Here is a 137,874-nt window from a genome sequence, read left to right on the forward strand (position 1 = left end):
CAGAAAATGAAATTGCAGTATTAGTGTTACAGTGAACTCCATGTGAAGAAGGAAACTGTTTCATCAAATTAAAAAAAAAAAAGCGTTCACTATCTTACACGGGAAGGCGGCTATATAAACAATGAAATAAGACATTTAAGGACAAAGTAATCGCTTCATTGCAAAGATCTCACCAAATCTAGTTATAATTAAGAATTAATAATCCAACAAAATGGATCACTGTACAAAAGCTGAACTGCATTTCAACATAATAATTAATGTCAGAGAGAGTGTTAAAAGTCACAAATGAATTGTTAAAAACCACAATAGCAGTAACAGCTAATCAAACTTCAACGTTAAAAGCCAGTCAATCTAATACAGCTCACCAGAAAAGGAGCATTTTAAGTGGTGGAGTCATATACCATGTACATCAAATAAAGTCGGCCACAAAGAAAAGACAGAGAGAAGTGAGGAACCATTGGAAGTTTCTTTCCATTCCAATGCAGGCCGTATTCCAGAGGCAACCAAAACCTGCAGACAAGGTAAACCTTACCATCAAATGCCATCCCCCATCCCAGATCCATCACTTTCCTCTTTTTCTAATACACATTCATGCATGCCTGCGTGTGCACACTTGTGTATCGTTGTTGTCAAACTCAACAGCATATATAGAGCATCCTACTCGAAATAAATATGATCAGTAAATAGATAAAGAACACAAAGTAAAGCACATCTCCGTCCGTCCATCAACACAGGAAACAGAAAACTCATGTGGATCTACCACATGAATTCATTTCCTCAGCTGAAATAAATGAAGTATGCAACCATTCCCACGGTATAATTTTGTGAATTTCCCAAACCTAACACATTCACCAAACAAATATTATAGCAGGCACTACTACTTGCCTCTTGCAATTGGCTCCTTAACTACAGTATCATAGAAATAAGATTGCTGGTGAATATCAAAATAAGCGGCAGGCTTTGAAACTGGTGTAATTACAATAAAAACTTGATGTATAAGAACTCTAGCACTAAGGTGTACAGATCAATATGTGCAGCTAGATTGTGAAGGGAGTAAGCATTCAGTAATTTTTCTTGGATGAACTCAGCCACCCCAACCCCCCAAAACAAAACCAAAAAAAAATAGTGAAAAAAAAATGTAATAATACATCACAATATCCATATTCCATAATTACTTTCCTTCAATCTTACATTATTATGCCAAAAAACATACCAACTAAACTTACTCCTCAAACTTGGTTGAGGTGGGATAAATTCCGCTGAGACAGAGCAGGGGTTTTCCCATTCCATATTCCTTTTGATAAGTAGGGACATGAATAGCCCAAATCTGCAATTCTGTTAATCCTATTTCTGTTACCCATTTCCCAACCAGTGTTAATTTTCTTTGCTTATAGAAAAATGCCACAAGCAAAAGATATACATATCGTCAACAATAATGCAAAAGTGCCTGCATCTCTATTTATTCTCTCCATATTGAACTCTAATCATTAAAACCAATGTCAATAAATAAAACAAAGAACAAAGGTGCCAGAGAATAGAAGGAAGTGAGAGAAAAGCTTTGTTTACAAAATTAAATAGCCAAGGGAGCACACTGAACAGCAGAAACAAACACAGGCTAGAATGTAGGCACTCGACATAGGCTATTTAGTTTCTAAGGTCATAATGCTCAAAAGGTATTTGAGAATTGTAGTGCAAATAGAAAAGAACAAAGGAAATACAAAAATCACAAGTCTTAGTACTTTGTGATCTCTATTAGCCTGCACCCTGCATTATGCCTACTCATGAACAGCATATAAGTAACCAATCAGAAATATCAATAGGAAAATCCACCCTGTTTTTTGTTAAGAGAACCAGTCACAGCTAAGGAACCAAAATGCAAACACTGCTGGTAAATGGTTTAACAAGAAACTAGGACCACTTGGTCATAAAATGATAAGAAGAAAAATATTATTGTGCAAATTGTACAAGTAATAAGGTCATGTTTGGTGCATAAGATGATAGATGGGATAGGATGATAATCATCCTATACCATGTTTGGTTTTTATCTAAAGAGAGGTAGGCGATTGCAAGAAAGATTAATCATCCTCTTGGCATAGAATGATTCAATACTTCTCAAATGGAGAGAGTTATTTTTAATCCATGCGATTAAACTTGCATATCCTATTATATCCCTAAAAATCACATCAATAATTTAAATTGTATAAATTTTGAAAAAGAATAATTTTGATCAAATAAATAAAATTATCATATCCTAATCCTTGCATACATCAAACACAAGATAGTATGACATTATTTAATCTATCCTATACATATATCATTTTATCCTATCCCATTCATAATCTTGTGCACCAACCATGCCATAAAACTCTAGAAATGCTTTGATGAGTAGCTTTGTCTTGACCTGCAAGGTTTAAGCACTCACCATGTAGACTCAGAATGTTCAATCATGTCCTGTTATTTTATCAATTAATGGTTCTGATCTGATTTCATTTTATAGGTCATAATACATGTCAATTTCATTTCATTTCCATCATAACATTTGTTCTAGTATTCTTATACATTATCAGCGACCCAAAATAGTTTTGGGCAAAGGAAGCCACTGAGAAATTATTTCCTCTTTACTTTTAAATATAAAAGGTAGAGACTACAACAACTTTGAAGCAGAAATGTTTACAATCAAGTTTTTCAGAAGAAATCTGTTAACCATGAATGTCATAGAAAATATGGCCCAAAAAATTGTCAGGGAAAAGTAATTCAAAACATTTATTAATCTTCCCCCCACTACTGAAAATCCATGAACTCCAAAATGAAGTTATTCTCATAGGCTAGGCTTGTGTATACACACAAAACAGTATATTATTTTTGAATAAAGTTCTTTGAAACTTTAGCTTCATCAAAGCTGTTAATATAAGGCAATAATACAACAAGAAGGGCAGTCCATGTGACAGCAGTTGTAAATCACAGAGAAAGAATCTTCAACTTTGGAATAAAATAAAATGGTCAAAAATAGCAAAGGAGCAAAATGACAATTAAATGAGAAGACAGCAGTATTCTTTTGATTGCATATATTTTTCCAATCAAACTGAAGAAATTCCAGCAATGATTCATAAGACGCATAAAAATAAGGATGTTCAGGATTTACATTCTGTAAATATTACCTGCATATCTGTTCATATAATTCATAACTCAACCAAAACTTGAATTTAACAATGCAATTGAAAGAATTTTAGTCATATTCAAACTGCATCTCCACATGCATATATTTTCTCATAAGCTGAACAATAGAGGATGTGAAATTGGCCAATATCTGGCATTCTTCATGTGACTTGGCTTCTGAAACAACCCCAAAAATAACCATCTTTTTAAGATTTGGGCATCGTTTTAGCAGCTCCTCAACCCAATGAGAGAAGAGGTCATTAATTACAGTCCATCCAAGCTCCAACACTATCACATTCTCCAAATTAGAAGATCCTTGGAGACCATAATGCATGACACCATCTCTCAATTCGTAACTTAGTGAAAGATACTTCAATTGTGGAAAACAAACAGCAATTGTTTCCAAATCCACAACCTCGTCTTCATCATCAAAAGCCACATCCCAAAGCCGAAGCTTCCTCAATTTTGAGGATCTTGAAATCATCTGGTAGAATTTTGGCCAGATGATTGTGAAGTTACTGACATCAACAACCTCAAGATTATCAACAGTCTCACCAATGTCAAGATGTATCACGCTAACATCATCAATCTTGAAATATTTCAAAGTACCTTTCCCATTCAGTTCAAAAAGTTCAAGGGCACAATCCCTCAAGTGCAAACGCTCAAGACTATCAGCCTCCAGCATAAATTTATCCAAACTAATTGCTTCAACATAAATACTCTTTAATGTTGGGCTGCTTAATTCCACTGTCACCTGTGCATCTGACATTGCTATCTCTGGATTGACAAGTTCCAAGCTCTCAAGCTTTGGACATGCAGTGAGCAAAAGGCTCAAATCCAAAGCTGAAATACTAACATGACTCAAAGAGAGGGACTTCAAACAAGGAAATCTCTGAAAATTAGGTTCAATCCCTGTTATTGAATTGTTGGCTAGTGCCAACAATTCCAGCTTTTGCCTACCACAGATTTCAAGAATGTTAACATTCGGGTTAGTCCGGACATTATATAACAACCGATGCAAGGTTTCCCTGGTATACATGAGCCAAGCAATAACAGTTGAAGCCGAGAACTCATCAACATCATCCATCAAGATTGATAGGCCTTGCAGTCCTGTAGTTTGGAATATTGTTTGAGTAATCAGGATCTCTAATATTCTAGGTGTAATATCATGATAAGCAGGCCAATCATTAGAATTAAATGCTAGGGTGTGAAGGTGTTTCTGACAAGCTTCTCGCCATTTTTGACATGTTGCAGAGGCTATCACCACATCCCGGGCACCTCCAAGCCGAGATAAAATATTTCCAATGACTTCAACAGGTAGGTGCTCCATTGCCAATAAAGATCAAAAGCCTCAAATCAACAAATTGGGTTTTCCAAAGATACTCAACTATATGTAAGCAAACAACACAATTTCCTCGTTACTCAACAAATAAGATTGAAATGGGTTGAAATCGTTGCCCAAATCTTCTTTCCAAGCACTGAAAAAAGGTCTGTACTAAAAGACAAACACAAAAGCTACTCAAAACATGACTTATAGTTAGACTTAGATCTTAAAACAGATTCCACATCCAAATAAAACAATCTAAAGCATTAACAAAAAAAAAAAAAAAAACTTGTTGGGTTTCAACTGGAATTTGGAGTATCATAGTATCAGCAAGATTCCAACTAAATAAAGGTCCAAAATTGACCTCAAAATGAAGGATGAAGGTCAAAATCAAGTATCTGAGTACTTAAAAACATGTCTTTTTTACAGGCTCAAATCAATTCAGTGATTCAGAAAGGAGAATAAAGTATGGTTTAACACAGAATAATTTTCAAAATTCCTATCAATCAAAATAAAAACAATTACTCAAAAAAACATCAAAATTGAAATTTTAGCATCTGGGCATTTAAAAAATGTCAAATTTTGCAAAACAAATGAAAATATATATAGAAACAAATAAATCAAATGCAAAATAAATCCAAAAAAAAAAAAAAAGGCTTACCAGAGAAAAGGAAGCTTGGCGTTTTCGAAATGACAGTGAGTAATGATTTTAAGTGAGTGATAAAAAATAAATAAGCTTTGTTTAAGGGTTGGATTCCAAGTTTTTCATTTTTTTCATCTCATTCGATTTTTATTTGTTTTTGAAATTGAAATTGAAATTTATTGGAGAATCAAATCAGACGAGAACGAGGAGAAACAACGCTGCGCTCTTCTCTTCTGTTTATTCTGCAACCCGACTTGGCCGCCATGTTTTATGCCAATTTGGGTCCTCTCTGTACTTTTTGGAACTTTTAATAATTTATAATTTTTATGGCAATTTATATTATTAGTAATTGTTTAATATATACTTATAAATTGGTTTTTAAAACATATATTTATTGTTTATATTGTGATCTATGACATAAATTCGTATAGAATGATATTTCTTTGATTAAGAAATTTTCAATAAAAAAATAAGATTAAGAAAAACAAAGTTATTATTTCGACAAATTTTCAATTTGCAAATTAAATATGTTACATATAGTTTATGTTAAAAAATATTTTTTAAGGGATTCATATGTTGTAATATGATAATTTTGAATAATTTTTATATTATTAATTATTTTTTATTTTAAGTTATATAAATTTACCTATTCATAAATATAATTATTCACAAATATATTATATTTATTAATCAAAATTAATTGTGAATGAATATATTTAATGTTTAATATCATTTACGTTTAATATTTAATATTTAAATTCATATTTATTTAATAATATAAATATTCATGAATCAAATTTACATTGTTTCTTAATTAATTTTATTTTTTTATTTTAAATAACTTAAATTTAATTGTTTGCAAACTTAGTAATGCATTAATTTATGATATTTATAAATATAATAAATTATAAATGAATACATTTAATATTTAATGTCATTTAAATTTAAATATTTTGAATTTAGATTCATATCTATTGAATAATATAAATATTCTTAATTAAATCTAGATTATTGTCATCAATATATGTTCATTTGGTAAATTTATTTAAATTTTCAAACATAAATAATAATTATGATTAAGCTTTTTATATATTTAAAAGTTATTTTTTATTTGTTTTATATTTCAATACTTTGTAAAAATATAAATTATAAGATTAACCAAAAGATAAAACGAAAATGGTTTATCCTATTAAAAAAAAATGGTTTATTTTATCCTACCCAAATTTGGTTGTTTTATTTTTTATTAAAAAAAAATTAATATTCAATCTTCTTGTTATAACCCATTTTAGAATTCAAATATTCATTCATTCATATTTCCATTTAAAAAAAAAAAATCACGATTAAAAAGGCGAAGACGCTGCGTTTTAGTGTCCAGACACAATAAGCAAAATGATTTCGAAAAGCATAAAGAAGAGTTCTCAGTCTTTCAATTCGGCAGCTCCTATACCAGGCTGTCTGGGAAGTCTCCAGTCTCCAGCTTTGGGAAGACGTTGGAAGAGTGAAATGGAAGCTGTAAAAATCAGTCTAATATTGCTACTGTTATCAAATCTCCGATCCATTGCATCATCTCCAGATAACCACCGCTATAATGTAGGAGATCAGGTCCCTTTATTTGTCAACAAAGTGGGTCCACTCAACAATCCCAGGTAACCCAGAAAAAAAAAAAAGAAGAAAAACAGAATCTTTGAAATATGAAAACTCAATCTTTACTTACTTTCCTTATGAACCTTTCAATTTCCATTCTTTTCTTGCGAATTTAACTTGTTATGTGTTTGTAAGAAATTGATATTGATTAAACTAATGTGTGAATCAATATCTTTTGATGGGTCAAAGTTTGATTTTTAGTTTGTCGAGTTAAATGCTTGTAAATTTTGTTGGGTTATTAAATTCTAATGGTTACATTGTACAAGGTGTTGAATGATAGGATCTGAATTATAAGTAGGCAATGACCCTGTTCTGTATGTTAGCCGCCGGTCAATATTGAAAAGCCAAACTCTATTTGGTGTTCTGTATGCTAATGCATGTGCATTAGCATTTTGAACAACACAAGGCTGATGTTTTAAAGAAAAGTTTATTAATAAATTGAGCAGGTTGAATTTTTATGCAGTTAGCTGCGCCATTGCTAGATTGGTAATCTTGTAACTGCTCCTAGGGTAGAACTAGGACTTATACTAGAATGACTCTTTAGAACATGCTTCCTTGGAAAATAGAGAAATGATTATGGTTCTAGGTTAACTGTTTGTCCCTAGCAGAAGTCAAAGGTCAAATTTTACTTGATCTGCTAATTTCCATTTCCCTTTCCTACTACCATGTATCCTTCTGGTCTTAATTTTTGCCCCCAAACTGTTCTTTTATTGCAGTGAGACCTACCAATACTATGAGTTACCATTCTGCCGCCCAGGTTAGCAATAATTATCAGAAGTATTTGATATTATGCATGGTAAAAAATTTTAACTATTTTCATATATATTTTTCTTTAATTAATGTGAACTTATTATTTATTAACATTCAATTTAATTTTAAAGTTGTAACATTAAAAATTGGTTAAAATCAAATTATCCTACATTTTATTGTCCATGGAGTTTTTAAACCAAAACAAAGTAGTTTTGTCCTGCACAAGACTGAAATTTATTATATATATATATATATATATATATATATATATATAGATTAGTTCTATAGATAATCTTTCTAAATTTTGGGCCCAGGTATTTTTTTATTTCCGATGGAAAACTCACAATATTATTGCTTAAATGTTTTCTTATCTCCTTTCTCTTTTTTTTTTTTTTCCCAAATGTTAAATAGTAGTATTTAGTTTTCAATCTTTTCCAATTTTTTAGCATGTGGAGTTTGGAGTTGTATTAGTAAGCACATTGTGGCTTGCAGATCCTGTAGTACAAAAGATGGAATCCCTTGGGGAAGTTCTAATGGGTGATCGTTTAACCAGTTCTCTGTATAAGTTGAACTTTGGGGAGGACAAAATTGTAGAGACATTGTGTCACAAGAAGCTTGAAAGAGATGATGTCACAAAATTTAGAGATGCTGTTATTAATGATTTTTACTTCCAGATGTACTATGATGATTTACCGTTTTGGGGTTTTGTTGGGAAAATTGAAGAAGACAGTTGGACATTTGAGGAGAAGGCACCCAAATATTTTCTGTTTAAACATGTGCAATTTGATTTGCTCTATAATGGCAACCAAGTTATAGAAGTACGTGCATTTGGTGACCCAGATCAGGTTGTTGATATAACAGAAGATGTTGGAATTGATGTTAAGTTCACTTATTCAGTCATCTGGAATACAACCTCAGCTGCTTTTGAAACCAGAATGGATAGATATTCAAGGGCTTCATCCCTTCCAATCCACCAGCAGATTCATTGGTTCTCATTCATCAACTCAATTATCATTATTATGCTATTGATGGGATTGCTTACCTTGCTTTTCATGCGGCGTCTGAAGAATGACTTGAGAACGTAATTTGCCTTTTGATATTGATGACAATGTTAATTTACTTTATGACCTATAGAATTGCTTTTTCATACTTTAAGGCTAAGGTTCAATGCATGAATAGCAGGTGTTCTGCCGGAGATGACGAAGAAGACAAGGAGGTTGGTTGGAAATATATTCATGGAGATGTATTTAGATATCCTCAAAACAAGTCTTTGTTTTGTGCTGTCATTGGAACGGGCACTCAACTGCTAACCTTGTAAGCTACTAACTATTATTTTCCTATCTACTTGGTATCTTGTTCATACTTATTAATTTACTGGCTGATATCTGGTCATGTACAACTAGAATAATAACAAAGTCTTTTCTCACTTCATGGGGATGGCTAATGACATATGATTGATATGATATATGCACTGTGGTCAACTGCACTTGCTGATATAGTGATATATTTTAATTAAATCAAACCTTTTTCACCTTCTTCATCTTCTTTTTCCTCTTCCTTCTGTGTTCTTCTCTACATTGCCTTCTGTTTCAACAATATTTTTATGCTTTCATATCTTTGCCATCCATCGTCATGAAATCTAACTTTGATGCCTTCACTGTCAGAAACATTATTTCATATTTATGATACTTTAAAAGAGTTTGATGTCTCTAAGTCAGACTCAAAAGCTCATCCAATCAAGATTTTTCATGGTGCTATGCTATTCTAGGAGCTACTTCTAGAGTGTAGGATTTTTCTAAATGTTTACTCTTAGTGTATGAAAGTTTAAGATTTCTCCTAACAGTTCCATTTCCTTTCAGAGTTTGCTGCTTATTTGTGCTAGTTTGTCTTGGTGTCCTCTATCCTTACAATCATGGAGCACTATGCACTGCGCTTGTCACTTTATATTCTTTGACATCTGTAGTTGCTGGGTACACTACAGCTTCCTTCCACTGTCAGTTTGCTGAAGCTGGATGGGTAATTATTTAATATAATTTAATGTTGCACATAATTAAAAAAAAAAACCTTTTAGCCTTATTTATTGAATAAAAACTGTCAATTTTCAGGAACGTAGTGTCCTCCTGGCTGGAATCATGTATGCGGGTCCCTTGTTTGTAATAGGTTCCATCCTTAATGTGGTTGCTATATCTTATGGGGCCACAGCGGCGCTCCCTTTTGGCACCATCATGGCTATTATTCTCATATATGCTTTTCTCACCATTCCATTGCTTGCCTTGGGAGGGGTGATTGGATACCTCTTTAGGTCTGAATTTCATGCACCTTGTTCTACAACAAGGTACCCAAGAGAGATTCCTCCATTGGCTTGGTATCGAAAAACTCCTTGTCAAATGTTCCTTGGAGGTTTCTTATCTTTTAGTGCTATCGTCCTTGAGTTACAACACTTATATGCGAGCTTGTGGGGTTACAAGATATTCACTCTTCCCAGCATTTTGTTTGTCATGTTCATTATCCTCATCCTGCTCACTGCAATATTAAGTGTTGGTTTGACATATATTCAGCTATCTGTGGAAGATCATGAATGGTGGTGGAGGTATGTGCCCTTGCAATCTTATATGCATGGACATTTACACATGAATATGCGCACTGAATATATTATTTATAATGTTAATGGAGGTTGGTATGTAGGCTTCTTTACCTCATATTATTTGTAAGACCTACATGATGATATCAAATCTCACAGAGCAAGGAGGATGTTTCAATGCAGTTTTTCACTGCTGCCCACCTTTTGGGAATGTTTACATCTTTTATACACAGACTTATAGCCATTTATGGCTGGTTACTGTCTAAAATTGGTAGCAAAATCTCAATCTGCTGGCTCCTTTTGTTTTTTGGTATTGGCCCTTTTTAGTTATTAGACAATCATATATTGAAATAAACTATTAAGAGGGTTCTTCATGTTCTTTGCTTTTTGCTTTTTGTATTTTTGTGCATGACTAATGAACTGACTAGCACATGATCAGTGGGTTGATTGAAAAAATAAAAGGCTTTCCTCTAACTTGGATACTGGAATAATTTGCCTTAAGCACTCAAGTCTTGTTTCTTTTCTGACCTGGTTAAGTGTTACTTTGGTTTTGAATTATTTACACTATCAAGCTGGAGACTTTTGCTTAACTACAAAAGTTAAAACATGTGTCTATATTAGTTAGTCTATTTTCTTTTTACACTTCTTATTCCTAAATTTTGGGGTGTTTCTTTCAAATCTTTTTTCTTCAAGAACAAACCCTATACAAAAAGTTAACCCTTCGGTTTGTTGTATCTGTATTTTTAGAGTCTAGGAACAAAAGAAAAAAAAAAGTAAAGGTTTTGTGAACATAAAATGCTTGTTGCCTGTTGGAATTTTTTGCCTTTTCTTCTTTTGCTTTCTCAAAACCCCAAAGTAGCTTGCCTTCATTAATGGAAATAAGTGCATCATTCTTTGTATTTTTTTCTATAATTCTGCTTGCACTGCCATAATGTTTCAAACACTTGGGTGCTTTTGCTTAATGCAGATCTGTGTTGTGTGGGGGCTCGATCGCTATTTTTATGTTTGCTTATTCTATCTACTTCTACACAAGGTCAAGAATGAGTGGCTTGTTGCAGCTTTCGTTCGTTGTTGGCTACAATGCTTGCATATGCTATGCATTCTTCTTAATGCTTGGCACAATAGGCTTCCATGCTTCCCTGATGTTTGTTCGTTACATTTACCGTGCTGTTAAGAGTGAATGACTCTCCCTCTGCCTGTTGATGGTGATGGTTTTACCTTCTTGTCTTGCTGCCATCATGCAACCACTCTATCCCCCTAACTATGCTATAAAAATTGAGAAAGAAAGAGAAGAGAGGGGATGATTGTGGAATAGAAAAAGAAGCAAGGAGAGATTGAAAGATTGTGAAGAATGTGACATCTACAAAAATTTCAGTAAGCATGATAGAAAATCATACCTGTCTTTTGATACAATTAGTTTTTCATGGCTAAGAATAGTTTACAGTTTTTCACTTGTTAGAAAAACATTTATGTGTACATTATCCAAATGTTAAATAAAAAACATTTTTGAAGTTTTATGTCTGGAGGGTCGTAAGAATAATATATTTCTGTCCATTGTCACTGGCTTTTCTCATGTTAGTAAACTGAGTAAAAACAAGTAAAGAAGGAAAATAATTATATTTTATTTGTTATTTAATAGTGGAATCATACAATTTGTTAATTGTTATCCACGAAATTTTTTATTTTTTAAAACCAATTTTTACTTCCATTTTTTTTTCATGGTTTTACTTTAAAAGAACAAAAAAAAAAAAAGCAAAAATAATGTTGAGAGAAAACCAACCATTGATCTAAGTCATGAGAAATTTAGTATAAAATGTTGAGAACAGATGTTAAATTGTTAATCCAAGAATTCTAAAGAAAAGAAATATGTATCACTTTCTATTTTCCAGGCAGCTCCCATGTACACCCCAAGGCTCTCTTAAACTGCCATATCGCAAAATTTCAGTCAAGTTAGTTAAGTAAACTACAGCTAATATTCCCCCAATCCCCCATTTTACTTTGCCGCGGACCACATAAAATTTGTAAGTTGAGACTTCGTTGGATACGGGAGACTGGAGAGTGACAACCTTAAAACGGTAAACATCTAACCAACCGAGCCAACCAAAATGCGGTCTTTAATCAACCATCCAAATCAAGCAAACGTCAAGTGACAAGTGAAGGTCCCGTTTCTTCAGTATTTGCAACTGCCATAAACATTCACGGGACTTTAAAAGCACCCATCTTTCCTTTTACGTCCTTATTGTTCAGTGGCCTAAGTCAGAGTGTTTCCAGATTCCTTGGAATTATTCTTCGGGTGCAGTTTCCTTGGATTCTTGTCTCCTTGTAGGTACTTTTGCTTGATAGTTGATACCTACCTGTTGTTATTTTCCTTATGTTCGTTTTTATGCTTCAAAATTGGTTCTTTCAAGTTTTTTTTCACACATTTTACTTTTATCCAGTTTTGTCTACATTTGATGGTTTAATCTGTGGTTAAATTTCATTCTTCTTCTGCGTTTTGATCTTGTTGGTGGGTTTTTATTTCTTTGCAGTTGAGCATTATTGTTGCTTTTGCTTCCATTTGTTTTCTTGTTGATCTTTCACAAAGGCTTTCCTTTTGTTTAGTAAATTGATCAATTTTCACCCTAACAAAAATTTAAAACATTTTTTGGTTGCATTTTGGGTCCATCTTTGATAAAGCATTGTGTTGAAATAGGAGAATTCGTGCTTACTTTGCCTTTTATTTTGTTTCTTGAACAATGCGGAATTATTTCAACAGTAAAATTGTATTTTGATTATTTGTTTTTAATAACCAGGTTTGGAACAATGATAGGTAGCATAATCTTCAGTGTTTGAGCATATTGGTTTAAGTAAATTGTAAGTTTCAGGAGTTAGGTTTTATGCTGCTAATATGGCAGCTTGTTCATCTCCTTGTTTTGTACCATTTGAATCTCAAGCAACTGTTGGAGTGCTAACCTTTTCAAAAGGATATAGTTTGAAGGAGAGGTGGATTGGTAAAGCTAGTTTCCTAAAGGGTTTTCATAAAAGTGGTTTCTTTGGTGCTTGCCAAAGGAAAGGAGGTTTGCCAAGTTTCTCGAAGTTTAAATGCTCTGTTAATTCTAATAATGTTAGCCCAAATAATGGTAAAGAGTCTTTTCTGGACCCTGAAATTTTGATGCATAGCGTTGAAAAAGATGATGCATTTCCTAGCTTGAGGAAAGAAAGTTATTCTAGAAACATCACTGAGAGCTTGAGTGAATCCTGCAGCCGAAGTAGCTATAGTGAAGCTAAGATCAAAGTTGTTGGAGTTGGGGGTGGTGGGTCTAATGCTGTTAACAGGATGATTGAGAACTCAATGAAAGGCGTGGAGTTTTTGATAGTTAACACAGATGCTCAAGCCTTGGAGATGTCTCCTGTGTTGCCAAAGAACCGTTTGCAAATTGGCGAGGAGCTGACTAGGGGTCTTGGTGCTGGTGGGAAACCAGAAACCGGCATGAATGCTGCCAATGAAAGCAGAGCAGCAATCGAAGAAGCAGTTCATGGTGCAGACATGGTATTTGTGACGGTAGGTTCTATTTCATATGTTTAATTGCTGGAGTTTATAAGTTTCTCCTGTAGTGGATTTGCAGTTTGAATTTAGAACTCTCTTGCCATCTTCACTTTCTTAAGAAGGAAAGTTGTGGTACTTTTGGTCTCGTTTCTATGAGGCAGCATAAAATCTATGATATTGAGTTTTATTTTTCTCCCTTTTTTTCTGGTCTTTTGGCCAAACAATATGATATCTGCCACTCTGCCATACTATCAAAGGATTTGTGTAGCGTTTGTGTTAACAATACTTGCAATATAAAATTTTTTATTTTCTATTTGAGTAATTTAGTTTTTGTGTCAATAATGAATCATTAGTCCTTTTTTTTAAGATAAAATTATTAAACCTGATTTCTCTAAACCATTACCTGTAGTAATTTCATGAACATTTTGATACTTACGTTAGATTAGAACCACATATTCAACCTAAAAAGATAATGTGGGAAGTGATATTGTATTTTCCCATGAGCTTGTGTCCTGCCGTTCAAGCTTTCTAAATTTTAGTGGGTGCCATTATGCTCCATTGGGTGATTTCATATATTTGGCAGGAGGAGGGGGTATTAAAGTTCTAAGAACAACGCAAAATAAGGTCAGGAATTGCTAATATGGATTTGCTATAGGAAATAAATCTGCTGCACTTGTGGAGCAGAAGGCTGCTTATTATTTTCATTGTTTTATTGGCTTTTGGATATTGTTTACCATGGGCGTTAAACCTGCAGGCTGGAATGGGTGGAGGAACTGGCACTGGTGGGGCTCCGGTAATTGCTGGCATAGCAAAGTCGAAGGGCATTTTAACTGTTGGCATTGTTACTACACCATTTTCTTTTGAGGGAAGGAGGCGGGCAATTCAAGCTCAGGAGGGAATTGCAACCCTGCGTGAAAATCTGGACACACTTATTGTTATTCCCAATGACAAGCTGTTGACTGCAGTTTCACATGCCACCTTAGTAACAGAAGCATTTAATTTGGCAGATGATATACTTCGTCAAGGTGTTCGTGGTATCTCTGATATAATTACGGTAGGCATGCAAAGCAAAAGATATTGTTAAATCAATATTTCTCTTTGCTACCAGAATTCTTTTTATAGTTCAAGCATAAAACGCCATTGAACAGAGAAGATGAAAAATAGTGATATTAATCTATCTTAATTTTATTGCTATAATGCATGTATTTTTCTAAGTAGTATGGTATGTTCTTGCATTGTGTCTATTTATGTGGTTCAGTTAATAACTGATGCACACCCATCAGGGTAGGCAGGTAATTGATTCTTTAGAAATTTGTAAATGGCGAAACTTCAGTTTGATTCATAGCTTAAAAACCCTTCATTATTAGGGTCTTTAACTGGGCTTGCATATATTTCCGAATCAGAAATTTCAGATTTGATGCAATTCAATTGTGCAATATCTTTTCCTGCTTCTTATATATAAATTGCTAATGTCATTGAGGGAGCAAAAAGATACAGTTTGCTCAATGTTAGTGTTGTTATTCGTCATATTTTTTCAATGGATGAATTGGTGTCTGGGTTATTAAACTATTTTACTCCGCTGGTATTTTCAAATAATTCATCTAAGTTATTACAATTGCATTCCATGTCTTATATTAAAGTAAGTTGCTTACATCAACATGTACAGAAAAGTTTCCTTACATTCATCTGTTCTTCTTCTAATTAGGGTTTCTCAAATCAGATATTTGGTCAATTACATTTGGCATTGTTATGTTATTGTTGGCCTAATGTTCATAGAATTCTTATGCAGGTGCCAGGTTTAGTTAATGTTGATTTTGCTGATGTACATGCTATCATGAAAGATGCAGGTTCTTCTTTAATGGGGATAGGAACTGCAACTGGTGAGTTTAGGCCTTGCAGTCTCCTATTTCTAATTTGACTAAACTAAAAGGAAATAAGAATTAAGTGAGAGGTACTATTAGCGTGACCCAGTTTTAGTTCCTTCATTGAATCTTACTGCTTCAAGTTCTATACTTTGATCTAATTACCAATAACGTCACAACAGTTTATAAGGTGATTGCCTCTTGCTCACGCACCAAAGTAGTGATCTGTGAACTTTCTTTTGCTCATAGATCATGAATTCATGATATTAACATCTTTATGTTAAGAACAAAGAAACAGGTAATCTTTAGTATTGAATATGATATCCATGAATGAATGATTTATTACCTGATTTATTTCAATTTTCTAGTGATATTTGAAATAGTAAGCAACAGAAGAGAATCGTGATTGCATCAATTCATGTGCGTTTTTTTTTATATGAAAAGATTGTTATTTTTAAGGTTCCTCTGTCTGTTCCCTTTTCTCTTATAAGAATATGATCCCCATTCATTTTTATTATCTATGATATCCTATCCATTTTTTTTCCATTTTACTTTGTCCCTAGTTTGAAGTATGCATGTGTCTTGGTATTTATGCTTTAAAAGGTTGGTATAACTGTTAACATTTGCTAATTTGCAGGCAAGAACAGGGCAAGAGATGCTGCATTGAATGCCATCCAGTCACCTTTGCTAGACATTGGGATTGAAAGAGCTACTGGTATCGTGTGGAATATAACCGGTGGAACTGATTTAACTTTATTTGAGGTGTGCCATAACCTTCGGATTGTATTACGTGCACACTTTTTTTGGGGATGTTTTTGGGTGGTTGATAGTTGAAATGTTGGTTATGTGTCAGATTGTAATCCATGTTGTTGAAAACTTTCAGATTAATACTGATCCCACTGTGTATGTCAAAATTTTCTTTGACTTGTAGGTGAATGCTGCTGCAGAGGTTATATACGACCTTGTTGATCCAAATGCCAACTTAATAGTTGGAGCGGTGATAGATCCATCTCTCAGTAACCAAGTAAGTTTAGTAGTTAGAATTCTACAAGAATTTATCAGTGACAATTTTAGTTTTATGGGCATCAGTCCATTGCATAAATTTGAAAAGTAATAAACACAGAATAAAACTCTCCACATTGTCATTTAATGGCCATCTCAAGAAGTTAATAAAGACAACAAGGTGCAAGTCTTTTGTAGTTTTGGTTTACATTCCTGACAATTTGAGGCTTCTTTTTCTCTTATAAATATTGAAGTTAAAATTATAAATCCGGCTTCCTGTGACAAAAGGAATATCCAAGAAATAAATATTGTTCTTTCCATTTTGTCTGTTCTTGTTTCAAAGTAGAGGTATTCGATTAGCATGAGGGAATGAAGTTGTTGAAATTATTCAATCATTTTGACTAAAAAATTGAGTTCTTCAATGGTTATCCAACCTAAGTGTAAATATATTTTGTATATTGCTCATAGACAGGCTTTGTTTTGCTTTTAGGTCAGCATAACACTGATTGCCACTGGATTCAAGCACCCAGAAGATAGCAAAGGCAAGGCAAGTCTTTGTCGTCCATCTCTTTTCAGTTTACTACATTTTCTTGATATCCTTTTGTTGATCTGGGAAATATGCAGGGAATTCAGCTAGTATCTGGTGATGATTCCATTGGTTTCAATAAGCGTTCTCCTTATACCAATGATGGTTCGCTAGAGATTCCTGGGTTCTTAAAGAAGAAAGGCCGTTCACGTTATCCGCAACTCTGATTTTATTTTCTTGAAATGTAAATCTCTTCTCCTTTTTGTTTAAGCTCTCTCAAGTTTTAGATCTTTTCAGAAGATTGCATTAGAGTGCCTTTTTGGCAAGAAGCAAGTTCATATTTTCTTATTAAACAACCCTGTTGAATCTATCAGATTAGGGTTAAATAAAGTGTTGATGCCTTTCTTTGTATGCTCTATTTGGTGTATTCAATATGACAGACCCAGCAGCAAAGTATTCAAAGCCCATAGATGATACCAAAGTTAAGAATTTGCATCTTTTTTTTTTTTTTTTTTTTTTTTCTGAAGAAGAGATCCAAAACTGACCTTTAACTACCTGGTTAATGTATGGAATTTTCGAGGATCTACCATTAGCCATTGACTTTATCAAATTTAATTGAGGTTTACAGAAATATGAAGGATTTTTTTTTTTTTTAGAATTATCCATTTTATGTTGAAGAATTTAAAGAATTAAAACCATTTTCCCTTAATAGATGAGTTATATGATAGAAAGCAGCCATGTTTTTTGGCATAAAGCCATGAACCTTTCTTCTTGGTTGAAGGTGAGATCCCATCTGAAATAGTATATCTGGTCTAACCATTGGCAAATTTCTTGGTACATAATCACAGGAAAATATTTCTCCATACAAACTAGATATCCATGATTTTTGTTAAGCTATGAATGTGCCATATAAATTTATGATTATAGTAATCTTAAATGAAAAATTTATACCCATAAATTTCAATTCCCTTAATCAATATTGCTCTAAATCAATTTTTTTAGTTATCATTATATATATGTCATGAAAGTATGCACATAATATAATAATATAAATGAAAGAAAAATACAGAAAAATAATATATTGAGACCAAATTTGTTAAAACTGATGTTAATATTTTGTTAGTAAAAAGCATCAAATATCATCAGATAAATTTCATGATCATTAATCACTTTGAAAATTTTTAATATATATTATCAGGTGCCAACAAAATAAGAAGAAAAATGCTCACATCAGAATGAAAATATCTGAACTCATTTTTGAGCATGTCCACATCTTTTGTGTGCTCACTTTTCCACCTCAAAAGTCCTCTAAAATCAAGTACACCAACCCATTGGAGGCCCTTAAATCCAATTGTCTACCTTTCACCCTTATTTCCTGAAGGCAACAAATAAAAAAAACTAATTGAAAGCCCAGCACCCTCTTCCAAAAATCAACCCATCAAAGCCACACAATTTTAAGACCACAAGCTATGATGAAACGTTTGTAAATCGAAAACCATACAAAGCCAACACTTGGTGACGTGCACATCAATTCCCCACCCATTTTTACACCAAGCAGATTTTGAACTATATATTTAACCCTATCAAACTCCCCCCGTTTTGCACACTGTCATCACCGTCATCATCAGTGCAACAAGATTTACCTAGCTAGCTGCAAACACAACATGTCTAGTACTACTCTCAATCCCCGGAACTACAATCCTTCGAAAGCCATCGTCGTCCGCCGGGTTCCTACCTTTTCCTTCAAGCCTAGCAATAAGTCTAGTTTAGGACATGAAGATGATGATCAAGTCATGTTGTTGCATGACAAGTCTAATCATAACAAGGCTGCAGGATGCAAGTTAGGAGATAGTTGCAATAATAATATTGTGTTAAAAGCGTCAGTTTTGGTTCCTAGAGGTCATGGTAGTGATGGAAATGAGGTTGAAGCGTTGCAAAAGGAATCGGGACGTGAAAGGCTCAAAAGACACCGAGAAGAGGTAGCAGGTAGGGTTCCGATACCAGATAAATGGGGTAAAGAGGAGTTGCTTAAAGACTGGATTGATTATTCTTCCTTTGATTCATTGTTAGCTCCCAATGGACTTGCTTCAGCTCGAAAAGCTCTTATGGCAGAGCGAAGAAGGACGAGTACTCAACCATTAAGGATAGGAAGTATTTGTTGAAGAATTAATGTTAATTTTCCGATATATATTATAGTAGTAAGACCTTTTATCTGTTCGAGTGCGGTTTCTTGATCTTAATTCTGTAATTCTCATTAACTTGTCTCTATTTTTAGGCAATATATGAAGTAGAGACAAAAAAATATATGTATGCAATGCATTAATGCTGAGATTTGATTATTGAGTGAGGCACATGTGTGTGTGTCTATATATATATATACATATATATATGTATGTATGTATGTATATGTGTGTGTATATCTTGATTGTAAAAATTTGCTTATAAAAATATATGATTCAAAAATTGAAACCAGATATTTGGAATCATTTGCTTGAATATATGCTTTCTTTTCCAAAAAATAAAAGTTGATTTGCGGCCAGACATATTAAGATATGAAATGAGAATCTAAATTATTGTTGGCTGTAATTGAGATCGTTGGTTCTGAATATTGAAATTCAAAGAGATGGAACTAAATTATTGTTGGCTGTAATTGGGATTTTATTCCTTTCTGAATGATGAATTTCAAAGAGATTAACAGCTGTTAAAATAAGAATCTAAGTTATTTTATTGGCTGTAATTGGGATCTTTCTTTTCTGAATGATGAAATTCAAAGAGATTGAACTGTTGTTGCATTGAAAGATTGCACTTAATTAGCTAATCCCAGTGAACATACCGGCATAAATATGGATGAACATGCGTACTATTTATCAATAAAATGATTATCTCATATTGCTTCTATAGTTTTCTCAAGATCCAAGTGAATCATGATTCAATCCATTAGAAAAAAAAAAAAAAACATGTTCCAAAATGAAATTGAAAGAAAAGAGGAACAAAAAATTGATTCCATGTTTTTGCAGGCATACAGATAAATCATACATGGTGCCAGAATTTCCCCCCTTTATATACCAAGCATTTTATCAAAAACGTGCGGTAGTTTGATTTCTAACTCACTGCATCTATTTCCTTTATTTTGTTAGCCCGGACTGAAAAGCAAACGAAATTTTTTTGGTACCATTTTGGATTTTGTTATATCGCCATGTATTTTCTAATGTCTTTAAAATGAACCATTCAACCTTAAGTTTGATAAATCGTCCAATGGCTACCGTCCCAAATTGTTTATTTATCTCACAGTGATCATGAGCTCAAGCAGCTCCTCAGTCCTATATGCAGTCTTCTAATTTCAGAACATTGGTTTGCCTTTTCCCTTCAATCTCTTCTCCCTCCTGTACATGCAGTGCAAAAAAAATTAGCACAACTCCTGAACAATTTTCCATGATAACACATATGTATGTATAGGAGAAACCCTTTTTTAGGTGCTTGAACCAAGGATTATGTGATAGACCGAGACAATGGCAGGAAACTACCATCTAAGTACTCAAAAAACTGTTTCACGCCACAGAATTTTGATGGTAACTCACCTAATTCTAGTCTATTGATAATTGTTATTCTTTTTTTATTTCCCTCTTCCTCTGAACATGGTTTTGTCTGTGCTAAAGATATACATTCTATGCAACAGTTATGAGCAGTGTTATGAACATAAAATGGCTTGCCTTTCAGCCTATCATTCATGGTGCAAAAAGATGATTCTTTTGAAGATATAGACAGTTTAAAATATCTGATGATTCGAAGCGTTTTATGAATATAAGTTATCAAATGTGGAAGCTTTTAAAATTTGTGATACATAGTTCATTGGATATATAAAACAGTACCTCGGGAAGACTCTCCGTTACTGCATCTTCCTGACCCATTTGCAAGATGAGATAGGCCACATATCAATTAGTAATAGCAATTAAATGAGGAGAAAAAAAAAATTAAATATGAAAAACATGTCAGCTCTCACCAGGGAAAGTAATTTCTTCAAATGAGCATTCTCATTTCTCAATTGCTCCACTTTTTCTTCCAGAAATTTTGTATGCTCCTATAAATTAGAAGGGAAAAAAATACCTCTGATATAACAGGTTAAAAACAATAATAATATTTGGCCTATTTTCACTTATACAATTGTAAATGGACACACAATCCCACTTTATATTGATTCATCATCAGTTGATTAACTAGGGGAAAAAAAAAAGAACTGAAGTAATTTCAACTAGTATGCTTACATATATACCTTCCTCTTGGCTCGAGATTTCGCAGCTGAAATTCTGTTTTTGATCTTATTCATTTTCTTCCTTTGCACATCCTCTTCAGTGACTTCTTGTATTTGCTTTCTCCCTCTTTTGTTAACAGGTGTTTCATTCACTATGAGCAACTGTTGTGAGCTTTGGATACCACTTCCTGATGGTGCCGCTGCAGGCGCAATGTGCTTTTGAGACGTATAAGGGAATCCTAGTGGGTTCATTAGACACCCTCCAGTGGTGATCATCCTATTTTGAAGGTTTTGAGTTAGGCAAGAAGAAGATCCAGGTTCAACATCTCTAACTACATGAATATTCTGGTATGGTAGCACTGCTGGTTGGAGTAGGATTTTGCTGCTTTCTTGCAGCTGATCATCTTCTGGTTTTTCAGCTTTGACATAATTGATTAACAAGGATATTAATTCATCAGAGTCTGATAGTGCACCAAGTGCACTAGCCCAATCCAATGAGTTATCACCCATTTCTTCCTGAAATAGCAAAAATTATTAAAAAAAAAAAAAGCCCAGGTTTTTGCCCTTTTAACAGATAACTTCAGGTAGATTTCACTTGCAAATACCTACACAGAGAAACAAAATGTTGAGGGGCTGAATTATCTCAATGATTATATTGTTTCTGAACTTTGATTAGTCATGTAAATACGCGTAAATAGACAGTGTGGTTTTTATGCCAGAAAATTAGGAAAACTATGCAATCTAATGATGATCATGCAAGGTCATACTTCATAGTTCTTGAGAAACAATAATACCGTTAAGAGTATTGTGCTTTATGAATACTTAAAAACTTGATCTTTGCAACTTTCTTCCAAAATGTAACTAGAATTAAAAAAATGTGGGATTGCATGAATGAAAAGCCAAAATAGACAGTAATTCTTCATGTTCCTAATACAGAAAAACCTATTAAAGATCATGGTAAATAAAATTTTCTCTTGTTTTTCTTTCTAGTAATTTGTTTTGCCTAAACAAAATCCTCCATTCACTACTGCACATCAGAAAATTAAGTGAAAGAAGAAAAATAAATTAAGCAATAAATGAAAATAACGATAATGAAGAACCAAGGAACTTACATATAATCCAACTAATAAATTTCTAATTAACCCCCATTCATATTTTCCTATATGGAGCAAGAGAATATGATGAACATATCTGAGTCAAAACCTATCCAGTCTAATGAGGTAAGTCCTTGAGAAGACAACAGATATTAACAAAAAGCCAGGTTAGAAAAACGTGTAGCTGATGCCACGTTGATATAGTGTCAGTGATTAATTAGCTTGCAAACTTCAATATTTTCACCTAATACATTCATTAATTGAAGAAGTTAACAAAAATTTATGATTTTACTAGAAAAAGAGTAATTGAGCTAAATTCAGTATATCATGTTCATTATTCAGGCACCAACAGCATTTTGCAATTTAGAACTAAAATGAAAGGGCCAACTGCAGAATACTGCAGGCATTGTTGTTTGTAGTAAGGTACATAGGGTTAGAGTTCATTGTTTTCTATTAAAACCATGAAATAAAAACCTTGAAACCATCTCATAAAACAATGCAATGTATAGCAATTCTAGCTTATGCCAAATCTACAGAAAAAAAAAAAAAAAAAAGATAAAAAGAACAAGAGAAAGGGTACTAATTGAAAGAAAAAAAAATGATGCTACCAAAATTTTTCAATCTTCTTTTATTTTTTCTCAAACCATTTATAAAGACCTACAACCTGTTTATGATTCTTGAGAAATAACTTTGAATCAAAAGATTTTAAGAAAACAAAGAGAAATAAAACTCACATGTACATTCATGCAGTAGAGCAAGGGCTGAAATAAATGTTCTGCATTTGAAGTATGGTTATCCTTTGACAAAGCACTCAGATATATATGTTTCTAAGTTCTTGCAGAAATGTTTTCACAAGGAAAAAAATAGAGATAAGAGCAAAATTGTCTGCAACTAAAGTTACAAGCCTTATTTGTTAAGAATCAAATATGTCTAAGCAACTTTAATATAGCACCACGGTTAGATCGCCACATGTAATCAGAAAATCTGGTTTTAGGACAGAAAGTAATGGTTATTCTTAGCATAATACAGGGGGGAGTCAAATCTTTGGTGATACTTTCTTCTACCAAAGGTTACAAATGATTTTCCATTTTTTCTTTTTTTTTTATTTAGGGGTAATTATTAAAATATATAGATCCATAAATCTATAATTAGATTTAACAAGAGGAGTCACCACTCTTTTTCTTTTTCTTTTTTTTTTACTTATTTTTTTTCTTTTTTTTTTACTTAGGGATAATTATCATAGATCCATAAATCTATAACTAGATTTAAAGAGAGGAATCGTCACTCTTTTTTTTAAGTGTAATTGACTATCTAATGAATCTATCTTTTTAAAAAGTTTTTAAGCTTGATTGGGGCTTTTTAAAGAATAGGTTCTTACCTTTTGAACAGAATTAAGTTTAGGAGTTGAATTATGTATAGGGATGGGGAAGGTTATAATATTCCCACAATGTCTATCTTAAGATGTTACCATTTAATTTTGAATTATCCTAGCAAGTATTTTAGTTCTAATGGTTCTTATTTTCATATTTAAATATTAAAAATAATTTCAAAGATTTTTTTATCAATCTGGAAGAATTCTTAAAAATATTCAAAAATTTCATTTATTTTCTTAAAAAGGCTCCATCATCAGAAAAATATTTAATCATTTTTTAAAAAAATATTTTTAATTCATCCACCATTTGGGCTAAAATTAAAAATATTTTTTCACCTAAAAATTTCTTAGATAATCAAACATTTACGATTACTAAAAATTTCATTCTCAATTTATTTTTTTTTATTTCTAAATTTTTCACCATTTGAACCAATTTAGAAAATTTTTTTATTTTTAAAATTTTCACTATTTGGAGCTATTTAGAAATTCTCTCTCTTTTTTTTTAAGAAAATAATATGATAGCTATTTTCTTGAAGTTTCATTTAAATTCTTCCACCATTTGAGATAAATTTAAAGAAATTTCTCACTTAAATATTTCTTAGAAAATTTACCATTTTAAATTTCTAAAAATCTTATAATTAGATAATTATTAAATATCTTCAAACAAAAAAATTTATTTGAAAAAGAATATAATTATTTTTATTAAAATTTCATCTAAATTATTTCATCATTTGGGACAAATTTAGAAAAATTTATCACATAAAAATTTTTTAAAGAATTTACCATTTGAAAATTTTAAAATTCTCATCATTGGATAATTAATATTTAATTCCAAAATTTTTATTAAAATTTCTCATTTTTATTTTTTTTAAATTAAAAATAAATATTAATTATTGTTTATTAAAATTTTATCTAAATTATCCTCTATTTGGGTCAAATTTAAAGAAAAAAACTCACTTAAAAATTTTATAAAAATTAACCATTTGTGATTTCAAAAAATTTCATCATTAGATAATTATTACTTATTTTTTAAATTCTATTAAAGTTTTATTTTTATAATTTTTTCTAATTTACTTACAATTTAATAATGCAAGATATAAATAAATAAAATAATAACATGAAAAATAAATAAATAAAACCAAAATAATGAAAGGGCTCGACTGGAGCTACAACGCATGGCTCAGCTTGGCTGTATTTTGCTTAACCATGACTGAACAAGACTCACAAAGTCCTCACAAGTGCTTGAACTATCAGAGCTACGCATGGATCACTCTAGGACCTCGTCAGGGCTCACAAATGAGCTAACAAAAACATGAGAATGTGTTCAACGAAGAGATATCCTGAATAACCTCCCAGCTGCAACATTGCTTGTAGCATCAAAACCTCCAATACAGCAATACTTTGATGCCCCTAATAGCACTGTCAGGTCCCCGAGCCTTCTATTGTTTTGCTCTCTTTTTTTATGCATTTTCCTCTCTGATCTTGTTGATTTCTTCTGTCTTTTTGCTGATGATTAACAGGTTTATTTATAAGTAAGAATTTCAGTCCAAACAGTGCTTAAACTCTTGATAGAGTTTATCTTATAGTTAAATTAATACTGAATTTTAATTTTTTTTAAAAACTTTTATCTAATCAAACAATCTTTTTTTGATTAAGTCTCTGTCATTTTTTTATTTTTTTACTATAAAAAATAAAAAATAAAAAAAATAAAATAAAATTTAAATTTCAGACAAAATAAAATGTATACAAAAAATATGGTGAATAAAACTTTCAATGCACTTCCAAGATATTCAAAAAAGAAAAAAATCATATTTAATATTTTATTATTTGTTGGTTATTATAATTTAACGGGTAAATCAGATCTTCTCAATCTGCTTGAACAAACTGTTTGTCACTTTAAAAAATGTATAGCTACTTATAAATCTTACTTCTTTTGAAAACAAAGAGAAAAAAAATGAAAGAAAAGAATCAATTCTTTTAATCGATACGATAGTTCTTGTTATATAGTTTGATTAATTGATTTATTGGTTACTGGTATTCTAATTATTAATATTAAATGAAATAAATTTCTCTAATTTTTTGATAATCTAATTCTAATTGCTATGCTAATTTTTTTATGAATCTTCTTGTTTAATGTTATACATGGTTACTGCTTTTTGCCTTTTTCTATGAAACAAGGGGACGGGACAAGACATGGGCTAAGTATTTTAAGGTAGAGATAAAAGTTTCTATAGGGAAAAGGGAAAGGGATCTTTTTAAAAAAAATCTAAAGTCTAAATTTAATTTTAATTTTTTTATTTTAAAAATATATAAAAATTTGAAGAATAATCATTAAAATTAAGATTTCAAAAATTTATCAATAATTTAGGAGTCGTTTGCTATTGTTTTATGTTTTTTAAAATTTTGTTCTGTTTTATTTTATTTTATTTTCAATTTATTTAATTTAAAAACATGTTTGAATAGAATGCTTTTATTTTAGAAATGTGAAAAAAAAACATACAAGAGAAAGAAGTTTTGGGCTTCATTTGTTATTAATAATACAATAATATTAATATAATAATATTTATTAAAATATTATTTATAAATAGTATTTAATTATTATATGAATAAATAATATATTATTAATATAATATATTATTTATTAATAATATATTATTAATATAAAAAATAATAATATTTATAAATATATTTCTTATTAATATAATATTTATATAATAAAATAATTATAGCATCAATATAATAATTTAATTGTAATTTTTGAGGACAGTGCTTTTATGGTAACAGTGCCAAATTATTTTCAAAAAAATTGAAAACATTATTTTTATTTTTTTTAATAATTTTCAAAACTTTACAAAATTTTGTTTCTAGTTATTAAAAACAGAAAATAAAAATAACCTATTAAACATATTTTTGTTTTCTATTTTTAAAAATACTGAAAATGAAAACAAAAAATAAAAAACGGAAACAATAACAAATAACTCCTTTGTTTCTAATTTTTTTTATTATCCTTTCAATTAATGTGAATTTTTAAAATATGAGCATCAAGTAACCCCGAATAATATTATAAACAAAATTTCAAAATAATTAGCGAAAAGTATTTGAAAAAAAATTTAAGGAATGTGCTATGTCATAAAATAATATTACATTTTTGGGCGGAACCTGACTAGCACTAATTTGGGCTAGCCCAATCAAAACCAAACCAAGTCTAATTTTGGGTAGCCCAATCCAAAACAAACCATTCCCTCTGAGCAAATGAGTTTGAGGTAGGTTTTACTGGTTCCGCTGATCCCCTATATATTTCTCCACAGCCACAAGATTCACAGCAGCCGTTAGGGTTTCTCTCTGGTAGCTACTCTTTCCTCTGTTTCTTGCAAACCCTTCTTTACTGCATCTCCATTTCTTCTCAGATCTAACTTTAATTTTTCAATTCTTCACTTCTTGATGACTTGAAAACTTTGTTTTACAGGTGAATTTTGTTATTTTGTTTCTGGAAATAACAGAGATTCAGAGATGAGGTAATTTTAATTCTTTTACTTTTTGTTCATTTTTATCTTTGGTTTTATTTTAATTTGATTTTACTTTTTTGTATACATTCTGAAATTAAATTATCGAAATTTATATATTGAGTCCTGGAAATATCTTTTTTCTTTATTTATATCTTAGGGTTTTAATCTTGCTATTATTAATGGACTTGAATTAGAGGAGTTTGGGTCCATTGGCTTATTTTTGTTTTGTAGGATAATTTGTTGGGTACTTTCAACTGTGAAGTAGGAAATGGCTTTGTTGTTGGTTGTAATTAATTTACTCTTAGTCATTGATATTGGCCTTTTGACAATTGATTTCTTTTATATTGGAAAATTTATACTTTGACTGTAAATTTGAAAGTTGTGAATTTGAATTATCATTAGTAGATGGGGAACTATTTGATTTTTCTGGATTGAAATAATCTATTCGGAAGCATTGACCTGATCTCTGCATTTTTTTTGGGTGCTCATTTTATGATTATGAGTTGTTTATGTTGCCTAGATTAATCATTCATTTTACTAATTTATAAAGGTGTAGTTTTTTTCTTATATGCTCGTTTACTGTTTTCTTTACTGATAGATTTTAGGTTTTGTTATTTACAGCAAGCTTCAGAGTGATGCCCTTAAGGAAGCTATTTCAACCATTGTGGCTCAGTCCAAGGAGAAACAACGTAAGTTTACTGAGACCATTGAACTCCAGATTGGTCTGAAAAACTATGATCCCCAAAAAGACAAGAGGTTCAGTGGTTCCGTGAAGCTGCCACACATTCCTCGTCCAAAGATGAAAATCTGCATGCTTGGAGATGCTCAACATGTTGAGGAGGTAATTTTGCTGCTTTCTTAGTTGGAAAAACTTTGTTTTCTTACATTGCTTAGAAGAATATTTTAGTTTTGGACTTAGGTATAGGATGTGTGTTATGTGAAGTGTATACATTTAATGTTCAAGTGGTCTTTTATGCAATGATTTAAATGGTTTAATTTGTACTGCAGGCAGAGAAGATAGGTTTAGATTATATGGATGTGGAAGCACTGAAAAAGCTAAACAAGAACAAGAAGTTGGTCAAAAAGCTTGCCAAGAAGTATCATGCCTTTTTGGCTTCTGAATCTGTCATCAAGCAGATCCCTCGTCTCTTGGGTCCTGGTCTCAACAAAGCAGGCAAGTTTTATATATGAACTATGTTATTCTATTTGTTTTCAGAAATTTTTATGTTGTACTCTCCAAAGCAGTTGCAGGGGGACAGGATTTGTGCTTTTTGCATTTTGTCAGTTATGATTTTGAATTGTGATCTTACTTGGCTGTTTTTGTGCACAAATGCAGGGAAATTCCCAACCCTTGTTACTCACCAGGAATCCCTGGAGTCCAAAGTGAATGAGACCAAGGCAACAGTGAAGTTCCAATTGAAGAAGGTTCTCTGCATGGGAGTTGCTGTTGGGAATGTAGCTATGGAAGAGAAGCAGATCTTCCAAAATGTTCAGATGAGCGTTAATTTTCTCGTCTCACTGTTAAAAAAGAACTGGCAGAATGTGAGTTTTTTTAGCTTTTGTATGTTTAGTCTACTTGGTTACTCCTTCCAGTTAATTTTAATTCGTCCATGATATTTTATATATGGACTTTTTTATTAGATAATCAATCTAATTGACTTTGTGTGTCTTATTTCTTTCTTGATAATATCTATACGGGATTTTGAAGCTTATTTCCACTTTTTTTGTTACAAAATCTAATTAAATTTGTATTGATTGCAGGTGAGGTGCCTTTACTTGAAGAGTACCATGGGTCCTTCAAACAGAATCTTTTGAGTGAAAGTAATGTGGTAGTTGTGGGATTAATACTATCAGATTGTTATTCGGAATGTTTTTATGTTTTGTTATTGAAAGAAATGTTTTGAATCTGAGACATTGGAAGTTTTGTTTTTGCATATGTTATCAATGAATGTTAAATTTCCATCTTTTTGATACTGTCTCATCCAGTGGGAAAAAAAATCCCTCGACACTATGGCCTCCAATTGCTTTGGGAAACTTTATAATATCAACTTCTGAGTTGTTAATTATGTTCTTAATCATAACATTGTGAAGAATGAATGTTCTGCTTTTGAAACATTGTCTGTTAAGAGTAGGGAAAAGGAAAACTGGGCAGGTGGCAGATGCTATTAGGACCCAACTGGCGGAATTATAGACGGACATTGACAACGGCTCACAGCCGGCGAAGAAAAGTATAAAAAGCATAGATTTAAGAATATCGTTATGTACTATGGCCGTATGTGTTCGCACGTCGAAGGAAAGAAATGGTCTTTACAAAAGAGAGAGGGGCAGAAGCCTCGACTAGATTAGTAGTACCAAATTTGTTTGTTTTGTTAATATCAGGTTATATATGATTTCCTCATTTAATTTGTTTGGATGTTAGGTTTAATTCTTTGTTTATTGTTGCCAACTTGTTGTTTGATAAATTGAATAAATTCAACAATAAAAATTAGTTTTGAAAATTGTAAATTTGGAATTTATGATTTAAAGTTGTTTGATAATTAGTTAAAAATCAAATGCTAAGTAATTTTTTATCAATTTTTTACAAAACATTAGATATGATTTTATAATTATTTTTAATTAATAAAAATTACAAAAGAAAACAAATTCTTAAAAGGAAAAAAATACAAAATTAATGTAATTAGATAGTATTTTATTCTTTAAATAAAATTAATTTAATAAATTAAATCATTATAAGTTACTTTGCATTTTCAATGTCTTTTAAATCTTTAATTAAGTGATTTTAAAAAACTGAAAATAACCAAGAGATTTTTGTGCAGAGTTTTCGGTCGGAAGTGGCTTTGTTTAACTTCAATTTTTTTTTTTTTTTGGTTTTTGCAGCTTTGGTTTTAGATAGATAAATAATAAAAATAAAGATATATGGACCGTCAAATATTAAATTGTGATTTGCAAGTGAAGTTAAACAGTTTTTTGTTGAAATGAGCGGGGCCCGTGGTTAAGACGATATCTGTTTTAGCTAAGCGTGTATGGTACTTGCGATTAGGCGCAGGCGGCTACTTCGATGTTTCCACGGTTCTATCTTTTTGACTCAACGATACTTTATGTCTTTATACAATAGACAAGCATATGGTATACACTGATTTGAAGTGTTTTGTATTTAACTAGTTTAGTTGAGTCATAAAATAATTTTTTAAAACTAAATTTAAATTTAAATATTTATTATTTATTTTTTTTATTTTAAATTATAATTTTTTGAAAAAATTATATTTGATACGTCAGTGATATATAAAGTAAATTATAATATATAAAATCAATATATTATCATTAAATCACAAATTACTTTGTTTCAAAAAGTTTTGTAAATAAATAAATTTCTAAAAGTTTATTTATTTCTATATAATCTTTTAGTTAAAAATATATTAATGTCAAATGTCGTAAAACCCCATAATAAATAAAAATACTTTGTGTCTTTTTAGACGGTTGTATACATCAATTTTATGTTTTATTTTTGTTATTTAAACAAAAATTTGAATGGTACAAAGACTAAAAAAGACACGTGCAAACGATTAAGATTGAACACGTGTCACATAAATTGAATTAAAAATATAATTTAAAACATTTTTATTTTTCTTTCCAATAAAACATATTTTATAAAATAGGATTTCTGGGTTCATAAAAAAGGATCTTTTAAGTTGATATTTACTTTCTCGTAGAATTTAGAGTTTATGTACGGAATTAAAAGTATTTGTGGGATTTAAAAAAAGTGGGGTGTATTATAAATTTTTATTAATTGCTATTATAAAAATAATTTATTAGAAAGGAATTGAAAAGTTTCTTTTACTCTTTTAACTTTAATGTTGGGCTACGTTATATTCACCAGTCACCTTCTTCAAAACATAAACAAGAAAATTATATAAGAGAAAAACCAATTTTATTTTCCCTTCAAGGCCTAAAACTATAATAACAACTTGCCCTTACATATTCTTATCAACCAAAACCAATCTTAATTTGACCTCTCAAACCACAGTCTTGACTTAAAAACCATCCAAATTCAAGCTTGTTTTGGTTTTCCAACTTTGATACGAAGGTATATTTTTTTAATCAAACCTTGAAATTGGTAGGACTTGCTAGTTTCTTTGTTTGAAATGGAGCTACTGAAATCCACTAAATGGAAAAATTAAATTGAGTGCAAGCTCTCTATTGGAGGGATTATACATTATGAGTTCTAAATCTGATCTGCCTTAAAGAGACATAAAATCATCATAGCAAAGGAAATAATAGTTTTCTTTTAGTGATGGGATTGCATTTAAATTCTGTCCTGGGATTGGAGGAAGCAGTTGAGCCAGACACAACTCCATTTCCTTTTACAATTTCATTTTCTCATGGGGAGGGATAAGGTAATATGCAGAAAGAGACAGTGGAAGTTTCCTGCATCTACAGTTTCCACTTCTTCACCATCTTCTTCCTCCCTTTTACTCTTCCCCTTGCTTGCCCACTATCGTATTATGCCTCCATCTGACAGTTATATCTGTGAGGCACCGTTCATGATGTGGCAACCATGTTCTTTGTAAGCTACAGTCCTTACTCATAATAGGATGAGCTTCGAGTGGTAGCCACAACTGGTAAATCACCAATCCGATTGATGTTGCTATTGCCAGGAGCAATGCAGTAAGTTTGGTGCCATGGATTTATCAATTCAGAGAAGACAATCAGGACCATAATGCCAAAGTAGGGAAAAACTTTTGCATGATGAGACTAGCTGAACATCTTATTTATAGGGCCTTTCAAGGCACCATCTGACAAATGGTTGGCATGAATTTGTCTTTCCATATATGAATTCTTGCCTTGTAAAACATACTTTCCTTAACAAGAATTGAAGGAATATGTTGCTATACGTTTATATAGCTCCTATATATAGGTTTTGGTTTTCCTTAAAAAAACCAGGTAAAGATTTCTTGTAGGCCCATGCAGATTTGGCATGTTTGTATAGGACTTGACACATACATATAACATAAATTTTACAATAATCATGTGTCATTACAAGTCTAAAATGGTTGCCTTGTCTCTTGTTCTTCCCTTTCTTTCAAATCCAGGACATAAAAGAAATTCTGAGACACAAATCACTTATACTCTGGCCTTACCATTCCCTGCATTGTAATTTAACTTTCTTTAGTGCAACAAGGGTGGCAGGGTTAATTAATTAGTTGCCTAACTAATCATCCAACCAAGATGAGTTGGTAATTGGTGAGTGATGCTAGCTGGAATATCGATGTCTTTTATCATTGAATATGGTTATAAAACCTATACATGAATAACTCCACTTTGGACATTCTAATGATCATTAATCAGATTGCACTTTGCTTTTTTGATCTGTTCCAGAATCTATGCATCAAAAAGGCGTTCAAAACGCCCGATCATAGTCTGTATTTGGCAGATGAGAGCAACAAAAACCTAATTATATAGCAATCAGCCAATGAGCAGAATTGGTGGTTGCTTGATCCCCCATTCCTCATTCATCATTCATGTAAGATGAAATCTTCTCGACATTATGCATATGCATGCTTAACAATACGCACAATTACACTCAATGATAACGTTTTTTTGGTCTCTAATCGGATTCATGGTAGGACAAATTGTGGGCTCAACCAACATTTCTGGAAAAGAAAAAAAAGGGAAGATGAAGTTTAGAGATTCCCATTAAAAATGGGATTTGAGTAAATATAGTTGCATGCCCATGTATGACATTGCCTAGCTTTTAGACACCAAAGACGGAATAATTTACGCAAAGGGAATAGTTAGGTAGCTCTTGGTGTAAGCGAAGAGTCGTTTGGCTGTTCAACTGATGGCATTGGCTTGTCCCGCTACACCTCCAAAAGGACAAATTTTTATTAATACATCTAGACGACAGCATCCAATAGACTCCAACTTTGTTTGGTATCACCGCTTAAGAAAGTTGAATGCTTATTAATTTTAAGTTTTTAACAACTAAAATAAATAATTACAAAAGATATTATACTTAACTAAAATTATCATTGAATTTCTAATTTACAACTCGATTTCAAACAATCGATGGTACAAAATTATCCTTTGCCCCCTTTTACTTTCTAGGATGGAAATTTTTTTACAAAAGAGATCATAGTTTTATAATAAAAAAATTATATATATTAAAATTTAAATTTATTAAATATTATTTTTTAAAATTAAAAAATTATATTTAATACACTATTAATATATAAATTTAATATATTATCAATAAATCAAATTATGATATTTTATTAATAAATAAATATTAACTCTTAAAAATAAATATATACAAATTAAAAATTTACTAGATGTTATTATTTGATTCATTGATAATATATAAATTATATATATTAATAATATATTAAATATAAACTCTAAAATTAATTACATAAATTACCGGAATTAAATTTTAGGTTTAAAAGCACTTTTCCGTATCCTTGCTTTGATGCTGACAACGGTTTGCTTCCTGTTTCTTTCCTATAAAGGATTGTCCTATTAACGATCGCACTCACAAATCAAAATATTGATAATTTTGAATTATGTAAATAATATAATATGAGAGCATTACAACCGAACCGACCTTAGCTCAGTTGGTAGAGCGGAGGACTGTAGTGGTAAGCTTCATAGCAATCCTTAGGTCGCTGGTTCGAATCCGGCAGGTCGGAAATTTTGTCTTTTTCATTTTTCTAATTTATTTCATTTACACTATTTTCAGTGTAAATGAATAAAATTTTCAACAAATCATTCGTCCTATTCGTTTATTAAGTTTAATAAATAATTTTGAATATTATTTATACATTCGCTTATTAAATAAATTAAATATGAATAGTTATTCATTCGTTCATTTTATATTCACAAATAAATTCATTTACGATTAATTTATTATTTATTATTAATTTGTTATTTATTTATAATAATATTAATAAATTATATTTTTATATTTTATCTTAATTCTATTTTAAGGTTCATTTATATTTGTTTAGGTTTATTTATACTTATTTAGGGTTTATTTATTTAAATTTATTTGATTATGATTTGTTTATTATTCATTAATGTGTTCGTTAATGTGTTCATTTATATATATTTATAAATATGTTTGTTTAATATTCACAAACAAACTAATTTAACTTAATTAAACTAATATGAACTAAACATGAATAATTTATTATTTAAATAAACGAATATGAATGAATAAAATAATTTTCATAATGAATATAAACCGAACACGAATACTTTTAAAATTAAATAAACAAATATAAACATACGTTCATTCGTTCATATTCGATTCATTTACAGTCTTACTACTCCTATGGTTATATAACTTTTTTTTTTCAAATTTCTTAACTTTTTTCATTTAATTTTTTCTTTTACTCACAAAATAAGTATGTCATGGCCTAAAATCCAACAAACATAACATGTTTTAAAAATAAAAAATCTTTAAAAAGATGCAAAAGAAATTTTTTAAAACTCAAAAAAATAAAGAAAATTTTAAAATATAGAAAAATATGAGAATTTTTAAAATTTTCAAAATAAATTTGAAAAATAAAAAATCCAAAATTTTTTTAAAAAATGAAATATTAAAAAATCCCAAAAATCTAAAAATTAAAAAACCCGAAATATATGAAAAACTCAAATATTAGCTTTTAGTTTTTGTGAAAATTTTAATTTTCAGATTTATGTTAATTTTTTCAAAATTTTCAAAACATTTTGAATTTTGGAACTTTCATAATTTTTACGATTTTGTTTTATTTTTGATTTTTTTTAGTTTTTTAAATTTTCATTTTTTTTCAAAAAATTTTAGATTTTTTTAATTTTGAAACTTTCTAAGTTTTTGTGAATTTTTTGTGAATTTTATGAAAATTTTATTTTTTATGAAAATTTTTAAAAAAATTTTGTGTATTTTTCAGTATTATTTTAATTATTTTAAATTTTCATAATTTTTTTATTTTTTAATAAATTTTAAAAAATGTTTCATCTTTTTTAATTTTTTAAATTTTTTGAAATTTTATAATTTTATAATATAAGAATTTTAAAATATAGAAAAATATGAGAATTTTTAAAAATTTCAAAACAAATTTGGAAAAATTAAAAAATCCAAAAAATTTTAAAAAATGAAATATTAAAAAATCCCAAAAATCTAAAAATTAAAAAATCCAAAATATATGAAAAATTCAAATATTAGCTTTTAATTTTGGGGAAAATTTTAATTTTCAGATTTATGTTAATTTTTTCAAAATGTTCAAAACATTTTGAATTTTGGAACTTTTCATAATTTTTACGATTTTGTTTTATTTTTCATATTTTTTTGGTTTTTTAAAATTTTCATATTTTTTCAAAATATTTTAGATTTTTTTAATTTTGAAACTTTTCTAAGTTTTTTTGAATTTTATGAAAATTTTATTTTTATGAAAATTTTAAGATTTTTTTTTTGTGAATTTTTCAGAATTATTTTAATTATTTTAATTTTTCATAGTTTTTATTTTTTAATAAAATTTAAAAAATATTTCATCTTTTTTAATTTTTTTAAAATTTATAATTTTATAATAATTATTGATATTATTTTTAAAATTTTTTAAAAATCTTTTTTAATGTTAATATGGTAATTAATAATGTAAAGTTGATTGAAAATTTTCACTCATATCAATATCTTATTAGATATTTTTATTATATCATAAATTGATTGATGTTATTAATATGAACCATTAATATAAATAACAAAATAAAAGTTGAAGTATTTAATTATATATTTTATTTATTTAAGTATTAAAATAATAGAAAATGTATCACAAATGTACCATTTTTGTATTTAATATAGAAATTTTGAATTGGTTGCATATAAAATTGAAAAAACCATGGGCGTATGGTAAGGTTAGGTTGGTTTTAGGGCTTGGAGAAGTCAGTTTTAGCTGATTAAAAAGCCGTTACCTATCAGCCAATGCCAAAAGCCAAAACCCACCAGAGCCAGGCCTGAACCAACTTTCTCCGTATATATATGTATAGATGCAACGCACTTCCCACCGTGATCACTATCAGTATTATTAATATTAGGTTTTTAAGTCTCAAAACTTAGATCCTTTCGTTTTCTCCGCTCCCAAGCTCCCTCAGTAAGCCCTCTGTCTCCTTTCTTTTTCTTTTGCATGTTCATCTTTATGTCTACATCTAGATTTTGGGTTTATGATTTGTTTTGGCTATGGTTACTTGTTTTTACTATCTGGGTTTTTGTTTTTTATTTTTTTGTTGTTTGGTCTTTTCCAATATTGGGTTTTTGGTTGAATTTTGTGTGTGTGTGTTTGTGTGAGTGTGTTTTCTTTTTTATTTTTTTAAATCTTTGGTTTTAGGAAGAATATATGATAGAGGTATGATATTGCTTTTCCTTTTATAGACTAAAATGAAAATTTTCAATTTTGATTTGGAAAAGTTTAAAACTTGGAACTCAAAGAAAATAAAGGGAATACCTTTTGTATTTGGGTTGCTGCTTTATTTTTATAATGCAAAGGAGCCATAGACAATAAACGAAGGAGATTGATTTGACCCATGCTATATTAAGTCATTTATTTTGATTAGTGAAGGGTAAATTTTGTATTGGGGCAATGTAAGAGTCTAAAAATGTGATAAGATCATTCATTTGTTTTGGTTTTATGCGTTTAATCATTTACCAAGAAGATTGCTGGAGATGATATATATCACTCTTTGCTTTGTTTATTTTCTATGTTTGCCTTTTCTTGTTTGATGAGTGGGTTGGTTGTTGAGGTGGGTGCATTGGGCTATTGCGATTCAGTTTACCATTGCGTCAAAAGGTCTTTTCTCGAATCCTTGGATTGTTCAATTGTGAACGGTCTTAATACAACAAAATTCAGTGGGTGCCGGGTAGTAGTAAAAACTTTTGCGTTACAGCAAGTTCAATATCCTGCAACTTATTCACATTATTGACTCATTATAAGGTGTTCTTTTGACATTTTATTGATAGGAAAAGGAGAAGAGTTCAAACAGTTATTCTTGTAGGTTAAGTCATTAGTGCATCTTGGAGACGTTCCTAGGTTTTTTTTTTTTTTTGTCATGTTAATTCTTGCTTTTTTCTTTTTGACAATTGTTAGAATGTGGTCTTTGATATTGCTTCTGTGCTACTCAAAACGAGATAGGGCAATAAGTGGGCCAAGCTTTTAATAACAGCCATACTTTCGTTTGCTTACAATGCATTTCAGTTTCTTTAATCTTTCTTCTTAATGTTCTTAGCTTATGATTTTTCTCGTCTGGGGATATGAAGAAAGGGATAAGGGGGATAAAAAATTGGTTAAGAGTATGGCAAAAAAGATTAGTTGGATTTTCTGAGAATTATTATGAAGGTACACCATGAATCTTTCATGTCCAGTATATTTTTTTAAAAAGAATATTTGTTACCGTGTTTGAAGTATGGAGCCTCGAGTGAAGAGCAGAGAGCCCTTTGCTAGCCTCTTCTCATTGTGCTCCAGACATTAATTGTCTTGTTAATACTGAAATGGATGATATGTTTCCTTTTTCATTTAGAGTATTAACAGGGTACAAGTTTACTCACATATTTTTTCGATCATTTAGCCATAAGAGTAAAATACTTTCTTTCCCTTCTCCTGGAACTCTGGATAAGGCCTGTATCAATCATGTTCTATATTTGATCCTGAACTAGAGAATTGCAGTGAACTAAGAGATAGAAATATTATTTGACCAATATTTTATATCTAGAGAATATAATTATAAGACAATATGCATAAGCTTATGCATTTTCTTTTTGACTCTTACCCCCCCCCCCCTCTTTTCTTCTTTCATATAGAAGGAAAAAGATTCAGCTGATTGTTCTCATCTTGTTCTTCTGACTCGCACTAGGCATGTGTTTTCTTTTAGCTTGCTCTTATATACAAATATATTATATACAAACCTAGCATAGAAAAGACAATGTTCACACGACTTGACATCTTGGAATGGTTATAGTTCTTTGATATCTTGAAATTGATATTGCTTATGGCTTCTCAATATTCCAACCAACTACTATATTCTATTATGTTACTTGGGATATTCAAGTTGGACTTAACTGCTTATCACTGTTGCTGATAAGCAATCATGACATTAACTTATTGGTTCCTTCGGTTTTTTTAGTTATTGTTATTTGTTTAGCTTTGTTTGGTTTTTAGTTGCAGCCTTTTCAGCTTTGTCATTTGGTAGCAGGGTCATCTTGCTTGCCTTCTGGATGACTGCAATTTTGGCTTGTCTGAATATAAATTTTTTCAAATGCTTGTATATTGCAGCCACTTATATGACAGATCATTTTTCTATTCATTTTTCTTGGACTAATAAAATCATCATGAAGGAAAATAAAAAATCTGACGATTATGATTTGTACGATTTTGATTCAGGAGTTAAGATGACGACTGTGAGCCTTACCTCCCCTTGTATTGTTAAAGCTGCAATCCCCCATCGATTTACAAGTGGTATTGTCAAGGCCCCAACATCTCTTGGATCTGTTACGAGCATTTCTAAATCTTTTGGCTTCAAATGTTCTTCCAAGTACAGAACCCCGATGGCAATGTACAAGATTAAGCTTGTAGGACCAAATGGTGAGGTGAGCGAGTTTGAAGCCCCTGATGATCAATACATTTTAGATGCAGCTGAGGAGGCAGGATTAGACCTGCCCTATTCATGCAGGGCTGGAGCTTGCTCCACATGTGCTGGGAAGATGATTTCAGGTTCAGTGGATCAATCAGACGGTTCCTTCCTTGACGAAAAACAAATGAAGGAGGGTTATCTGCTGACTTGTGTTTCATACCCAACCTCAGACTGTGAGATTCACACTCACAAGGAAGGTGATCTCTACTAAGTAATTTGTGGTCAGAAATGAGTAGGGTGTCTCAAGTTTGTTGTCTAGAACTCTTATTTAAATTTACTTTCAGTGAGGGTAAATGCTCTGACGGACAGTTTGTTGTCTAGTGTTCTTTGTAACGGTTGTGGCTGAATGTCATATCAGTTTAGAATTTCAATCATATTTGTGGATTCCCATAGTTGAAGTTGAAGCCTTATCCTCTTGAACTGCCAATTTAACTGGAGAAAAAAAAAAGGATGCATCACTAAATGTTTAAATCTACCGAAAGATTCAGTGATAACAAAATTCCATAAATAAAAACATAGCACACTGAAAATCTGTGCTCAACCTGGTATTGGTACAAGTAACAGTTGCCTTGGGGAAGAAATGAAGCTTTCTTTGTATCACAAAGAAAGAGGAAAATGGAAAAGACGAAAGAAAAGAAGAAAAGAAAAGGACTTGGGCTTTTTACTAAAAGGCTCTTTCCTAAACTTTTGAACATTGAAAAATTTTTCTAGAAAGATGCAGAGCTTCCATATTCCTTGTTAATATGGTTGTTACATGTCAAATGCAGTTGGACCCAAATTGCAACAAAATGAAGGTCTCAAAAGTAAGAACCTCAAATTACTATAAGCGAAAAAAAAAAGTGACCAGACAAAGTTGAGGATATTGAAAGAACGATAAAGCTCCTTTACAATTACCAGAATCCCACTAAAAATGATTGACAAGTTGAAAAGTTTGTGCTATGAAGGGAGTTTTCCTTGTTCTAGGCAATTGCAAAATCAAAATGTTAATTCTATTAAAAATTTATTAAAAAAAAGAGAGACAAAATTCATTATCCATCCAAAAGAAAGTTTTGGTCAAGGAAGATTATGATCCAATGGTAGAAACTAAGCAAAAATGAATGAAAGTGGATGGCCCTAGAATCAAATGAGTGCTCAATGAAAGCACTATGAATGAGAGGAATTGATGACTGACCACTTTCATTCCTTCAACGTTCTTTTTCTTTTCTTTTCATTCACTTTCGCTTGCAGCTTCTTTTCACATCAGTGAGCCAAAGACCCTTCTTTGGAGTGGGACATTTTTTTTTTCCATGGTGACTAGATGCCTCACCATATTTCCTCATTCTTTCCATGTAGTTATTTCATAGTATTTTTTTTATATATAAAGAAGGTCAAAATATGAGGATATGAGAAAAAAGTGTAAGTATTGAAATTTAAGTTTTAAAGTTATTAAATATTATTTTTTAATAATTATTATATGAATTTACGGAATTAAATTTTAAATTCATTATTTCATTACATTTCATTTCAAGCATGCATTATCTTAACTCGTAGAATCTTTTTTTTTTCCTCATAAAGAATCAAATATATAGGGAATAAAAGATAAAAGGTTCATTATATTTTAATTCAGCTTTTGAATTATATAAAAAGCCACAATTTCTTGTTTTAGAAGATTTGCTTCATCTTCTACACCAAGAAAGAGATGGGTAGACAGTGAGGGAAAAAATGAAAAGAAATGTGACCTATGTTAATTATTTCAGATTAAATTAGTCGAATTTTGTTACTAAAAATAATTATTGAAGACAACAGGGGAAACTTGAAAGATACACAACATATGTCCAAGATTATCAATAAAGTCCTTAAATTAATTGTTGGCGGTTGGCAACTTGGCCTATGACTTGCACCTTTTTCACTTGTTTTTAAGTAAAGGTAAAGAATAATAATTAAAATTAAACTAATGATTTCACTTTGAAAATTAGATTGGTGACATTGACTTTTCCTTTAATCACTTTATGTTTTATACATTTAATTGGAATTTGGCTAAATCAATTTATCTGATACTGTTTTTAATTGTAGATAAAAAAATATTTGTTCTTACTATTTGATATAATTACAGGCTTCATTCTTTTATCTTATCCCTAATCTTCCGAGAGAAAGCACTAAGCATATAGAAAAGCAGGACACGTGCGGATGCTGAGGTGTCAGCCGACCTGCATGGTGAAAGTGAGGGAGGCGTTGGTTAACACGTGCGTTCTACTTAAGATTCGCGTCGGCACAAAGAATATTTTATGTTTTTAGAAAGGAGCGGTAATTAGTTTGGGCTGCCATATCACTTGCAAAACTCACTTTTTAATTTTTTTTTTTATTTTCTCCTTCGTTATCACCGATTTCTTTCTATCTAATAAAGATTCCCTGTCTGACACCTGTATACGCGTCCACGTGCGTGGATCCTATTGGTTTACCTATACTTTCGGAGCATAAACATTAAGATTCTCACTGAATTGCCACCATTTTGCGTATATAATAAATATAGTTAGGTTTAGGGAATATAACACAGTTGATTGACGAAACAACAATAATCAATTCAAGAGTATCATTTTTCTTTTATGAAGCTTGAGTCAAGGTTCTTAATTTGATTTTTAATTATTGAAATCAAGATAAAAAACTATTACTAAGATGATAATCCATTTTAAGAAAAATCAAGATATGGGTAGAAAAAAAGATTGTCCTAAACCATTTAAGGTGGGATAACAATATTATTGAATAAGTTTAAACTTTAAAAGTATTAATCTCATATTTCTTTTATTAATTACTTGTTAAATTTTTTTTTTTCATATAAAAGAGAAAGTTGAAGAAAGGAGAGATTCGGACTTTTAATCTCAAACGTCGTAAAAAAACCGTTAAGTAATTTTTTGATTGTTTAACGAGTAATTTATCAATATGAAAATACTTGATAGTAGTTATTTATTTCATCTTCACAAAATTGCACATCATCATCAAGTTGGTTTAGGGATGTGTATTTTGATAGTATAGAAGACATTTTTTTGAAGATAACCCAAACTCATATTATCAAAAAGAAAAAAGATATACCAAACTCATAGTTCAAACTAATATATACTTAATCAGACATCTGTGACATTTGTGGCAACCACTAAAATAAAGAACGTGTTTTTTTACAAGTTGTTAAAATTTATCATTACATAAAACATGTTTAATGTAAAGGTGTTCATGGATAGGTCGACCGAATTGGTTTTTTTAAGCCCTGTTTAAAAGATGACTTGATTTGTTTCGTCATGTCTAAAAGATTTAAAATTTTAAAAATATATTAAAATATTCAAAAAAATAAAAAAATTAATTTGTAAAACATATTTTAAAATTAAAATTAAATAAACATAATTTTTATTAATAAAATAAAATCTCAAATCAAGTTTAATTGAATTCAAATTAAAAAAACTAGGTCCAAAATCTAATCTAGTTTAATGTGATGAGATTAGAAATGGATAATTACAATTCTATCTAATTAATATTTTTAATATTTATTTTTGTTTAAAAATAAATAAAAAAACAAAAGTATCCATAGAAAAAAAAAGAGCTTAAGTTTTAAATATATATGTCTTGATCAAATTTGATTTTTCTCATATCAACACATACATTAAAAATCAAGTGATATTAAAAATTTATTAGTAAAAAATAATCATCATTATTTAGCAAGTGCCTTCACGCATTGATATTCCCAATCTTTTATTATTCTTATAAAATAATCAATTGTTGTAAAGAATGTATTAAATAAATAAAGGAGCATCGTATGCTTGTATAAAGAAATACTAGATTAACTAAACAAGGAAGATTATGCGCTTGTATGAACACCCTTGCAACTAAGTCTACATGTAAACGCAACATTACATTATAATGCTTTTGATTACTTTTTTGACTTTTCAAGTTAAAGATAAGTATAGCATTTGTTTTTATATTAAATCTAGTAGTATGAACCGATTTAATTATTTTATTTATATAATTATTTATAAGATATATCATTTAACATATTTAAAATTTGAATCTCAGTATTTGTAATTTTTTTATTTTTATATCGTAGCTTTTATATATATATATATATATATAACTAATAATAAATTTGAGTTTCGAGAATTATTTTTAAAAAATGGTATTTAATAAATTTAATACTTAAAATCTGATTAATTATAACTTTTATTATATCCTTAAATCATCACCTCCTATATATATATAATTCTAATAGTAGTGATATTTGACTTTCAAGGTTGGAGTATTGAAATTTAGGTGAGCTTATTACTACTCGACAGGGATGTAAAACAGACATAAGCATAAACAAGTCAGCTGGTTTTCAGTTGCACGTGTTAAAAAAAGTAAGGAAAAGAAGGAAATTCAAATTTTGATTTATTTTTTAAAAGAAAGTAAAGCCATCTTAAAATCAAATGCGAGTTATTATATGTTTTTAAATATTGATCCATGTCATCTCTCGTTTCTTCACGTTTCTAATCTATTGAAAAGCGATTTGTTTCCTTCACTAGTTACGCAAATAAGTTCTTTTGGATTTATTTAAACTAGGAGAATATTTTTTTCAATTTCAAGTGTAAAAGCTAGGATTTGTTTAGGATGTGTAGGGAATTTTTATCTTCATCTTTAGTTTTTTAAATTATATTTATTTATATATTTATATTTAACGAATATTTTAATGAATATGAAAAATTTTTGTATTCATAACTTTTTAATTTTTATCTTACACTTCTATGTAATTTTTTTTATAAATATATAATATTGGAACGCAATTTTTTAGAGATAGAGAAAGAGATGCAGAGTAGAAAAGGGTGTTCTACCAAGTATAAAAGAGTACAAAAACATGTAACTCGAAAGGCTAATTAATCAAAAATAAAAATTTTTATTATTAAATAAAGATTTATTTATTAAATATATAATATATATGATATAAGTACAAAATATGTATTATATTATTTATCTTATAAAAATTTTAAAACTATACTTATCTCCATTTTTTAAAACATTTTAATATCATTTCCATTTCAATTGAGTAAAAAATCAAAATTTTTATCGAATTCAAATAAGATTAACATTCTTAATAAAGCTAAATTTTATGTGAAAAAACCAAAGATCATCTTTAGAAAAATGCAATTCAACACCTAATCCAAAATATGTGGAAAGCCTAAACATGCAATCAAGTTTTAAAGGAGATTGTAAAATCTAACTCGACGACCAACAAATTTATATAATAATTTATATATTTATATTTATTTAGTTTGAGTTAAATAAACTTAAATTATAAAATTATTATATCATAATTTATATTGATACATCAAATATAAAATAATTTTTTTATTTTTCTAAAATTCATATAATTTTTATTAAAATTTTAGATTATTATTTTTATATCTATTTATATTAATTTTATATCATTTTAACACTATCATATTTAAAATTATGGATATACTTTTCAAGAGCCCCTCTTCTAATAGTAATAGGAACAATTTTAGTATATTTCATGTCTAAGCCAATAAATTTGAAGTGTTTCAAAGCGAATTAAGAAATTAAAATCTAAAGAACTCAAATTAAAAATGACCTTCTTAATAATAACTTGGGATATTTGAAAGTCTTGTTCAAATCAAATAGCGACTTGTACCAAGAATATCTACAGGGGATGATATGATATTTGTATCATCAAAATTTCAACTCTTTACATTCTCACCCCCAAAAAAAAAAAAAATCTAAAACCCTTCCTAAAAAAATACTAAAAAATTCTTTTAAAATGTTAATGAGGTTATAGCTAGACAATTCTAGCTAAACTTTCTTTTAGTAGAATGAGTTGAATCCTCTCTGGCTTTTGGACTTTCCTATTCATCATTTTCATCCCCAAACAGCTAATGTATATATTTTTTATTTTTTATTATTTTAATAAAATAAAAAAGAGGGTAGATGTGAAATGTCCAATATATATCGATAATTATTAATAAGTAATTTGTTTAATTGGTTATATTTATTTTTTTCGATGAAAAAATTTTAAATTTGAACATTATCAGTGATTATTTGTTGAGTTATCTCAAATGTATTATTTATAATAATTTAATTTAAATAATTAAATACGACATATTTTATCTTGATTTAAAAGACAGAATAATCTATCTACCATCATATTTTTTTTTATCAATAAATATATATATATATATATCGCTAATTCACCTGTTAGTTAAAGTGCAAAACCAACCAGACAGTAATTAACACGTGTAAGAAAGCCACTGACAGTTAAAACCCCAAATTACCAGTAAAATTTTTTTTATGAATTTATATTTGATATTACGTGAATATAAAAATTTTTAGTATTAAATATAAATTTTATATAATATCAATAAATTGGATGATTTTAATATTATTTTATTAATAATTTGAATTTTACTAATAAGTAAATTTTTTTAAAAATATTAATTTTTATATATTTATTTTAAATATTAATATTTATTCGTTAATAAAGGATGATCGTTTAATTTATACGTTAAGACTGTTGAGATAAAATTTTTTTCATGCTATAAAAACAGAGTACGTTGGTGAAATGAAACAGAGGAAAAGGAGAGCTCTGCATACATAAAGAGGGAGAGAGAGAGAGAGAGAGAGACTGCATTCTGGTGGCAGATGATACGTCGTCGCTGAAAGGATTGATTAAGGTCTTGGCTTAAACCAAGATTAGATCAGTTATGGCTGCATGTTCTTCTCTTCTCTTTAGACTTCTTTTGGTTCTTCTCACTTTCTCAGGTTTCAATTCTTTTTTTTATTTTTTCTAGTTTCAACTGTTCTCTCATTTCATTGTTGAGTTGCTAAAAGAAAAATACTGAAAAGATAAGAACACAAATGCAGAAAAAAAAAGAAAAAGAAGCTTTTTTTGCTAAAGTTTCTTAGATTTTATTTAGTAGTAACCCAAGAATCAATCTTTTTTGCCTTTGCTTTTAGGTTTTGGGCTCATGGTAGTTCCATTTTCTTCTTCCTTTCTAAAGGAATGAAAACAGAGTTTCCGTTAAGCTTCATAATCATGGCATTTCAAAAAATAGTTAGTTAATGATAATTTATTACTGTTCAAATAAACTAAACTTTATGGCATGAGTTGGTTTTTTTTTTTATTTGGAAACTAATTTCAGGCATCTTGACTTATTTTTGAATGAATACTCATACTTTTAATCTGATATTAATTTGTTTTTGGTTTTCATCTCTTAATGGTAGCATACTATAAATTTTTTGGTCTGATCCGTATTATAATCACTCCTTTCTTACCCATCTCTTTTGTTTCTTTGTTGGCTCTCTTTTGTTTCTTTCTAATTTTTTGATGTTTCCTTTTCTTTTAGCTATCCTCTTGATTCATTTTCTTTTTATTCTGGTTTCAGATTCAACAGTCCAAATCCTTGGTCTTGGAGTTGGAATCAACTACGGGCAAATTGCAAACAATCTTCCTTCTCCTAGCCGTGTCTCCTACCTCCTCCGATCCCTCAATATCAGCAGAGTAAAACTCTATGATGCAGATCCAAATGTTCTTGTTGCCTTCTCCAATACAAATGTTGAGTTCATTATTGGACTGGGGAATGAGTACCTTCAGAACATGACTGATCCTATCAAAGCTCAAAACTGGGTTCTGCAGCGAGTTCAACCCCACCTTCCTCAGACCAAGATTACTTGCATCACTGTGGGGAATGAGGTCTTCAAAACCAATGATCATCAGCTATGGTCTAATCTCCTCCCAGCAATGCAAACACTTTACAATACTCTTGTCGATCTTGGTCTTGATAAACAAGTAGCTGTCACTACCGCGCATTCTCTTGATATCTTGAGTGTGTCCTTTCCTCCTTCGGCAGGGGTTTTTAGGCAAGATCTTGGAGAATATCTACATGAAATTTTGAATTTTCATGCTCAGATAAAATCACCTTTCTTGATTAATGCTTATCCCTATTTCGCATACAAGGATAATCCGAATGACGTGTCACTAGACTATGTGCTTTTCCAACCTAATCAAGGGTCAGTGGATCAAATGACCAATTTGAAATATGATAATATGTTGTATGCTCAAGTTGATGCTGTGTATTCAGCTATCAAAGCAATGGGGCATACAGATATTGAAGTCAGGGTTTCCGAGACAGGTTGGCCTTCCAGAGGGGATGAAAATGAAGTGGGAGCTACACCAGAGAATGCAGGATTGTATAATGGCAATCTGTTGAAAAGGATAGAAGAGAAACAAGGCACACCGGCTAAATCAAATGTCCCAATTGACATATATGTTTTTGCTCTTTTCAACGAGAATTTAAAGCCTGGTCCGGTATCAGAGAGGAACTATGGCCTCTATTATCCTAATGGTACACCAGTTTATAACATTGGAGTGCAGGGTTATCTTCCAGAGTTGGTAGATCCATCAGCTAGCACAAAGAATGTAAGAAACTCTCTCTATACTTACACCTTTAAAATCTCTTCTAAGTTTGATGTTTTTGAAATATTCTTTTCTTGATTCATTAGTTTGTCAATAACTCAGGCAAGTTATTAAAAAAATGACATCTCCTTTCTCTTTAACTTAGATTTTTTTTTTTTTTTGCAGGGATTTTCTGTCTTCATTCTTCTGATCTTGGTTATAGCATACATAATCTCCTCTTGAAAGTATGTGAATTTGGCAAGCGAGGGAGGTATCATAAGGGAAAACAGTATTGCCGAAGATAATTCAAATTCCAGAGGAGAGGAAATTTTAGGTGAGATATTCAATGGCTTTTAACTGTTAGAGCATGCATCAATGAATAACCATCACCGTTATACATCCCTATTTCTTGAAGTAGCAGTGTGGTCCATGCGCACATACATGTGAGGCCATGATTGTATGATCCATTTGCATGTGAGTGTGTATGAACCGTAGTGCAAATTAGTCGATCTTTCCCAACCTATGTCTCATGTGCACTTGACCTGCAATAGGCTCATAGTGTTTAAAATGTGTTAGGCAAGTGTATTGATTTTCCATGGTGTCGACCTTCTGTCTAATCCTTTGAACTCAGCAAATACTTGGGATTGGGTAGTTGAATTCAAATAGTAAGTTTTATTTCTTGTGTCAAAAGAAAAAAAAAAATTGTGGGAAGGGAACAAACGGTATTTTCTTATAGGACACATGTCTAGATGGTGGAAACCAATTCGATAAACATCAGGATGATTAGGACAATAATTTTAGATTCCATTGGACAGACTGATATATTAAGCATTTTTTAAAAAGAGAGAGAGAGAGAGAGAGAGAGAGAGAGAGAGAAAAGGGTCTTAAAATAACCTGGTAGAGAATTTGGAATCATTTTCTCGTCAGCTTTCTACCCCATGGTATCCATAAGCAGGAACCCTAGAATGCTGATGCTGTCAATTCCACATATGCAACAACTGGCTAGTGTGAAAAACTCTCATTCGTGACATATTTTTTCATTTAAAATATGGTAATGGGTCTCCATCTTTCTTGTCTCAACTTGCAATATCGTGGATGTAAATCTTTCTGTGCGTTGAAATTCTTCGTTGTCTTCAGCTATACAAAAGTCCAAATTGGCTTCCATCAAGAAAAAGAAGAGCCATTGGAATCCCTGTAACCGCAGCCACTTCTCACGTTTTCCCTTTTCTTTTCTTCCTTTTCTCATGTGAAACCCTCCAAAACTAAAACCTGCGGCGGTGAGCTCCAAACTCTAATGATGGTTTACTCTGTCTGTTTCTCTTTCCTTTCTTTTCCCAAAACAGAATTCATGGCATCAGCTTTTTGTTGTATTAGTTCTAATCCATGTCATTTTCAACTATTTTTCAATCAACAGGCTAACACATAAACCAATTGTGGGTCTTCTCATTTAGGGTTCAATTTAAGCTAGCTAAATCGGCAACAGTTCCCTTGTTTTCTGATTTTTTTTAAGCCCATTCCCCCATATGGGAAAAAAATAAAATTCCAAATCACATAATGTACTTTTAGACTAATTAATACTGTGCTACTTTGTTAGGTAATAATCAATTTGTAAAATTAAATTAGGCCGGTGGCTTTCAACTTCATACATCATGCCTTTGAATTATGGAAACCTTGCATCAGCATAGCCAATGGATATGACTGACAGATATACGAATTTATTTGACCATTCAACCTAGTGACCGACCCTGGCAACATTAATTTTTTGATCCTTGGTTGGTTTGGTTCCACAATCTAACCTGAAAAAGTTCAAAGACACTTGCCTATAATGCTGAGGAAGCATCAATCTACATCCTAAGAAAACGTATGATGATGAATCAAGGAAACCGACTAAAATCAACCTTAACTGAATTATTTGAACAAACAATTTTGGATTTGATGCTTTCTTTCCATTATACATATGATTGATTAATTAATGGGTTGCTTCATCAGTCTGCAGGGAGGGAAAGCACTTGATCAGTTATTTCCAGTGGAGGAGAGCATTAGTTTATTGTACGAGAAAAAAAAAAAAAAACAGACAGTTAATCACTAACAGTTGCTAGTTGAATTTAAGTTAAAAGATATAGATTGTTTAACAAAAATACCTAATAAAAGGAGAACTTGGTGAAGATTTTACAGGGCTTCAGCTTGTTTCATGTTGCTCTCTGGATTCCGGTGTACTACTACTGGGTGGGATGGGATTTCATAGTGCATAGAAATATAGCTGTATACGAAATAGATTGTTTTAGTATTGATATATGGCATTAAGAACTTTATTGTTTTAAGTTGATTTGAGATTTTTCTGATATTTTTTTCTTTTCCTATTTCAATTTTCTTTTGTACATTAGGAACTATATTAATGAATTAAGACGAATATGCCAGTTTATTTACTTAATAGAGAATTAAGGTGATAATTTCTAATATATTTGGGTCAATATTTCATAAAAAAATATATATTTGGGTCAATATTATCTATTACGATAATTTTAACAAGTGAATATATTTGACGTGTAATTTGTTACACTATTGATTTTTATGTTAGAAATCAAGATTTAATCTTTAACTGCTTCAAATATTTATGTAAAAAAAAATTATTTCATATTATGTTGTTGAAATTTTTAGATTTTATAAATAGAATTAGTAGGCAAAATTAATAAAACAATACATATCCTTTAAATGTATTTAAAAAATAAAAAATTAATTTTAAAAAAAAGATATATGTCAATTTTTTAACCGAATTTTAAAATTAAAAAATTATACTTACAAAGTATTTGTTTGCAAAATTCAATGTTGTTGCAGGCATTAGTTAGAATTTGTTTCTCGAGACATGAAGAAAGTGACGAGGGTTGAATCTGAATTGCTGAGCCGCCAATCAAGCAAAATCTAATGCTTATGGATCGCGAGGTTAAATTAATCATCGTGATTGGTGGCGTAATTAATTTCGTTGAATATGTATCATAACTTGCATGGACCTATGCGAGATGTCTCATCATGCTATTGATAAGTTGGAAACGTGTTTGTCGTGAAATGTGTCTTTTGACTCCAAGATCTAAATCCTTCTTGGCATCTCATAGCAAATTCAAGAAGGTTTATCATCTTCCTACACAAACTAAAAAATAATTCATGTTAGAGCTCTTTGAGAGAGATTGCCCAGAAAATTAATGAGAATTTTTATCTTTGATTGAAAAGGAGGTATTTTCTTCCATATTTTTAAATACATTTTTAATTATTATATATATATATATGTGACATTCTTAATTTATCAATAAATTCTAAATTGATTAATTCGTATTATCATATTATATAAAATATTATATTTATATCATGTTTTACATAAAAAATTATATGTTATAATTTATATAAACACAAAAATATAAAATATATTTTTTTGATTTTATTAAATTTTTTTATAATTTTTTTATAATTTTAAACTAAATTATCTTTAAACTCTTTATTTGTATTATTTTCGTATTATAATTTAAAGTTTTGCTTTTAAATAACTTGATCAAATAAACCAATATCTTAAACCCTTTTTTGGTGTATTGATGCTAATGGCTTCTATATTGTGATTTTTCGGGGAATCTCAATGGGTTTGGGATCAGATGGTGAGCTCCGTTATCCCTCTCGCCATAAACTTGCCAAAAGTGGCATAGTTACTGGAGTTAAGAGAGTTTCAATATTACGACCTCAACATGCTAATCTTCTTATGCAAGGTGTTGAAGCAAATGAAAATCCATTAAGAGGACTAGATGATCCACATGATGAGCCCATTTATGATCAATCACCTAACTCAAATAGTTTCTTCAAAGATCACAGTGGATCATAGGAAAGTTTTTATAGTAACTTCTTTCTTTCTATGTACTCAAGCCAACTTATATCTAATGAAAATCATCCCTTCTCTTTTGAAAACTTACAAAAATTTAAACTTCTTTTATATGAGCAATATCATTTATAATATATTATATATAAGTTATCATTTAATTGTAACTTAATATTTATAAACATATGATTATATATTAGATCCATAATTAAAAATACATTTAAAATTATAAAAAATTTAATAAAAAATCCCATACAATATACGGGTTAAAAAAACTAGTTTTCTTCTATATGTTTAAATACATTTTTAATTATTATACATATATATATATATATGACATTCTTAATTTATCAACAAATTTTAAATTGGTTAATTTGTATTATCATATTATATAAAATATTATATTTATATCATATTTTACATAAAAATCACATGTTATAATTCGTATCAACACAAAAATATAAAATATAATTTTTTAATTTTATTAAATCTATTTATAATTTTTTAAAAATTTTAAGTTAAATTATATTTGAATTTTTTACTCATATCATTTTTATATCGTATCACCGTATCGTATTTTAAATTATCAATTTTAATAAGAAATTAATAAATATACCGATAGTGAAAATTTTTAATTTTACAAGCAAAATTAATATGATAACACATATTTTTTATATATTTAAAAAAATTAATTTAAAAAAAAAAACATGTGTCATTATTTTAAACTTGTCTGTGAAGTTAAAAAACTCTATTGTTATAGTATCAATAATTTATTCAAATATAAATCCCCCATAAAATTCCATTCCCTTTGCTCCATTCTTTCTCATCCTTTCAGCCAACTTCCTCACTCCCTAACTCAAATCCCCCATCCCTCTCATCCAATCTGTCCATTTGATGGCAACTCCATGGTAGACAAAACGTAGTGACATTTGCAATTACTCCACAGTAGCACTACAAGAAGATTTAACAAGCCTAAATTTTAACATATCACTTTGCTCTTCCTTCTTAGGATACTAAACTACACAAGCATAGGGAACATCAAAAGAAAATCGAAAATGACAGCAAGTAGAAAAGCTATAGATCTAAAGTACATGCAATTGGTTTTGTTTTGGGAAGGGAACGAAAAGTTCCTCTAAAGAAGGCACAACCTGTTACAAAACAATAAGACTTCAACCAAAAAGAGGAGGAAAGCAGGAAGGAACTACCTAAAGAAATGTGACAAAATAATGTTTCTTGTCCTCTTTCTCGCTCTATGTGAAAAAACGTGGTCCTATTTCTACTTGGCATACCAAAATGGGATCCTATCTTTAGTCTTATCACAAGAGTTTGGTTCGTTGAACCTAAACAGTTTTATTCTCGTGTGAATGATATTCTATTTTCACTATGAATTTATAAATTCGCCTTTTATTCTGCGGAAACCTTGAAAAATGTATAGGATAAGATCAGGTTGTTGATACCATCCATTCGGGGATCCGTTTCAAACTCAGGATCTATGTAGAAGAAAACCTAGATCAAAGTACAAGCAAGTCAACGATCACAATTCACAACTGAGTTTTGCCTTTGAAGCAGTAAACATTTTTTTATTATTTAAAAAAAAAAAACACTTACTGGCATGTCAATCTGCTCTCCAGGAAGAAGACGCTGCTCCTCAAAGCAAAAGCACTGTATTTTATTGAAGTAAACTGCAGCCTGAAAAGGAACATGAAAGTTTTAAGGCTTGCCATGTGATAATGATAAATCTTACCATTAAGTTTACGTGTTTTAATATAGTCAATTTTTTTCACCCCAAAATATTACTTTTTCTTCCATTTTCTTGCTCATTATCCTTTAACAAGCTCATAAAATTTCACACCTAAAGTTTCTTAGTTGAGCCACTTGAAAAGCACAATCAAACTATGTAAAACATCCGATAAAAATACATTAAGAGGATAAAAAAAGGATGCCAGAAGCATAATGACAACTATTGTTCACTGAGATCCGGAAGTGACTTTTACCTGCATCAAGGCCCATCTCTCAAAACTGTAATACCATGGTTAAGTTTCCTCAACTTTCTTTAGAAAGAAGCTAAAATTGTAAGTAGCTGTTTGACACAACTAGAAAACATGATTTTACTCACTTTTTTGTCTCAAAAGGGAAATAAAAGAATGGTTTTCTACACTCTTCCTGGCTAAGACAACAAGAAAAATCATATTGCACATTCTCCTATTGTGACACCTAGAAGCCTCAAAAACAAAATTATAAACCTAGAAGAATGACACTGGCGACATTCAAACATACTTGATAGGAGGTTAGCCATAGATTCACAAAGCTTCCGCTCAAAATTTTGGAAAGAAATTTAGACATGGAGAGAGAGAGAAGTGAAGAGATTAAAATGTATGCCACAGGAGCTATGTGTACACAGAGCTTGGCAGAGGCAGAATTTTCTCAATCAAGTTAGAAGTGTAGAAAAAAGGAAATGATAACGGTTTAAATTGAAAATTTGAACAACATTATAGAAAGGAAAAGTGGAAATATAAATACATAAGTCAAGCCTGTAAAAGATTTAGCCAAAGCTAGCAAGAAACATTTAAGAGTCCCAAAGGCTCACAACCAACTAGGTTGTTCAAGATCTAAACAAATGCCAATATAATTTTAGAAATAACAAATAATTCACTGGTTCAATTTTAATTACAGAGCATGTGTAAGTATCAGTACCTTCATAGGGGTGACGTTATACGTAGAGACACCAGTTATAGGTGTTGAACTTCGATTTTCAGCAGTATAAAATGCAAGGGCACTTTCTCCAGGCTTGACTCTTACCTAGCAGATAATAAATAAATCAGGAAATAAACAATAAAACAAAGTCATCACTTTACAAAACCCAAAATCGACAGAGAAAAGTTACATACCTCTCTTTGAGTAGGAACAAATTTCCAGGGCATTCCATCTGCCACATCAGCATTGAATTGGACTACTATCTCCCTGCAAGGATAAGGGCAAATTGCTCAAACAAAACCATAGAAGAAAAAGTAAGATTCCATTGTGATAAAAGTCTAATTGCTTCATAACAGCATCTCTTAGAAATGCATAAATTAAATTGAATTAAAATGAACAAATTGGCTGATGTAAAATTATGAATCCTAAACCTAACCGCCTCACTCCTACTTGTTACCTTGTTGTATAGAAATTGCATGTGTATAAAGCAAGTGCGTAATTAGAAGGCAGCGATACCAAATGGTCAATCTTATCAAACCTTTTACCTAACAAAGCATCCTATTCCCTTCTTGCTTTTGGTTCTGAAACAACATCCTAAGACCATTAGTGGTTTAAGTTGTTTCTCCATCACACTAAAGAAAAATGTTTCTTGCAACAAACAAATTTCCATTTCCTTCCTTCCTTTTTCTAATAAGAATAGTAACCTGCCTTTTATTGAGGGAAAGATTCATGCAGTAGAAGTTGGAATAAAGCCTTATCAATATCATTGAAACTCATTTCTGACTCATTCTTGCACAAATCTCACTTGAAAGAGATAACATAATCATGATAACAACAAATCCAAGGAAAATATGCATATATAAGCAGAAAATGTCAAAAGTAGAACTGAGAATGTTGCAAGTAGAAAAAATCTCTTGAACCAAGTTTAACATAAAAAATGGTACAAGAACTACACGTAGCAATAGAACCTCAACCAAATTAACAGAAAGGGTAATTATGATTATAATTATGAAAAATAGAAATGAAGATAAGCTCTTACATCCAAAGCCTAGAAAGCGCACCTTGTTGCTACTGTCCCATCTTTTTCATGCCGAGCAATCTTTTCTTCTACGCTCTAAAGAAAAGAAATACTTGTTCTGGTTGAAAAACCAACAGAAAAAAAAATAAATTCTGAAATAGTAAAAGGCTAGGAAAGAGAATAGCATAAACTCAGCTTCACCTCACGGCGTTGGACTGTACCACCATACCCGGTAGCCTGGCAGAATCTTCGGTACAATGGGACAGCAGCATAACTACTTCCCACCATTGCAAAAACTAATGCTGTAAGATACAAAAGAGTCTTTTTGGATTTTTGCTCAGTTGCAGCATGGAAAGCATTAGAAGCATAGTGGCGCTGCTGCTGAATGCTAAAGGGAGATAATCTCCCCAAACATCGAGAACTATAAGGACTGAAATCAAAAGATTCTGTTAGAGGCCTTGTCTTAAATTCACATCTTGGCATCAAACCCCAAGCATTGTTGCCACACCCAGAAGAAGCTTTAAAGAACTTGTAACTCGGGCATAAAGCATCAGAAAGAAACCTGGATCAACAAAAAAATTTTCACCCAGGTGGTACACATCATAGAAAAGCATGCTCACATTCAGGTCAGGAGAAATATGAAATTGCAAAAGAATAAAATTTTGAAGGCTGAATGTATCAAAATGATTAACCTTTAAAGCCTAGAACAACACTATGAATAAATAATGTAGATTATTAGTCTTTCACAAACAACCACGAAATGTAGCTATTTCCTCAAATAAATTTATGGAAAAACTTATATGTTAGTTCTCCAAGTAAAAGTTCCAAGCTTTCGAGCAAAACAAACACAATTATAAGCCGCAAATATGTATAATGGTAATACAGTGATTACCTTGATTTATGTGACAAAAATTGTCGATTCTTCAAGAGAGCAATTCTACTAGAAATTCTTGACCATGACATGATGTCATGCACCTTTGTATCACTGCACATACATCCGCAAAGGAGAAAGAATAATGAACAATATAGCAATTTAATTTCAGTTTGGTTTCTAAAACATGGACATAGTAGAAAAGGATAATAAAATCAAATTAGACCAGAAATGACAAAAGAAAGCATATAATGGTTTTTTTTTTCTTTTTTGATGATCCTTTCTTTCACAGAAGCACTTTCCAATGAAAAATTTTAAAACAAATTAATAGGTTTAATAAACTCCAAAAACTTTCCCATGTCATATATATAGCAGACTAAACTTAAACAACAATCTACTGGTTCCAAAGGAGCACGCAGTATTTGACATAAAAAGAAACACATTTTTGGTACCCATTATCAAACTAATCAAAAGCTCAACTGATTTACCCAACGAGACCCAATTTTTAAGCATAAACCAATCAAAGAAAAGAAACCCATATCAGCAATAAGGATATATGTAAAAATTGAAATTAATACTGAGAGTTTATACCTTCAAAAGCGTATTGACCAAAACTGACAATGGGATCTCAAAAAGGAGTAATATTTTCCGGCAAAGTTGGAAGCTTGAAAGTGTGGATAGCTGAAAAGAGAAGCCGATTCAGCCTGCAGAACGAAAGTGGGATAGAAAGGGGTAAATACAACAAAAAAAAAATTGATATAACTAAGTGTTAATTGGCACAAATGCACTCAACAATAACGGAATGTGCAATTTGGTCCACATTTACTTTTGTATATGAAAGGTGTAAAAAAGTTTACAGATAAAAAAATAATTTAAAAATTCAAAAAGTAAAAAAAAAAAAAAAAGAATAATTTTTGAATAAGTAATGAATTTAATAGAATAATATACAAGAAAAACTTGTTGTCATTTTTTTTTCTACCTATACATTCAAATAATTTAGAGGTATATAGTTTTCAAATAATTTTTTTTTTACTAAAAATTGTTAACTGAATGGTACTAGATTTGTGTTAGAATCGAGAATTTCCAGTTGAAACTCTAATCTAAAGGATAAAAGAATTTTTTTTTTTTCTAATTTTTACAAACATGTATTTGATAAAATTGATCTGAAAATTTTTTTCTTCATTTTTTGAAAAATAATATCTTTTTATAAAACTAAAAAAAGTTTCAAAATTTTAAAACTATTATTGCTTAAATAATTTGACCAAACATAAAAAATAACAAAAGAGTAAATTACTCTTCTAATTAGAAAACAAATGTAAACACTGAATGAAGAATTTCCACTGAGCTTACTGATCATCCAAGTCTCATTTATTCTTGATAAAACTTTATTTTTTTAGTAATGATAAAACTTGAATTTTTATTTGTGTAATTTGTTAATAAGACGTTGAATTCTTAAGTTCAATAATTTTTTTTTTATTTCAGTAATCTTTAAGTAGCCATGATTGCATTTTTTTTTTTAGTTAGAATTATCAAAGCATCTTAATATCTTATAACTTTGAATATGATAAAAACCTATTGGTTACATTGTTCCTTCTGTATGTTATTCTCTAATATAGTGATATAGTCGTGAATTCAGGGATTAAATGCTGCAAATTAGTTGTACAAGTAAGGTAAGAGAGATTGGAATTTCCAAATAGAAAAAAATTTTAAATTTTTTAACTTTGTTTTCAGGTGTTAAAAAATTAACTCATTATATTTTTTAATTAATTTTTTATTTTTAATATACCTTAAAAAATATGTATCATTTTAGTCGAAGAATAAAAATTTAATTATAACAGTGTATTTGATAAATTTTCCAAAAATTTCAGATCAAAATGAATGTTAGTAGTACTTGTTCAGAGTTTTTTAAAGTTCTAATCCAAATTCATTCCAAAATGATATCATTAGCTACATATACATAGTACAGCACAAAAAAAAAAGTCTGTTCTTCACACTTTGCACAAAATTTATCAAACGTGTACATTTTCAAAGAGAATAGTTGTAAGCCTAACGCCTAGCTCACACAAATGAAATCAAGCATAAAACAATGAAGAATACAAAGTGATCAGTCATATGAAACAAGAAATGGAATGACTATAGACATGAATGAATCGTAAGTAAGCGTTGCTGAACCAGTATAGCGCGGATCCTTTTCCTTGAATTTTTCAGTCAAGCCCTGAACACACACAACAACAATGATCAATTCATAATCCCATGATTTAACAAATCAACGAAAGCTCCTATCAGAGAATAATGTAATCCTACGGCAAAAGAAGCATAGCAGCAGTGCCATCATGCATTGGCTATAGTAAGTGCATGCATCTCTACACTTAAAGAATTAAGTTCGAATCTCCCCTTTATCCGAATTAAAAAAAAGTTCGCGACAGGGAAACTATATATCTACTTCTAATCAAGATTTTTCAAGATGAATGATAAAAGGAGATGGAGTGTGCAATGTCTCACCTTAACAATCATCCCGCATCTGCAAATCAAACAGAAGATGAAAAAACATCACGAGTCAGATTATAGATTATGACATTTCAAATCTTTGAAAGTTGAAAAGAAAGAAAGGGACAATGAAAATGAAGAGAAAAGAGGAATGAATGTTGAAGAGAAGAAGCCTTACTCAACAAAACTGTCAAAATTGAGTTCAACCTTCCTGCCACTTCCATTATCATACTTGGAAATCAGAACCTGAAGGACAGAAGGTGGAATTGCATATCCAAGACTGTATAGAGCATCCCTTAGTTCCATCAGATCAATTTTCCCACTCCTATCTCTATCAAATCTCTCAAATATGGCCTACAATTTTGAATCCAACAACATTAATCAAGTGATAAAAGATGTCAAAATCCATTCTTGGAAAATATTTAATCAATTACCCGCCAATGACCAAGGCAACTCCACAGTGCAGCAAACTCTCTGGGCCCTGAAATAGAAATATATTTTCTTGAATCAATTTTCATGCATTGAATGGAATATATTTTCTTGGAAAATAACCTTGTCAAGTGTCTTAAGACACTCCTCAGAAAGATTTAAAAAAAAAAAAAAAATTTTAGATAAACCAACAAAATAAGTGAAAGGAAAATTCGTGAAGGCTAAGAATCCAAAAAGTAGCAAGAGTTGACCAATATTTATTAATTAAATGGGTCCAGGTCCAGGAAAGCAAAGCTGAAATCCAAACAATCATTGGCATTCAATCACACATGAACAATCGCGTGAACATGACCCAAAAATCCCCCCATCCCCATTCAAATTTGAATCTAATAGCTTTACATGTAAGCGGATAAGAAAAAGAAAGGCACCATGGCAGTTCAATTTTCAAAATTAATTATTCTTATTCAATCAACAGTTTGTGGGTAAATGGGGATTTTTGCTTGTACACCAATGTTTTGTAAATACCAATATGGAAACCAAAAAAAAAAAAAAAAACTGAAGTAAACAAACAAATTAATTCGGGCATGAAAGAAATGAAGTTACCAATTCTGAGAGAATCATGAGGATTCTTGAACAAGAACATGAGCAACCTTATAGTCCTAATATTAAACCTCTCGTACCCTGAAGACAGAGCCTGTTGCAACTCATTTTCATCGATGAATCCACTTCTATCCCTATCCACCATCTGAAATGCCCTCACTACATCTGGGTGTGTTCCTGCGGGAAACCCACTCTGCCCATAACTTGGCTGCTGCTGATGCTGCCCGTAGTAGCTGTAACTAGGAGACGATCCATGATGATTATCAGAGTAAGTCTCCTGCTGCCGCTGATGGTGCGGCCCGTAGGATTCTGGGGGCAGCTCTGGTGCTGACGGTGCAAAGGAATGAGATGGATAGTGCCTTGAAGATGCCAGTTTTTTCTGTTCATACCTTGAAGATTCCATTGATTTGAAAGAAAATTTTCTTTTTGGATTGTAATCTGATAAATTCAACAAATATTTCAGTTTCAAGATTTCTGTGCCGGGTTTTCGGTTGAAGGTGGCTTTGTTTAGCTTCGCTCTGCTTTGGTTTTTGCAGCTTTGGGTTTTAGGTAGAGAAATAATAAAAAAACATAAACGAGGCTATGGACCGTCAAATATTAAATTCAAAATGAGGTTGATGTGCGGGGCGCGTGGCGAATAGGACATCTGTTTTACGTAAGCGTGTATGGTACTTGCGATTAGGCGGAGGCGGCTACTTCGATGTTTCCAGAGTTCTATCTCTTTTATTAAACTATCCTATGTCTTTACCCATGATGCAATGAGATCACGCCTTTCTGTTTGATTTCTTTAAGTAATTCTACATTTGAAATACTAATCCAAATAAATTCTACATTTGAAATGTCCACTGACAATAAATTTTGATAACAATGATTTGAATTTATTGATCCTTAAATTAATTAACATAATATTAAAGTTTTTACTTAAAAATTATAAATTAAATAAATTTGTATATAATATTTTTTTCAGTCATATAAATATAATAATAAAGAGCTTATGAGTAAATTAAAAATTCTAAATTTTTTTTTAAGGTCACATCTCTTTAAAACAATGTTTAAATAGTTTAAATTATTAAAAAATCAAGTTCATATATGATCCAATTTATTTAATTTTAATTTCAAAATATATTTTTAAAAATACCAATTGAGCGTGACCTGATAAATTTACACTAATATTATGTATTTGTTAATGAAATATGTTGTTTTATATATAATGTGAGTAAACTATTTATTCAATACATAAAAATTATTGGGTCACACTCAATTACTCTATTGTATATAAAAACCACTTATTATATCATATTCAATCACCACCTTTGTTCATAGAGTTTGCATTACTAATCAGAAATTAATATATCCATTTTTATAGAATTTGCATTGAATACTAATGCAACCTTTATGAAAATAGAGATAATCTTTTGTATAAAAGATGTATAGAACTGTTATCTCATGTCAGTATATATTATTTTTATTTAAATTATTAAAAAATAATTATTTATCACACATCACATATATAACTTTATTAAAATAAATATTCATCATTTAATTATCATATATAATATATAACTATATAATTATATAATTTAAATAAAAATGACATATGTTAATGTGAAATAATATTTTTATACTGTCCTTTTTCCTTTAATATTATTATTAGCAGGGTTACAAGCAGCCATCACCAAAAAAAAAAAAAAGAAAAAAAAAAAGATAAGCAACGCGCCGCGCACGTTAATCCTCATCAAATAACAGTTTTTTTAATGGTTTCATGTTATGTATAAGGAAATAAACTAATATTTCTAAACAAACAGACATTAAAGAAAACCATGCTACCATGATGTGATGTCAAATATAAAATTACAATTATCTAAAGAAAAAAAGTATCTCGTGAAAAGCACTCTAATGCAGAATGGACCTTCAAAAGCCCATTCATTCTAAGCTTTAACATTAGCAATCTGGATCACAATACCTTATTTAACACTATCTTGTTCCTCAACTCCTAATTGTTTTCGTTCGGCATACCAATAGAGTATTAATATGGGCTTCGAAGTGAGGTTGGTGAAGTTAGAGTTCTTGTGGAACGCCATGGTCAACCTAAGTTATTCATTTTATGCTGCACTAGTGCTTTTCAAACTTTACTAATTATCCTTGTGTAAAAAAAAATGTACACTTGTTATTAAATTGCTAAATACTTTTTAAGAAATTTTCTGGATTTTATTGAAGGTTCAATTTACTATTTCTTTCAAATTTCCGTTCAAATTCTTAAATATTAAATAGAAAAATCAAAAAATTAATTACATCACTTGGTAAAAATAATGGTTGAATTTTAAAATAAATAATTTGATAGATTTAATAATACCAAAAAGGGCTAAGCCCACTAGCCCAGAGTCAACAGAGTTGGGACCATCATGTTTTTAGCAGCTAGAGCCTGAAAGCAGTGGCGGGAAACAAAAACCTATTATATAAATAAATAAAATAAAATAAAAACCTCTCTGGGAGTGACTTTGCCCAAAACTAATTTCTTGAAGAAAAAAGAGGGAGAAATGGAGAAAGTGGTATCGGAAGCAGAAGAGCTGCCGAAGGCTATTGTGCGCAGGGTGGTGAAGGATAAGCTCTCCGATTGTTCCCCCGATTACGACATTAACGTTCACAAAGACGCCCTCCTCGCTTTCTCGGAAAGCGCTCGCATCTTCATCCACTACCTTTCCGCCACGTAAGCGAAAAAAGCCCCAAATCTTTGTTGTTTTTGATTTAGGGTTTATTAAAGTTTGGGTGGATGGTTGATAATATAGGTTGAATTGATTGATTATGTTAGGGCAAATGATATATGCAAGGAATCGAAGAGGCAAACAATGAATGCGGAGGATATATTTAAAGCACTAGAAGAAATTGAATTCTCGGAATTTGTTAAACCTCTTAAGGCTTCCCTTGCTGGTTAGTTTCTTTGTGTTTTTGTGATTCAATTGGTTAGGTTAAATGAAAAATGAACAATAATTGAAGGGTTTTGTTTTGTTGGTTTGTTGTGGTTAGTTTAAATGAAAAATGATTGATGGGGTATTGTTGGTTTGTTGCAGAGTTTAGGATGAAAAATGCTGGGAAAAAAGGTGAAGCAGCAAAGGAAAAAGAAATGAAAAAGAAGAGAAAAGCAGAGGACTCATCTGTGAAAAGTGGAACCAAAACCAAACAAAAGAAAGAGGATAATGATAATGAAGAAGAAGATGATGAAAATGAAGATGAAGAAGATAACAATGGAAGTGAGTAAACCAGAATAATAGTGTCGTGATGGAGTTAATCCCGGCCATATGTTCCATATATGTCACAAATATTTTTCACTAACTTTTTGGGATTTCTGTACCCAATCTGACTTTAATGTATTTCATGGTTGGATAATGGTTTTTTATCCTAAACTCGTGGTCCAATTCATGGATAGTTCCCCGTATAGACGAAAAGTGGTGCATGAAACTTGTGTTGCTAGCATAGAACAAACAGGAACAAATGCACTAGACGCTTTCGTGACAATCATTTCGTACAACAAATTCCAGTCACAACGTAAACTAGACAGTTCTGTTTATAACTGAAACAATGAACAATTTGAGGACACTGCGAGGGAATGATTAAATACACTCTACATCCACCGTAGAAATAATCTAATATAAGCAATCAATAAGGGTGATACGTCGGCTATCATTGTTGTGTTTTCCCCTGCTTTCACTTACCCCACCACTCTTTCCACCACCCCTACCATTTCTCTGATGTACAGGTGGGCTTTGAGGTTGAGCTCCCGGTTGTTGCCTGCATTGATGGATGATAAATGGTTTTCAATCATTTGGCATATACTATATGATCAAAATAACAGAAACTGTAGTCTTTTCCAGCATGAAAATTACAAACTGCATCCACCTGAGAGTTCAGGTTACCCAGTCATCTAATGACTAATTGCCCCTAAGGCTGGCTCAAGTTATTCAAGAATGCAAATATTCACAGCCCTTTTGCATGCTAAACCACAAAACCAGGTCAAAAGATCCGATTGTACATACTTGCTAACCCAGATACAAATAATAGGTTATATCTTGGCTGGTTACTTGACACTGGACGCTACAGCAGCAAAGATATAGATACAAAGGTCAAAAGCAACTGACAAATCCTGCCTCGCCATAGAAAGAAAGAGGATACAGATTTTTAAAAGTTTAAAATATTATAGATACTGAACTAACAGAACATATCCACTTCGGCCATCAGGTAGAAGCATAGGCATCATTGACATGCTAGTTGGAGTTGGTCCCCTTCCATAGATTAAGGGCTGTAGGCGATGCAAATTTTTATATCAGATTACATCTTGGTAACTCATAAAACAAGTAAACATAAGGATGATAAAGAGATTAAGAGCATTCTATAATCGTAACATTGTATTGATCTTGACTGGGACTGCAAAGGTCAAAACACAGGGAACATTTCACCTACAATTTTTTATTACAATACTACAATTGTACAATCACAATAAAGAGTTATGTAAGGGTAGTTTCCATATAAAATTTTGATGGTTCCCACACAATTTTGAATCGTGATTGATTAATTGTACTACAATCATTGCATGTGATATGATCCCCAAAACACAGTTCATTATATCTTTCACTATATTGCTCACTGATCAAAATTAAAATGAAAAAGATTAAAGAGCTGGAGTTCAAAGGTGAAGCTGACAAACTTTTACCCCGTTTCGCCAAGCACCCCAGTGCCTCCGGAAAAGGAAAAAAAAGTAATAAGGATTTTTAAACTTAGAAAAGAAAACAAAATAGAGAGACAGGCATTCAGTAACTAGATGTTAATCCTGTAGGGGAAATCCAGCCATAAATTATACCAAAAACTGTCAAAGGTGCTCACGGGGATACAAAGACAGCCAGGGAATATGCAGAACATAAAAGCACCCCAACAATATAAGAGTTCATAAGCCAAAGGCATAACACCCCAATGAAAATGCAGACATGTAATGTTAAATGCTCCAATCGGAAACAAGATACAGGTCTCTAAATATTTTCTAAGCCAGGAGAAGATCGAAAACTACATTTTAAAAATGTCCTTTTTCTCTGAAAAAACTCATTTCCAAAAGCAAAACCAATCTAAAGCAAGACCAAGAATCTAAAAACATAGAGCTACAATAAATGCCAAAAGGACCACATTCAATATATCTTCCAAAGGACTAGCTTCAATGGAACATAACTTAACAATGATTCTTCTAAACAAACTTAAGCAAAGATCCGGTTCAGACAGAAGTATAGCAACAGGCACGTGGTAATAAGCCACATTACAAGATTGAATATTTAACAAGGATATCACCTACATTCCAAATAGGTCAAATGCGAAGGTAGTATGAAAATGAAAATAAAAACAAACTAATGGTCACCTGCAGAGTATTGAGAAAAACATAATGAAGATATCGAAGCAGTTAAACATGTGCCTGTACATGCACAGAGATAAATATCTCACCTGTGCAAGGCCTGCAACACCATATCCAGGACCTAGAGCACCATAGGTACCCCCAAACAGACCATAGCCAACGTGAGGTGGATAATTAGGAAGAAAACCTGAATTCTGAGAACTTGACCCCCCAGGAGTCTTTTGATCTGTTTGTGGCTTCACAAGAGAACATTCCACAACTTGGCCTGAAAAACAGAACAATGACATTCAAAATTACATTCAGTAAACAAAAATGCAAAAAGGTCAAGAACTCAATAATCGCCACCCAGTTCGTATTTTTCTGTGTTCTTCAGTGCTTTCATGGCACAAGATCTCTCGGAAAAATGAACAAAACCAATTCTGTTTCTCTCTTGCCCAGGTTTTGCTGGAGGTAGAACCACTTTCATGATCTTTCCATGATGTTCAAATAGCTTTTTTAACTTATCTTGTGTGACATCCTTTGGCAAATTCTTTACATAAACTGCCTTCACCTGCACAAGACAGGTTAACTTAGATTAACAATTCCAAAACATGATTAGGAAGACACCACAAAATAAATTGCAAACAAGGCGATAACCACCAGAAAGGAAAACTGATTCATGAAGCGGAGGAAATACTTGGCACAGGAAAGGAAAAGTTCATGTAACAAATCCATGAAAACAGGGATAAAAGGTTCATGCAATGATATAGAACAGTTGTCATAGCTATCAAAGATAAGGGACAGCCTGGTGCGAGAGAATCCCATATTGTGGGGGTTTGGAGAGGGCCAGATGTACACAGCTTACACTAACTTGCTCGGAGGCTGTTTCTGTTACTTGAACCCATGACCTCCAAGTCAAAATGAAGCGACCCAACTGTCGTGCCAATTGCCAATGCTGAGCCTCTAGCAAAAGATATGATATAAACAACTATTTAGCCAATTTTCCCTATGCCTTCCCCCTAACAGACACAACTTTTCGTCTTACAAAGAAAGAAATGGCCAACGTCCCTCAGTTTGGGAGAAGCAATAGATAAGAGCATAAGAAATAGATAAGGTGATTGCTTCATATCAGATGTTTCTACGTTATCAATGCACATGATACATAGAAGAATGCATGCATTTCAGGTTCAACTCCAAAGAGTGGGAAATGCAGATACAAAGTCATCCACTGAAACATGCATGAACACATAAACTGTGAAAAGAAGCCTGCAGGAAGCCAGGAAGGGAAGAAAGCAACTTAATGATACCTGAGAACCAGCAGAAGAATCAGCATTTTTGGGATCAGCCCAGCTCACAGTAGGAGCATTATGTACATCATCTTCTGCCTTGAATACTCAGCACATGCATTATTATAGTACTCAACAAAGGCAAAGCCCCTGTAATTACTTAAGTTCTTCATATCGTGCAAGCACAAAACTGTACACAAGACTACATTACCACTAAACAGCCCTTTAGAGATAAACAGTAACCAATAGTCTCCAATACTAGAGACTACAATAGAAATGCACAAGCTCATTAAACTAGCCTTCACCAATTCCAAACCAGTGACTCCGGGCCCAATCTCTGACACAACCTTCCTTAGGTGTTCCTCTCACCAGCATCTAGGAATGTTACCAATAAACAATCAATGCTCTGATTGGGATGTAGAACATTTTATTTTTCTACCCTGAGAGAGAGTGAGAAAGATTAAGCAACCAAAGAAACATACTTGAAAATGATCAAAAGTAAGAACATTGTTGTCAGAAACAAAGAGAAAATGGGGATAGGTACTCCAAATGAGATTGTTACTCATCTCTAAATATAGAGTTATATTCACACCTAATTATCTGTAAGCTCCTTTCTGGTTAAGAGGGCATGCAACAATTTTTGTTTGGATAATATTAACATATACGCGATGCATAAGAAGACTCGTCACCTTAAATTCAGCATTATTTAGCTCATCAATGGCTTTAGAGTCCAACTCTACACTTCTAAAGGTCACAAAGGCAAAAGCCTTTGTTTTCACTTGAATCTTTACCTTTCATAATCCAAACCTGTCATCATAAAGTATGATGTGTTGGTCTTTTTCTCAAGAAGAAAACAGAAAGTTCCTCACAAATAGCATAAAAGCGTACCTCAGCAACTTCTCCAACAGATTCACAAAAGCCTTTCAAATCCTCCTGAGAAACATCAAGTGGAATGCCTCAACATAAACTTCAGAACCATGAGGAGGACGAGCAAGAAGTTCAGCATGTTTCCTCTTTCCATCCCCATCTTCAAGTTTAATCTCAACAGGATCAACCCCATTGGCATTTTCAACATCCTAATCTTCTTCTTCAACCTCCACTTCTTCATACTCCACCTCTTCTTCCATGGTCTCCACAGGATCATTGTCTTCATCAAGATCAACCCTCTTGTCAGACTCAACAGGCTGCTCACTCAGTCCTTCAGATTCAACTGACTCAGCTGCAATGCTTGCCATTGGCCTTGGCATCTTATGTATCTATTTAAGCAAGCTTCAGAGGCAATTCTGAAGAAGGCACAGAGGCCAGAAGAATTCAAGGGAAGAAGTATACACATATTGAAAGGAGGAAACAAAATTATGGCCACGAGGAGTTTCAGATAGTGTATCTCAATTGAACCCATGTCATAAGATAAGATTCAAAGGCAGTTGCAAGGTTAAAGACTTTCAGCAAAGGAATAATTAAGCAGTAGATTTTAAGGAGAATGGCAAAAGAAATTTCTGAATGACAATTAAGAGGATTATGAAGTGGTGGAAATTATCAAGGAATGAACTTCCTCAAATCAGAACAAGAGTCACAAGACTGCTGTGGAAAAAGAAAAATATTGACATGTTTAAGGTTAAGCCAATTTCATTAAAAAATAATGCAAAATAACAAAACAAAATTACAACATATAAGCAGGCATGACTCATTCAGATATACAAAAAAAAAAAAAAGAAGAAAAGGAAATAAGATTGCCATGGAAAAGGAAAATCAAGCAACGTTAGCTAATGATCAAAAGTAAAACAAGTTCCAAATTAAATACACCATTCCTTCACCCTGATTATAACTTAACATCTAAGTACTGAGATTCTTACACATACCATAGTTTATTCAAAAGGAAAAAATTGATTCTACCATCAACATAAATAAGTTTTAGGACAGTCCACGCTTACTCTTTAGAATTTGATTCTGCCTTCATCCAGGTAAATAAAAGTAGTATCAAAATATTGCATATTTGCATTAAACAATTTTTTAGGCTTCTGACACCAATTGACAAATCAACTTAACCTGCACACAAGACAGCCAGACAACTCATAATCTATATTTCCATGGTTTGATCCACAAAATCAAAACCTACTCGTAGCTCAACAATAATAGAGACTGCACCCCATCAAACAAACTGAAGAGACAACAGCTTTTTTTTTTCCTCTTTTCTTCCTCAATATTACCAGGAAATAAATAAATAAAAGACAGACTATTCAGGACAATCGAGGGAAAGGAGCAAAATAACAAAACTGAAATCTAAGAATCAGCTTTCTGTGAACTAATTAAGAACTTAGGCCTACACACTCATTTCTTCCATAGCAAAGACAGTCATTTCTTTGCAGACAACTTGTTGCATTTTTTAATAAATCTCTACAGAAAAGAATGTAAATGAATAGATAGCCTCAACTAGCAAACACTTTTGCATTTCCAAAATATCCACTTCACTTTATACACCTAATATGCAGAATTCCTTCATTTTGAGAGAATTTTTGACCAACCAAACCATTAGCTTAATTGATTATAGAACTCTTTACCCCACCAAGAATTCAAACTTATAGTTCAAAAATTTGAAAACCCCACTGAAGTTTAACAAACAAACATCCACCCAAAATCACCCCTAAGTTAAATGAGAAGAGCAAAAAAATTAACCCAAAACGAAAGTACTTTCTTTATTAGAAGCAAGCAAAAATAGCAACTTTTCAATCAATGGGTTTCCAGAGAGATATAAAAAATACCAGAGTTCAAGGTGGAGGGCAAAGAATTTAAGAAACCTTGATAGCTGGGAGAGAAAAAGTCTAAGCTTTTACAGTGTGAAGTCTGGAAGTAATTCGAAAAGGTAAAGACCTTTTGAGTCTTTACTTCGCAAACCATGAATGGATATTGAATTTTATGCATATTTTGTTGTTTTAAAGACTAATTTATTCAAACCACCCACACTTATGGGAAATATCATTTAAAGAACCCAACTTGCTTGTCTATTGATATACATCTATACTAAAATATTCTCTAATTACTTCATTTTATTAATCTACCTTCCAATATTATATATAACTATCCATTTGTTAAGTCGATCTTCCAAAGCCCAACCCTATCAAACCCTTCTTTTATAATGAAATCAATACCCAAACCATAAAATCAAGCCCAATGTCTATCGTATGGCCTGGGGCAGATGTCAAGCTCACTTTTTTGTGATTTTTTCTAAAAAAACTTATAGTTTAGATAGATATAGATTAATACCAACTAAAATTTTTTTTCGTAAATATTTTTATTTAAATGTTTTCTAATTTAATTTTTTTTTATATATTTTAGTTGATATAACTAATCAAACCTCCCAAGAGTTTATTTTAAAAAATAAAATGTAAGATAAAAATGAAATTAATGCTTAAATGTTTTACTTAATGATAAGTATATGTAAGTCCCTGTTAAAAAGTTAGTCTCAACCCTAAAAAATTATACTTAAAATTAAAATTAATATTTTTTTAATCAATTTGATTGAGTGCATATTTGTATGCAACACTCTTGTTTCAGTTTTTATTAAAATGAAAAATTTTATCTCATTTTTGTTAGTATGGATTTTTAGTTTTTTTTTAATTGATATTTTGTGTTATTTTGTGATTATTAGTTTTTTTTTAATTTTGTAAATTGTTTTTAAAAAAAAGAGTACTTAATTGATTGTCAAAATTAAAGTTTTAACTAAAAATAATATTTTAACTTATTGTTAGTATTATGTTAGAGATAATTGGTACTGGAAAAACCCTATAAATGGCATGTGCTTTTAATAAAAAAAAATTGATCCTTTTTAAGAAGATTACTTTCATTATGGGTTCACTTATATAAAACATAATTTCAAATAATTTCAGCACTTGTATTCTATTGAGAAAAAAAATAGTCTAAAAAATATATTTGATAAGTTCCTTAAGTGTCCCTTAAAAGAATAGATTTTTTAGGTGGTCAATCGTACCTAGATAAAAAAGATTGATGGTGAATTCTTCAAGTCAATATCTAATGATAAATCTCTGGATCTAGACGTTATGACAGTTAATGCTTAAATGTTTTATTTAATGATAAGTATATGTAAGTCCTTGTTAAAAAGTGAGTTTCAAATCTCCAACCTTCAAAAAAATACTTGAAAAAAATTAAAACTTAAGTATAAATTTAATTTTTATGTATTATATCATTTCTTATAAAATAAGTATAATAAGTATAAAGAAAGTAAATATTTTAAATGCATTATTAATCATATTTAATTAAGTATACTATTTTTATGATTTCAATTATTTCTTTTATGAAATTATAAAAAAAAAGTATGAAATAAAATATTTTAGAAAAATAGATAATTTACTAAAATTACATACAATTAACCATAAAATTTAAAATCAATTTAAAACTTACATTATAATTAATTCATATATTATATATTATATTTTTTATTATAAAAAAAGTAATAGTTTTTTAATCAATTTGATTAAGTGCATATTTGTAAGCAACACTCTTATTTTAGTTTTTATTTAATAAAAAATTTTATCTCATTTTTGTTAGTATGGATTTTTAGTTATTTTTATTGATATTTTGTTATTATTTTGTGATTATTAGTTTTTTTTTCTAATATTGGAATTTTTTTGTAAAAGAAAAACAAAGAGTGCTTAGTTGGCTGCCAAAATTAAGGCTTTAACTAAAAATAATATTTTAACTCAGTTGTAGTATAATGTTAGAGATAATTGAAACTGAAAAACTCTGTAACTGGCAGGGGATCTTAATAAAAAAAAAATGATCCCTTTTAAGAAGATTACGTACGTTACTTAGTTAGATGGCTTCACCTATATAAACATACTTTCAAATAAATTAAGCACTTGTGTTGGATTGAGAAAAAAATAGTCTAAAAAATATATTTGAAAAATTCTTGTAATCAAGATTAATCAAAACAAGTATATATGGAGAGGTCTTCATTCAAACTCTTTTTTTTGGCGACACTTTTGATTTTTGCACTTGGTATGTTTCTTTTATTTATATAAAATAATTATCAATGATTTCTTTGTTAAAAATATATAATGCTAAATGCGATGTTTAACTTTTGGTTAGTGTTTTAATTTTGCAGGCTCACAAGTTGTGGTGGAGGCAAGGAACATAAACACTCCTTGCAATACAGTTAAAGACTGTGCTGATCCAATCAATTGCGAGTGTCGTATGAATTTGTGTTTTTGTCATCCTGCTAAGCCAGACTTCGTTACAAATGCTGTAACCAACAATATTAAAGCATAGAGAGATGCATAAAATAAAATAAAATAAATGTTTATGATAAGAATGTAGTAAGTGAAGCAAATCTTGAATAACTATTATCGTCTTCGATTTTTTTCTTTTCTTTTTCTCATATTCTATTGGATTTAATGTTTTTTTCTCTTTTATTTAAATTATCTTCTTATGTCTATATATAATGATTTTGTTTATATATACTCAATTAACTAATTTAAAATCATGCGATGCATATATATATATATGTATGTATGTATGTAATTATGTATAAAAAGAATTAAATTGTAATATAACTAATAAATTTTATAAAAGATTTAAAATTTTAATGTGAAATATGTGAGAAAAATAAAAAATAAAGATCAACATATAATTATAATAAAATTTAAAGAAACATACTTTTAGATCATATGTCATATCTAATGTGATATTTAAACAAAATCTAATAGCATTCTTAATCCAAACAATCGTAATTTACTCATCTTCAAGCTAATTCTGTTTATAAATTTTTTTCATACTTCTTTTATTAAAGTATTTGTTGCAATTAACTTTTTAGTAATTTTTATTATTGGAGGTGTCATTCTACTTTATGGCCAAATAAATAACAAATAAGTAATTATAAATGATAATGTTAATTTATTTATTTATTTATTTTAAATGAACAAAATAAGCTATAATTAAAAGTTTCATTTAAAATTTTTTATTATAACTTTTTAACACATATAAAATCTTAACTAATTTATACCTACCTCTTGTAATAATATGCGGCTCAAGTTTAGAATTAAAACTTGATAACATCAATTAATTTATAGAGTAAAATAATTTTAGAAAAGCACTAATTAGTTTAAAGCATATCATGTAAAGTAAAAAACCTAATAAACATTAATTTATATAAGATGAAAAAAAGCCTAATATTAGTTTATGCAAACTGTTATGATGAGAAATGCTAAACCAAAAAAATCATAGGAATATAATAATAAGTTATAAATTAGATGCACTGAAGGCAAATGAAGAGTTTTAAGGTTCGATGCTCGAATTTTGTGAAAATAAATTTAATGATAAGTATATGTCAGTCCATCTTAAAAAGTAAGTTTCAAATCTCCAACCTTCAAAAAATATACTTAAAAAATAAAAACTTAAGTATAAATATAATTTTCATGTATTTAAATCATTTCTTACAAAATAAGTATACTAAGTATAGAGTAAGTAAATATTTTAAATGCATTATTTAATCATATTTTATTTTATTTTATTAAGTATACTATTTTTATGATTTCATTTTTCTTTTATGAAATTATAAAATAATAGTATGAAATAAAATATTTTAATAAAATGTATAATTTACTAAAATAGCATATAACTAACCATAAAATTTAAAATCAATTTAACATGTATATTATAATTAATTCATATATTATATTTTTTATTTTTATTATAAAAAATTAATAATTTTTTAATCAATTTGGTTAAATGCATATTTGTATACAACACTCTTTTTTTTGTTCTTATTTAATAAAAATTTTATCTCATTTTTTTAGTATGGATTTTTAGCTTATTTTTTATTGATATTTTGTTGTTAATTTGTGATTATTAGTTTTTCTTTAATTTTGTAATTTTTTTGCAAAAAAAAAAAAGAGTGTTTTTTTTGGCAAAAAAAAAAAAAAACAGTACTTAATTGACTGTCAAAATTAAAGTTTTAACTAAAAATAATATTTTAACTTATTGTTAGTATTATGTTAGAGATAATTGGTACTGGAAAAACCCTATAAATGGCATGTGCTTTTAATAAAAAAAAAAATTGATCCTTTTTAAGAAGATTACTTACATTATGGTTTCACTTATATGAACATAATTTCAAATAATTTAAGCACTTGTATTCTATTGAGAAAAAAAAAATAATCCAAAAAATATATTTGATAAGTTCTTGCAATCAATATTAGTCAAAAAAAAAAAAATGGAGAGGTTTTCAATGAAACTCTTTTCTTGGGCGACACTGTTGGTTTTTGCATTTGGTATATATGTTTCTTTGATTGATATAAAATAATTAGCAATGATTTCTTTGTTAAATGTGATGTTTAACTTAGGGTTAATGTCTAAATTTTGCAGGCTCACAAGTTGCAGTGGAGGCAAGGAACATAAACACTGCTTGCAATACAGTCAAAGATTGTGCTGATCCATTCAAGTGCGAGTGTCATATGAATTTGTGTTTTTGTCATCCTGCTATGCCTGGCTTCGTTACAAATCCTATAACCAACAATATTAAAGCATAAAGAGATGCATAAAATAAAAAGGTTTATGATAAGAATGTAGTAAGTGAAGCAAATATTGAATAACTATTATCATAAAAAGATATTGTTCCTTTGATATGAAAATAATAAATTGGTTTAGTTGAAATGACTCAACACATGTCTTCATTTTTTTCCTTTTTTTTTTTTATCATGTTCTGTTGGATTTGATTTGTTTTTCTATTTTGTTTAGATTGTCTTCTAATGCTTATATATAAAGATTGTCTATTCATATTCAAATAATTAATTTTAAGATCGTAGAATGCACATATATATATTATTTATTCATAAATATATTATATGTAATTATGTATAAAAAGAATTATATTATAATATAACTAATAAATTTTATAAAAGTTTTAAATTTTTAATGTGAAATAAGTAAGAAAAAAATAAAAAATAGAGATCAATATATAATTATAATACAATTAAAGAAAAAACATATTTTTATATCATATCTCATATCTTTTTGATATTTAAACAAAACTTAATAGTGTCTTATTCCAAACAATCGTAATTTATTCCTCTTCAAGTTAATTTTGTTTAAAAACATTTTTTCATACTTCTTTTATGAAAGATTATTTGTTGTAATTAATTTTTTTGTGATTTTTATTACCGAAGGTGTCATTCTACTTGATGGTTAGATAAAGAATAAATAAGTAATTATAAATGATAAAATTATTTTTTTATTTATTTTAAATGAAAAAAATAAGCTCTAATTAAAAGTTTCATTTAAAATTTTTTATTATAACTTTTCACCACATAATTTTAACTAATTCATACCTATCTCTTGTAATAATATGCAACTCAAGTTTAGAATTAAAATTTGATAACATCAATTAGTTTATAGAGAAATAATTTAACCAAAACATTAATTAGTTTAAAGCATATCATGTTAACAACATAATAACCATTAATTTATGTAAAATGAAAAAAAAAAAAAGCTAAAATCAATTTATGCAAACTATTATGATAAAAAATGCCAAACCAAAAAACAATAGGAACATTACAAGTAATAAATTAAGTGCATTGAAGACAAATGAAAGTGTTTTAAGATTGGACACTCAAATTTTATCAAAATAAACTATTGCAGGATTTTTCCTACTAAAAACCTTGAATAGAATGCCCAAAAATTGGAAAATGAATAAGCCTTATTATACAGTTGGAAGAAACAAAAGTTGGAGTTATTCCGCCTAGCAAAAATTTCCTAAACATTGCTTGCATTTAGAGGAATCATTTTTGAGTTATATAATAACATTACCACACTCGAGCTCAACTCAAAGGAAATTGACTCGACTTGAGACTATATCAAGGCAATTTTGCATGAATAATTTTTGGTTCAAAGCCATGAAACATGATACATATGATAGATTCCTACTCTCCAACCAGCAACCTGATGAAATCAGGAAACTCGAAGAGTATATCAACATTGTTAGCTTGTCAAGTTTGAGCCCAATGAAAGGTGTAAAAGGAAGATTCTAGGATGGCAGGTATATATTGAACTCTCCTAGAAAGTATATCATGTCTAAGTACTTCCGAAAAACATGGCAAACATGAATGTTATCCTGTTACACGGTACACATTGCTTCTGTCATATCATCTGCTGGTGAAGATCAGCAGCTTGCTGCGCCAGCTCCACCACCATAGCCTCATCAAAGAACTTGTTGATGCTCACATCTTCACTCATTCCCTAGAAAGTTGAACAAAAAATTTATACTCATCATTTGTGTTAGGATTTTTTTTATTCAGGCTCTTTGTCCATTTTAGAAATGGAAAGCACGCATGCAAATGTGGATAGAAGTGGCTATACCTTTCTACGCCTTGTCTTCACCATGAACTCCCTAGCAAGGTGCTGTATAGGTGCAGGTTCAAGAGGCCGCAAAACTATGCTCTTGTCTAGCGGATCTCCAGGAACGATGGCCCAGTGGTCGAATACTGAGAGACAAAAGGCTTGCCCTTGTGTGTGGTACCTTAAATCTGTCTCGAATCCAAATGATTCTATTACAGGTAAAAATGCCTATATGCGAAAAGGAATCACATCAATCTATAAGCATGTAGATGGGCTAATTAGTAAGCTATTAGGCAAATTGCATGAATGATAAAACATGCCAGAATATCACGTTCCTTGTAAATGAAATTAGGCAAACAAATTATGTAATTCATATGTTAACTACTGTCATCCCTCACATTAATAAATAAAACCACCTATCAAGCAAATATTTCTAAAGGAATTCAAGCTTAGCTTCCAAACCTTCACAATATAGGCTGGAGTTCCTGGCTGTGGCACATCAGCTGTAACATGGCCACGCCTGCGAGACAACACTGTGTAGATAGCAGAGACACAGTCGATTGGTGTTTGTATCTGATACAACCCCAAATTTAATCACATCGTAAGAAGAAGAAACAAGCTTGTCTTTTGAGGCAGTTGCATGTGATAAAAAAATATACCAAAAAGACAAAATTTTCTTTAACTTTTCCCTTTATTGGCCAAAATGGGCTAGTTTCCATGCTATGTGCCAAAAGCCATAGGAAACAGTGCAAAATGAAATTTTAAAGATTTGAAAATTATTCTCAGCTTTCATATGCTGAGGATATTACATTATGGTTACTTAGTCCTTTTATCATTAAAAAGAATGGGCGACTGCATCTGCTTTACCTTGATTTGCAATATTATCTTGTTTTGTTTCTCTCACATGTTTAATTGGGATAAACCCTTAGGTGGAAGGCAGGAGAGAGAGATTAATCCCTGGTTCAGCAGGATAAACACCCCCTCCCCCTAGAGGAATATGAGCTGGTGGGAACATAATTCAAGGAACATACCTCCACATAATATACAGGTTCCATAAGTCGTGGTGTTGCCATAAGGAAAGCTGAATAGGCTACACGTCGAGCTGTGGGGATGATCTGTCCAGATCCTCGATGCAATGATTCAGATGCAATCCTTGCATCCACTATTTTGAACTTCACATTTCTAATTGGTTCATCACAGAGAGGTCCTTCTCTAGCACCCCACTGAAATCTGCCCAGCAAAACATGAAATCCTTAATCACAGGCAGTAGATTAACTACTTAGAGGATGGGGAAAAGAAGCTATAATCTTACCCTTGGACAATAGAATCCCTGACAGAACCCAACAATACCTTGTCAACCTCAGTAGGGAGTGTATCATCTAATAAAATGTTAGGTCCCTGCAAAACAAGATTCATAACAGCAGAGGTTAATCATAGATCCCAATTATTAGGACTTGAATTCCATTTTTTCTGTCCTTTACAACCAGGAGAAAAAAAATAGAATCACCAAGTCAGGGATTAATTTAGAAACAACAAAACCTGCTTATCAGGGCCAAATGCCCAGATGGAACGTGCAGCAAGCAAATCCCAATCATATTTTGTCTTGAAGAAGTCGCCAAGTTGCTTCCGACTCCAGTCAACACTTACAACACCATTCTCAATGTCCTCTGCAAGACCTCTTTCCAATGGCTCCGCAATCTTTAAAATCATCAAAAGGTATAAGATCATACATCCAGAAAGCAAGTACTACCAGTAATTATTCCTATAGGCATCTAGTTAAAAAAAAAATTGTTGATGGCTGTTCTACCATGGTTATTTTATTTTTCTTGTTGGGTGTTTCAGCAAAGCATTTCATGGATGAAGACTCCACCACCGTTTCACAGAAAGAAACAACAGGATCTGCCACCTATATTTAGGAGAAGCACAAGAAGTGAAAGCACACATATTAACTCAAGCACAGCCCTAATAATAGAGAAATGAACTTCAGAAAGAAATAAAATTAAAATAGTACAAGGGAGTATGAGAAACTAGATACCTTAACTTCCACCTCAGAATAGAGCTCCCTAAGGTCCTTCATAATTGAGTCCAAGTACAACTCTCCAGTACCTAGTATAGTGTGCTCACCAGATTCCTCAACTTTAGTAATAGCTAGAGGATAGCTTTTGCTGATCTTCCGAAGCCCCTCCACCATTTTGGGCAACTCACTGGGATTTAATGGCTCAGTGGCTGTTTTTACAACAGGAAGGGTATTAAACTGTAAAGGCCGGAAAATGTAGACATCTTCATCAAGATCCATATTACAGAGGGTGGCAGTTTTCATAATTGAAGCATCAACACCTTCAATGAGAACCCAAGAACCAGGAGGAGCACTGCTTATGGGTATTCTATATCGAGCTTGGTAGATCCACAATTTGGTTACTTCTTTCACTGTCATGTCCTCCTCATCATCTGGTGAATAACCTTCTCCCAGTACTCTCAAAGTCTGCCCTGTTTGAATTCTACCACTGTAAACCCTACCAAAAGCATCAAAAACGCTACAATCGGACTTGGGATATAGTTTGGTTACATTAACCATAAGGGGCCCAGAAGGATCACAATCTACCATGGCCTTGTAATTCATAAAATTCTTAGGACCTGTGTATATGTGATCAACCTTCTTAGCTGCAGCATCCTTGGGAGATGGTATGTGCTGAACCAGCATATCAGTGAAGCCTGAGGCTGAACCAAAAACTGAGCTGCAAGCCAGCCTTAGCAGAGGCCTAACATTTAACTTGTAAGCAGCATTGCTAAGAGTGACACCCAACTCTGCAAGAGTTGACTCTACGCTCTTCCTATGTTCACCAATGACCTGGCTATATATCTTATATAGGGGTTCAAGCACAAATTCGACAAATGATCGTTCTCCTCCACCAGCAGGAGGTTTCCTTTTAAAAGCCCTTGTATCAGGATGATAATAAATATCTCCCCAAAGACGAGATGCAAACTTCTCAGCATCAAATGGAATTCCATGGAGTTTGACATATAATTTCGCAAATGACTGCAAAGTGAAGGACCATCCTGCACTTGCACCAGCAAAACAAACATTTCCAGCTGCAGGATCAATAACTGGAACATTACCAGCAGTTGTAGATGCGGCAGAAATGTGATTATTGATTACTTCCAAGGTATGCCTTAGTTTATGGTAAGCATCCTTGGGGGGCAACTTAAGTTCTGTTATCAGCCGGTCAACCTCAAAAAGTAAAAAGCATATGAGCACGAGCAAGATGTGGTTTCATCAAAAACTTAAAAAGATATATCAAACATAAGGTGAAAAGTGTTTACCTTGTTTATAACAACTACAATAGGTAGGCGCTCCTGTATCGCATGGCGTATAGCCCTCTCAGTGTTTACCTGTGCACAACAGGAAAGCATAAGTATCATTCTGAACTTCTCTATACATTCTACATGCAGCAGCTATATCATGTAGAAAACCCAAGTTCAACAATTGGTAAAGCAGTGGGTTTGAAAATGATTTGACTAAGCAAAGCATAATTTACCCGCAATAAATCTCAGAACATTCATTTGTTAGAGATCATATTTTACCCTTGCGTTTACCTTCAAAGATTCATAAAAACATTTCCTATTTCTAGGTATAAACTAGGCTGATCTCAAGCATAGGCATAAGCAGAAGACCAAAACAAATGGATCAATAACATATAAACTACTATAACATGCATGCAAAGATACACTTACCATCACTCCTTCAGCAGCATCAACAATCAACACAGCACCGTCAGCAAGCCTAAGAGCAGCAGTCATTTCATCAGAAAAATTCACATGACCGGGAGTGTCCATGATGTTACAGAGATAGGATTTCGAGTTACTGTCCTCAAGAACAAGTGACATTGGGATTGCCTTAATGGATATCCTTCTCTCTTGCTCATCAATTCTTGTATCAGTGTATCTCATGTGCTTCTCACTATTTTCATCAAAAGTGTTCATATGGTGGGTTTGCTCAACCAACATGTCCATAAACACTGTCTTCCCATGCTGCAAGTGTCCAACAAGGGCAACATTACGGACTAAACCTGGGTTTGACATCAAACCAATAAGAAACTGGGTCGACACATAAGTTGAAGAATCCTTAACTCCAACCTCAAACTTGATATTCTTAACAGGCTTAATAATAGGTTGCTCAAGAGGCAGCTCATCTTCATCCATAACCAGGGTCTCAACATCCTCACCATAAACCTCTTCAGCAGTTGGGTAATACTTCTTGTCCTCAGCAAGAACAATCTGATTATCCATATCAACGTCATTAGCAGCTGTAATCCATCCATTAGACGCACCATGTGGAGCCCCACCATCAGATTCTTCTCCCTCCTCTTGAGCGTGCCTATCAGGGAGGTCTTCATCTTCTTCTTCCTCGCCTTCACTCTCCTGGTCGGACTCAATCTCAGGTCCAATATAGTTCCCAAATTCATCATACAAGTTATCATCCATTGCTTAAATTCCCAAGGCTGCCCACATTGAAAAACCAATGAATTCCAAAACAAATAAATTAAATTAATAAACAAAACCAATTGATTTCCACTAATATTCGGATACAAATGGACCCAAAAGAACAAAACTTAATTACTAACCTAAACTGTTGGCATGCTTCAACACCATACGAGCAACAACAAAAAAATGTCTAATACATGGATTTGTAAGCTTATTGGCCAAATTCAGAAACAGTAAAGACTAAAATTGAAGCCCATATTCAGCCTATCTATACTCCAAACACAGAAAATTTTCTCTAACTCGATCCCGAAAACTCTTAATTATTCTATGCAATTTATGGGTTTAATTAAAGAAAGTTTCTTTTTTAGAATAAAAGCAAGAAAGGAATTCAAAATCAAGATTTTTTTCAACAGGGCAAGCCATGAAAAACAAAAACAAAAGATATGTTGAGAAGAAAAAAAAAGTAAATAATTCAAAAAATGTGTCAATCTAAATGAAGACAAAAAAAACAATATAAAGCAGGTAAAAGGAAAAAGGGAAGAAGGTACCTTGAAGCACTGAACAAGGAAGAGAAAAGAAGAAGAAGAAAATGTAAGGCAAGGGTTTACGGTGAGGTTTAGAGCGGTACTGGTAGGTTATCGAGACTTAAACAGTTAAAGCGGGGCGGAGGGTGGGGTTGGCCACGATCTTGTCGTAACAATAAAGTTGCTGCAAGCAAGCAAGCAATGGTTAAAAAATAGTAAGCTATTTGGGCTGGATTTGAGCCTGTTTCACTTGTTTTCCTCCTTTTACTCTAATCTTCTTCAGCAGGCCTTTGGGCTTAAAAAAAAAAAAAAGCATAAATCAGGTTTTTTTTTTAATTAAAAATAGAATAATGATTTGTTAAAAATCAAGCATTTAATTGAAAAAAAGGGCTGTAGACTAACTTGCACCACTCGAATCATATGTTTTTTTATGTTCTAACAAAAAGTAAAAAATAGTTTCTCAATGTCTACATTTAGGTTTTACAAATTAAACGGTATTCCTAACTGCAACCATTTTGTTTGGGGTGCAAAAGGAATTTCCTAGTGAACAAGGAAATAGATACAATGATAATAACGACGATCACTCATCTACAAAATGGTGTATAAGACACCCCCTATCTTCTTCAGCCAAACACAGCTGAACCACAAAAACAGGTAGTCCATGTCAACATTATGCCATTTCTTGTCTGCGGATTCATCTGCCTCTACCAAAATGTATAACTTTTACTTGTCCTGGGTTCTAAAAATGGTTCTCGCAAATCATAATCTTTTCTATTTCATGTACTCTTTAACACACTTTGGGTGATATCTTCAAGGAAGGATACAAAACCCATGACACTGGTTAGACCACTTCCATCAACATCCTGCTCCTCGATAAGATAGTTCTCAAACGCTGTGGCATCGTCCTGCCCCTCCCGGATAAACACAAGTTTGGGGGTAATACACCGGTCTTGCTTCAACTCGTTAATTGTAGACCGCAACAAACCTGATAAGAATGAATTGCCTTAGAAGACATCACAGCTAAAACACTTCCATTTCAACTCTTATGAAACAACATCCATGTGGGAAAGCACTGACAAGTGATTAAGAACTTACAGTTCTAGGGTGGAGGAAACGGAAGGCTAGGGTCTGCTGTAGATGAGTAAAAGACAATTAGAGTTGTAAATGCATCGAGGAAAAATATCGGACTACTGCTGGTGATCAGAGCAGCACGACTCAACAAGTGCCGTGGATAGGATTGTTTATCTGGTGTCGAATACAATGTTAGCACTGGATAGATGGCACGCTGAAGAGAACTTGGTTCCAGTGCGCCTCATACGTATGGGAAAAACATTTCAGAGTTATAATTACCGGGGGGAAAAAGCTATAAGAGTCTTGAAAGACAATCAAATTTCCATGAAAGAGGGCAGAAAATAAAATTAAAACATGTGGTCAGCTGAACTTCCAAAATAATCTGTGCTAGGATAAGTTTACATTATGGTAATGATATTAAGGATAACTTCAAGACCAAGTCCTATATTAATTAAGTGAATTTACAAGGCTCAAAAGCATGCATCTCAAAAAAATAATGCAACAGCACAATTAAAGGTGCATGCAAAGAATATGCCAAATGGAACAAATATTTATTATGCCATGTGTGTGTGTGTCCATGGTTCACATTGAATCTGTTGATTATTTAAGAAATTGTGGCATGAGAATAACCCATATCTAAAAATGTGAGCACCATATACCTGAAAAGACATTGAACATAAATCCGGTAGTCAGGGTGAACACCTTCCTCATGGAAGCGCGAAAGGGGATTTCGAAGCAAAGCAAAAACCAAGCGAGGCAAAGGTTGCAGTTGTGGGCATTGTGAGAATGCAACATCAATCTGAGCAGTGATTGAACTGCTTGCATTTTTGTATTGAATAAGTTTAAAGCTTCATTTTATTGAGCTGTGAGGATGACTAGCCAATCATGAAGCAACATCCTACCTCTCTAACTCTTTGCTCCAAAGAGGCTAATATAACCTGTAGAATCAATAATATGTATATAAACTATTAGAGATGATCCCCAGAAATAAAATGCACAAGCACACGCACAAATGTGTAGAAGACATGGAAAGAGAGACAGAGAGAGAAGGCAGACCTTGTGAACAAGTAAAGATAGAACTGCTTCAGGATCAACACCATCATAAAGTTCATTAAGATTTTGAGCAGTTCCATACTGCAGAGTTCGTATTCTAAGTCGTCGTTTAAGAGAATGCTTGCCTCTGCATAAAAATATATCATCTTAAGCCAAGCCCAAAAGTAGCTCAGAAAGCAAATTGTCAATTCAATATGCTTAATTATTTGGACTTCCAGAAGATTTTGGTATGAATGATGATAAGCCAGAATCTAAATTCCTGACCGTGCAGATGAGGCTATAGTTATTCATGTCCTCAAGAATGAAAAAATTCATTTGATTGTTAATCTTGATTTGTAGGTGAGAAATTTTTAAAAATTTTATAAACATATTAAAAAATTTTTAAAAATTTTTTAAATTTATACAAAAATTTTTCATATCAAGATTTTAAATCTCATTTGATTTTCATATTTAATTTTTTTTTAAATTAAATGAATCCAACAATGAAACTTTTTTAAAACGTGACATAATTTTCTTGAATACTCCTAAAATGAGAAAATGTTATTGAATTATTATCAACATATTAAAATAATTAAAAGATAATTTTTGATATTAAATTACTTGGTAAGTGTTTTTATGCTTTTGAATAACACAAAATTAAATTGATACAATCTTTTGGGTAAGCGAAAAGATACTATGACCTTCTTTATATAACCGTATTTTTAAATTTAGTTCTGATTTCATAAAAATAAATTTACCTTTTAAAAATACCTAAGTCAAATTTAAAATTTCTCTTTAAAATGAGACAGATTTAATTAGAGGATCAATCGTACCTAAACAAAAAAAAATTAATGACGACTCTTAACTACCTAAACAAAAAAAAATTAACGACGACTCTTAACTAAAGTCTAATTATAAATTTTCTTAACTAAAACTAATTATAAATTTACAGATTTATATGTTATAACAATGAGGAATTACTTTTTAAGATTTCATTTAGATGGAGAATAAAATTAGTTTTGAAAAGATTAAAAATAATAATAATAATAATTATTATTATTATAATAAATAAAAAATTGTAATTACGATTGAGAAAAAGTTAATAAAAAATTTATATTGAATGGATTGATTCAACAGTATAATAAATTCAATCGCACAAATTAAAAACTACAATGAAATTCAAACGTAGGCTAAATCTATATTAGATTTGTGGACTAGCTAGTGGCATCAGATTCTAATAAATGAATAATGGAATTTTGGATTCACAATTAATTAGTCATTAAGATCATTGAAAATTGGAGGGTCATTTCTCATTTGAGACCCAGATTATTTAGGTGAGTTTGGACTCGTCCAGAGGTTTCCTGCACCAGCAAAGTTGGATTGATAATACCCGTGTGGTATACTTGCTTGGGTTTTGACACCGAATTAAGTTGTGGCCATGTGCAAATATTGGTGGTGGATGAATTTTTTTTAAGCACCGAATCCATTTTGATAATTGCATGCTTGAATATTTATACCCTGCAGATCTTATTATGACATAAGTGAACCTTCTGGATAATCCACATTTTAGATAACAGTGTAAGAAAGTTTGAAACACAAACGAGGAAAGCACTTATAGAATGGCCAGGCTTGAATTCAGAAGAAATCCTCAATCTTAGTACACAATTAAAAGCATATGGTCGACTTAGCATTCGATACCCGCAAATAAAAAACTGAAATGGAGTATACATGTCATTAACTCAAGTAGATATGAAGTGTTCAAATAAAAATAAGCACTAAATGTCATCTTTAAAAAAAGAATAAACTAAAAGTGTATTTAGCCTGAAAGAAACTACAAGAAATAATAATTATAATATACTTTTGTTATGCCATTAACCAATACAGCGTCATTTTAGTCCATTAAAACCCTATGTAAGAATTAGAGGAGCTTATAGTACTTACATGTCCTGAGGAAGTGTTGAATCATCTGTACTTGAATATAGGAACAGAAAGCCACCACCTTCTAAGCTAAGAAATTTAGTGAAGCCAAATCTATATACTCATTTGTAACAACAAAAATGTCCACGCATACACCTGCTTGAACAGCCACAGCAGCCTATAAAATATGTCAATGCTAAATTTCTAATCCACACAACTAAGATTAGATAAAACAAAAGTCAATTGAAATCTACCAGATCTTTGTAGAATGGTGTCTGCCCAGGAAGTAAAGCACGGTCTGCATCCTCTCCTTTACTAGCATATTGCTCACCATACCTTCTTGTATCTAGTTGCCCAGGTCCTTAATCGGGAGGACCAGAGAGAGAGGAAAAGACTCTAGCTGCAGTAATGTTCAGAGAAGACAACACCATGTAGCACATTATTTAGAAATATATGATGACAAAAATAAACGAGGGAAAGACATTTGCAAAATCAGAAGAACCTATATGGCTTCTCACAAACCTAATGCAAATGTATTTCCATATTGTGACCCAAGGTAATTGCAAAGACCTTCCATTGCCACACCAAAACCTCGACCACCCATCAACACACCATCTAACCCTTCACCTGCACTTGCAGTTCTCTCCCATGAAGTAGTTGGTCTGAGTGTTTCAAGTGCAGTTGCGATATGATCCTTACAAGTTTCAACCTGTATAGGTCATTGATTTTTAGAAGATCAGTACACAACCAATACAAAATTACGTACTTGATTTGATTGATATAAACGAGGAGACACTACAATACCATAAATGAAAGACTCAATCAACAAGGGTTATTCCAGATACAAAAAGATATACCTATTCACGCCCCTCCTATACTATTCTTATAAAATAATTATTCCATTCCATAAATCAAAACGTGCTGTATGCTGTATGGAAGGCAACGGCTGAGGATAAAAATGAAGGAAACAAGAAATTAAGAATACATACTGGAGCCAAGAATTGTAACAAAGGCATGGCATCTTCAAGCTCAATTGGTAAGGTTCCCTCTGTATCTTGAGGGATAAAAACATTCTTTAGAACAGGTATAGGCCCTTGAACATCATATAATCCGAATTTGTGGCTGAAAGTGGCAAGGCCAAAAAGTGACCCAGGTGCAAGAGCCGCAATGGAAATGAAAATGAACCAAAAGAATCAACTTTCCAAGGAAAAAAATTAAAGAAGAAACAGAATCAATGAATTATTTTATCCAGCAATAAGGAACCTTCCAATGCTGCCTGCAATGTATTTTTAGTAAGCTCCAAAAATTCTTATGAAGCTGCAAATAGAAAAGAAACAGTATATAAGCCCATGTAGGTTAAAGTATAGAAACAAGAACATAAAGAGATAACAATCATGCATTGTATCTGCTAAAACATTATGAGAAGAACTGAGTCAAAGACCAACTACGTTATTAACTCGGTACTTTTTTTTTTTTTTCAGAACATCTTACTATGAGCAACATAAACACATATTTTTCTCCCACATCAAACGTAAAATAAAACTGATTAGCAAAATGCAATCTTCAACAAAATTAACTGCCAACAACTACTCGGCATCCCCATATGGCCATATTCATATTTACTATCATACATGCATGAACTCCACATGTGAAGTATGAGGGTCAAGAGCTAGAATAAGAAAAAAAAAAAAGGGCATGATACACAGAAACATGAGTATATCCAAGAGTCTAAAGGTGCCTCAACACTTTGTCCCTATAACCCATTACATTCAATGTACTTTGCCAGTATCTAATAAAATCTAGTACTTTTCCCCTCCTAAATTGGTCTTAACTGTATAATAGTGTACATCCAATACTTAAAATTCTGTAAGTATTTTAATCATTGAAGATTATCCAACTCAAGGAAATTAATAACAACAAAATAAAAATCTAAGTAAACGAGGATCTAACATGACAAATCAATAGCCGCAACATACACCGAACGAGCATGCAACGTTTCCTCCTCCGATCCTTCCACTACATAGAAATAAGAAAAACAAAATGATTTGGTATATAAAAAGGAAAATTTTCATTATCCCTCACTCTCCTCCTCATTTTTCTCACCAACCAAATTACAGTTGCAAGGCAACTCGAGATCGATAAACAACGACATCATTTCGGCACATTACTGAGGATAAGAGTATCTGGCGATGGATTAAGAAGAGAGGCCGTTGAGTGTGCCGCAAAGAGAGCAATTCCAGGCCCATTGGTCGAGGTCGCAATAGGTGTTGAAGTAAGCGTAGCAATTCTCGCATCGAGGTAAAAGATGCCCGTCCGATCCATAGACCGGCGCTTGACCGTTCTCATCTTTGGCCGCGAATGGCGTTACGGTTAATCCCCATGGAACGCCGGAATCTTCTTGGGCGTCGGAGTTAATCGGGAATCGTGACACCGTCGCACGAACCGCCACGCCTTTTTTTTTCCTTTTTTTTTTATAATTTTTATCGGAAAATGATGTGATCGTTTAGCTGATGTAGGCTGGCTAGTAGATAGTGAGAGAGGAGGGGGGAATGAGTGCTGTGGCGTATGTTAGCAAAACTGATACTCGTGGGGATAGCCAATAAGAAACTTAGAATATACCACGTCGGGTTTGGTTGATGGCGTTAATAAGCCGTAAAACCATTTCCAAATCGAGCTGCTGCTACGAGCATGAAATTGACCACGAATTTCATCATCCTCACGAAAAGATTGCTTCACCAAAAAATGCAATGCAAGATTTTATTTTTTTTTTCTTCTACAAAACTTTTTTCCTTTTGCACCAGTTATTTGGTGAGCCTCTCTGGTTTTAGATTCCATAATTTAAAGTACTTCATCTATCTATAGAATAAAAACTCAAATAATCAGACTTCAAGAAAGTAAATACTAGGGTGCCGGAGGTACTAAGCAGTCCTTTTCTATTTTGATCCAACTGGATCCAGGTACTTTCTTTACATCCCTAGTCTCCATTAGTTCTCTCAACTTTCCCACATCATCCCAGTTGTTGAATCCAGCAAACATGTTTGATAACAACACATAACTTGAAGGATCTTTCCTGTCTAGATTTATTGCATGCTCTGCTGCCCGCTTCCCAGTTTCAATATCCCCTTGAATTTGACAAGCACTAAGCAAAGTTTGCCAAACTGGTGCACCTGGCTGAAACGGCATTGACAAGATTAATTCTTCAGCTTCTTTAATATGTCCAGCACGGCCAAGTATATGTACCATATATACATAATGATCTTCACCAGGGGAGATTCCATGGTCAACGGTCATGGATGAGAAATATTTCCACGCTTCATCGGTAAACATTCCTTGGCTACATGCATAAAGCACACAAACAAAGGTAATATAATTCGGTTTTATACCCTTAACAATCATCTCATCAAAAATCTTAAGAGCTTCTCTAGCTTGACCATTTTGGGCACACCCCATTATCATTGTCGTCCATGAAACAATAGAACGATCATCCATTGCCTTAAAAACGCCCCATGCACCATCCATGGAACCGCATTTTGCATACATATCAATCAATGCATTATCCACACAAACATCAATCTCAACTCCAAGTTTGATTCTTAACCCATGAGCTTTCTTCCCTTCTTCCAGCAGAGCCAAATTAGCACAAGCATTGAAAAAAGTGGCAAGAGTAAACTTATTGGGTTTTACGCTCATCATCCTCATTTCTCCAATAACTTCCAATGCCTTTGCAGGCTCCCCATACTCTAACCATCCAGCCGCCATTTGTGTCCAAGAACAGACATCTTTTTCACCCATTTCATTGAAAGCTTTCAAACCATCAAAAAGCCTTTGATTCTTTAAATACATATCAACCAAAGAGTTCCCAACACATATTTCACTACCATGACCAGACTTAACAAGTTGGCCATGCACTTGTAAACCCATGTTTAAATCACCAAAAGAAGCCAACCCAGTTAAAACACTTGCAAAACTAAAGCAATCAGGTTTCACTCCATTATTCATTTGAACCCAAAACTTAGGCAAACCCAAACAAGAACTTTCCAAGTAACCATTTAACATAACATTCCAAGTCACAATATCTTTATTTAAACACTTCTCAAAAACCTCCAAAGCTTCCTCTCTTTTCCCATGTCTCATCAAAGCTGTCAAAAAAGCATTGACTAAAAACACGTTTGACCCAAACCCCAAACGTAGAACGACAGCGTAAACTTGGTAAGCTAAAGCTAAATTTTCGTGCAAAGAACAAGCTTGAAGAACACCAACAAATGTGAACTCATTAGGCTTTGAAGTTCCATCCTTTAGCATGTAAACAAACAAAGAGAGAGCTTGATTGAAAAACCCATGTTGGGTAAAGCCAGAAACCATGGCTGACCATGAAACGACATTGCGTTGAGGCATTTCATCGAACAGCTTGTGGCCGTTGAAGAGGTCTCCGCATTTCATGTACATGTTGAGGATATGGTTTTGGAGATAAAGGGAATGTGGGATTGAGCCTTTGATGAATTTTGCATGGATTGCTTTTCCATCAAGTAAGTTTGAGGTTTGGGCGCATGAAGTTAAGAATTTGGAGCAAAGGTTTTCTTCTAAGGTTGAGAAATGGGTATGGAAAGTTGCAATGGTGGAAAAATAACATAGAGGCTTGGTATTGGAGCTGCGTTGGACAAGGCGAAACATTTACTATTTGCTAACATTAATTTTGAGTTCAATTATGAACTTGGTAGTAAGATTGGTTTGGTCCAAAAACTTCTTTAAAACGTCAAATAGTTTTTTTTTGTTTTTGGTCAAATGAAAAATGGAACGGCAAAATATCTATAGAATTCAAAAAGAAAATTCATATTGAATTTTTAAGAGTCTTGAATTTTGTTCCATACATTTCCTTTTTAAACCAATTTAAATAAATTTATTTAAATTAAATTTAGTACATTTATAAAAAATTACTTCTCATAATTTTTTAATAAATTTGAATCTAAGTAACAAAAAAATATAATGTTCTCTTTGTCACTTAAACCAAACATGACTAAAATATTAAAAATATCCTTAAATTATTTTTCTTTTTTTAAATATATTTTTATATTTTTATTATATTTAAATAACATCTGCATCTTTTGATTTGTATCCAAATAAATTTTTATTTTAAATGAAAAAATTATTTATATTAAAAATTTATTTAGATATAAATTAAAAGCTTATTTAAATATAAATTAAAAATTAAAAATTTATTTGGATGTAAATAAAAGATTAGAAGTTTATTTGAATGTAATAAAAATATAAAAATTTATCTAAATAAAATTGTAAAATTAAAAGGCTCTTTTATTATTTTAACCAACAAACATCCATGGGTAATATACGTGGTTTTTGTAAATTAGAAGTATTTCACGAAGGAATGAATGAATAGAAGAACAAATGCAAGTTGGGGAATTCAACTTGTAAATAATTATTAAAAAAAAAAACGTAGCACATCCCTCACAAATCCAATTTCATAAACTGGCATCCAATGCTGTGGGGATGAATACGACCACCAGATTAAGCATAAACAAACACGTATTCAACAGAAGATGTGAAAGGACAAAAATGAGGTAACAGCAGCCTCTACTGCAAACCATACTTCCCATGTCAATTTCAAAATGTTAGTCTGAGTTTACTTCCTGAACTTTTGATTGTGTTTGCTTCCCAGAAAGAAGAGAAAAAGGGTCTCTTAAGCCTGATTTAGGGGAACCAAACTCAAGGAATAAGGAAGCACCGTGCCAAAGATGGAGCTGGTCCCCAACTTGGAAACAAAGCAAACTATCTGCATCTTGTTTGTCTCAATATTATACAGCATGATCTTTCGAGAAACCCTCATCAATAAATACCCATCTTTGAAGGCCAAGGGATCAACCCATGGTTCCATGTTAACTTCTAACCTTTGTGTTACTCTCTCACGCAGATTGTAAAGGAACTGTGAATGTTGCTCTTCCATTTCCTCCAGAGTTTTAGAGAGCTTCAGCGACCACCTGGATTCAAAGTAATCCTCAAGAAACCACACTTGAAATCCATATTGAGAAACCAAAATGTAATGCAGCCTGCCATCAGAATCACCAATACATGCTTCAGGAATGCTCCTGAACTCATTGGATGGAAGTGGAACAGATACCAACCATGATAGTTCATTCTCCACATGAAAGGTCAGCACTTCATCGCCATCAGTTAACCAGTGCAAAACCCCTCCCGCAAAGATGCCTTTGTTCTTGTGCAGATTGTTATTGCACTTGCAGGTTTCCTCTGATTTCTTCCAGGCCCCTGAATCCGAAGAGTATACTTCGAATGAGAAGCACAAGGCGTTTATGTCAGTTTCAAATTGCTTCACTCTTATCAATTTGAACATGGTTGATGTGCCTATGAGATCTCGGCATGGGTCAAATGCCAAAGCAAAGCTGTTTTCTTTGTTAGGTGCATCCCATTTTAGCTTTATCCAATTATTGTTCAAGGGGTTGCAGATGTATATGCAAGGGTCTTCAAAAGGGGAGCAACTGCGACAGCACACCAAACCATTGCATGATGCGAGCAATACAACAGGTTCAGGAAGGAAGTTAAATACCGTCTGATGCAGATCAACATCTTGCTTTTCAACATGAATGTAGCTTATAGTCGTGATGTCATCATTGCACCATTCGTACTTTTGTTGGAAGAAGAAGCCTGATAGTGGTTCTCTCTTTTGTGATTGAACCTTCATGAAAATGGGGTCAGAGATAAGGCGGTTCCACCCTTTAGAAACACACTTCAATCTTGGCATATACTTTGTTGGCAACCGAGACAGCACATCAAAGGAAATGTCATTGTTTGGATCTCCTAAATTACCCATTTCCTAAAACACAAATTCATGGAATTCACATGCTGTTTTGCAAAACATTGAATAGAGAATGGAAAAAGGAAAGCAATGAAAAAATAAGTTTCAAGTTTAAACTTTAAACAGCAATCCAATTGATAATTAATATTGCACTAAGAAACAACAACACTTTGATTTAGAAACTTAGTTCAATTAGTTCATGCAGTTATTCTGTGACATCCAATAAGTTTGAGATTCTAATCTTAGCATTTTTAATCCTTTTTCTTATCCTAAAGTTGGGGCTTCGGCTTCGTTTATACCCAAAAAAAAAAAAAACAACACTTTTCTTAGAGCATCCTTACAAACAATTCCTACGATCTAATTCATTTTATCCAACTTATTAGCAACCAAATAAGTAAAACAGAGAATCAAGCATTATGCAGTAGATATGGAAACAATAACAACAACAACCAGATTTTGTATTCACAAATCAAATTCATCAATTATGACAACCACAATAGAAGCTAAAACACGACAATAGATTAAGTAATTCCACCCAAGCCATTCTTGCTAGAACCAGACATTTAAAGAGGATGAAAACGTTTTACTAGTTTCTTTTACCATCCCATGCATACATCAAATAGAAAGACAGCAAAGCACATGCAATAACTCTGAAACTAGCAACCGGTATCGATGTAATTCGTTTTGAAAAGGGCAAAAAGCTTGGAGAAGGTTACTTAATATTGCTCACTAACCATCCCATGCATACATCAAATAGAAAGACAACAAAGCACATGCAATAACTCTGAAACCAGAAGCCGGTATCGATGTAATTCGTTTTGAAAAGGGCAAAAGGCTTACGGCTAAGTGGAGCTAATATTTGAACAAAAAGCTAATGAACTAGTTTGAGTCAGCTTTCTCCCCTGCCACCACACTATATTACATACTGTTTCCATCACATTCATAATCAAATTATATCAAACTTTTAGCTCTAAAAGACATAGTAAAATAAAAAAATTTTAAAAAAAAAGTTCAAAGCTTTATCAATAGTCTGCATCAGAAAATAGTGAAGGTTAGAAAGAAGATCAAACTCTTTGGGGGACGAAAGATATGTAGCTAATTACTCTAAGTAGCATTAACAAGTTAACCACAAAAAAACCAACCCATCACTAAAAACATGCATGAAAGTTCTTTAAAAGCAATATAATATAATATAATATGGTATTTTGTCAATGAAAACTAAGAACTTGAGGAAAAAGATACTAGCTTTACCTGGAAAAAGAGACGAAATATGTAGCTATCTGCAACTCAACTAAAAAAGTCCTTTTTTTAAGAAAAATCGCAGAAGCCCAAATGCAAGGAAAAGTAAAAAGCTTTAGTATGGATTTTATGGAACAAAGAAGCAAAAAAACAAAAAGGGATATGTAGGCAAGCAGGAATCGTCGATACAGTAAAAACACTAGAAATAGCATTCTAAGCGTGAATCAAACAAAAAAAAAAAGACAACTTTGGACAACAATGTTAACGTTTCTTACCTTGAAGGAAGAAAAACTCTAGTTTTTTCGCTTTGTAAAGTTCAGATTTTTACTTCATGGAAAAGAAAGGAAAAGGAAAGAAAAGGATATGAAAGATAAAACAAAAAGTGTACCGGGAGCTCAAAAGTCAGCAGAGTGCCAGCACAGAACCGTATCAAGGGACTTTGTTTCTTTTAATGACTTAAATCAAACGGTTCACACGGTGATGAAATCCCAAGTGGTCTCATCAGGAGGGAATGCACGTGATTACAGGCTGATTAGCGATCAATACTACGAGATGTGTAGGAATACAAATGTTGTATTAGTATTTGTAAATTGTTTAGATTCGATCAGAATAAAATTTAAATTTAATTAAATTATTATTGAATTGAGTTTAAGTTTGAGTAATTTGATTCATTGATTGAATCAAATTCAAATATTTTTATATTCAACTTGAGTAATTCGTAAATTTAATTGAATTTTTATATTTAAATATATTTTTATTATTTTATTAATAAAATAATTTAAACTCGAGTTCGAGTACAAATAATTTAACTTTTATATAATATAAAAATCAAATTTATTTTTACATATTAATCGAGTATAATCAAATGAATTCGAGTAATTCAAATTTTATCTCAAATTAAATTCGAGTTAAAAAAATAAAATTCAATTGAATTCAAGTTAAGTTTTGACCATCAAATTTTGAATTAAGTTTGAATTCGAACTTAATATTATATCAACTCAATTTCGATCGATTATATCCTTAAAAACGTATATGTAGTGTTTTACATTAACGGTGGAAACTAACAAAATTTTTTATTATTTATATACGTGTTTGATTTTTGTTTATTTATTAAATTTAATAAATAATTTTAAATAATATTTTTGTTTATTGAATATATCAAATGTAAATAAATGTTATTTGATTTGTTTACATTAACAAACAAATTCATTTAAAAATTGTTTTAAATTAATTGTACGTTTATATTATTTTATTATTTAATAATTATAATAACAAAATTATATTTTTGTTTTTTATATTAATATTATTTTAGGATTTGTTTATATTCATTTGTTTAAATTTGTTTTGTTATAATTTACTTATTGTTTATAAACATATCTATTTATATATTTTCATAAATATTTTTGTTTAACTTAATTAAATTAAATATAAATATTTTATTATTTAAACGAACTAAATTTAAAAGAATAGAGTAATTTTACTGAATACCAAGGCTGAATAGCTCTAAAAGACAAACAAATCATGATGCATTCGTTCTTATGGTTGACTGTTTATATTTTCTTAGGCTGTTGAGGTGATACGGTCTGAGTTCTGTCTGACCCGCCATTTTTAATCAGCTCTTTCTTCTTCCTTCTCATCATAATGGTTGATGGATTAGACTAACATGAAATGTACTATGATGATGAAGTAATGAAAGAACCGATCGAATGCCGTTGATACATACGAAGAATGTTGTTCTCCTTACCTCTCCTACAAATGATTTATATCTTTAGTCTTTGCATTTGCGGTTAATTATGAAGTCTTGTTCAAAAACAGGGCCTTTAAAAGAATAGATCAATTCAACTATTGCTACTATTTTTGCTTCGTAGTATTACTATTTCTCGATCATCCATTTTCCCAGTTTGATTGAACAAAACTCTTTCAATGACAGTGGAAATTTCTCCAAAATGTAACAATTTAATATCAAATTTGATTTTAATAACATTTTCAGAAACACAAAACAGTCATGAATGGCATTCTCATTAATCTCTTTCAGGATCTGAAAGATAATTACATCAGGACACAGGATTATTCTTATTCATCATCGTCTTATTTTAGGTAAGATCTGAGGATCCGTCTGTACTTGGCGGGGCTGTCATACCATGTTGGGGTAGTGATAATAGCCTTTTGCAACCAATACTTGTCGTACTTGTACTTCTTTTTCTCAGTCAGCTTCTTAAATAATCTTTCCCATATATCCATGGCTCGCCTCAATCGAACACTTTTTTTTCGTCCAAACAGAAACTTAATGAAGTCCCTCCCCACCAGAGCAAGGTCCCCCTCAGTAAGGATGTGTATATACTGCAGCAAGTATCATCAAGCCACAAACTTAAGAAATACACAGGATTGGACACTAGTTCTAGACAACACTTTCACTAATATCAAATGCATGTATGATATCCACAATATTACGTAATGATTAACAGTGAGAAAAAAAGAATAATTTTCATTACAAGGAGACCAGGGAATACATAAGTTTTTTTTTTAATTAAACACATGAAAGTTGCTTGTAACAGGCTGAAATGGGGGGTAATACCGAAATTTTTATAATGCATAAAACGTATAGCTTGATTATGTATTCTAAACTAAAGGACTATGTTACTCTATGCAAATAAAATTAAATATAGTCTTCAGAGCATTAGTTTCAAAAAACAAAATCAGAAAATTCTATTATGTTACCCTTCCAAACATCTAGCACAGTTGTATAGTAGATCTTTTATTGTGAAATTTATTAATTCATGCATGGAAACCATGTGTGTATCTGTATGAACGGGGAGTGGGAAGGTAGGAAACAGAGAGCAGGAATGCCCCCTTAGCCTCCTTCCAGAAAAATTGTGATTGATCTAAGTGAAGCCATTATTTTCATCAGGTTTTACCAGGAAAATGAAGTTGAGAATCAATTAAAGTAAAATGAAAGGAGGTAGGTTCTAAGAGCCAAAGAAAATTAAGATGAAACACTTTTCACCAGGCATATGAAGCCAATGGTTGCTAAGATCACTTGCAGGGTCTCATCCAAGATCCCAAAGAGGCCGTCGTCCTCTGATCCTCGAAATCCATCTCCCCTACCTCCACCATTGCCACCTCCACCACGTGGCGGAGCTTTGCCACTGCCTTCATCATTGTATTCTTTCTCAATCTGTTGCTTTAACATATCCTCAATTGACTCTTGTTTCCCGAAGTTTCCCATAGCTTTCTCAATAGCTTTCCATTGTGAACCCTGCTGACAATAATAACAAATTCAATCACAATTTTCAGGTTGCATACTAAAGTATTAAAACTGTAATTAAATGCCACACACTTGCAATAATCTAGTTTTCTCCCAATCATTTCCTCTACTTTTGAACAGGATTCTAGAATTACAAGGCACAATCAAATTACCACCAGTCAAAGTAATAAAATTAAAGATCCCATTCTTCTAGTTGCATGAAAGAACTTGCAAAGACATCATGAAATCAAAGGGGAGAAAACTAAGGGTGCATCCACAAAGGCAGTTTCAGAAAACAAAAGTAACGGGATAGAAAGTAAATAATTTTCTTTATACCAAAGGGGAAAAAGGAGAGAATTATATAAGAAATCAAATCCATGATACCAAAATATCAATCCTTTCTACAGTGACCATCTAAAAGAAAATGCTAAAAAGTGATAAAACTATGCAATGTGATAAAAATTCTCAGCAAAAAGTGCATAAGCAAATAAAAGATGATCCAACCATCCATCCAAAGATTTATTCATGTTAACCCAGCCCTGTTAAAGCCAATCAGTATTCTACTTGAATTCCAATGTTTAGCGGAGCCAGCCCAGCTTCTAGCCAAAAAGAGGTCCCCCTTTCTTCATAGGAAAGGAAAAATTACAACTTTAAAGAGAAAGAAGGAACATAAAATATAATATGTATGGGGAGCAAGTACGGAGTTATTTGGTACAATCCCAGGAGTGTAAGCCAATCAAGCTACCCTAATAAACTCGAGCTTAACTCGGCAATAACTCAAACTCAATGTAATCGTTGTCAAGCTCAGGTGAAACTCAAGTACTAAATCAGTTTGAGTTCTATCATTCTAATACTACACTCAAGTAAATTCTCAACAAGTCATACAAACATCCCAAAGAAAAAAAAAATAGAACAAAAACATAGGACTTGAGCTTATATACATAATAAACAAGTTTCAAGCAGGATCCACCATTGAAAAGCTTTCTTACCTCATTGTCACCAGAAGCCGACTTATCTTCACCTCCTAGTCTGCAAACAGCAGTCCCTAGCCGGCATTTCGAAACCGATGCATATCTCTTGTGTTTCAATAGAGGAGCAAACTGTTGTTGACATTGTGATTCATTTAAAAATAATTTCAAGGAATTGGTAACCGGAAGCCTAGCGTTGAAGCATAAAACATATGGGTAAGAAGGCAAGAATTCCGGTTTTGTTGAATTTGGACCATTAATACCAGGTAAGATTCTGTTAATAGCCTGAATTGACTTCATCTTTTGTTGGGTTGCCTTCCTAAAATCCCCTCATTTAGCCTGTATGGATGTTGGAATAAACCCAGAAAAAATAATATAAAAAAGAAGTGATGTCTGAAAGCAAACCTGGGTGTCGTGAGTCAGGAGGCTAATAGCGGTTTTGATCTGGGATAGATGAAATCATCGGAGAAAAAAGGAGAAATGGTAGGTTTAAGAGATGAGGATAAGTTGGCTGGGGATGATGGGCCTGGAAGTAGAAGGGCAATCGGACTTGAAGGAATAGCCGTATACGTACAGACAAATTAACTTGGGCTGGCTGGCTCTTTCTATTTTTATAGGCCTGCTTCATAAGCATTAGGGTTTTAACCTTTTAAGTGCTTTAAAGCCCAAATTTTAAAAAAATTACTTTATTTTAAAAAAAATTTTATAGTGATTTTTATTTTAAATTAAATTACATAAATATATCTGATCATTAATCTTTTTATTATATGTAACCTATATAAAAAGTATGTTTTATCCAAAGATTCATTAAGATGCATATGCTCAAATAAATTAATATTAGTTAATAATTTAAAATTTTGGTGGACACTCTCAATTTATATTTACGTTAGTTCCATCAATTAAATTAATTATTAAAATTAAATAAAATAATTATTTATTAATAAAATAATATCATTGACCGAGTTGGACGACACTTGAAACAAAAAGATTCTATTAAAAACTCTGTTCAAATTGAAACAATCCTGCGAGCTTGATAAATAATTTGGTCCATAGACAAATTTACTAATAATTAAATATAAAGTTTTTGAACCTCAAAAAATATTTGTTGATTATTAAAAGGAAACTATCTATAAAAAGAAAAACTTTTTTAGAAAATTACCTCTAAAAAAGCAAATACTTTGAGATTTAAACTGCCATAGCTTTGATTTTTAGAAACTATATAAGAAACTCTAATAATTGGTCTAAATAATTTTACTCATTGAGCTCTTTGGATGTGACATATAAAATCATGATTTTATAGTATTATATCCGTATTATTCAGCTGCTTAATTTAGTGATTAAGATAATCTTAAAGAATCTCAATTTTCTCACATCTCTTTTAACGTAGAGTTTTATCCATCTTGAATGATAAAAAAAAATAGTATTATATCTAATTATTTTCACACAGTTAGAGATGGACCAATTAAGCATGCAGGTTTTGCCCTTTCCCACACGTACATTCTCATTGCATCCCTTGTGCTAACTAGAAATCTTATGCATAGATTTTTACTAGGAAGAACAGTATGAGCTATGAAAATCTACTAGACTTGGAAAATGGAAACCAATGGAACATAAATAACCTCACAAACGAGACATCTTGACTTTCAAATTGGACATTTTCTTTTAAACCACTAAATTTAAGAGTGATTTTTTTTTTTTTTTATGAAAGAAATATATGTAGGATTTTTTTAGAAAATTTATAGCAGAATGTAAAGGTGTGGAAAACGTTATTATAGGTGGAAAACGTTGAAGAAAATAAAAATGATGAATGGAAAATAAGAAGAGCTATAACTTTATTACCTTTTTTTTTTTTTTTCTTTTGCAAAAGGCAATAAAAGGAAGAAAGGAAATGACATATGAAGGAATGGAAATTTTTTTTTTGTTGGTGGAAGGAATATTTACCTTAGTAGAGAAGCTGATTTTTTTTTTCCGTCTTTTTGAATTGTCAGGAACAACAATTAAATACAACAAATGTAAATATGAGAATTCTTATCATCCTACAATCATTTTAAGATCATTAAGAGAAAATATTTTAACTCTATTATCTTTTCTTTCTACAAAATTTGTTCATGTTCATACCCTGACCATGAATAGTGATTTTTGCCAAATAACTTACAAAATATAACAATTTGATAAATATGATAACAAGTTTTAAAGATTTTGCTAGATAACTTATGAAATATATCGATTTAATTTTATTTTAGAAATATAAAATGATATCTTCCACCTAATTCAATAAAACTCTATAGGATGATATTTTGGCCAATTTACCTAACTCCATTACATTTGTCTGTGCCTACAGTCATAGGTAAAAATTTTTTTTAAGTATTTCGTGATTTGATGTGATTCAAAATAAAATCTAACAATTCATATATATATATATATATATATAAATATACACACACGTTTTATTTTATGTTATATATATATAATACAAAATTTATTATGTCATAGTTTGTTTCACCAAACACAAAACATATATTTTTTTATTTTTACCAAATTCATATAAATTTTTTGTAAAATTTTAAACTATATTAATTTCGTATATATTTTTATATCGCTTTAATATTATATTATTGTATCGTATTTAAAATTATCAAGATTAATTCCAAGTATTTCGTGGTTTGATGTGAAAATTGATGATCATATGACAAATATACTAATCCTATCAAGTTATGCAACTTATCTTCACAATGCGAAGAGGCCAAAATTATCATTACTCTTCTAATGCAGGAAAACATTCACTCAATTATAAAAGAGTTTATATTTGATATATTGTCAATGTATTTGATAATTTCTCGTGTATATATTTTATATATTGTCAATAAATGATGATATCTTATTAATGAACAAATATCAATCATTGAAATAAATATAAAAAATTAGTATATTTAAAAAATTTACTCATTAATAAAATATTATCATCTTATTTATCTCGTTAATAAAGTGATATCATTTTGATTCATTAATAATGTATAAGATTTATATATTAACAATGCATCAAATGTAAACTTTTCATTAAATTTACAACAAAAATATATTTAGAACAAGATAAAGATGTAAAATAACAGTTCATAAAAAAGGAACTTGTTGCCTAACAAAAAGCAACGCCTTCAAACTCCAAAAAAACTTATCTTCCTAATTTTCGTTACAACAAACTACAAAAAACTTCATATAACTATGCTTAAAGATAATCATCTTATCAAGATCCCTGTAATAGGGCATTAGCATGTACATCATTTAACAAAATCATCACTTTCTTATCATGTTATCGAAAAACATAACATGGCTCCGATAAGCAGTATGCTCAACTTTGCATCTGTCAATAACTTCAGGACTGCAATACTTCTTCAAAGTTTCAACGTCTCCATACGTGTATAAAATTTTTTGTTTATTATTAGAGACAACCACCGTCTGAAACATCCTTTTTGCAGGAAAAGATAAAATACTAGAATATAAGCCAGCAGAACCCTATAATCACTTTTATATATGCGTTAAGGACCGGTCTGATTGCTTCCTGAACTTCTGCCACGAACTTTGGCAAAGAGAATGACCTACTCCATGCACCAAAGAATTCCATATGAGTTGTCAAGACATAGAACATAAAATACTAAAGCAAAAATAAAAGAGAGATGATCCATCTTTGTAGAATCTAAAATTTACAATAAAAAAATTAATTATAAAAACGAATTACAGACAATGTTATATATACTCCCTCTATCAAACTTTTTTCTATTTAAACTTTATTTTATTTTAAATATATTAATATTTAATAATATAAAATTTTACTTTTGAAAAAAAATAATAAAAGGCCCCTGTTTTATTTACTAAACATGTAAAAAAAGAAAAAAGGGGAAACGACAATTACCTATTTATGGAGAATTTCATCGTAGAAAACCTAATTCAATTTTTATTTTTACTTACTTTTTTTTACTTGAAAGATAATAAATTATATCAGTTGATAGTAGATACAAAAAAAATTCATGCATGAAAATAAAAAATAACTTACAACACAAACTCAAACTAAATTTATACTCAAAATACACTTCCATCCACATCAAACAAAAAAAAAAAAAAACAATCGAACAAACAAATCAAACACATTCAAACTGAGCACATTTTTATACATTTATTATAAAATTGTAAAGAATAAACGGTTTAAAGAATAAACAATATACTATAAAAAAAAAACCTATCACAACACTCATAACCAAAAAACAAAAACAAAATCCACAATCCTCACAAATTGTGAGGAACCCAACATATTCAAGCAAAGATTTGGTTGATGAAAAAGGAAGGAAGAAGAGGAGAGAAGGAAAAAGTGAGAAAGAAGAAGAGAAGAGGGTTGGCGATCAACAACTAGACAAGGCCCATATTCGACTTGGAGAGAAAAAAAAAAGAAAAAAAAAAGGAAGGAAAAAGAAAAAAGGAGAAGAAAGAACAAAAAGAGAGGAGAAGCTCTTGGAATTTTTTTTTCTCAAATTTGCCCTCCTAATTTTTTTTTTTTAAACATTAAAGAGTTGAGCAGGCAAATTGAATAAGGAGATAAAAATTATATATAGTTATAGATGTTCAAATTGAATCAATCCCACGAGCTTGGTAAATAGTTTGGTATAGACAAATTTACTAGCAATTAAATATTAAGATTTTGAACCTCAAAAAATATTTATTGATTATTAAAAGGAAATTATCTATATATATATAAAAAAAAAACTGTCTTCGAAAATTACCTCTAGAAAAGCAAATACTTTGAATTTTAACTGTTGTGGCGTTGATTTTTAGAAACTATACTGATTGGTCTAAAAAAATTCATTACTCATTGAGCTTTTTGCATGTGACATATAAAACCATTGTTTTATAGTATTATATCTAATTTTTTTTCTCATAGTTAGAGATGGACCAAATAAGCATGCAGGGTTTTTCCTTTCCCACATGTACGTCCTCATAGCATCCCTTAAGCTAACTAGAAATCTTATGCATAGATTTTTACTGGCAACAGAGCATTGAACAGTTTAAGCATTGAAGATCTACTTGACCTGGAAAATGAAACCAATGGAACATAAATCACCTCACAAACCAAACACATTGACTTCCAAATTGGACATTTTCTTTTAAACCACTAAATTTAAGAGTGATTTTTTTTTTTATGAAACAAATATATATGGGATTCTTTTAGAAAATTTATAGCAGAATGTAAAGGTTATGGCTATGCCAAAATAAGTTATTATACGCATGCTAAGGGGAAAAAGTTAAAGAAAATAAAAATGATGAATGGAAAGTAAGAAGAGCCATAACTTTATTGCTCTTTTTTTTTTTTTTTTTGACAAAAAGCAATAAAAAGGAAGAAAGGAAATGACATATGAAGGAATGGGAGATTTTTTTTTTTATGTTGGTGGAAGAAATATTTACCTTAGTGGAGAAGCTGATTCTCTTTCTATATTTCTGAATTGCCATGAACAACAATCAAATACAGCAAATGGGAATATAAGAATTTTTGTCATCCCACAACCATAATAAGATCACTAAGAGAAAATTTTTTCACTCTATCATCCTCTCATTCTACAAATTTTGTTTGTGTCCATATCATGACTGAACATTGTGTTTATATAGACATTTAGAAGTAAATATTTTATATTCTCACAAGATTTTTTTTAAATAACTTACGATAAATGGATTTTTTTGCTAGATATCTTACGAAATATAGCAATTTGATAAATATAGTAATAAGTTTTAAAGATTTTTTTAGATCACTTACGAAATATATCGATTATGTCCTTTTATGTATTTAATTTTATTTTTGAAATATAAAATGATATCTTCCAACTAAATCAATAAACTCTATAGGATGTTATCTTGACAATTTACCTAATTCCATTACATTTGTTTGTGCCTATAGTCATAAGTAAAATTTTTTTTTAGTGTTTCATAATTTGATATGATTTGAAGTAAATATGAGAATTTGTATATCTATATATGTTTATTTTATGTTTAACATATATAAAATACAAAATTTATTAGGTTATAATTTGTTTCACCAAACACAAAACATATATGTTTTTTATTTTTACCAAACTCATATAAAATTTTTGTAAATTTTTATACCATATTACTTTTGTATTTTTTTATATCATTTTAATATTATATCATTGTATCGTGTTTAAAATTATTAAGACTAATTCCAAGTATTTTGTGGTTTGATGTGAAAATTTATGATCATATGACAAATATACTAATTCTATCAAGTTATGCGTCTGATCTCCACATTGTAAAGAGGCCAAAATTGTCATTACCCTTTTAATGCATGAAAATATTCACTCAATTATAAAAGAGTTTATATTTGATAATTTTTCATATATATATATATATATTATATACTGTCAATAAATCAGATAATGATATCATATTAATAAACAAATGTCAGTCCTTGAAATAAATATAAAAAAATTAATATATTTAAAATTTACTCACTAATAAAGTGTTATCATCTTATTTATCTTCTTAATGAGATGGTATCATTTGATTTATTACCAATGTATAAGATTTATACATTGATGGTGCATCAAATATAAACTTTTCATTAAATTAACAACAAAAATGTATTTAGAATGAGATAAAGATGTAAAATATTTGATGGAACTTGTTCCCCTACAAAAAGCAACAACCTAACGCCCATCAAAGATAGATTGATAAAGCATTTTCCCCTCATCTAGGTGTTGATGGCTTGCAAGAGCAGAAATCATCCTGATAGTTAGAACCTGTTGCCATCAAATCCTTAATTGCCCAATGATCAATTGATCTGACAATGATTGAGAATAAGTAAGAAAAAAAAATCACCATTCAGAGGGAAAAATTAATAAAAATACTTCCACAAGGAAGGAGGAATTAGGCATTCCACTAATCATTCCAAATACAAGGAAAAGAGGAGCCATAATTGTCAAATTAATTACAGACATACTCCTGTTGTATGCAAAAAAAAAGATGCCATGTTAACAGAAATGAGAAATAAATCTCACCCGTGCTAGAGTAGCAATATTCTGTTAAACACTGCAAGTCATCATTAAACATTCTTCGCGTCTTAAACAATTCAATATTATACAATTTCATGTGTCTAGATTCCGATACTCTAAACTAAAATAATATCAAAATAATCCCAAATAAAAAGCCAAAAAGAATTTGAGGCAAGCTATGACTTACTCTCAATCTATCAGAAAGGATTGAAGGAGTAACAAGCTTGTACTTTGGAAACTCCGAAAGAAGTTTGTCATATGTTAAGTGGTCAAATAGAACCATGTTGTTCACCTTCTCCTTTTGCTTACCCTTGCTCCATTTCTGCCATTAAAACAATTAAAAGAGCTCATATGATCAGATATACAAGACTAATCAAATAAACACATCTTCAACAAAATTCCCAAAAAATCTACATCTTTAACACTCAACAGAATTGCAAGCCCCACCTTCTTCTTTTGCTTCCCTCCACCAGACTTGGCACGCTTTGAGGACGAAGGTGGTGCCTTTTCCTTCTTTGGTGCCCGCCTAAATCAAAACAAGCAACCAAAACAAAGAATAAAAAAAACTATTGAACTATGAATGTAGAATAAAAAAAAATCATCAAATAATAATCCTAACGAAACAGCTATTATAATAAATTAAGTAGTCAAACATTTATTTTTATCAATTGAGCTTTTATTAGATTAAAATTGATTAAATGTCAAAATTTATTTTTGTTAAACTGAACGCTCAATTGAGGTGAAAATAAATGTTAAAAAGTTCAATTATGTGAAAATAGATGTTTAAAGGTTTAATTTATTCAAAATAAAAAAAATTAAGACTTAATTGATCATAATAAAATATAAAAACTTAAATGATTATCAATTTTTTATTCCAAAACTTTTTTTGACTTTTTTTCCTTGTTAGTTCTATATCGAATTAGGAGGGCATGCAAATAATAGCAAAATTTATTAAGTGAATTGATTTCTTTAGCCAAATCATATGGACCAATTCTAAGTACAGCCTTCCATCAAATTAAAAGGTTTCAAACTTGAAATTTAATTAAATTAATTCATGTAATCACTTTTAAAAGATGATATCCAATAAATTTAATATTCGAATATTAACAACTGCAATCACATTCCCTTATCCTCATATTGTACCTCCTTTGTAAACAAAAAATTAAAAGTTCTTTGCTTCTTTCATTAAGGAACAGGATTTGGATCAGGAGGCTATCAAAGGAAATCATAGTCGTTTGAGAGTGAAGGAAACTTCCTATATTTTGGTGGGTAATTTTCGATTCCTAACAATTGCTTGATTAAAGGGTTAGCATTATATGAAAATAGATTAGTCTTGAACTTACTAAATTTTCAATTGACTTTGTCCAGAATGACTATCAAGTTGTTCTTGTTTACAGTCTCAAAGGGTCATGGCCTCATTATAAGCAAACCCTTTGATGTGATTTGCTTGAATCACATAAAATAGGGTTTAAACAAGTAAGGATAAATACAGGAAATTGTTGGAGTGATATTGGGATATCAATGACAAAAGGTGTTCTAAAACTGCGGTTCATTTGATCCTGAAATTTTAGAACTAGCTTTCGATGAAGGGTTCAAAGTCACTGTTAACACGATAAATTAATTTTTTATGAATTTATTAAATCTAACATAAATAAATTTAATTGAATCGATTTAATAAAAGAATTTTTCAAATGGAATCTAAAAATTCTTTATCATTTAACAAAAAATTGTTAAAAAAATCCTAGTAAGAAAGTTGAAAATATCTTCCACCAAGTAAATTATAGGCTAAAAGCATAGAAGTTAAAGGCTATTTTATTTCTATCCAAAGGATTATAGTTTTGCGTCACAATGGTTTTACAACGTGAACTTCACATTTTTATGTACGTACAAAAATCATGAATTCTTCCTCTTGAAAAATCTGAACAAATAGATTATTTATTTTTTTCAAGTTAGAGTAGGAGGTGTGATACATTACAAAACCAAATTACAAAAATTCAAGATTAATATTAGTAGGGATAATATTATGAATAGTTTTTAAATTATATTGAAATATTTAATGTTGTATGTAAAATGTTTAAAAATTTTTAATATAATATTTGAATTATAAATTTATTAGTTAATGTGATACTTAAAATATTATTTATCCGTTATATATTATCATTTAAAGTTAATTACGTTAGAAGTAAATAAAATAATAAATTTATAATTCAAATTTCACATAAAAATTTTTTAAAATTTAAATATTTTATTATAATTAAAAAAAAATTATAACATTAATGTATATCAATAAATAAAATAATTTTTATTAATTTATAAATATAACTATCGTGTTTACATGATCAAATTTCGATATACATATGCAATCTTGAGAAGTACATACATTTAAATATGTAAGATAACATATATTTCATTAAAAATTTTCTTTCCCTATAGATTTATTTGTATCCAAGTTAAATCTTACGGGAGACAAGGGAAAAGGAAAAGAAAGGCATAAAGAAAAAATAAAATTAGCTTCCATTAGATCTTCCTACCTTTTCTATGCCATAAATGCCTTGTAGAAAGAGGCAACAATACAATGTGTGTAAAATCTAATTAAAAATGCAATGTTGGGGTTGTCGGATTTTCTTGCTTAACAAACAGTAATTCATCTCATACTTTTTCCTTTTTCATCTCATTTTCCTTAGATTTGGCACCCAAATGCATTGCTCCTTGGGGCCCAAGTGTAAGAGTTTGCTAGATATACGGTAGGACCGTAGCTCACCAACCACAGCCTAATTTTCATAGTGAAAAAAAAAAAATCTCTTTATAATTTTAGGTTAATTTTCATTGTCAATAATATTTTTTACTAATGATTTGTAAATTTAACATAAGTTTTCATTAAATCTGTAATATGTTTGAAAATGAGATAGCTTTATTTGAACTAAACTTTTATGTAAAAAAAAAAGGTCTTTTGTCAATTATTTTTTCTTTTGTATACAATAATTTAAAGTTCACAATTTTTTAAAGCAATTTCAATTTAAGGAGATGGATGATTTTAGTTGATAACTTGAGATTGTTGTTTGATTAATTAGTAATAATAATAATAATCCTTTTGACTAATTTTTCGTAATCCACTCGGTTTTGGGGAAAAAAAACTAGCAAGGATATAAAATCATTTTCAACTACCTATAATTTATTTTTGGATAACTTTAATTAATATTTTTTTTATCAACATCTATTAGTAAATGTCAATATCCCTTAGGAAAAAAATTTGAAGCATACACAAAATGAGGAAAATGAGCTAAAATCATAGGGAATAAACCATCAAAAGTGCATGACTGGTTGATAATTGGAATTGTAAGCCACCATGAAGTTTAAATTGAAAAAAAAAAAGATAATACTACTAATATTATAAACTCATTATCAGCTGATTCTAATAAGCATTTTTGAAAAAGACAATTCAACTCAAAACCATTTTCTTTGTTATTTTCTCAAATAGAAAGTCATCAACTATTTATATATCTTGCAATATAAGTACTTCATCAATCCTTGATCTTACATATTTAAAATTTGAGAAATTTCATTGATGCAAAAATATATATATCTATTGAGAAATTTAGTACATGAACTAATCTCTTTTTTTAATAATATGTTTCCATCTAACACAATTAATGAAATCAATAAATAGAATGGATACCATACATCAATCCATAATAAATACATGTTAACACTAAAATCTTGTTAGCATTTTTTATTTAAATATGATAATTTGTGCATTTTTATTATATTACAAAAATAAAATATAAAAATAATTATATTATAATTTGTATCAACATTTTTAATATGAAATATAATTTTTTTTTAATTTTTATTAAATCCAATTACAATTTTTATTAAAATTTTAAATTATATCATATTTACTTTTTCTTTTAATAATATTATGGTATAGTATTTAAAATTATTTATCTACTTTCATCATCTTCAGTGTCTAGTTTCCTTCGCTAAAAGGAAAACTTTATACTCATACTCTTCAAAACAGTAGAAATGGTAGACATCAAAATGTGATTGATTTGAAGAATTTCATAGAATTTCTTTTCTTTACCCCCACCATTTATCTCAAAAGGCCAATAACTCAGCTTCCAGTCCATCTCCCTGTAAGGCTATAACTCCATAATTCAGATGGCAGTTAACTTTTTTTTTTTTTTTTTTGGTTTAACAAAGGCTCTCTCTTCTACCTCAAGCTGCCACATCTTTATACTCATTAATTACCTCTCTCTTCATTTCCCACCAAATTTTGCTTATCAATGCTCCAAAATCCCGTAAACCAAAAACACCCAAAAGAAAATTGATTCAAATACTATATTTTATTTGTGAATTCAGTAATGATTCTCACGTCCCACATTCTTTTAAAACACCCTTTTCCTTCAATCCAACTCCACCATCTCTCCCTTCCAAATCTGATTCTCAAAAACAAATTCTTTTTCTATTTTCCTTAATTTTTTTTTTTGGGTTTTCTTGATAAATAAATTTTTTTGGTTTTTTTTTTTATATTCCAAAAAAACGTTAATGTCATTGCCAGCCATGAGCACCAACACTTCCTCTTCTTCTTCCTCTTCTGAACCTGTCTTATCATGTGCACCTCAGACATTCTTAACCTACGCTCATGGTGACAGAGATGACTCTGTTAATGTAACAGGCTATGACCTAGAAGGAGAAGAAGAGGAAGAAGTGAAGGAAAGAGAGAAACAGGATGGAGATCAGTTGTCGTTGTTGGCTTTGCTTGTGACTCTTTTCAGGAAATCTTTGGATGCTTGTAAGAGTATCGATAGAAGGGAGCTTTGTGCGATGGAGATCGGTTGGCCAACCAATGTCAGACACGTGGCACATGTTACCTTCGATAGGTTCAATGGTTTCATGGGTTTGCCTGTTGAGTTTGAGCCTGAAGTTCCCAGAAGAGCTCCTAGTGCAAGGTTTCGCCTTTCCCTCTTTCTTTACCAATGTTCCATTCTTTTATTATATAGGTTTCTTTTTATTGAAATGTTAATGCGGGTTTTGGTATTCTTTTTGCTCTTATTTTGGGGGTTTATTGGCTTCGAGAGTTACTGGCATTATGGGTTTTCTGATTCTTTTTTGATGGTTGTCTTTGTTTTGGTATATGGAGTTGTTGGACACAGGATATTGGTTAACTCCAATAGATGAATTTTGGTTAATGCCACTAGCTGCTCAAAGAAATATGATGATGGGTTATATATATATATATATATATATATATATAGATATAGATATAGATATCTCGATGTTCTGTTACCTTGTCTAAATTTTGTGTTTTTGACTAGTAAATAGGTGTTTTATAATTTGTTCATGTTGATTTGGTGATGATTTATGCGATGCAGTTCTTATCAGTAGATTTCCATGTTAAATTGTCGAATACCATCTACCTTTTCTTAAAAAGGAAAAAAGGAAACAATGGTTGTGTTGATTTGCCAAAGCAATTTTTAACTTATAAAATGGTTAGTATTTGGAAATCCTGTTGGGTTATCAGACTCATGAAACTCTCAATTCTTTGCATTTCATTTTTCCTTTAGGGGGTCTCAGGTGGGTGCTGTATTGGCTTATCAAGTTCTTAGAAAGGCCATAAGTAATTGCATGTATTTGGAAGGAGACACGGTTATATATCTCAAGGGATAAATAGAACATTAGTACACTAACACCTGAAAACAGTTTCTCTCGATCAGCACATGTTATAATTTTTTATTCCTTTTTTTTGGCAGTGCGACTGTCTTTGGAGTTTCAACAGAATCCATGCAGTTGTCCTATGACTCCAGAGGGAACAGTGTGCCAACAATACTCTTGCTAATGCAAAGGCGTTTGTATGCTCAAGGAGGCTTGCAGGTTTTCTTTCTTTTTTCATCCTTCCTCATCAATATGCTATAGCTCCAATCATTGGAGAACGTGGAACTCTTTAGTATTTTCTCTTATCTATATGACTGGAACTTATTTTATTACACATTTCTAGTTTTTTTTTTTTTTAATTTATATGATTTTTTAAAGGTTTTTAAGGTTTATGCCATGAGTCCTTACTATAGACTTCACACATGCAGGCAGAAGGCATTTTCAGAATTAATGCTGAAAACGGCCAGGAGGAGTATGTTAGGGAACAATTGAATGGTGGAGTGGTTCCAGAAGGGATTGATGTACATTGTTTGGCGGGACTAATCAAGGTTCAGCTATTCCATTTTAATACCACTTGATAATTTCTTTACATACATCTTCAGATGTATGTGGTTATGGAGTTGAACGAAAAGATGAACTTATTGCAGATAATTTTAGATATCTCAAATGTAAATTTTATGTTTTTTAATCTTTTTCTGATAAGTCGCTCACCTGGTTGAAAAATGGGTTATTGATGCTGATAATTGTGTCGGTGACTTATGGTCAGAGGTGGCTCATTACTTAAAGATGAAAAATATATTTGACACAGTGACATATTATCAGCATGCGTCTTTGCTTGCATATTCACATACATCTGGGGGAAATGGCTTTAACCATATCTTCTTTTAAATTTACCAGTTTTGTTTCCTATCAAGCCCTAATATACTAATTTGCTGTTGGTTATTCTTAGGCTTGGTTTAGAGAACTTCCCAGTGGAGTTTTGGATTCTTTATCTCCTGAGCAAGTAATGCAATGCCAGATAGAAGAGCATTGTGCTGAGCTTGCAAGACTTCTACCCCCAACAGAATCTGCTCTACTGGATTGGGCCATTAATCTCATGGCTGATGTTGTCCAGCAAGAACATCTAAACAAGATGAATGCACGTAATATTGCTATGGTTTTTGCACCAAATATGACTCATGTGAGTTTCTTGGAATTTTAACATAGATATTTCACCAGGACACACACCACTCGTTAAAAACAGAAAAATGGAGACGGTAAATAAACTTATTCCTAAATTACATTTTCTTGAGTACTTTAAATGTGAATAAGTTCGCATCCACATCGGTTATCCAAAATAAGTACTTCTTGAGCAAAGCCTTCATTTTCCTATGTTAATACTCGTGGTCCATATCATACACACTGATACTGCTGAATTATGTGTTAAAGCATCAGGTGTTGTAATGAATGGGTAAATTTGCAACAGAATCCCCGGTCCCTCCCTCCTAGATTCCTGAATTCATTGATAGTCCCTTTCCTCTCACCTTCCCTTGTCACCTTCTTCCCTCTCTTTTCCCTTTTCTACCAGTGAGAAGTCACTTAGAAGGATGGATAATTATCTTCCCCACCACATCTATTCAAGCATTGGAGAAAAAATTGATGGCAATATTGATCCCATATTGTGCTGACTGCCTTTTATGGCTTATTTGGTTGCAGATGGCAGATCCTTTGACTGCACTGATGTATGCAGTCCAAGTGATGAACTTCCTCAAGACACTTATCTTAAGGACCCTGCGAGAAAGAGAGGATTCAGTGGTAGAGCCAACTCTGGCATTCCGTCTGGAGCCTTTTGATGAGAATGGAGATCAGAGCCCTTCACTCTCCCACATTCAAGATACTAAAAAAGATAATGAAGAGAAAGAGCTGGCCTTTATTGCTAAAGAACCTTTAAGAGAAAGTTTCAGGAATTATAGTCAGACCAATGCGATGACAGATGCAGAATATCACAGTCCGATATCCACTGTCAACCAGCTAATCACTGATGCAGATCTTTCTGATGAGACTTCAGCTGGGGTTGAAACCTTCTTCAGTGAAACAGATGCCATTGTGGCCAACTACCTGAAGCCTGGTACTCTAGTTAAAACTGGAAAGAGTAATATTGGTCAATCAAGTAATTCAAGTCTCAGGAAGGAGCCCAACAAAATTTACGGGCAGCAATCCATACTTCACATAACAAATCCTGTTGAGAAGACCAAAGAAATAAGCAATTTGAGCCGTATAGGTTCAAGGATAGAACGTATTGAAGCATGGCGTTGAAGGATACTCAACAGCGGTTGGGTCCTAACTGATACTTTGACAAGATTGCTGTGCATGTTTGCTGTTTTTGGAAGTCGTGAAGAAAAAAATTGTGAATTTGTTCATGTATCTTTTCTGTGTGATGAGTACTTTGCTAAACCTTTTGTAATATCATGGATGGCGGTTCTATTCTTCGTAGCATGACGCGAACATCTCTGCTTTCATAAAAAGTGCTATCTACTCTAACATCGGAATCCAATCGGTGTGATTTCTTTTGTTCATTGTCATTCCCAAGATGTTCACTTTTGCCTTTTCCTCATTCCCGCATCGGTCCTGATACTCAATGATGTTTACCATGAACTGAGAAATGTTGGTGGCATGAAGCCCTTTTTCACATTAATATTCTGCCTCGTTTTGATTGAAAAGCTTATTCTCAGGTTTTAGGGTTTTGATGGACCACAAAATAGAGACAAAACTAAATTTTGATGCGCATTGCTGCCGAAAGCCAATGCATATTGTGGTGAAAGAACATAACACGACTGTGGCAACTTTGTTTCTATATCGATAACCTGCTTAGGTATGTATATAAGGACAAGCCACCAAGAATAAAGAATAGCAGCCAATCATATTCTGAAGAAAAAGGAGTGGATATGTAAAAGGGATCGGTCAGAATATTCCAGGATGCTAGTGGCAACAGAAATTACCGCAACACAAAAGCTGAAAATGGCCAATTGGCTGTGGCTCACTTTCTTCTCTAATAATCTATTAGGTTTGGAATTTTGCTCCAAAGTCCAAATGGTGCCAGCTAACCTTGTATTGCCATGGTCCTAAAATCCCCACCTCTTCCAAAGTATATTAAAAATTAAAAATGAAGGGTAATGGTTTATGTCAATTGTACTAATCAGGGTAAGCTTCAGAATCCCTGGGAACTGATCACAATACGAGAAAATTACTAGTAGGGTCATGGTGGTTAAGACTTAAAATCCTCTAACAAATGGCATAACCTCATTTCAAATACGATGGAAAAAAAAAGAGAATTGAATGACAAAGATTGAGCAAAACCAGTTCCAGTGTGGAAAATGTACAGATGATGTGAAGACGTAGAGGGTGCAAATTGTCCTCAAATCACATAAATACATCCTGGACACCACCATATTGCTACATGGTAATTTATGATTGGAGGCACACTGTTGCTATGACGTGGGATGTTGTGATTGGAACACCTAATTTCAAGCTTGGGAAAAAAAAAATGAGGGTGTAATGGAATGGAACAAAATCAAAATATTTTACCTTGCCATTTTGTCTAGAACCTTGCTACAATCATGAATTCCTCTGCTTTTACCTTTAAGCTTTGATCTTGAACCCCTCATTCTAGCTTGTGAAACAAAAAAAATCCAAAATGTAGATGTTGCTACAAATAGAAAGAATGAAAACGATGATAAAATTATGTGCTAATTATCATACTAAAACTATATATAGAGTGAAAAACGTACCATCCATGAATAGTATGTCAAATCAAAATTTTACCAACAATAATGACCACCAAATTGAGTGCAAGCTCCTAAGCCACCTATCCATATTCCACTCCACTAGGTACCCTTATCAGCAAACTTCTCCAAATTAATAGCACCTTCCCCATTGATTTTTTCAACCCATGCCAATCTCGTGTTTCTTTCTTTCTATCCTCTCCGGCCTCTTTACCCTCAAAGGAGAACTTAAATCTCTTATATTTCCTTCCTTTTTGCGTGCTGGCCTTTTTTTTTTTTTTTTTGCTCTCTCTAAATTAAGTGTTATTACTTAAAGAGAAGACTGGAGAGCCAAGCCATGGCTGCCTGTGGAAGCCTTCACCACATCTTTGAAAACCCATTACCAGAAAACACAACCCTGATTGATTCCCTCTCCTCATGGAACCAAATCAAGCCAGCTATTAAACCTAGTAAGCAATCTTCTTTCACTGAAATCTTTGGTGAACTTCATTTCAAGGAAAATTCTCAATCATCCTCGGCCTCTTCCTTTCCTATTTCACCCTTTTCTCATACATCTATAATAGGTTTGAATCCTCAAAACAGTACATTCAAGCTCTCCAGGAATGATACTTTCCATGAAAATGATGAAAACAATAGAAGCACATCGCCACCAGAGTTGTTCTCGAGCACCCCAAAGATCATCATGTACACCGGTAATTGGCACGAGAAGAGTGAAAGCTTTTCATTGAACTCTGAGAGGCTGCAGCTATGCACTGAAGGGCTTGGTTTTGAGAGCTTTGATGATGTGGAGGACATGAAAAATGAGATGAAAGAAGACTGGGAAAGCAAAGAGAAGAAAGCAAGTAGTATTAATACAACAAAGCATACAACAACAAAGAATTTTCATGGTGAATTAAGGACCAGGTCAAAAGCAAGTATTGTAGGAGCATTTCCACCACCAATTTCTTGTATTGGGAAGAGTGGGAAGCCTTGGGTTTGCTTTAAGTCTTACAGACAAGATGGCAGGTTTGTGCTGAAAGAGGTAAGAATCCCTACACAAGAATTCTTGCATGCATGTAGGGAAGATGGGCGGTTGAAGCTGCAATTTGTGCAGCCAAATGATGAAATTTTGGAAGAGGAAGAATTTGGGAAGGAAGAAGATGAAGTAGAAGATCTAGAATCAGAAGGATTAATCAATGATGACATTGATGAAGGTAAAGAGAAAAGGCAACCCTGAAAACAATCTGAAATTAATGAAAAGTTCCTCGCCAAATTGCAATATATATGAAAAGAAGCAAAGGTTTAAGTAGATTTGCATGCATATATATATATATTAGAGAATGAAAGAAAAAGAAAAAAGAAACAACTTTTCCTTGTGTATTTCTTTTCCTTTTTGATCTTTTTGTAACTGGTTCTGTTTCATTTTACTTAATTCACCGTTAAAGCATCTTCATAGACCTACAGATTATTTTAGGTATCCCATTGTATGCTGCTACCAAGCAATTGTTTGTGATTAGACCACTGAGTGCCATAGCTAGTAGAGCTTGCATGTTCATTAAAGAAAATTCAATGATTCCAAAGAAAACTGCAGATTTTCCAGATGTGACAATTTCACTTTAATTCAACTAGATTTCGGATGTAGGGTGCAAAATCGGTCTTTTTTTTTCAATAATTCACTCATCACCATTGCTTTAATTAGAATATTTAGAACTGTACAACATCAATAAATCATGCATGTCACAACTCACAAACTGATGTGTGTAAATTGGAGTTTATTTACTTTTATATATAATTAATAATTTTTATCATTTCAATATTATTTTTATTTATTTTAAATAATACTTATGTGTTAAATATATAGTTGTATATTATATAAATATTTAAAATTAAATAGGAGTAGTAGTACCAGTAGTAAGCAATTTGCAAATTAAGTCACAATTGAACCAAAATTAGAAGTGAAGCAATTAGGCCCCAAATCTTGGCCATATGCCCTTAACTAGAGATTGTGAGTAGGGTCGGTAATTTAACCCATACCCGACGGATTTCGACTCAACCCAATCTTACGGGATCGATTTTTTTTTTTTGAAATTTGAGTTTCGAATCGGGTCAAATCATGTAAGATTATGAAATAATCGGGGTCGGGTTCGGGTTTTATGCAAACTCGATCTGACCCGATCCGATATTATATAAAAATTTTTTAATTAATTATTTAATTTATATATGTATAATGATATTTTTAAATATTTATATTTAAAAAATAATATTTTATATTTAAAAAAAATAATATTTTATTAATTTCGATTTGGGTAAGGTCAGGTGCGATTTATATAGTATCGGGTCAGGGTTAGGTTCGGGTATGAAAAAACAAAAAAAAATTCGGATAAGGTCAAATTCAAATTTGATAACACATAAAATCGGGTCAGGTTTAAGACGAACAAAACCTACATCGAACCCGACTCGATACCGACTCTAATTGTGAGAGAGATAGCAGCAGAGCTATACATTTGCATCTTCATGTGACACCAACAACTTACTCATCTTAATCTCTACCTTGGACATGTGAATTGTGAAACTAGCACCTAAAATTTTTCATTTTTCTTAAACACTTGCATGAATTATACACTTGATAATTTATGTATTAGTGTCATGTAAAATATTAAAAATTTATATATTTATATTGTATTTTATGTAAAAATTATGTGTTTTAATTTGTATTAACATAAAAACATTAAATATATTTTTTTATTTTATTAAATCTATTTATCATTTTGTTAAAATTTTAAACCATATTATCTTTATGTTTTTTACTTATATCGTTTTGTATTGTGTAATTCAGATTTGAAATAACCAGTCTAATTATAACATATGAGTGAGATCCACCATTGATGGAACAAAAAGGAGAAATTTTCATTACGTAATCCAAATTCAAGAAATAAATCTCTCCTCATAAAAAAAATGAAAACAAAAAGTTTTCACGTTCCATATTTTATTATAACTTAAATCTTCTTTTAGTTTTCTAAACTAATATTTACTTAAAAACAAAAACAAAAAAATAATAAAAAAAAGGAGGTCAGGCCAATTTATCTGATCAGATCAACCATCTAACAACTCCACCCAAAATTAGGTCAGGCCTTCTAGCTCAAAAAACCCAAGTTCTTAAAAACATATTAAAATATAAAGGCTATTAAAATATGAATTTTAATATTTTAAAATTAAATTAAATAAAATAATTTAATATCTTGAATCGATATAAAAAATTTCTGTTCAAGGCCTGGTCCGACCGTGAGGCAGGCAGGTAGACGGTGGAGAGGTCTGGGGAGTCATATTCTGATGCTCAGATCAATACTTTGAAGTGCACGCAACCGACATTAATGCATTACTTCACAAAAGAAAAACAAAAAGTAACAGATGAGGTCTAAAAGAAAGTTATAAAGGCGTGACAAATATGTGACCACTAGCCTCGAGGGAAAATGAAAGCACAACAGAACAAGCTGAATCAAACCTTAAATAATTCAAGTTTCATGGCCCTCAATATTTTGAGATTCTGGTCCAGAATGGATTCTTTTGTACCAAACATTTCTTTCATGAAATTAAGCCAATGAAAGATAACACCAAAACTCATCTGCTATATATGATTTTCAAGCAGTAATAAATCAAATTTAGAGAGCTGCTTCTCCGCACAAAAAACAAAGTATTTTATCGACCAGACACATGGCAATGAAGCAAGCCATGCATACTTGACGATCCAAGCCATACAAATTTTTGTTGTTTTCATTGAATCAACCATATTCAATAGTCAATATCCGATTTTAAAAAAAAAACACACACACACACGCAATATTCAATACTCGATGTAGGGTTATTGTCTATTGAGATGGTTAAAGAAAGAAGAGAGCTTATCCATACTTGAGTATGATTGTCAACTACTTGATATGATTCTTCTAATGCATCATTGTCTTTGAACCCACATTCATTATCATTGTACTAAATGTAATTTGTACTTGGTAAGCATCAATTTAAAATAAATTGGCAATAAATAAAAAAGTTCAATTAAAATATAAAATTACATGGAACATAATATTTAACAAATCTTGTCACTTATAAACGAAAATAAAAATACGTTAAGTGATCAATTTTAAAAAATAACAATACAACTTGTTTTTGATATTATATTTAGCATTTAATCTAAATCTAATTGGTAACACATAAAAGGGTTCAACTATCACAAAAGACTTTAACATTTGAAGGAGTATAACACTGCTTTAATAATACTTTCAAAATTTTCTGTGACACTGTCTTGGAAGTTGGAACTCCTAGTTAGATTGGAATGTCAGAGCAAACAGATGGACCTTTCATGAGATTTGAAATTGAAAGGGCACGTAAAAATGAGAAACTGCATCAAAGGGTTACTTGCAACCTATTCAACTAGCATATATGACTTGAATTATTGTAAAATTATAATATGTCACATCATAAAACAACCCCATTTCGAGAAGATAAGAAATTTGAGAACAATCTCAATAGACACGTTTTATCTTTGATGAATGGCTTGCAGACAGAAATTGGGGATCAATGAGATCCATCTCAATAGCAAAAGTCCTAGGAAAAAAACAAAAAAAGATTTCGATACCAAAAGAGCAAAAGGTAAAACTGATAGAGCTTTGGAACACTCGATGCTAGGATAAGTGGTCCAGTAAGCAAACCTTAGAATTTAGTATATCCTCGAATGGATAGCTCAGGACCACCGGGATATAACCAATATTGTGATAGTGTTTCTTTGCTTTGCTACACAAATGGTCCCATTTTTTGCATGCCCTGGCCAGGTGGTGCGCAGGCTGAGATGTTCTAGCCGAGGGGGCGTTACTGGGAAGAAAAAGAAGAAGAAAATATAGATGGACCAGCAACAGTACAGTATGAATCACACTGAAATTGAAAACAATGATAAAAATGAGATTGATTACTGTAGTAATAAAATTAAAATAAAAAATATCTTTAGATATAAAATAATTATAACGGTAAAGTGAATTATAGTAAAAATAAAAAATAACAATTAAAGATATTAAAATAAAAATTTTATATGATTTAATATTTATAAAATTAATAAATAATTAAAAATTATTATTATATTTATTGAAAAATAATTAAAAATTAATAAAAATAATAATATATCAAATAATATCTTTATTATATTACATTAATAAAATTATTTATTATTTCTAAATAAAAAATAAAATTGGAAAAACAATGAACAAAATTTATTAAAAAAAGATATTTTAATAATTATAATATTATATAAAAGATAAAAATGTAATAAATGAAAAAGAAAAAGGTCGCCAGTTGGCCATGGAGGTTAATTCGTCAGTGGCTAAAAGCCACAAAACGCACTTGATGTTTGACATCCAAATGGCGGCAGGCTCAATTGACATGAATTATTATAACAACTGGCCTTCCACTGGAGGTCCAGTTGATTCCAAACGAAGCCTAAGTCGGCATCGATCACGAAATATATACACCCCAGCTAATTCTCTTGGATTTGATTTTATCAAGATCAAACTGTGCAATGAGAACAGCTTCCTCATTGTCATTGGCAGCTGCAACAATTTTCCAAGCTGGTCCTTGCATTAAAATATTGATATTTGACCTTATTCCAGACAGGTAAAGTTGATGAATAAACTAATGAACTGGAAAATAAAAGAATCATCGAATTCATACCTGCTATAACGAAATTCCCATAGAAAGGAATCCCACTATTCCCATGCTCTGCCTCAATCATTTCCTTTCCAATGCGATTAAAAGCCATGAGAGGAACATAAATAAACACAATATCCATTAACCTTTTACATGCTAGCGCAGTTGCTCTCTGAATTTCATAACAGAAGAATAATCAGGATGACTAAGCCCTCAGTTTAACCCTTGCATCACCCGCTGCCAATGATCACAAGAATCAAGTCCTTTATCTTGTGGTTCGGAGCCAATAGCCGTAGGGTAAAACAATACCTCAGCATCTTGCAAAAATATAGCACGGGCCGCCTCTGGAAACCACTGAACCCGACGTATAGCTGACATGCAAATTCAAGCAATGACTTTGAGTTGTTTTCCACATTTTGTTTAGCAGATAAATTGATGAAATAAACAGACACGTCTGCAATTAATTTATGTTGCCAAGATATTCTGACCTCAGAACAGATCGCTATGATTGCAAACAATATTAAGGTACACCCTACTTTGATTCCTTCAAGTGACAAATGAAATATTTTCTTAATAAATTTGCGAACTTCACAACAAAAGATAATTAAACATAAGTGCAGCATTGTCTAAAAGGGAAAGGAAAAGAAGCTCTTCCCAACTCCAATCTTGCAAATTTAGCCTGGAACACCTGTTACCAACGGCATCCATAGGTTAACTAATCAAATCAGATTGATAAAAAAACACAAAGTTACTTAATGTTCTTAGTTAAACTGAGGTTTTACCAAGCACCTACCTTAAAGTCTGTATTTCCTGGATTAAAGTCGAAGTTTTCCTAGTATCCTGAAAGAGAGGAGAGGAAACTCAATGTTGACAATCAAAAAGAAAACGAATTAAATCATATTTAAGTTATGAAGCATGCATTCAATTTTCTACAGACCTAGTCCATCTTGAATATGAGATTTCATGTAGAGTCCAAGATCAGTCCCATCAGCATCAATGATGGCTATAGAATTGAAATGGACAGTGTTTGCCTCTTCAAAGAAGCTATCCGGTATCACCATACCCAACTCTTTCTCAAGTTCCTGCATCCTGAAAGTATGCATGTATACACAAACAAGTGCAGTTGAGTAAATGATTAGAAGCTGGAAGCCAAGGCCAGGTTAGTTGTTCTTATAAGAGAAAACAGAGACATAGATACAACCAATCAACTTAAATTTAGAAGCCAATCAGTAGCCAGTAACGTCACTCCTGAATGGTGGGGTGATCCTCCCTTTGTGCTTGACAAAAGTAATAACCCTCAAATAGTTCCTGAATACAAAAAAAGACATAAGAATGGGAGCTAAACAATATCAAATACCAGGGAATTTGTCAGTAGAAAAAAATTGAATCAATCAGACTAGCAAAAGTGCAGATGTATTGGAGCAAACGAGAGAAAATTCTGCGGTGGCACTAAATTGAAGCCATCTCGTATTTCCAATTTAGAAAGCCAGGATTTCACAACAACTTTATTATTAAGGAGTTAATGTCCATCAATTAAGAAAGAATGTAAAGATAGAATTAGGCATAAATGTGAAAAAGTTTTATCCTCGGTAATGTCATAAGCATCAAAAGTTTCAATTTTTTTTTTCTCATTTTCTCTTTGATCAGCATAATGGTTCTTTGATTTTGCAGATAAATTTTAAATGACTGACCAATTGAAACAATAAGAAAGAAAAAGGAGGCATTTTTATTTTATTTTGATTAAAACCCAATTAAAGGCAAAAGTATAATCAATGAATGAATGATTATACATGTAAGATAAAAATGATGATGCAAGTAGGAAAAGAAAAGAACCTAAAATATAAGGGCAAGATGAGGAATGAAACCAATAGCCCTTATTACCGGCTAAGCCCTTAGAACCAGTAAATCAAAACACAGCTGTTATCAGATCAAAAACAACATGAACTGTTTACAAAGTTTGGTTTATTTCAACTACTCTGTACGATAGGACATAGGGTAACTATTCAGGCCAAGCTCCACTTCCAAAATCCGACTGCATTAACCTCAGTCCTGGACTTCTTGCTTCTTTTCTTTAGAATTGAGATACCATCCCAGAGCACCACAAAAGGTTAAAACACCGGCAAAAACTGCATAGTTCCGATACTTATCAGTTGATACTTTCTCAGCAGATGCTCCTGATGTTGCGGTAGAGATACTAGGCTTAGCATCACTCACAGTACCCCCTGAACCTGCAGCAGGTTTCTCCTCTGGTTTGGGTCCCTGAATATTTCAACAATTCATTCAATAAGTAACCACCATTTGTTACACAAATAACTCAAATTTTGTGTCTACAAGATACTGTATCACAATTGATAAAGCAAAAGAATAGTCAACAAACACCTTAATAATTATCCTATTACATGAGCTAGTTACTCACCATAATCTAGCACAAAAATGTCAAATACCAAACAAGTACGATCTTTGTTGCACTAAAACTATTCCACAAAAAATTACAACCAATTGAGCTGCTATAGCACATTAGCAGCTACCATAAATTTCATGACATGAGAGCAAAACCACAAGCATTTGACTTTAACATACAGAGCCCCTCTAAATAGTAGACAAAATGAAGTATGAAGCTCTGTGTTGGCATGCATACTGCCAAGTGTTTGTGCATGTATTATAAGCTGTTGTATAATATCTTGTGGGAATAAAAAAGATGACCAAATAAGTATTAAAAGATACAAGGAAAAATCGGTTAAAAACCCCTTTGAGCATCAACTCTACACCCTAAAATATTTAGGTCATGATCAAATGATAAAGCATACCTTGCGTGCAAGTTTCTCCAATTTCTCTTGCTCAGTTTTCTGCAATAATATAACTTTTGTTAGCACAATAAAAAACCATAACATAGAAAAATAAAGTACTCACGATCTAGGACACTGAAAGGAAGCAGCCAAAAGAGAGGAAAGGAAGCAGCCAAAAGAGAGGAAAGGAAGCAGCGGGGAGAGAGAGAGAGAGAGAGAGAGAGAGCAAGAGACACTTAACACAATCAACTTGCAATATTTAGACACAAACTGTCACGTAAACAAACTGCTATAATGCATAACAAAAATATATAACATATATATACCATTATGAAGTACACACCATTTGAATTATGTGCACATGAACTCAAATGGAAATTAAAAATAGACAATTTCAAAGATATTATGATGCCCAAGCGAGAATGTAAGCCCACCAAAATGCAAAGTAGTAAGAATATTATGTGAGAAAAAAGTAATGTATGACCCCAGTTTCTTTCATCCAAACCTTTGAACCTTACAGTATACCCTTCTACTAGAGAATGATCATCAAAAATATCAACTTATCGATAATCCCAGTTGAATCTAGAGAAAAACAAAGAAAATGAAAGTAGTTTAACCAAAAATGTTTAATAGAATGTTAACACAACCTCAGAAAGTCAGAACCCAGAGCTCACCCGAAAACAACTATATTAATGTGTACATGATAAATGATGAAAACGGCCTCAAAAGAATGTTTACCTTGATGTAAACATTTTCTGCAGCTTTTTCCTCCTCACTGAGAATCCTCCCACCACTTGAGAACCTACGAGGTATGCATCTGACGGCCATTCTGGTTGCCATTGTAGTTGACTATAATACCTGCAACCGGCATACAAGAGACAATCATCTAACAATTATCCCGTATCACCACCGTCAGACAGAGTCAATTTCTCTCAAAGCGACCATAGATATAATCAAACTAGAACTAGGTAACCAAAATTCATAACACTTTAAATTGAAAGTATCGAATAAGGTCCTACAAAAAGAAATCCTTCAGGCTTCAAAGACCTCAATGATCAAACGATCTAAGAGTCTAAGTCAACAATGTTCTAAATACCCAATGAATCATCATCTTTAGGCATTTGAAACTAAAACACAAAATTTATTTTTCGTTTCCTTTCTTTCATTTCCATTTTTGCGTCCATTTCATCAATCCTAGACATGGATTAAACCAAGGATTACACAGTTTATCGGATTAAATTACAATAAATAAGCAAATAATTTTCCATGAATAAATTTGACCAGAACTCCGATTAAATGATCAAAGAAAAAAGCAGAAATGCGTAGAAAGAAAGAGCAAAAAGAAATATGGGGTAAGAGAGAAACCGCTAACCGAGCAGCCGAAGCGGCGAAGGGTAAGAAATTGTTGTGGAAAATGGAAAGAGCTGGTTACTGGTTAGGTCTCACTGTATACTGTGTAGGATTTGTATGGAGGGTTTTAAAATGGGCCCTGTTTTTACCGAGGGAAGCCCACCGCCGTTTAATCGAAGAAATAGATTATTCCATCGCATCAGGTTTACGATACTAAATTTTAGTGATTTATGTATTTGAGTTTGTATTTATTTTATGTTAAATTTGTATTAAATATAAAATTTATTATATTATAATTTATATTAATATTTTAAATACATAATATATAATTTTTATTTTTCAAAATTTATATATAAATTTTAATAAAAGTTTAAATTATATTATTTAAGTTTCGTATTTTATTTAAAATTTTTAAATTTATAAAATTGTATGAATATGATGCTTAAAAGAGTTTTTCGTTAATTTGGGTTTAAACTAAAGTAATTTCTTCTCTCAAATTAAAATAAAATAATAATTTTGTTGAGGTTTTTCCCATGAAAATGAATAATATTGAAATATGAACATTTAAAATTTATTACTCCAGAGCTTTTTTCTTTTTGGTCATATACAAATTACAGAGTGAGGTAAATTTTGAGAAAGAATTGTATTTGAGTCATTTACTACTTTTCCTTTATAATGTTTTTATTTAATTAAAAAGAACTAATCTTGTTACTTAAATTCACCAATTTTTTACTTATAGAAAAATAGATTTGCTGGATTACATGGTAATTAACTAATATGCTAAATATTAGTAGTAATTTTTAGTTTTCATAAAAATTATTTCGATATAAGTGATCTTGTATTTTTATATTATTACTTATTGGATTGAGAGAGAAGTAATTCCTAACATTTGTGCTTTATTCTTTAACTTTCAAACAAGTTATTTTGAAAATTGTTTAACTTTAATTTTGAAACTAAAATTAACACAATACCATGTTCAGAAAATAAAAAAAGAAAAAAAAATTTCATTATATTGCTATGAGGAATGTGGAGGCTAAATTCACTAAAAATAGATTTTGTGTATTAATGCGGTGTTTATTTTATATAAAATATGATAATTAATGTGTAAAATATATATCAACACATTAAATATGAAATATATTTTTATTTTTATTAAACTTACATACAAATTTTATTAAAATTTTAAATTTTATTATTTTAATATTTTTTTATATTATTTTTATGTCATATAATTTTATCGTATTTGAAGTTATATAATATAGTGAAAAGGAAGTTAAGATATTATTTGATTAAGAGAAGTTCATGACATAAAATTCGAATTTCAATCAAGAAAATGGTACAAAGTTATCTTCTTTAACGTGTTTGAAAATATATTATTACAATCTTTCTTGTTTTCTTTTACATAAAATGCAATATAAACATTATAAATTTCACATTCTACGCACCAAATAAAAAGCTTTACATATTTTAAGCTTCATGAAAAAAGTATCCACCAAAAGTCGTGCTAAAACAGGAAAAAAAAAGATTAGATGCTATGTAGAATAAACGAAGAAGAAAGAGGCGAAGAGGATTAAAGCGAAGCAACCGGAGGCAGTGCAGTTAGTGGTGCCACTATTAGAGCCATGGTGATGATAACGGTTATGGTTCATGGCCCCGGCAGCATAAACAGGTATTACAGCTCCAGCCTGCCCATCGGGTGACTTTGTCCCTCCACTACCATTATCCCCAGCAGCAGCGCCTGTGTTGCTATGTTCTCCTCCTGCGCCACGGGCGCCACCACCGCCACCACGCCTTCCTACGGCTTCGATCTCATGTTTGCCTCCTAGTTTAACTAAGAGTGACAATTTCTTTGGTACTATCGGTTCTCTAGTACCAATATATTTTTCTTGATTGAGGTCTGCAACAGAGGCATAGTGTCACATGATTCCTAAATTCAGAATATTAGTTATGAAGGAAAATTGTTATAATATATACTCTAACCGTTTAACATCAACTATTTCTAGGATTGGATTAATAAAGTTGTAATTAAAAACGGTAGCCTAAATTTCCAGTGAAAACACAAATAATGAATTTATCGGTAAAATTTTTGTTGAATCAAAACCAGAAAATAATTGAAAACTAAAGCAACCGAAGAGTACCTGCAACCATGGAATTTTGAGCAAGTGCAAGATGAAGCTGAAGGGAAAACAGCAAAAAGAACGCACCCAGTCCAAGTCCCAGCTGTTTGAAACTCAATTTGAAGCCTGCTGTTTCCATGATCATCAGTTTCCCAAATGAAAGAATCTGGCCTAGCTTGCAAAAATTCATCTGTTTCATTCAAATCTAGCGTCAGCATCCTTCAAGTCATCTTCAATGTAATGTATATAGGCTTTAGCATACAGCACTAGTTGAAGGATAGAATATTAATCATCCTATCACGTATTTGTTATTTACTTAAATAAAAAGATTAGAATATTGAAAGAATTTGATATCCTAAACCAATAGGACAACACTATCTTTCGAAAAAATAGAAGATTATTTTTAATTCATGAGAATAAATTTATATATTTTATTATATTTTTTAAAATTATATTAATAATTTAAATTATATTAATTTTAAAAAAAATAATTTTGATCAATAAATAAATTATCTTATCTTAATATTTGCCTACATCAAACTTAAAATAAAATAATATTATTTAATTTAATCTTATTCATAACATTATTTTATCTTGTCATATCATAATTTTGTGTATCAAACTTCACTATAATTCCTTAGAATATATCAGCCAAAGGTTTCCAATATAAAGCGTAGAATAATAGGTCCTTTCTTTATAAAAGTTGGCAACTTGTTTTTATTCCATCCTCATCCAACCGCCCATTAAATCTTCAGAAGAAAAAAAGGGCTTGAATGTTCTTATTGTTGCATTAGTCTCTAATTGTGGACTAATTAAGTATGTTTACTGGACTTAAATTAGGTAAATGTTAAGTTCATTGAAGCAAATTTGAATAAGCAGCATAACTAGTAGTATTTTGTCTAAGTGAGACCTATTATTGAACCCATAATGGAACGACACATTGTCTGCTAATGAAATGGATCCTTAGTCCTTACAATTGTCTTATATTTATTGCATGTGCATCAAGGGAGGAGAGTTATTCTATTGAGTTTCAAGATGATAAAATATTTTGTATTCAATGAATTTTAATTTATTTCAATAGGATATAATTAAATTTAACAAAATAAATCAAGGTGGGGTCTTTTTTTATTGTTTTTTTAAATTGAGATTAGATTGAAGTTGGATTTTAAGTAGCATTACCCCAATCTAATCTGAGTATATATAGCACAAATATATTTTATTGTTTATTTAATTTATATTAATATATATTATATTAATAAATTATTTAATATATTAATTTAAAATATTAACTTAATAAAAATATTACATTTATATATAATTACGGTAGAAGCCCAGCTTCGTTCAATATTAATATTTTATTGAGCTAGTTTTTGATAATGTTAAAATTAATAAAATAAAAATTTTAATAAGAAAGTTTAGCAAGTAGTAAAATTTTGTTAAACAAATATAAAGAGTTAACATAAATTGATAATTTAAGAGTAGTTTAACATTGAGAATTGCTTATAGAGAAATAATACTATAACTATAATTATCATTATTTTACCTTGCATTGTAGAAATGTTATTGTTGACCTCAACAAATTATCTCCAACTATTAATTTCAACTTTTTGACAAAATCCTCATAACTAATCTTTTTAGCCTAATGAAGCATTCAAAAAGAAATAATACCAAAGAATAGAAAACTTATTTAAAAGCAAAGGAAACTAACAATTAAATATATTATCAACATATCTTGAAATCTTCATAAAAGTATTTCAAATTCTAAACATAATGGTAACTAATTCAATAAAATGAAGTAGTAGATAAACTTAGTTTTACTTTTCCCAAAGGTTAGGATAGGAACAAAATTGAGAATTTGTAACTTAGGCAAGAAAGGGAGAATCTTACAATAGACAATCAAGTAGCAAATGGCAATTCATTTAGCTAAATTGAAGAAAGTGCTTTTTAAAGAAGATATAATAAAACTGTGAAACCTAATGAAACAAAAACAGTTAGATTGGGAGGTTGATCTTTCCCTACAGTAGGGTTAGTCTACCAATAATAAACTGATATTTAGCTAATTTAACAACTCATTACAGGTGAAATGAGACACATTAGGAAAAATTAAAATCAGCTCTAGATCAACGTAAGATAGGTCTTTCCAATTGAGATAGCAGCAAACAACATAGGGAAAGGAATCCATAAGGATTTAAGGGCCATTGAAGTGTTTAAACCCATAATAGGATCATTTTCTTAGGATCCACCTGAATATGAAGTTTGGTGATTAATAATCCCTTAAATAACAAAATAATATCAGCAGTAAATATAAGTAAACCTCACCCAAAAAATAATAATATCAAAACCTACATATTCAACATGCACATATCTTGAGTATAAATGTTGTTTGAGTTGCTATATAACATAAAAACATAAGAGCAAAGATTGCTTCGTGATAATGAACAATGTGAATTTACGTATTATGAGTAAATCTAACTCGATGAGTAGCAACAGTGAGTGTGTATGCCCATAGATGTGGTAAAATTATATATAAGAAGATAGTAGAAAGCTACCTAAAACAACATCAAAGTATCTCAACTGAAAAGATGATCATAGAGTACTATAAGATAAACCTTTGACATCAAAGTTTCAAAGATTGGAGCAACAAGTGCTAGCAAGACCAGTAGCTCATTGAGTGATGGAATGAGATGGCAAATGCATTCTACCCTTTCTTGTTCAAAGTTTCAATCCTTATATAAACTGCAATAACCTGGAATATGTGTTGATGAGTGGCAGTGCCAAAGAATATTTTTCGGTAGAATTACTTAAATGTATACGAATGAGAAATTTGGGTGCATCAAATGTTCATTTGACAATGGTGAAACCATTGTTTTCCTTGTTGCCTCATAGCTTAAAAATATGTAGAAGACAACATTACCAATGCCATTACCAGTGCCATTTATGGCATTGGCAATGGCTAAAGGTTTCAGTCATATCCATCTAATTTTAAAAAAATAATAATAACATATTGAATCTTAAAATGAAGAAATTGATAAATGTTAATAAATTTTAAAATGAGCATTTAGCTTCTGTAAATTTTAAAAAAAATATTTTTGGATACTAATTCTAACAATTGTTCAATGCCTCAATTTGGCCAAATTGTTCAATATGTTCACAATCAATCACAAAATATACTTTTATTTTGTTCTTAAACCAAGGTCAATACCTTAAAAAAATTAAGAGACAATGGTGGTTGACTTTTATTTGTGTTTTGAACAAAATCTACCATTTGTTTTTGTCAAAGGAAGAATCATGGGCATATAATTCACGCTTTCTTCAAACCTTGCAATCAGTGATTGAAATTTTATGTAGCTTAGCACTATTGACTGTATTCAATAAGATGACAACAACATAAAAAATAACAATAATAACAGCAACAACAACAACAACAACAATAATAATAATGATAATAATAATTGTCTAAGTTTCCATAATCAATTACTACAAAAAAGAAAGGTGCTAGTCTACCTAAATAGTTTGATAGAAGCAAAAAAAAAAAAAAAAAATATTTTAATTTAATGATTAAGGTACAAATTAACTTGTATTATTATGTAATTAGATGATTACTTTTATGACATGCTCAAAACACACATAATGTGCATTAACATAATAGGGCAAGGAAAACCATTTTATCATTATGTTATGACTCAGGTTTTTACAGTCTCCACAACTTATATACTTTGCAAACTCTCCCACATCATTCCTCCTTTTTATCTAGACATTACTATTACATACATAAGAATATTTTTAATTTAGTGCAGGCCTTGATACATTCTGCTATCTAAAATTATCTTCTAAAATAATTAAGCAAAAGAATATCACATAGCTCATTTCAATAAAGTGATATCTTACTAGCCAATATAAAAAAAAAAATACCTTAAGTATAAAAATTCACTCTTACACCCCATAATAGAAAGTACTAAGGCTAAAATAATAGATTAACAATGTTTAACTCCATGAAAAAAAGACAATTAAAAGACTACCATTGAATCTTTATAGTTTATTGGACTACTTACATCTTGCAAATCCCTGAATCTTACACACCAATTAGCTTCAAACCCCGTAAAATTGCTCTCTTGCAAATCAAATCAACAACATGGCAAAGAGGAATAAATTTATAACACATATAGGAAGGTTTATAAAAAAAATTAAAAAATGACCAATCGAATATTATCAAATTGAAAAAAAATGAACTTTTATTCCATCAAATTATAGATAAAGCTATGACTTCTTGCAAGATTAGAACTCTAATTTTATGCTTGGAACCAAGGCAAGCTTATAAATTACATTCAAGCTAAAATATCTAGAGGTAAAACCAAGGGCATAGATTAACTTTCCATAACATTCTAAAATTTTAAAAGCTGACATACTTACGTGAAAAAATCCAAAAAGCTATTTTGTTATTCTCTAAAGCACATTAACATCATTAGTAGTAAATAGAACCTATTGTAATATTGGGTATTATAATCCTCAAATGTGAAATATTAATGAAATGTGTATATGCACATGTCTCTCCATTAATATGCCATGTTCTGAGTATGACATAAAAGAAAAAAAATACCTTTAAGTATGAAAGTTTACCTTTGCACCCACATCCCTGCAAGCATAATGAAACCTCATTGCAAAGGTTTCAAAGAAAAATGCCGATGTTGAAATAATTTATTAACAATGTTTAACTTGATTAAAAGAAAAAAAAGACAATGAAAAAACTACCATTGAACCTTTATAAAGCATTAAAGTGCTTACATCTTGCAAATCCTTGAATTTTACACCTTAATTCATTTTAGCCTACAAACTTGCTCTTTTGCAAATCAAATCAACAACATGCAACCAATATAAAAATATAATAGAAACAAATATTATCAAACAGCATCCAATGAAACAAAATCCTATTCATACTATTATCCTAAATACTTTAACAAACAAAATAGCAAACTATTGATTCATCTTAATCGAATTAGGAAATAGTCTTGAACAACTCCAAAATAATAATAATAATAATAAAATAGTAATCAAATAAATACCATAAAGCAATCTAAAAAAAAATTCCATTCCACCCATCATTTATAATATCTAATCTTAAACAAAACTATCTTTAAACCATTTCAAATCAGAATAAAACAATATGCAAATCTCAAAACACTAACAATGAATCAAATACAAAAATAACTCAAAACCAAACATAGCAATAAAAACATTCACCTGTAACCAAAAAAAAAAACACAATTCAAATAAATGTCACCCAATAACATACAACAAAAGAAAATCTCATTCAAACTATCATCCCAAAACCTAAAAATAAAAATAAAAACCAAACTAACCACTCATTTTTAACTTAATCATAGAACAACACTGAACAATTCTTGGAAAAAAATAGCAATAAAATATAAAACACAAAGCAATTTGAAAAAAATTTCATTCCAACAATTATCCATACAAACCGAATCTCAATAATACTACATTTGAATAATTTTAAATTAGACTAAAACAACCAAAAAACACAAAACCCCCGCAGACAAAAAAGAAACAATATAAGAAACAAAAAATAGAAAAAAAAAAACCCTTCCACTCCAATTGATGTTATCTCGTGCTTTCCCCTTTCTTTTCCACTTTATTATTCCTTTTTCTTTTCTTATTTTCCTTTCCCTTTCCGCTCCAGATTCTTTCTCTTTGCTTTTCTTTCTTTTTATTTGTTTCTAAAAAAAAAAAAAATATTCAAAAAGGAACCCAATAGGTTTATAATAGAAACCTAAATGTCAATTTCAATTACAGATTTTCAATTTAAAACATCTGACTGTCATCTATGTGTTAATACCAGAGTACCAACCGACACTCAAAAATTGATGAAGAGTTTAAGCAAAGGAACCCTTCAGTGGCTAATAAGAAGAAAAAAAAAAATGACAGATGACAAAGTCAGGATCTTTAAGGGATCTTTTTTATATATAGTTATATTGATTAAGACGTAATTTATATTAAAAATAATATTTTATAAATATTAATTAAGTTAAAATTATTAAATTAATTTAAAGTCGATTGTGGTTTATAAATAGATGGATTAATTAGGTTTGAAAAATAATATTTTGATATTAGGTTGAGTCAAAATCAGATATAAATATTTAGGGATCAGATTGAAATCAAGACAAAAAAAAAAAACCTACCTGATCTACTTGTTGTCATCTCTAATTGAATTCGTTCAGTTCGGTTGAAATGGAGGGAAAAAGTTTAGTTCCTCCTTTCCTCTTAAAACCAGTCACCATTTTCACCTCAATTTTGTTTTCCTTGCATGCATGGTCGACCAGGAAGGAAACCACAAGCTCAGGTGCTTCCCGTGACAGCTCTTCTCACCGGCAGTGGCTCCGGCAACCACGAATTGATGGGTTTTGGTTTCTACCAATCTTAAGATTAGTGTTTAAATTCGGCTTTGCGCATGAATCAAATGACTTGGTGAGCTAGGCTTAGTTCCAACACTTATTTCTTACATTGAGGTCGGTAACTTTTTTTTTTTGTTTCAATGGTAACTTTGGTGAATTACGTTAATACTAATACATGAGTTAACTAAAACAGGAATTTTCAATGGTCAAACTAAAGCAGGCATTACTTATTATCTTTTCTTTATATGACCAAAACATTATTAAATATTATATAAAATTTAAAGGTAATCCCTACTTAGAATTTACAGAACAGAAATACCCTGAGAAGAGAAAGAAAAATGAAAAATTATCCGCCTGAATTCTAAACGAAAAAACACCTATTTAAAACGGTAGGAGAAAGAGATAGGCGACCAAGGCCAAAATGAGCTAATCCAAGGAAATGCAATTGAGGGTGCCACCATTGTAGCCAGGACGGGATTCATGGCCCCTGCGCCATACAGAGGAGTTACAACTCCACCCTGCTTATAGAGTGATTTTTTCCCTCCATCGCCACCTCGAGCCACTACTACTCCATCGCATCCTCCTTCTCCTCCCCTGGCACGGTCACCTCCAAAGACCACCTGCACCATTGCCAAGCCTGCTTACGTCTGTGATATTTTGCTTATCGCCCAATTTCACTAAAACATTGACAATCTCTTTCGACAATTTTGTATGTAAAATTTTGTTTTTGATTGAAGTCTACAATAAAATTAGCACCATGTCAATGGCATTTCATCAATTAATTAGTCCATTTCTCATAATTCACAAATAATTCATGATAAACTGTCAAAATATACCGGAATCCATATATAGAGACGTACATATCTTGGATCCCATATATGCTCAATCACTTTTCCGTTTTTTCTTAGACTAAAGAACCAATGTGGAATGTTTCATACCTTGCTACTCGGATAAGTAAGGAATGCCCACTTTTTCTTGGGGCTTGCCGAGGGAATGAAAGTTTTTGGCTGAAACTTTAAAGAAAGTTTAAAGATCAATAATTCTTCCAAGATATTCGATCAACCATAAGCTCTTAACAGTCACGCAATCACAAGATTTCAAATAGATAAAAACAATTGTAACCCATTTTCTTAGCTTGACAATTTACTCTGAGTTTCATGATCATAAAAATCGAAATAACCAGCAAAGCTGATAATCCCAATTGATGTTACTATATTTTGTAAGCTTTCAAGCTTGGTAGCAAGTTCAGATGCTCTTCTTGATAATTAAGAACCCATTTCATCATCTATATGATACCAATATTATTATTAATATTGATTCAAATCTCAAAATAATTGATAAAAGATTTTTTGAGATATTTATGAGATTAGTTAAGATACCGTTTGGTGACTAAGTTCACTTAATGTATAAATTAATGTCGAGGAATCTCATAAAGTGAGATACGAGAGAGCTGTAATTTTTATAAAATCTTTATGTGAGAGATGGGTATGTAGACCAGAAAAAATTAAAGAAAATATCAGATTATATAAGATAAAATAAGAATATTTTATGTATTTAAACATTAAAAACATAAAATTAAAATTATTTTAGATTCAAGATCAGCATTTATTTATCGAATATGTTATATTCCTTGTAATCTTTAAGTTGTAATCTGTATGGAATGTTTTTTGGACGGATTACTAACGCTTGTGATTTGATTCTAATCGAGTATTACCTCATAAAAGTTTTATTCTATAATAAAAAAGCAAAAAAGCATATGCTTCGAAGATAAAATCAAAAAGCAACAAGAATTGTCTATTGATGGACAAGAATTGGAAAGATAGAGCAATAGCCAAATATACTTAAAGAGTCTCGAAGGGATTGGAAGAGAATTTTGAGGAAGTGCAAGAAAAGGATGAAGCTGAACAGAGAGCAGCAGAAAAAACAATGTTTTTGAAACCCATTTTGAAGCCTGGTTTCGGTCACCCACAATTCACCAACTCAATAAATCCACGGGCTGGCTATGTTTCTTCCAATGGTCCATTTGATTGGCAAGAAAAAGGGCCTGAATCATATAAGCATAATACATAATCCCATGATTTTATTTTATTTCTCAAAGATAAGTCTTTAACTCAAAAAAGGAAAAAAAAAAAAAAAGAAAAAGGATAAGATGATTGTCTTTGGCCGAAATTTTTTTTTCTATAACTAGAAAACGGAAAATTCACACACTAGAATACATAAAAAAAAAAAAAAAATCAATTTCAAGAAAAAAGATGGAACACCAAATTAATCTCAATAATAAAACAAACTGGCATGTTGAAATTTTAAAAAAAATATAAATTTTTATAAATTTTTAAATTAGGCTAAGGTCTTCATCATTGTTTTTCTCTTTTAAATGAAAAATAAAATGCTAGGGGTGAAGAGATTTAATCATACTTATGTAAAACCTTAATAAAGTCTCTCACCAAATTTTTTATTGGACTTAAGATTTACATATGCCATCCAACTATAATGTCCCAAATGAGATGTATAAAGCTCATAATTAAACTGATCACTTTAATTTAATTAGGTTTATTCGTACGTTTCTCTTAAATCAAAATTTATCAGCCCATCATACAAACCAAAATTACAATTATTGTAGACAGCCATAAGGGAAAATTATAACTTATTTACATAATTATTAATTTACTTACCATTGTCACTTTATTTGTTTATTTATGAAAAACAGACTTATATTTCATGTCTTATTTGAGTTAATTATATGAATTAAAGATATTTACATTTTATTGCACACATCAATTATCTAAATGTTTATATGGTCAAGGTTACTAGGGTTAAACTCCATTGGAGTTTTGCCCAAACTAATATATATATATATATATGTGTGTGTGTGTGTGTGTGTGTGTGAAAGGATTCATTTACATTAGTATAAAACTAAAATTTTACATTTATATATATATATATATATATATATATAAAGAGGATCCACTTATACTTTATAAAACTTTTTTAATTTTATACATTTTTTAATTGTTGATTTTAATAAATTCAAAGAATGAAATTAAACCATTCTTTTTTATTTTTACTTGTCTCCCTTATTCTTGAATCTATTAAAATCAAGAATTAAAAAATATGTAAAATTATTTTTATTTTTTTATTATATATATTTTTTGCGCGATTTATTAATCATGGTTTGCAAACAGGATTGCAGGAGAGATAAATCCGAGCAACTAATTGTTAAACTATCGATCTTTGGCTTAACAATATGATTGGAATCCAATAATTATTTGTGTAGGGTCGAACCAATTATATTATTCATTTCCACAAAAATGCAGTCCTTTAAGATATGCACCTTTGATAAATTTGCCGGCGTTGAAAACTTCCAAAAACGCGTTTAAACATTATATGCCATAGGAGCTTCTAGCTCCTTATACGTACATTTGTACATGTTTTGCTTAAATGAAACATGACTGCACGTTTATAATTGCTGAAACAACTGTTGGTGATCAGAAAATTGAACCAGCTAGCTGGCCAATGCCTGAAGGTGGCATGACCATCGTGCTCACCATTCAAATTTTGCATAGAATTATAACTCTAATCGCCCTTTTCCTATAAATATCAAAGAAGGATGTCTTTGCTATATATCATAATTGTCATCTCATCTTCATTTAGTAATTGTTAGGAGAAAATGAAGATGTCAGCTGCAGCGGCTGCTTTGGCTCTACCCCTAATTGGTCTCATCCTTGTGAACTTCACAGGGCAATGCCACGCTGCTCTTCAGGTGGGATTTTACAAGGATAAATGTATGTCAGATACAGATGTTGAGGACATTGTTTCCTCTGCAGTCGCACGAAGAGTCAACAGGGATAGAGGACTTGCAGCTGCTCTCATTCGTTTGCATTTCCATGACTGCTTTGTCAATGTAAGCTCAATGCATAAATTTTTCTTTGTTCTGTGTAGTCTACCCTAGCTAAGAAATGAGTTTAAACGATTGAATTAATTGCTGTTAAAAGGGATGTGATGCATCAATTCTCCTAGACGGTGCCTCCAGTGAGAAAACTGCACCTCCAAATCTAAGTGTGAGGGGTTATGATGTTATTGAAGAAGCAAAGCGTGACGTGGAGGAAGCCTGTCCAGGAGTCGTTTCTTGTGCTGATATCATAGCCATGGCTGCCAGAGATGCAGTAGAGTTGGTAACTAATTACGCTTTTTTCTTTTCTCTTTTCTCGTTTTTTTTTCCTAAAAGATACAAAAGAATTTAAAAGCTCATTACCCCAAACACTTGATGGTTGATGATAAATTTTGTTTCCTTTCATGCAGAGTGAAGGAGGGCGATACAATGTTGAGACGGGCCGTAGAGACGGTTTGATATCTTTGGCTTCGAATGTAGATCTCCCCTCTCCAACATTTTCAGTTTCTCAATCCATGGCAGCATTTTCGAAAAAAGGACTTAATCTTACAGATATGGTTTTACTTCTTGGTATGTTATTTCTTTTACTTGGGACATACTTAAGTTCTGAAGTTGGATTCTTTAAGTTGCAACCTCCTCGTAGATGGGGAGAGTTGCTGTCACATATATTTGGGTTAGGGTTGATTAGTGATAGGTTTAAATTTCACCTACAATTTGTATATTGATATCGTATTTTTTTCTTATCAAATGCATGTGAAACATAAAAATTATCATGTCACCATATTAAATATGAATTTTTTTTTATTAAATTTATATATAATTTTTACAAAAATTTTAAATAATATTACTTTCATATTTTTTTTGTATCGTACCGACTTATCATGTTTAAAATTGCCAAATCAAATGATGGATTAAGCTACATTAAGAAATATACAATAGCAGTAAGTACTAATTTCTATGTTGAAACTTCATGGCATATAGGTGGTCACACAGTTGGGTTTACACATTGTTTACTCTTCCAAGACCGCCTTTACAATTTCCAGAACAGCGGGAAGCCAGACCCGACAATGGATCTAATGTTACTTAAGCAACTGAGATTTATCTGTCCACAAAATTCAACACGCAACACACCTGTTAGTCTTGACCAGAATCTTCTCAGTACATTTATTGTCGACAATTCCTTCTACAAGCAAATAATAGGCAAAAGAGGAGTCCTTCAAATTGATCAAGAGCTGGCCCTGGACCCCTTGACCAAAGACACAGTGTTCAGTTTAGCCACCTGCAATGGCTTCCCTGTTAGGTTCGGACAGGCAATGGTTAAGATGGGAGCTGTTGATGTCCTTACAGGCTCACAGGGGGAGATTAGGAAATCATGCAATGTTACCAATAATGATTCCAACGTCCTTGGTTTTTGATTGATCTGTCTTTTGCTCTTTTTTTTTTTGTATTTCTTGGATGAATATTCTTTTTTTTTTCTTGGTCCTTGTTCTGATTTGATGGTCCTTAACTTCTATAAAATAAGTGTACTAAATGAGTGCACGTAGCACTGTCCTTTCTTATTATGTTGAGTTCCAATTTCTTGATTACGTCTCTGATCTTCGTTGGCTGCGAGTAAATTAGTTAGAAACTATGTACATATTATGGAACTTGATTCTCCGACCCTGTCTATCCATATGAACAAAAATGGGCAGTATGTGGCAACTCAACTGTTGGTAATGAGGTGTCATAAGGATCCAATTGGTGATCTTCACCTGTTGGAGCCACCAAATTGGCCTGGAAGAATATACATATACAAATTACAAATTACAAAGCAATGACCTTAACAAAACTCTATAAATAGTATCATCTTTGAAAGTTCAAGCACCCATCCAGCATATCAATTGAAACAAAAGTTTTAACTTTTCTAATATGCTTCAAGAACTTCCACCCTGAAATTCCTTTCTGTTCTGTTATCTTATTTGCCAATTGCCATTGTCCAAATGACCTTGGCTGGGCTGCAGACCAAAACAATGTTGTTGGAAACTTTTTCACATTCACAGGGATGAAGACCTTGTTAACGAAGACTTCCTTGCAAATTTGTGTTTTCTGAATTAAGAAGCAGGAACAATGTGATATGCACAAAGCTTAGCATACTTTTTTTTCTCCTTTGGCCCACTTTGGCTTCATGCTTGCATTAATTTGGGTCTCAAGAACAACAAAATGGGGCAGCTTAATTGTAAAAACAAGTGCTGTATGGCTTGTTCTAGGCCGCTCATGAAATTCCCAGCTAGATGCCACCAATGCTATTATCTACCATGGCATAATCAAAACAAGCAGAATGTGGCAACTAACCTGTTCACAAGTTCTTAAACTCATTTTTGCTTTGTGGCAGATGAGGAATATGTGCATATTCTCTTTAATATTTTGGATTTATTTTATCGGCTAAAGGACAATCGAAACAAACACAAATACAATGTCCTTTGTGATTTTCACCTAGTAGGCACCATACAAACGGCCTGCAGCAATGCTAAGTAAAAAGCAACGGCCCAAACATAACTCTATAAATGGCACATTCCTTCATAGTTCAAGCACCTCATCCAGCACACGTAGTGAGTGTTGTACGAAAGTAGTGACATACCAGAATTTACACGTCTATACATTAAAATTTCAAC

The 137,874-nt window shown here is 31.2% G+C and overlaps 19 protein-coding genes, 1 long non-coding RNA gene, 1 other non-coding gene and 4 pseudogenes across 32 annotated transcripts; 11 read left to right on the forward strand and 14 right to left on the reverse strand.

Moving 5' to 3' along the window:
• Positions 1-220: 220 nt before the first annotated feature.
• On the reverse strand, positions 221-5,408 carry LOC111286373 (F-box/LRR-repeat protein At1g67190 pseudogene; annotated as a pseudogene). Of its 2 annotated transcripts, none has more exons than XR_016342735.1 (2): positions 5,142-5,408; positions 221-4,646 (listed from the first exon to the last, which is right to left on the reverse strand). The product of XR_016342735.1 is annotated as an F-box/LRR-repeat protein At1g67190 pseudogene, transcript variant X1 (transcript). The 2 variants fall into 2 exon arrangements; XR_016342736.1 differs by having other exon boundaries at positions 221-4,651.
• Positions 5,409-6,410: 1,002 nt separating this feature from the next.
• On the forward strand, positions 6,411-11,615 carry LOC111286531 (transmembrane 9 superfamily member 5-like). 2 transcript variants are annotated; one of them, XM_022876546.2, is made up of 7 exons: positions 6,411-6,769; positions 7,484-7,524; positions 8,010-8,598; positions 8,700-8,831; positions 9,377-9,533; positions 9,623-10,107; positions 11,066-11,615. In XM_022876546.2, exons 1-7 carry the CDS (start codon positions 6,513-6,515, stop codon positions 11,280-11,282), a joined length of 1,878 nt encoding a protein of 625 aa, XP_022732281.2. In that variant the 5' UTR covers positions 6,411-6,512; the 3' UTR covers positions 11,283-11,615. The 2 variants fall into 2 exon arrangements, with proteins under 2 accessions (XP_022732281.2, XP_089618074.1); XM_089761948.1 differs by having other exon boundaries at positions 6,538-6,769; positions 7,484-7,563.
• Positions 11,616-12,292: 677 nt separating this feature from the next.
• Positions 12,293-17,430, forward strand: LOC111285587 (cell division protein FtsZ homolog 2-2, chloroplastic-like). Of its 2 annotated transcripts, none has more exons than XM_022875106.2 (8): positions 12,293-12,420; positions 12,891-13,639; positions 14,379-14,678; positions 15,414-15,504; positions 16,124-16,248; positions 16,418-16,510; positions 16,979-17,035; positions 17,113-17,430. In XM_022875106.2, exons 2-8 carry the CDS (start codon positions 12,986-12,988, stop codon positions 17,239-17,241), a joined length of 1,449 nt encoding a protein of 482 aa, XP_022730841.2. In that variant the 5' UTR covers positions 12,293-12,420; positions 12,891-12,985; the 3' UTR covers positions 17,242-17,430. The 2 variants fall into 2 exon arrangements, with proteins under 2 accessions (XP_022730841.2, XP_089618075.1); XM_089761949.1 differs by having other exon boundaries at positions 16,979-17,030.
• A 1,081-nt stretch (positions 17,431-18,511) lies between these two features.
• LOC111286143 (uncharacterized) lies at positions 18,512-19,483 on the forward strand. Its single transcript, XM_022875961.2, has one exon. The coding sequence runs from the start codon at positions 18,679-18,681 to the stop codon at positions 19,174-19,176; it is 498 nt and encodes a 165-aa protein (XP_022731696.2). The 5' UTR covers positions 18,512-18,678; the 3' UTR covers positions 19,177-19,483.
• An 851-nt stretch (positions 19,484-20,334) lies between these two features.
• LOC149518369 (uncharacterized) lies at positions 20,335-21,412 on the reverse strand (annotated as a pseudogene).
• Positions 21,413-26,968: 5,556 nt separating this feature from the next.
• LOC111286058 (large ribosomal subunit protein uL1) lies at positions 26,969-29,208 on the forward strand. Its single transcript, XM_022875830.2, has 6 exons — positions 26,969-27,074; positions 27,196-27,244; positions 27,857-28,076; positions 28,244-28,409; positions 28,572-28,777; positions 28,997-29,208. The coding sequence occupies exons 2-6, from the start codon at positions 27,240-27,242 to the stop codon at positions 29,048-29,050; spliced, it is 651 nt and encodes a 216-aa protein (XP_022731565.1). The 5' UTR covers positions 26,969-27,074; positions 27,196-27,239; the 3' UTR covers positions 29,051-29,208.
• Positions 29,209-33,831: 4,623 nt separating this feature from the next.
• TRNAY-GUA (transfer RNA tyrosine (anticodon GUA)) lies at positions 33,832-33,921 on the forward strand. Its single transcript is given in 2 exon segments — positions 33,832-33,868; positions 33,886-33,921. It is a non-coding gene; the product is annotated as a tRNA-Tyr (tRNA).
• A 2,351-nt stretch (positions 33,922-36,272) lies between these two features.
• Positions 36,273-39,288, forward strand: LOC111286161 (ferredoxin, root R-B2). Its single transcript, XM_022875984.2, has 2 exons — positions 36,273-36,360; positions 38,641-39,288. Exon 2 carries the CDS (start codon positions 38,649-38,651, stop codon positions 39,099-39,101), a length of 453 nt encoding a protein of 150 aa, XP_022731719.2. The 5' UTR covers positions 36,273-36,360; positions 38,641-38,648; the 3' UTR covers positions 39,102-39,288.
• A 6,180-nt stretch (positions 39,289-45,468) lies between these two features.
• LOC111284805 (glucan endo-1,3-beta-glucosidase 14-like) lies at positions 45,469-50,518 on the forward strand. 2 transcript variants are annotated; one of them, XM_022873766.2, is made up of 4 exons: positions 45,469-45,661; positions 46,285-47,318; positions 47,481-47,628; positions 50,130-50,518. In XM_022873766.2, the coding sequence occupies exons 1-3, from the start codon at positions 45,604-45,606 to the stop codon at positions 47,535-47,537; spliced, it is 1,149 nt and encodes a 382-aa protein (XP_022729501.1). In that variant the 5' UTR covers positions 45,469-45,603; the 3' UTR covers positions 47,538-47,628; positions 50,130-50,518. The 2 variants fall into 2 exon arrangements, with proteins under 2 accessions (XP_022729501.1, XP_022729500.1); XM_022873765.2 differs by lacking the exon at positions 50,130-50,518 and adding an exon at positions 49,284-49,636.
• A 1,675-nt stretch (positions 50,519-52,193) lies between these two features.
• Positions 52,194-56,464, reverse strand: LOC111285608 (cytochrome c oxidase assembly protein COX11, mitochondrial-like). Of its 2 annotated transcripts, none has more exons than XM_022875135.2 (8): positions 56,325-56,464; positions 55,755-55,847; positions 55,064-55,424; positions 54,906-54,958; positions 54,039-54,111; positions 53,845-53,949; positions 52,759-52,839; positions 52,194-52,656 (listed from the first exon to the last, which is right to left on the reverse strand). In XM_022875135.2, exons 2-8 carry the CDS (start codon positions 55,823-55,825, stop codon positions 52,555-52,557), a joined length of 846 nt encoding a protein of 281 aa, XP_022730870.1. In that variant the 5' UTR covers positions 55,826-55,847; positions 56,325-56,464; the 3' UTR covers positions 52,194-52,554. The 2 variants fall into 2 exon arrangements, with proteins under 2 accessions (XP_022730870.1, XP_022730871.2); XM_022875136.2 differs by having other exon boundaries at positions 52,302-52,656; positions 55,064-55,292.
• A 1,230-nt stretch (positions 56,465-57,694) lies between these two features.
• Positions 57,695-59,825, reverse strand: LOC111286257 (putative calcium-binding protein CML48). Its single transcript, XM_022876141.2, has 5 exons — positions 59,253-59,825; positions 58,655-58,701; positions 58,399-58,574; positions 58,236-58,254; positions 57,695-57,948 (listed from the first exon to the last, which is right to left on the reverse strand). Exons 1-5 carry the CDS (start codon positions 59,650-59,652, stop codon positions 57,838-57,840), a joined length of 753 nt encoding a protein of 250 aa, XP_022731876.1. The 5' UTR covers positions 59,653-59,825; the 3' UTR covers positions 57,695-57,837.
• A 1,892-nt stretch (positions 59,826-61,717) lies between these two features.
• On the forward strand, positions 61,718-62,650 carry NF-YB11 (nuclear factor Y, subunit B11). The gene is made up of 3 exons (XM_022875439.2): positions 61,718-61,956; positions 62,059-62,177; positions 62,318-62,650. Exons 1-3 carry the CDS (start codon positions 61,787-61,789, stop codon positions 62,503-62,505), a joined length of 477 nt encoding a protein of 158 aa, XP_022731174.1. The 5' UTR covers positions 61,718-61,786; the 3' UTR covers positions 62,506-62,650.
• Positions 62,651-62,696: 46 nt separating this feature from the next.
• On the reverse strand, positions 62,697-68,904 carry LOC111284256 (heterogeneous nuclear ribonucleoprotein Q-like; annotated as a pseudogene). Its single transcript, XR_016342737.1, has 8 exons — positions 68,663-68,904; positions 67,835-67,949; positions 66,792-67,481; positions 66,593-66,710; positions 65,925-66,343; positions 64,981-65,188; positions 64,728-64,903; positions 62,697-63,035 (listed from the first exon to the last, which is right to left on the reverse strand). The product of XR_016342737.1 is annotated as a heterogeneous nuclear ribonucleoprotein Q-like (transcript).
• A 5,863-nt stretch (positions 68,905-74,767) lies between these two features.
• Positions 74,768-80,395, reverse strand: LOC111286600 (110 kDa U5 small nuclear ribonucleoprotein component CLO). Its single transcript, XM_022876645.2, has 11 exons — positions 80,279-80,395; positions 78,981-79,747; positions 78,570-78,638; positions 77,284-78,477; positions 77,056-77,154; positions 76,788-76,946; positions 76,561-76,646; positions 76,280-76,478; positions 75,711-75,821; positions 75,270-75,476; positions 74,768-75,149 (listed from the first exon to the last, which is right to left on the reverse strand). The coding sequence occupies exons 2-11, from the start codon at positions 79,728-79,730 to the stop codon at positions 75,051-75,053; spliced, it is 2,973 nt and encodes a 990-aa protein (XP_022732380.2). The 5' UTR covers positions 79,731-79,747; positions 80,279-80,395; the 3' UTR covers positions 74,768-75,050.
• A 264-nt stretch (positions 80,396-80,659) lies between these two features.
• LOC149518370 (uncharacterized) lies at positions 80,660-82,516 on the reverse strand. Its single transcript, XR_016342738.1, has 4 exons — positions 82,382-82,516; positions 81,985-82,263; positions 81,350-81,499; positions 80,660-81,239 (listed from the first exon to the last, which is right to left on the reverse strand). It is a non-coding gene; the product is annotated as an uncharacterized LOC149518370 (long non-coding RNA).
• Positions 82,517-84,179: 1,663 nt separating this feature from the next.
• On the reverse strand, positions 84,180-86,620 carry LOC111284257 (protein transport protein SEC23 D-like; annotated as a pseudogene). Its single transcript, XR_016342573.1, has 6 exons — positions 86,443-86,620; positions 86,225-86,290; positions 85,264-85,463; positions 84,797-84,983; positions 84,529-84,674; positions 84,180-84,452 (listed from the first exon to the last, which is right to left on the reverse strand). The product of XR_016342573.1 is annotated as a protein transport protein SEC23 D-like (transcript).
• A 142-nt stretch (positions 86,621-86,762) lies between these two features.
• Positions 86,763-89,059, reverse strand: LOC111286601 (putative pentatricopeptide repeat-containing protein At3g15130). Its single transcript, XM_022876646.2, has one exon. The coding sequence runs from the start codon at positions 88,943-88,945 to the stop codon at positions 87,176-87,178; it is 1,770 nt and encodes a 589-aa protein (XP_022732381.1). The 5' UTR covers positions 88,946-89,059; the 3' UTR covers positions 86,763-87,175.
• Positions 89,060-89,582: 523 nt separating this feature from the next.
• Positions 89,583-91,242, reverse strand: LOC111286380 (F-box protein At5g49610-like). Its single transcript, XM_022876305.2, has one exon. It carries the CDS (start codon positions 91,110-91,112, stop codon positions 89,967-89,969), a length of 1,146 nt encoding a protein of 381 aa, XP_022732040.1. The 5' UTR covers positions 91,113-91,242; the 3' UTR covers positions 89,583-89,966.
• Positions 91,243-94,272: 3,030 nt separating this feature from the next.
• LOC111286112 (uncharacterized) lies at positions 94,273-97,075 on the reverse strand. 3 transcript variants are annotated; one of them, XM_022875913.2, is made up of 4 exons: positions 96,954-97,075; positions 96,570-96,867; positions 95,341-95,592; positions 94,273-94,676 (listed from the first exon to the last, which is right to left on the reverse strand). In XM_022875913.2, the coding sequence occupies exons 2-4, from the start codon at positions 96,846-96,848 to the stop codon at positions 94,425-94,427; spliced, it is 783 nt and encodes a 260-aa protein (XP_022731648.2). In that variant the 5' UTR covers positions 96,849-96,867; positions 96,954-97,075; the 3' UTR covers positions 94,273-94,424. The 3 variants fall into 3 exon arrangements, with proteins under 3 accessions (XP_022731648.2, XP_022731647.2, XP_022731649.2); XM_022875912.2 differs by having other exon boundaries at positions 96,570-97,047; XM_022875914.2 differs by having other exon boundaries at positions 94,514-94,676; positions 95,334-95,592; positions 96,570-97,051.
• Positions 97,076-107,556: 10,481 nt separating this feature from the next.
• LOC111285421 (rho GTPase-activating protein 1-like) lies at positions 107,557-111,800 on the forward strand. Its single transcript, XM_022874872.2, has 5 exons — positions 107,557-108,543; positions 109,345-109,465; positions 109,675-109,794; positions 110,196-110,426; positions 110,942-111,800. The coding sequence occupies exons 1-5, from the start codon at positions 108,140-108,142 to the stop codon at positions 111,539-111,541; spliced, it is 1,476 nt and encodes a 491-aa protein (XP_022730607.2). The 5' UTR covers positions 107,557-108,139; the 3' UTR covers positions 111,542-111,800.
• Positions 111,801-112,847: 1,047 nt separating this feature from the next.
• On the forward strand, positions 112,848-114,443 carry LOC111286428 (protein FAF-like, chloroplastic). Its single transcript, XM_089761951.1, has 2 exons — positions 112,848-113,456; positions 113,571-114,443. Exons 1-2 carry the CDS (start codon positions 113,345-113,347, stop codon positions 114,221-114,223), a joined length of 765 nt encoding a protein of 254 aa, XP_089618077.1. The 5' UTR covers positions 112,848-113,344; the 3' UTR covers positions 114,224-114,443.
• A 4,039-nt stretch (positions 114,444-118,482) lies between these two features.
• LOC111284259 (N-carbamoylputrescine amidase-like) lies at positions 118,483-119,777 on the reverse strand. Its single transcript, XM_089761551.1, has 4 exons — positions 119,612-119,777; positions 118,909-119,045; positions 118,699-118,846; positions 118,483-118,601 (listed from the first exon to the last, which is right to left on the reverse strand). Exons 1-4 carry the CDS (start codon positions 119,775-119,777, stop codon positions 118,483-118,485), a joined length of 570 nt encoding a protein of 189 aa, XP_089617677.1.
• A 756-nt stretch (positions 119,778-120,533) lies between these two features.
• On the reverse strand, positions 120,534-122,989 carry LOC111285380 (uncharacterized protein At2g27730, mitochondrial-like). 2 transcript variants are annotated; one of them, XM_022874804.2, is made up of 4 exons: positions 122,833-122,989; positions 122,199-122,318; positions 121,482-121,520; positions 120,534-120,933 (listed from the first exon to the last, which is right to left on the reverse strand). In XM_022874804.2, the coding sequence occupies exons 2-4, from the start codon at positions 122,298-122,300 to the stop codon at positions 120,718-120,720; spliced, it is 357 nt and encodes a 118-aa protein (XP_022730539.2). In that variant the 5' UTR covers positions 122,301-122,318; positions 122,833-122,989; the 3' UTR covers positions 120,534-120,717. The 2 variants fall into 2 exon arrangements, with proteins under 2 accessions (XP_022730539.2, XP_022730540.2); XM_022874805.2 differs by having other exon boundaries at positions 122,826-122,948.
• A 1,080-nt stretch (positions 122,990-124,069) lies between these two features.
• Positions 124,070-125,193, reverse strand: LOC111286424 (uncharacterized). Its single transcript, XM_022876371.2, has 2 exons — positions 124,949-125,193; positions 124,070-124,707 (listed from the first exon to the last, which is right to left on the reverse strand). The coding sequence occupies exons 1-2, from the start codon at positions 125,124-125,126 to the stop codon at positions 124,343-124,345; spliced, it is 543 nt and encodes a 180-aa protein (XP_022732106.1). The 5' UTR covers positions 125,127-125,193; the 3' UTR covers positions 124,070-124,342.
• A 9,805-nt stretch (positions 125,194-134,998) lies between these two features.
• RHS18 (root hair specific 18) lies at positions 134,999-137,502 on the forward strand. The gene is made up of 4 exons (XM_022875578.2): positions 134,999-135,235; positions 135,327-135,506; positions 135,634-135,793; positions 136,205-137,502. The coding sequence occupies exons 1-4, from the start codon at positions 135,002-135,004 to the stop codon at positions 136,636-136,638; spliced, it is 1,008 nt and encodes a 335-aa protein (XP_022731313.1). The 5' UTR covers positions 134,999-135,001; the 3' UTR covers positions 136,639-137,502.
• Positions 137,503-137,874: the final 372 nt, after the last annotated feature.

Source organism: Durio zibethinus, chromosome 6 (assembly GCF_047325235.1).
Source record: "Durio zibethinus cultivar Kanyao isolate XHJ-2024 chromosome 6, ASM4732523v1, whole genome shotgun sequence".
NCBI lineage: Eukaryota > Viridiplantae > Streptophyta > Magnoliopsida > Malvales > Malvaceae > Durio > Durio zibethinus.

Excerpts from the sequence above, each read along its gene's own strand:
- LOC111286531 (XM_022876546.2), top strand. The coding sequence starts at position 6,513 with ATGATTTCGAAAAGCATAAAGAAGAGTTCTCAGTCTTTCAATTCGGCA. Across the intron at positions 8,832-9,376 it reads GGCACTCAACTGCTAACCTT|AGTTTGCTGCTTATTTGTGC; the intron begins GTAAGCTACTAA and ends ATTTCCTTTCAG. Across the intron at positions 9,534-9,622 it reads AGTTTGCTGAAGCTGGATGG|GAACGTAGTGTCCTCCTGGC; the intron begins GTAATTATTTAA and ends GTCAATTTTCAG.
- LOC111286601 (XM_022876646.2), bottom strand. The coding sequence starts at position 88,945 with ATGTTTCGCCTTGTCCAACGCAGCTCCAATACCAAGCCTCTATGTTAT.
- LOC111286600 (XM_022876645.2), bottom strand. The coding sequence starts at position 79,730 with ATGGATGATAACTTGTATGATGAATTTGGGAACTATATTGGACCTGAG. Across the intron at positions 77,155-77,283 it reads ATTCTGAGGTGGAAGTTAAG|GTGGCAGATCCTGTTGTTTC; the intron begins GTATCTAGTTTC and ends TCCTAAATATAG. Across the intron at positions 76,947-77,055 it reads AGAAAAATAAAATAACCATG|ATTGCGGAGCCATTGGAAAG; the intron begins GTAGAACAGCCA and ends ATGATTTTAAAG.
- LOC111284805 (XM_022873766.2), top strand. The coding sequence starts at position 45,604 with ATGGCTGCATGTTCTTCTCTTCTCTTTAGACTTCTTTTGGTTCTTCTC. Across the intron at positions 45,662-46,284 it reads GGTTCTTCTCACTTTCTCAG|ATTCAACAGTCCAAATCCTT; the intron begins GTTTCAATTCTT and ends TTCTGGTTTCAG. Across the intron at positions 47,319-47,480 it reads CATCAGCTAGCACAAAGAAT|GGATTTTCTGTCTTCATTCT; the intron begins GTAAGAAACTCT and ends TTTTTTTTGCAG.
- LOC111286257 (XM_022876141.2), bottom strand. The coding sequence starts at position 59,652 with ATGGAATCTTCAAGGTATGAACAGAAAAAACTGGCATCTTCAAGGCAC. Across the intron at positions 58,702-59,252 it reads TCATGATTCTCTCAGAATTG|GGCCCAGAGAGTTTGCTGCA; the intron begins GTAACTTCATTT and ends TTTCTATTTCAG. Across the intron at positions 58,575-58,654 it reads GTTGCCTTGGTCATTGGCGG|GCCATATTTGAGAGATTTGA; the intron begins GTAATTGATTAA and ends TCAAAATTGTAG.
- LOC111285608 (XM_022875135.2), bottom strand. The coding sequence starts at position 55,825 with ATGTCATGGTCAAGAATTTCTAGTAGAATTGCTCTCTTGAAGAATCGA. Across the intron at positions 55,425-55,754 it reads TTTTTGTCACATAAATCAAG|GTTTCTTTCTGATGCTTTAT; the intron begins GTAATCACTGTA and ends TTGTTGATCCAG. Across the intron at positions 53,950-54,038 it reads TTGTTCCTACTCAAAGAGAG|GTAAGAGTCAAGCCTGGAGA; the intron begins GTATGTAACTTT and ends ATTATCTGCTAG.
- LOC111286112 (XM_022875913.2), bottom strand. The coding sequence starts at position 96,848 with ATGAAGTCAATTCAGGCTATTAACAGAATCTTACCTGGTATTAATGGT. Across the intron at positions 95,593-96,569 it reads CGGCTTCTGGTGACAATGAG|GGTTCACAATGGAAAGCTAT; the intron begins GTAAGAAAGCTT and ends TATTGTCAGCAG. Across the intron at positions 94,677-95,340 it reads CCATTGGCTTCATATGCCTG|TATATACACATCCTTACTGA; the intron begins GTGAAAAGTGTT and ends TACTTGCTGCAG.
- RHS18 (XM_022875578.2), top strand. The coding sequence starts at position 135,002 with ATGAAGATGTCAGCTGCAGCGGCTGCTTTGGCTCTACCCCTAATTGGT. Across the intron at positions 135,236-135,326 it reads TCCATGACTGCTTTGTCAAT|GGATGTGATGCATCAATTCT; the intron begins GTAAGCTCAATG and ends TGCTGTTAAAAG. Across the intron at positions 135,507-135,633 it reads CCAGAGATGCAGTAGAGTTG|AGTGAAGGAGGGCGATACAA; the intron begins GTAACTAATTAC and ends CCTTTCATGCAG.
- LOC111286424 (XM_022876371.2), bottom strand. The coding sequence starts at position 125,126 with ATGAAACAGATGAATTTTTGCAAGCTAGGCCAGATTCTTTCATTTGGG. Across the intron at positions 124,708-124,948 it reads TCAAAATTCCATGGTTGCAG|ACCTCAATCAAGAAAAATAT; the intron begins GTACTCTTCGGT and ends CCTCTGTTGCAG.
- LOC111285421 (XM_022874872.2), top strand. The coding sequence starts at position 108,140 with ATGTCATTGCCAGCCATGAGCACCAACACTTCCTCTTCTTCTTCCTCT. Across the intron at positions 108,544-109,344 it reads AGAAGAGCTCCTAGTGCAAG|TGCGACTGTCTTTGGAGTTT; the intron begins GTTTCGCCTTTC and ends TTTTTTTGGCAG. Across the intron at positions 110,427-110,941 it reads TTGCACCAAATATGACTCAT|ATGGCAGATCCTTTGACTGC; the intron begins GTGAGTTTCTTG and ends ATTTGGTTGCAG.
- LOC111286380 (XM_022876305.2), bottom strand. The coding sequence starts at position 91,112 with ATGGGTAATTTAGGAGATCCAAACAATGACATTTCCTTTGATGTGCTG.
- LOC111284259 (XM_089761551.1), bottom strand. The coding sequence starts at position 119,777 with ATGCATACTTTCAGGATGCAGGAACTTGAGAAAGAGTTGGGTATGGTG. Across the intron at positions 119,046-119,611 it reads TCATATTCAAGATGGACTAG|CTATACGTCGGGTTCAGTGG; the intron begins GTCTGTAGAAAA and ends TTTGCATGTCAG. Across the intron at positions 118,602-118,698 it reads TGGGAATTTCGTTATAGCAG|GACCAGCTTGGAAAATTGTT; the intron begins GTATGAATTCGA and ends TTTTAATGCAAG.
- LOC111285380 (XM_022874804.2), bottom strand. The coding sequence starts at position 122,300 with ATGGCAACCAGAATGGCCGTCAGATGCATACCTCGTAGGTTCTCAAGT. Across the intron at positions 121,521-122,198 it reads CAGAAAATGTTTACATCAAG|AAAACTGAGCAAGAGAAATT; the intron begins GTAAACATTCTT and ends ATATTATTGCAG. Across the intron at positions 120,934-121,481 it reads TGGAGAAACTTGCACGCAAG|GGACCCAAACCAGAGGAGAA; the intron begins GTATGCTTTATC and ends TGAAATATTCAG.
- NF-YB11 (XM_022875439.2), top strand. The coding sequence starts at position 61,787 with ATGGAGAAAGTGGTATCGGAAGCAGAAGAGCTGCCGAAGGCTATTGTG. Across the intron at positions 61,957-62,058 it reads ATCCACTACCTTTCCGCCAC|GGCAAATGATATATGCAAGG; the intron begins GTAAGCGAAAAA and ends TGATTATGTTAG. Across the intron at positions 62,178-62,317 it reads TCTTAAGGCTTCCCTTGCTG|AGTTTAGGATGAAAAATGCT; the intron begins GTTAGTTTCTTT and ends GGTTTGTTGCAG.
- LOC111286161 (XM_022875984.2), top strand. The coding sequence starts at position 38,649 with ATGACGACTGTGAGCCTTACCTCCCCTTGTATTGTTAAAGCTGCAATC.
- LOC111286143 (XM_022875961.2), top strand. The coding sequence starts at position 18,679 with ATGTCTAGTACTACTCTCAATCCCCGGAACTACAATCCTTCGAAAGCC.
- LOC111285587 (XM_022875106.2), top strand. The coding sequence starts at position 12,986 with ATGGCAGCTTGTTCATCTCCTTGTTTTGTACCATTTGAATCTCAAGCA. Across the intron at positions 16,249-16,417 it reads CTGATTTAACTTTATTTGAG|GTGAATGCTGCTGCAGAGGT; the intron begins GTGTGCCATAAC and ends TTTGACTTGTAG. Across the intron at positions 16,511-16,978 it reads ATCCATCTCTCAGTAACCAA|GTCAGCATAACACTGATTGC; the intron begins GTAAGTTTAGTA and ends TTTTGCTTTTAG.
- LOC111286428 (XM_089761951.1), top strand. The coding sequence starts at position 113,345 with ATGGCTGCCTGTGGAAGCCTTCACCACATCTTTGAAAACCCATTACCA. Across the intron at positions 113,457-113,570 it reads CAAGCCAGCTATTAAACCTA|GTTTGAATCCTCAAAACAGT; the intron begins GTAAGCAATCTT and ends CATCTATAATAG.
- LOC111286058 (XM_022875830.2), top strand. Across the intron at positions 28,410-28,571 it reads TCCTGGTCTCAACAAAGCAG|GGAAATTCCCAACCCTTGTT; the intron begins GCAAGTTTTATA and ends GCACAAATGCAG. Across the intron at positions 28,778-28,996 it reads TAAAAAAGAACTGGCAGAAT|GTGAGGTGCCTTTACTTGAA; the intron begins GTGAGTTTTTTT and ends TATTGATTGCAG.